Here is a 128,382-nt window from a genome sequence, read left to right on the forward strand (position 1 = left end):
CTTTCCCCCAGATGAAGATATGCTTATGTTAAAGTCCATGGAAATGAGTATGCAAAACAAGAATGACAGCTGCAGACACAAGGAGATTTATACAAATAAACCCAGAGGGTAATGCAGAAGCTTAGGAACATTAGAGTTTCACACACACACACACACACAGAGAGAGAGAGAGAGAGAGAGAGAGAGAGAGAGAGAGAGAGTCTTGAACCTTTCTTGCATACATTTCAAGAGATTTCCATTGACTTCAGACTGAGGTCCAGTTCTGATGAATATGGTATCTGTTATCAGATATGCATTTCTGTAAAATGAACTATGTAGATTTATGTCAGTGGAAAATTGGAAGGACACATCTGCATGGTTTCAGACCTTAAAAAAAGACATTGAGGGACTCATGCTTGATGCCAGAACCTTCCAATTTACTCTTGGCAACATTGGTCACAGAACTCTAACAAAGTATATCATAAATGCTTATTTAAAGATGGGAAAATGTGGTATCGTACTTTGTTCATCTTCTCATTCATTTCTGCGGGAAGGAAATTTCAGTGGGGCATACTGAGGTATCCCCGAGCTTCTACTTATTCCCCTCAGGAGAATCACATTCCCATAAATTAGTTGCAATTTGCATGAGAGTTAGAAGATTATTATATCCAATAGACTTTCTTTCCCCCCTCCCACAAAGAAGGAAGAAGCAAAATGAGCTCTTGGGGTATTCAAAAGGAAGAACTGTGTACATTAATGTTCTTTGTTATGTTAATGTATGGAATAATTCTATACAATCTCAGTGATTACTTAGCCACTGATCACAGATCTCTCCCTTGGGTTTGTGGCCCCCATGGGTGCACTGCTCTACATCAGGAGAGGGCATGAGGCCTGCCAAGCCTGTTTTTGCAGCCCTCAACCTCTCCAGCAAGGAAGTGTGAATTATCTCACACAACAGTCCCTACATGCAGGAATTCACTGTTAAATGGGTTACAGTAAGGATGCAAAGAATATTCCCAACTATTTGTTTTTCTGGTCAAAAAATGGAGTGGGAAGAATAATACAGCAGCAAGAGTTTTTCCCATTCATATGCTCCAAAGTGCTGTGGAAGAATTATTCTGCAGAGAAATGCACATGGGATTTTAGTGCTAAAAACAAGTGTTCTGCATAGAAAGCAGGTTATTGGCACAGAAAATACTGCTTTCTGTGCAGGAAACATGCCTTTTGCAAATTTTTGCACATGTATTTCTCCACAGAATAATTCCTCCAGAGCACATCCGAATGTTTGAATGGGGAGAATACTGTATTTTGGGGTTTTTTTTCCTACAGCAGGGAGAAAACTACAGTAATTGTTCATCCTCCCATATGAGGATAGAATAATTGAAAATTTACTTCTCTAGGGTGCGGGACACTCCTTCCCTGGAAACTCTTAAAATACTACTACTACTTCTTCTTTTGCCCTGCAAACATTGTTTTTCTCCCCTGTTGTTGTTAAATTTTTGACAGTCCATAACGCTCCACTCAACATTAAGCTTATTATCATGTACATCAAGGTAGGCAACTTTGATGGGTCTGTGGGTTAGTCTTCTGATCTCAAGAGCAGAAGAATAACCCACATACCCGTCACAGTTGCCTACCTTGATGTACCTGATACACAGACTTAATGTACAGTGGTTCAAACACCTTGGTTAAAGTTTAAAGAAATACATCCTGAGAGACAATATATGGCAGAAATTGATAATTTTCTGATTGTTTCAAATGTTTTGACTCATTCGAAGTATCTGGCATCACGGGGGAGCTGCTAAGGCCCAAAGTGGGCAACTTGGATATTTGTTTTAAAGGGGGAAAAACATTTTGTCCTGGTGTCCTAAAGAGTGCTGGGCATCTGGATCTAGTTGCCATATTAATTTCCCATAATTCCTCAACAAAGCAGAATTTCAGGGCATTGTGGAAAATTAAACAGTAAGTGGACATCGACTTATGTCATTACTACTTGTGGTGCTGCTCAGAACTGTAGTGTCTGGTGCCCAAGAGGACAGTCCCAATTCTACAGAGGTCAGAGGATATCCCCCTCAAAAGAAATCACTTTGCTTGGGGCTCCTTTAAATCCCCCACATCCTGAATTGCTCTAAGACTCAGACTGTACTGCAATAAGTGAAAAAGCAGCTTGGGAGAAGATACTGCTTGGGCTCTGGTGTGGAAATGAGGTTGCTTTACATGGGGTTTTGGTTTTTTATTGATAAAAAAAACCAAGAGAGACGTCACATTCTAATACACAAGCTAATGTGGGTGATTTTTCCACCTTTGAGGCTGAAAAAGGTAAGTGTTGGCATCCCCTTGTGTTGATATGCTATATTGTGGACAAAGGGGAATCATAGAATCATAGAGTTGGAAGAGACACAAGGGCCATCCAGTCCAACCCCCTGCCATGCAGTAAATCTCAATCAAAGCATACCCGACCTATGGCCATTCAGCCTCTGCTTAAACACCTCCAAGGAAGGAAATTCCACTACACTCTGAGGGAGTTTGTTCCACTGTCGAACAGCCCTTACTGTCAGGAAGTTGTTTTATTGATGCAGCCTAAAATTGCATTGGCCTTTTTAGCTGCCGTATCACACTGTTGACTCATGTTCAACTTGTGGTCTACTTGGACTCCTAGATCCCTTTCACATGTAGTCTCGTTCAGCCATCCTATATCTGTGTATTTCATTTTTCTGCCCTAAGTGCAGTATCTTACTGTTGAAATTCATTTTGTTAGTTTTGGCCCAGCTTTCCAGTCTATTCAGGTCATTTTGAATCTTGATCCTGTCCTCTGGAGTATTAGCTATTCCTCCTAATTTGGTGTCATCTGCAAATTTGATAAGTATACCCCCAATGCTGTCATCCAAGTCATTGATAAAGATGTTGAATAACACTGGCCCCAGGACAGAGCCCTGTGGGACCCCACTGGTCACTTCTCTCCAGGATGAAAAGGAGACATTTTTGAGCAAGAATGTGCAACAGAATATGCAACAGAAGAAGAAAAAAATTGAAGCTTGATTTCAAGAAGCTGGATGTTGCCAAGCCTGAAGAAGAGTAAAGTCTGAGAAAGTTACCTTTGGACTCCAACTCTCAAGAATTCCCCAGACAACATGGCTGGCGGATGTTGGGCATTATTGTCCAAAAAACAATGTGTCCAACTTCTGTACAAAAAGAAATGTGTTCAGGGTTCATAGGTGATGCAGTATAATGGGAAAAACCTTTATCAGCAAAGAGTTTTAATTAGGGCTACCACCAGCGAGTTTTTAACACTAGTCTCAAGCCACCCTTAGGTTGTACTAAGCTAAGTTGGCTGCTTTGTATGGTGTGACTGATCCTCTTCAAAGTAGTCAAGAATTGCCCTCTGTGACTTGGCTTCTCCCTGAAGCATGGAAAGGCCATCTTTTAACATTTCAAAAATTATTTTGTTTAAGCATGATGGAGTAGAACATCACATCTGAAGCTGCCTTGCTGTTATAGACTGATTGTCTCTGATCTGTGCTGCATTGTTCCTGCTAAGAAACTGATCTCATACTTTGCACCATTTCTCCATTCCCCTCCCCCTGAAATACCATTGTACAGTGTAAATGAAAGTCTGCTACAAGCCAAAACCTGTCCCTTTACAATCCTGAACTTGCATTACAAAGTGAAAGATGACCTTTGGAATATTTAAGCCAAACTCCCAGATCCATTTGTAATAGTATGAACAGCTGCTTCCACATGCTGGGGGTGGTGGTGGAAGTACCAGGTTTTTATGCTCATCATGTGAAAAGCCTCAACAAGTTCAGAGGTTCACTTCAAAAGAGCCCCTGACAGTTTAGATTCTTATATGAAATTTATCAAAATTTATCCAAACTTTGCTTTGACATGTTGCTGGTCAATTACCTTTAGCATTATAACAACTTGGCAAATTCACGAAGCAGGTCACATAGCTAGAAGGGAAAAGGTGAGAGGCTCTTTGAGGAAAAATGAAATGACCTATTGGAAGAAGCCAGTTCTTTTGATGTAATATGTTTTGGAGGGCTGAGGGATTAGAAGGGGTAAGCGACTTGGCGTTAAGGTTGCTGAAGGAGAAAGATTGAAATAGTTCTTTGAGTCAAATTAGGTACTTGGTTTTGCTCATCTCTTCATTCAAATATGAGCACGTGCTGTTCTTCTCATGCCTAAAATCAGTAAGCTCTGTACAAAGAGTAAAAATGAAATGCCTGCAAGTTTACAATTTAGGGTGTTTTCTTTTCCTTGGTGTGAGACTTGAACATTTTAAAGATAACATACTTCCAGGGCCTGATTAGGACAGGCAGCCAGCATAGTAACACTATGCCTTGAGACCAGGATTGAATTCCCCACTGGGCCATGGAAACCTACTGGGTGACCTTGGGCAAGTCACACTCTCTGAGCCGCAGAGGAAAGCAAAGGCAAACCCTCTCTGAACAAATCTTGCCAAGAAACCCCATGATAGGGTCACCTTAGGTCACCACAAGTCAGGTACAACTTGAAGGCACACAGCAACAACAAGGCCCTAAAGACAGGATTCTTAACTGTAGTCTGTGCATGCCTAGGGAGTCTGTAGAAGGGCTTTGGAGGATCCATGAATTGAATGCAAAAGAAAAGAAAAGAAATAAAAGTCTATTCCATTTCCATTCACACTTTCATAATGGTGTTTGAGGATATGTATATTCTCAAAAAGGTCTATGAACTCCAGAAGTTTAAAAATTCTTGCTCTAAGCCATGCCAAGTTTAAGAATCCCTTCAAATTTTATTTTTAAATTATAATCTTGATTCCCTTCACAATCTGTTACCTTAAAGTGATGGTTTACTTAGCTCACATGTAAATTCAACACTATTTTTTTCTGTGCTCTGTCTTCACTATCAGCAGAGAATCGTCCCTGGACAACATACTTTATGCACGATGAACATGTTGTTGCCAGTGCTTCAGGGAGAGGATGATGATTATGCTGTTGATGATGATGATAACATACTTTAATAAGAATAAATAAATTGGAGATGCAGCTAGAAATGTATCCTTGGGTAAACAAGAGATAGTTCACGATTGCTGCCAAAGCATGTTTGTTGGGAAAAGAAGCACTTAGCACATGTTATAAGGCTTCAGTAGTATGCTGTCTCCTTGGAGTCCAAGATGGTTAAGCTGAAGCTGTCATACTTGGAGCGCATCATGAGAAGGCACGATTCAATGGAAAAGACAGTAACGCTGGGAAGGGCGGAAGGATGTAGAAAGAGAGGAAGACTACATGCTAAATGGATGGACTCTATTAAGGAGGCCATGGGTGTGAATTTACAGGACCTAAGGAGAGCAGTGGAGGACAGAGAATTTTATGTCTCATCAACAGGGTTGCCATGAGTCAGGGTGGTTAACAACAAAGTATGGCATCCAGACCCATAATCCAACGAAATAACATATAACTTTCTTTGGCATTAATGCCAGAATATGTAAGGAAGAACTGTAACAGGTATATATGAGGAAGACTAGGAAGATGCAACCAGGGCAACCGAACGAAATGTGAATATGTCAAGTTATTACAAGTCCTGTTTTATTCTTTATTAATTGTGCTTATATCTCCAGATGAGTAAATAATAAGAATCACAGCTCTGTCTAGGGACATGGATAGAATTATAATTTAAGATGAAGAAAAGTACTGCTTCTGTGCAAACCTCCACAAACAGGAAAGGTTCCAGTTTACTTGACTGAGGACAAAACTTTCCATAACCCCATCTGTATTTGCTATATATGTATCATATGTATTTTTGAGAGAGTAGGGAAAGAGTCTGTGAGTCCCTTTCTTCCAGATATGGTTTAGCATAGCAATCACTTTACACTTGGTGAACAACATGTTAGAAGAAGCAATGCACAAACCTGAAGACTGTGTCGTGTGTGCTACTTCTGTCATTGTTGATACATCCAGAGGTGCTATTGCTAAAATTATTGCTATAGATCTGCATCTGTAACTTTCCCTAAAGCAGACAGATGACTTCTTGGGTTGAAAAACATTGGCCTGTTACAGACTGCCCAAATAAAGCTGCTTCGGGTCTCTTTGGAGGTATGCTGTTTAAATGATGCATGCACCCTAAGAATCCGGAAGCTGCACCAAAGCTGCACTCCAGTGCTTAGGAATGGAGTGTGGCTTTGGCGCAACCTCCGGACTCTTAGCACCCATGCATCATTTAAATAGCATACCTCCAGAGATCTGAAGCAGCTTTATTTTGGCAGTCTGTAACAGGCCATTGATAAGTAAAATATGTCTGCTCACACAAGAAGAGGAAGTGCAGCTCACAAACACTTCTCTCTTCTTGCCACCCTTCTTCTTACTCCCCTTCATGGTAGACTCTCTTGGCTCTTGGTAGTGTTGGATGATATGCAATGTTAAGTGTGGAGAGCCAGCCAGTGCAGCAGCTAACTACTGAGCTGGTTTGGACCTGTATTTGGAAATTTTGTTTTAAGTCCTTATTCAAGCATGAAGCTTGCTGGGTGGTCTTAGCCAAGGCACTATGGTTTATGGTTTATTTTTTTTAAAAAAAAATAGAGTGTTTTTTTAGTTTTTAAAAGGCTCAGAATGCCTTACAGTCATTAGAAGATGCAAATGTTAAACACAAAATACAAAATATATCTATACTGTTCAACCACAGCCACACCAAGAATAACTAATCATTAGAATAATCATTTAATATAGTGTGTGTTTGTGTGTTAAAAATCAGGCACTCTCATCCTTTCAAAGACTGGAGATGACAGGGCAGTCTTAACCTACCATCAAAAGGACATAATGCTGGGTTCAGACAGGTATTGCTGGGAAGAACTACACCCAAATGTAGAGTCACACCCAACAAGCCTCTCTACCTCCGAGCCACTCTCATTAATTCACAGGGCTAAACCTATATCCTCATCTTGGAAAAATAACTACCATACAAGCCTACTTAGTTTTCTTGAATGGGCGGCAGGATATAAATACAGCCAATATAAATGGATATATGACGAATGAAGAAAAACACCTTCAGTGCCACACTTTTACAAATATCAAGTACCTAAGGCACTTAGGTTACGGACCCATAAAGCAGTTGTAGGGAGAAAAAATACAGTGAAGAACATGAAGAAGCAAAGTAGCAGTTAACTCAGCCCAGGCTAAGCTAACAGCATCTCTCATTTGTATTATTTACACGAATTGGCTCTTTCCTTCACTTCATACCCGACCACTTTGCCTTTCAGAATAATCGGACTCTCAGAAATGGAGTATGGTGCTGCCTCTCCTCATCGTGTGATGGGGAAGTGGTACCACTCAGCAGTGGCTCTGCCAGGCCTCTCAAGGGGAAACCACTCTCTGATAAGAAGCCGATTTCACCTGAGGCCTGGAACATTAACTTTGACACTGAAAAGGGGATATTTTATTACCCTGGAATATTTCTGCATCTCTTTAAAATCTTTTCTCCCTTCTCCTCTCCCATGACAATTAAAAGCATCCCCCCTCTTTTTCTCTTGTTAACATTTCAGATCTTTCCTGCTGCAAACAGATGGTCTTTGATCCATTTCCACTGCAATGCTTCCACAGGCTGTAATGCTTTACCTGACTGCTGTTAGGGTACAGACAATATTTCAGAGGCTGAAGTGGCGTACTCATTGGAAACCAGAAATATGTGTGTGTCCTGACTATATTTTAATCTATAAACTTATGACAAGCTTCTTTGCAGCTGTCAGAAGGATAGATGTGGGTCTGCTCTCATCGTGGGGACTGAGTTAGGGCAATTGTAATGCTAAATGCTCAAGTCTCTGAAGTCAAGCTAAGGATTATGGTCTGGAGAGAACCTGCAAACAAACTCTTTTAGGGTCAGGGAACAGTCAAATCTGCTCTATATATCCCAACTAGTAGGTCATGCTTGATTATTCTCATGCCAGCCATAGATTCCCTTGGAATATCAGGATATGGGATCTGCTAGATGATTTCTAGGTGATTTGACTTCAGTTGTATGGTATTTTGTTTTGATTCTGTGGATGGAAAAGATCTTTACATTTCCCTACAAAAATGTGCATCATTTGTATGTTGCACAATGTCCACATTTTTTGCAATATATTGTGTCCCACAAAAACATTCATTTTTGCATTTCCTGATACTGGGACAAAACAAAGTGTACATTACCTTAAAAATCTATAAATTCCCAAGGCTTGCAATGCATTTGAGTGAATAAAGAATGTGCACAAGATCTAATAAAAACTGCATTTTAATGTGCAAATATGCACTTTAGTCAAAGAGGAGAAATTAACTTAAAATGCATAAATTATGAGAAATATATACCAAAATACACACAAACTTCCACATTGAGGGGGGGAAATTCACAGACTGATGTGGAACCAAGGATGCTGGTGGGATTCTGATTAAATGGAACAAAAACAAAAGTGACAGGTTTTCACATCAGTATTGGAGTCCCAAATGTTTAAGAACAGCAACAACAGAAAATCTTAGGAAGGTTTCCCAAACCACCACCATCACAAAATGAAGTCCAGGAGTCAGTGGGATGGTAGAAAACCAAGAATAGATGTTGGTCTGAAAGAATTAGGAGTAAAGTTTTAGTAGTGTACTAATAAAGGTCTGGTGTTCATGATGGCTTCCCTAAGGATGCTAGAAGGGCTTCCTCCTTGCTGTCCCTTTACCAGCACGTGAATTTTTCTGTTCCATGGTGATTGTTGTTGTTTTGGCAAACTATTCCAAAAGGCTTTTGATGGTATGCAATTTTAATGACTTTTATATCTCACTTCTTATTTATTCATTAATTAATCCTGTCTGTGGACAATTTAACTGCATTTTAACTTTTTGTATGCTTTTACACTTTTGTAAGTGCTATTAATTGCATATAATTGTTGTAAACCTCATTGATTCTCACTTAACAGGAAAATACAGGAAATAAATGAATAAAGAACCACTACAATGATTTCTTTGACCAAGCACCCTGTCCTTTAATTTGCCATGTTTGCCAGCTTTCAGCCACCCACATAATTCTGTAGCCTCTGGCTTTGGCTAGACCTTAGGGTTCTGTTAAAGCCTGCCAACCCTTATCTACCTTATAGAAACCTTTCAAGGATTACAAATCAAACATGTTACAGAGTAAGTGCTATGCAAGTCTTTAATAATCATCATCCCACTCCAGCAGCACTACATGAATATTATTGATATTGTTGTATCGCTGATGAACCACCAGGCATAGATTACTCTTCTTAATTAGCATGCACATGGGCCACTTAGGACGATGTTTCAAGACTCCTGATCCCATCCGGTTATTCAGAAAAGAAGGGCAGATATGCATCCAGATGGACAGTTCCTAACACTGTCAATCAAATTATACTGTGCAACTATTTGTCCTTTTTTCATTAATGTGTGTGTGTGTGTGTGTGTGTGTGTGTAAACAAAGCTGGTGAAAAACAGGAGGGTTACAAGCCAAAGATGATATTATTATTATTATTATTATTATTATTATTATTATTAACCTTTATTTATGAAGCGCTGTAAATTTACACAGCGCTGTACATACAATCTTTTTAGTTAGATGATTCCCTGCCCTCGGGCTTACAATCTAAAAAGACATGACACAGAAGGAGAAGGGAGTGGTGGAGGGAAAGGGTAAGAGGTCCAGCAGTTCCTCTCTACCTCCAAGGCCTGGACCAAGGCAGATGGACTGGAGGGAGGGCTTGGCTTCATAATGGATGGTTAATCTTCTTCCAGGGAAAATACATACTCTCAAGTAGGATAATACATATACAGTACATAGCAATACAGGAAATGGTTTGATAAACATGCACCAAAAGAACATCAAATAGTAAGCGACAATTATGCAATGCCTGGGAAGGCTTCTCTGAACAGGATGGTTTTCAACTCCGTTTTGAAGCTGGTTAAAGAAGTGATGGCTCTTGCTTGTGGGGGAAGAAGGTTCCAGGAGTGAGAGGCAGTAAGTGAAAAGGGGTGAATCCGGGATGGGGCAGAGGAAATCCTGGGCTGAGACAGCAGACCTTGACTACCAGAACAGAGGGCCCTGGTGGGAAGGTGAGGAGAAAGAAGGTCTGATAAGTAAGGAGGGGCCAGTCCATGGAGGGCTTTAAATGTCGACAGCAGGAGCTTATACTGAATGCGGAAAGGGAGGGGGAGCCAGTGAAGGGATGCCAACACAGGAGAGATATGGTCAGAGCGGTGGGTGGAAGTGATAATGTGTGCAGCTGAACGCTGAACAGAGATTAAAGGACGGAGGTGAGAAAGAGGAAGCCCAGCCAGGAGGACGTTACAGTAATCAAGTTGTGAGATCACTAGGGCATGGACCAGGATCTTGGCAGTAGAGGCAGAGAGAAATGGTCGGATTTTAGCAATATTGTACAAAAAGAATCTACAAGCCTTGGCTGTGGTCTGGATCTGAGGGATACATGACAGAGAAGAATCAAAGATGAAACCAAGACTGCGGGCTTGCTGGACTGGTTGAATAGAAATGTTGTCCACAGAGACAGAAAAGGAGTGTTGAAGGGTGGGCTTAGGAGGAAAGACAAGAAGCTCTGTCTTGGACATGTTGAGCTTCAAACACTGATGGCGCATCCACTGCGAGACAGCTGAGAGGCAAGATGAAACTTGCTGTTCAAGCCTTGGAGAAAGGTCAGGGGCGGAAAGATACAACTGGGTGTCATCGGCATAGAGATGGTAGGAAAAGCCAAAAGAGCTAATGAGTTTTCCTAAGGACAGTGTGTAGAGAGAAAACAGAAGGGGACCCAGAACAGAGCTCTGAGGAACTCCAACAGATAAGGGAACAGGAGAAGAAGTCTGGCCCCCTGCAACTACTGCAAAAGATCTGCCAGACAAGTAAGATCTAAACCAGTCAAGAACAGAGTCTGAGAACCCAAGGTCAGAGAGTATATCAACTAGAAGACAGTGATCAATGGTGTCAAAGGCTGCAGACAAATCGAGAAGGATGAGAACAGAGTAAAGGCCATTAGCCTTGGCCTGTAAAAGGTCATTTGAGATCTTAGTGAGAGCTGTCTCTGTAGAATGCCTTGGGTGGAAACCAGACTGAAAGGGATCGAGTATGGAGTTGGCTTCAAGAAACTCAAGACAGCATGAATAAACAACCCGTTCCAAAACCTTAGAAAGAAAGGGAAGAAGAGAAATCGGACGATAGCTAGACAAACAGGAGGGGTCAAGATATGGCCTGATGCCTTGTAAAATCCACTGAATGAGGTAGGCTGCTCTTCTGCTATATGCATCCAACATAAGGCTAATAGTAATGATGCTATAAGTTTGCCTGGCTTGATCACTGTGAATAAAAGAGCCCCAAATTAAAACAAAGAAAAAAGAACTGTAACAAATGTGAAAGCCTCCAATGCTTTTATCCCAAAGGAGCCAAACCTTGTAGCTTTGCCCCTGGGAAATCTTAGTGCTTGGTAGTGGGAAACAAAAACAGCACCTTACAGGGGTATTACAAGGATTGATGAGAGAAAAATATACTATATAAATGCCCAATATTTTTATATTCCATCCTTACCACTATCACACTGAGGTATCAAAAACAAAATAAAAATGAGAACATAGTAAGAGTTGGGTCCAACAAAGACATATCTAGTCCAACATTCTGTTCAAAGGGCTGGCAACTAGTTGTCTGTGGAAACCAAAAACAAGATATTAATGCAACACCATCCTTCCAGCAATCTGTACTTGGAATTTTACTGCCTGTGACATTAGGGATCATATGCTGTATAGCTATAGTGACTAATAGCTACTGATAGTTTTATACACATTAAACTTTCTTGAATCTCCTTTTAAAGATGTCCATGGTAGTAGCCACTATTACATCCTCTAGTGGCAAATTCCACATTGTAACTATTAGGACTTTATCACACAGGGGAAAACTGGGGGGCGGGGGGAGCGGGGGTTTTAATAGACATTATCCCATGAAAATCATGCAATCATGGTGAAGTTTTTCACATGCATTGTGATTAAAGAGGACCTATCCTGGCAATAACCAGGTAATAACCAGCAACAAATCATTGACAGGATTTCCCCATTAATGATTTATTGCTGGTTATTGCCTGGTTATTGCCTGGATAAGTCCTGTTTAATTGCGACGTCATGTGAAAATCTTCACTGTGGTTGCGCAATTTTCACAGGATAATGTCTAAACTCCCACTTTTCCATGATTTTCCCTGTGTGATAAAGTCATATGACTTGGGTGGTCTTCCCCTTCCCAGTGATTTCTCTGCCTATAGACCTGGGATAAGCCAACACCGCCAGTAGAATCACGGGTTTCACTTTGTCTTAGCTTCCTCCAGGGGAGGCTCAAACAACTTCTGTTTTGAATGATTTAGATTTAGGAAGGGTCACTCCCAACCACAAAGATTTCCTCCTACAGGCCCACATTTAAATTCATAGCAAGAGCATTTTCTGATATGAGGCTTAAATTGGCTTTTGTTTAAATAGCAGAAGGTTTGTAATCTGAATGTAAAATATACATTTGCTGCAATGACCATACAGGTTCTCTTCCAACTTCCATCCCACTCTGAGAGTTACATTTGGCACAAACAGCGCAAGACCCAGGTTTGAAAGTACATTTTAGTCTCTGGTGTGACAGTGCTCCAAGGGTGTAATACTTTACAGTTAATTTAATTGCATCGTCCAAGGGGTGAGGCAGTGAAAAATATCTGTGGGTTGTTACAACCACTACCCTATGGTGAAACATCTGGTGTCAGGTCATCCTCCCCAAATGTTCCCGTGACCTCTTCAAATGGCTTTTCCTGTCTTGATCTTAGCCACCAGGAGTTTTGTCCATGCAAGATCCACTGAAGAGAATTATTTATGCAATTCACATTTATTTCGTAAGAGATTTGCACAGGAGAATGTCTTGTGTTCCCCTGCCCCAGTTTTCAGTTTCTTATCCATTCCTACACCAAGTGCAGATTGTTAACATCTCCTGGCAGAGCCAAAGGGAAGCTCCTCCCCACCCTTGATAACTCATGGCAGAAACACTTGCACAAATCCTTAATTGTTTAGTTAAAAGAATTGTGTTTTGACCACAAGAAGATTTGGGGCTGCAACTCAAAACCGATAATGATATTTTGCTGCCAAGATGTCTCCATGGCTTTTTGTGTGTTAATGCAGACTTTCAAGAAGTTCCAATTAACTGCATCAAGCTCTAAGACAGAGGAAGAGAGTGGGGTGAGGAGATAAGGGGAAAGAGAATGGTGAGCAAGAATCCCCCCCCCCCGCTGTCTTTGGTAGTTGAGGGAGGAGAAGAAGAAGAAATGATCAGCAAAGGACTTTGTGTTTAAGGGAGGGGAGAGATTGCTCAATGGATCAAAGTAATGCTTGCCCCCTAGGCAATGGTGCATTCACTTCCATTCCGGTTCTGCGAAACTAGTAGAATCACAGTGTTTGTCAAGGATCTCAGTACAGGACCCAGATGAAAATAGGGAAACTGCTTTACAGCCTTTTACCAATGTCTTCTTAGGGTACTGCCACTAGTGTACTGCTGATCTGACTCATTAATCTGTGAGAAATGCTGTATCATAAGTTCAGATATAAAGAATACCCACAGGTTTTCTAGAACTTAGTAAAGGTGTCTCAAAGCACTGCTGTGTCCCAATGCACTGAGACTCTCCATCAAGGAATTAGACTTTTTTAATTTTAATTTTAATTTTAATTTTAATTTTAATTTGATATATTTATTTATTTATTTATTTATTTATTTATTGCATTTCATGACTGGGTGTGTGTGCACAAAATGCTTACCCCACTTTCTGTCCAGATTGAGAGTATTTTTCAAAGAATAAATGTCCCAAAATAAATAATAATAATAATAATAATAATAACAACAACAATAATTGCATAATACTCCCAAACATTCAATATTGCAGGAAGAAAAATGTTTGAGTAATTAATTCTTCCATGGAAGAACTAAATAAGCAAAGGTTTGCACCCTCAGTCTTAGTGCATGAAACACATGGTTGACCTTGCTGTATAGCAGGGTCAAATTACTGACTGGTGATGGGGAAGATGAAACCCAGAAAGGGTGTTTAAGACCCGTTCTGCACAGGCAAAAAGTACGTGCTCAGCACGTACTAGGGTTAGAAAAGGGCGTCCCTTCTGGACACCATAACCCTAATACGTGCCGAGCACGTACAAAATGGCGGCACCCTATACACATGGTCCGCACATTGAGCGGCTTCTTTTTGCTGCGTCTGGGAATTGTGCGGTTTGTCTGCTGCTGTTCCCGGACGCAGCAACCAGCGGCACCAGCAAAGCGCCCTTTTTGGACGCTCTGTAAAGCGCCTAAGTGGTGCAACCAGCCTTTTGAAAAAGTGTTGACCCTAGCCAGGAGGGAAACACTACTTTGAAAACCTAAATGTCTTGAGGTGGTAGGCAATGATGAAACACAGCCTGGGCAGAAGAAAATGGTGTGATATCTTCACCATGGGAAACTGAAAAAGGACCAATGTCTCAAATATCTTGGAAAAACTGGAATATAGGATTCCTGGTCACCACTGATGTCATTAGAGCAGCAGCAGACCAAGACATTTTGCTGCCAGGGGCAGAGCAATAAATATCACCCCAGCTCCCTACCTAGCTCCAAGCCAAGGTCCATAGTATCTCCAGCCAGAAAGAGCATTTGAAAATGCAGGAGAACATCCATTCATTGCTTCTCCACCCATCCACAGCAGTAAACATACAATAAGAAGATGTTAAATAGCTAATATTTTGCACCTAAATTTAGTTACTTGATGGTTTTAAAGTATATTTGTTGAGTATGCGTCAACTCAGGGGCCTTGGTGGGTCAAGAGATGTAAAAAGCTTTAAATAAATAAGAATGAATGAATAAGAAAGCATAATGCAAAGTTAAAAACCAAGTAGTATACATCAAGTACATTTACTTTGAAAGGTGGACCAAACAAAACTATTGTGCATCTTTAGGTGCAACTACTGAAAAGTCCGCCTCCCATGTTTCCAGGTAAGACATTACTTGCAGTGATGATGGCTTCACTCTGCCTTACTAGCCAAGATGGCCTCTTGGTAGAGTCAGTGCTCACATTTCTCTGGTGCACCATACACAGAAACAAGATAAACCCAAATTAATACTGTATATGCAGTCACTGTGCTCCAAGTTGATGTGGTTCCTAGCATTGTCCAGTCAGTTCCACTGTGAGCTGCATGATAAACTGCAAGTGACTGTTAACACTTAAGCAGTACAGGCCTTTTTTGTGTGTGCCCATTCTACAATATTCTATACTCATTAGTGGGCATGACTTAGCACTGTGGGTAGGGATGAGAAAATTCACCTCAGCATGCCTATTTTTAAACCTTTCCCCCCAATCAGCATTTAAATTCAAGCACTCCTGTACAAGCACTTTCCACACTCAAGCACCCCTGTACAATTAATTCAATTAAAAATGGTTTGAAGTATTTCACACCAAATTAAATTATCACTGAATTGGGAGGAGTATACAGTTGTGTCAATCAGAAAGGGCACAAAAGGGAAGCTCTTTTTAAAAACCATGCATTTTCATTTCCACAAAAATCCTTGTTTCCTGCATCCAGAGGTTATTGTGGCAAAATATACAGAGCTGCTTCGGCCTTACACTTAGCCACAGAGGCCTTGTTCACATGTTAATTGTTAAGATCTGTCAGGTCATTGAGCACAAGGCACAGACTTTTTAGTGGTGGTCCTGTCATTTTGGAAATCCCTCTCTTACTGCTTTTAAATGGGAGGTTAATCCTTTCAGCTGTGTCCCAGTGCTAATGGATACTGATTTCTTCAGCCTATAACCATGTATTCAAATCTTCAGGAACACAGAGCATCATCTGCAGAGCATCATCTAGAAACACAACTAACTGGCTGAAATAGACCCAAGATTATGACCTTTGAGGTCATGAAGGCTCTACTAATGCTAGCATGGCCTGTTGAAATTGAGACCTTCTGGAATTGCCTCTTTAAAAATAGTACACAACAAAATTCCAGTACCCTTTCAAGCCACACAATTATAGTGCTATGATTCCACTTTAACTGTCATTGCAATATCCTATGGAATCCTGAGGTTTAAGGAATTCCCAGCCAGAGATCTCTAGTACCTCCCTAAGCTACAAACTCCAGGGTTCCACAGGATGCAGCCATGGCAATTTAGATGGAACCATAGCACCAAAACTGTGTAGTGTGAAAAGGCCCCCTAGATATTTGAATCTGGTTTTAACTGAAGCTGCTGCAAATTGAGGGGTTGAAGAATTTTAATGGCTGTTGCCATTGGCTGGGTGTTATATTTGGAAAAGAATGTAAATACATAAAACAAAGGAACTAATAAACAAATGTGAAAAATGGTCTAGTATTCAAACCCCTAGTTTGGAATGGTCAGAGTACAGCCCTCTTGCTACATGTGGCCTCCAACCCTGACTTATTTGTGAGTTGTTGTTTTTTTGGCCCCTGACTCCCCCCCCCCCCCCAAGTAATCAGAGCATCAGTTCACCTTATAAATTGGTTGCACCCACACACAAATACTTTTTCATTTAGTCTTTTTTATTTATATAATTCCATATTTTATCCCATATACAAATATATGATATCATATAAACATTACAACACATACAAAAACCCCACACCCCACAAAACATATAACAGAATCTTTTTATCATTTTTATATCAGTTTTTCAAAACAAGAAGTGGACTTCCAACCACTTCCATTCCAAACCTACCCCATTTTTGGCAAACCATATAGTAGTAACTTATTGAAGATACCCCTCTTTGTCCTAGATCTTCCAACAACAAGAAAAAAATTGAAATATTTAAATCTATGTCAGATGCAATAATATAGCCATGGCTTAAAGCCTCCTTTCCTTCAGTTACCATCTACCATTATTGATACCATTTGAGAGACAAAGTACCATATCCTGATTAATCCTCTAGCATCCCATTTTTTAGTTCCTTTCAAAGCATCTCAGTTTTTTTATCCTTCTCCCAATTTTTGCTTTTTGTCCTCGGCTTAATTCAGTTGTTGCAAACTGAGTTCAAAGTGCAAAAGTAGTTTGCACGCAGTTAACTCAGCACAGGGGAGAGGATAGAAGTCTTATCCTTCCCAGAAGGCTCAGGGAAAAGCAAATTGCTGAATCATCTTCTAGTCCCCCAAAAAGGGAGAGATGGGATATCAATCAATCAATCAATCAATCAATAAAATTATTATTATTCCTTATCATCTTAACCAGATTCTGATGTTGCTTAGCCATTGGTGTCTTGGTTTTCATTTGTGGAATGCTGGATATCTCAACTAGCTATCGCTCTCTCTGAACGCCTTCTAGAGACAGATGAATCCATTTATTTCCAGTGCAGGTGAGTTCCATGTAGATTCATTTATACCTCTGTTCTATCCCAATTCTGCATCACCCTGCAGTTTTAAAAAAAATCACCCCAAATCAAATTTTAATGCATTCTTTCGTATTTCTTCCATCATTTTAAAATATGTTTTAGGAAGTATAACCTAAAATATGTTTTTATATGCATTTCAATACATTATTAAAGCCAAAAACTGCATGGCAAAAGTTGAAGAAGCGTGAAAACTGGAGAATAATTGGCCCAATCTGCAAATTAGTCCAAAAATAAATTTAAAACTACATACTGAATCAAATCCTCAACCATTCTTAGAACTCCTATCTCATCAGCCACCAATGGCTATCATAAAGGGCATCAGTGACCAATGAAGGAGGAGTCTTTCCATTGTGGCTATACTCAGTTATACCCAGTTTCATTACCTGCTGAATTACTACCTGCTGAACTTTGTCAGCTGATATTGAATTAGTTTTGTCCTCTTCCACCCAGTCTCTTTTCCTTTTCTTTCACGGCTGGGAATCATGTGGCCCTTCAAATAGTTGTTGAGCTGCAGCTCCTATCACTCCTTCTCATTGGCTGTGTGAGTGAAAGCTTGTGAGAGTTGTTGTTCAACAACATCTAGAGGGTTACATGATTCCCACCCTTGTTTTAAGTCATGCCTTTTACCTTGTAAACCTATAGGCAAGGTTTCTGCCTTCATTCTGATCTTTTGTGCTAGTTTGAGAATTTGGGCTGAAAAATGCTTCTGTTTTTACTTCTTGTTTCCAGTTCCTGCACTTTTTTTTCTTTTGAATCTCAGTCTCATTGTTTCAGTGATTTAGTGGAAGAAGAACAGGAATGGCAGAAGAAAAATTCATTTTGTAGAATGAAGAAAGTAATTTCTGCAGAACAATTAATGTTCTTATTTTGAATCTCTTGTGTTGTTTCAGAAAAGGTTTGCTATTTCTTTCCGAACTGATCAAATAGCATTTTGGTGCCTACAGATGGAGGTGGGAAGGGAGAGGGGGGCAGTGGGGGGATTTACATGCATCACTTTGGCTAGAGGTTATGAGTTTTTCTCTGGGTTGCAAATATACTTGAAAGTTTGACCATGTCTTCCTTGACTTGAATTTGACACAAGGAGATAAATTACTCAGGAGACACATGCTTTCAGGCTGCCATGTTTGAGTGGAGACCAAATAAACAAGGAGCAGCAGAGCCAGGGGCTAAATGGAAGGGCAGTTTACACAGAATGGCTTTTATGAGGAGGCCATACGCCCCAAAGGTGAGGCTTCCCATCCTGGTGAAGCAAGGTTAAACAGTGGAAAGTTCTCGCCTTTCCCTCTTTGCTTTTACAGTGTGTTTGCTGATTTTCTCATGTTCACCCTTCTTCCTTCACTAGGTGGATAGAGCAGGGTGATAGACTGCAGCTGTATGTATGGAGGATATTCAATAGGAGGTTCTAGCAGCCTGAAGGTCTTGGATTACTGCTGTGAAGTGATGCATATTTGACATGAAACTTTAAGCAGCACTACCCAGCTCTGATTCTGAAGAAAGATGAAGACACTTGCTTCTTCCTTCCAGCTCCTTCTCTCTGCACATATTTGGCTGCCACCCTTTGCAGGTGTAAAGGAGGCACACCAGCTTGCTGATGAGTAAATGTCTTAGTACCCCATGGGGAGGGACTCCAAAGTGCTGTTTCTTGGAATAGGGCCCTTTCCTATGCCAATCTCTAGTCTACAAGGGTTAGTTTTAAAAAGCCCCATTGTCAAACAGCAGGCTGGGAACCTCCCTAGCAGTAGATTTACTCATGAGTAAGTAAGCCATTTGGTCTTCTGTTAGAGATCATATTAATGTGCAAACAAAGTGATCTTTGTAACATCTGTTCTAAAAATTATGGGGGACTTCGTGGCTAACCACATTATTTCACAAGGAAGTCACTTTCCTACAAACTCCAACATCAATTTCCTTTGGTGATCTCCTAGGAATGTAAATCTTAACTTTTTTTTTCTTTTGGTCCTCACATGCTAAATGAGAATGTGTTCTCATTTTTTAAATGACAACTGAAGCCTTGTTGCATGTAGTATTAAAAATTGGAAGGAATTAATAGATTGGTGAGGCTTTGGAAGTTTGGGTCAAGACTATCAATGTTTGGTGAACATGTTGAGACAATATAGTATCAGCTGTTTAGTTCTCCCTTGGCTCATTGTTAAGAAGAGAAAGGTCAGGTTAGGTGACTGCAATCACTCTCTTGATTTCTCTGGAACACCTATGGGCTCTTAGCCTATTTCCCCTTTCAGATGGCACTTCTCTTTCATTCAGAAAGAGAAGGCTAACAGGTGGACTTGCAGAGGTATAGGATGTTATCTTACAAAACAATTATCATATTCAGCTGCCACAACAGCAACTAGCTCATAGTCTTAAAGGATTGTTTGGGCACAACCTGTTCAAATAGCTAACTTTCCCTAAGTACCTGACTGAGGTCTCAGACAATCACTGCTTTTCTCTCATAGTTATATCAAGAGCACTTGGTTTGTCCAAAGTGGTTTACTATATTCCTCTTGGAGTTGCATGAATGAAGTATATCTGTAAGAAAACCTAGGGGAAGTTCTAAATTCAGCAGAATGAAGCAAGACAGACATACAGTAGGTATTTCCAAACCACCCTCCACTGGATACCCCCCTTGGGTGTTTGGAAAGGGTGAGATCCTGTAGACTCATATTACATGAGCTTGAAGACAGGAAGATTTAAAACAGGAGATGCCGCACAGAACACTGTGTTGTTTGTCTGCCTTTGAAATAAGAGGCAGCAAGACATTGGAAGTGGGGGAGTGAAAGCATAAGCATATTTTTATGAATTATAGCTCCTTTTTGGCTCTGATTGTAGATTAATCGGTGCTATTTGCTTTTGTTTCTCCAGGTGCAGTTCTATTTTCTTACATGTTAATTTTTTCCTGTTTTATTATCCTGTCCATCACCAGCAAGCAGGACCCTGGCACCAACTAAAGGGACATTTCTCCTAGCTGGTAAATCCCTTCTTATTAGTAATAATCTGCACAACTCTTTCATTGTTGCATGCATGCAAGAGAACAGGTGTAACGTGAACTGCAAACAACATAAATTATTTATTTTTATTCCACACAAATTCCAAGAAAATCATCAAAGAATATGTAGGTCCCTCTCTATCAATACTATCCTTCTAACAGCCCTACTGGGTAGGGTAGGTTGAAAGATAGTAACTGGCCGCATATCATCTTCAGAGAATGCTGGCAGTCCTGAAAAACACCAAAATCAAGACCCAGCCCATGCAAATGAAAACCACCCAGAGTGAGAGGGAGTTCCCAGCAGACAATGCATCATTAATTAAATAGACACCCTGAGACCTTGCCATTCCACAACGGAACAATACACACATTAACATGTAAAACACTTCCTCTCCACCAACAGTATATATACCCAACTCTCTTCCATGCCAGCATTCTCTGAAGATGCCAGCCACAGCTGCTGGCAAAACATCAGGAATAAACTCTTCTAGATGAATCAATGACCTTATGTATGGTATTCTGTCTGTGGAACATTTTTTCCTTTAAAAATATAAAGGAATCCTGTAGCTCCTTTAATGCTAATTGAGATAATTCTAGCATAACTTTTTGTAGATGTGCAACTGACACCACCTCTGCAATCTTTTCTGTTCAAAAATCTTTATTTTCAAAACTTTTTTGTTTTCCTGAGCATCTTAGGTCAGTTAACCTGTCTTAATGTATTTTTATTGCCTTTTAAATTGCACTGTACAGTTTGATTGTATTTTTAGTTCTATGCCCATGCTTGGTTATTTATTTCTTTACTATTCCACCTTTTTTCCAATATGTGAGTCAATGTGACTTACAGTACAAGTTAAGATTGCTCAGTTAAAACCAGGCACAATGCAAAGTTAAAACAATTTTAAAAGAGTTATATTAAAAACATCAATTTGCAACAGTTTAAGAAAAAGTTAAAACATAATAATGATGTGAAGTCAAAGGCTTTCATGGTTGGCATCCATAGTTTTTTGCGGGTTTTTCGGGCTATGTGGCCATGTTCTAGAAAAGTTTATTCCTGACGTTTTGCTGGCATCTGTGACTGGCATCTTCAGAGAATGATGCCAACAAAACGTCAGGAATAAGCTCTTCTAAAATATGGCTACGTAGCCCAAAAAACCTACAAAAAACTATAATGATGATATTTTATGACACAGCACACACCATTTCAAAGACTTTCTGCAATGACTAGGTAACAATTAAAGGCCAGGGTCAACAAAAAGGTCTTTGCTTGCTGACATAAAGAGGGCAGAGAAGGGGCCAATCAAGCCTCATGAGGAAAGGAATTCCACAGCTTGGCAAAAGACACAGAGAAAGCTCTCTGGTTATTGTCCATCATCTATTCGATGGGCTGTTTATAAATATTTAAATAAATAAAATATAAGCCACAAAATCATCAAATTAAAATCTGATAGCCTTAAATCAGCCAGAAAGGGGGTATTTAGCTCACAGCAGAATGCTATGTTATACTATCCAATACAGGGAATTGTCTGGATGACAAAAGAAACACACAGATCAATCTACTTCCAGCTTTCATCAGTTCTGCATGACAATGTGCTTATTCATTGGTCCTCTCTATTCTCCTTCCACTTAATCTAATGATACACACATGCACACATACACACAATTTCTCACATATACACACACATAATATGAAATATATTCTTATAGCATTTGTTGTTGTTGTTGTGTACCTTCAAGTTGTTTCCAACTTATGACAACCCTAAAGCAAACCTAGAACAGGATTTTATTGGCAGGTTTCTTCGCCGGGGGGGGGGGGGAGGGTTGCCATTGCTATCCCTGAGGCTGAGAGAATGTGACTTGCCCAAGGTAATCCAGTAGGTTTCATGGCTGAGCATGGATTCAAACGCTGTTCTCTCAAATCATAGCCCAATGCTCAAACCACTACACCACACTGGTTCTCTTATAGCAGATACATTTCTAAATATATTTTCTCTTAGAGTACATGTTTTAAAATATATTTTGTCTTAAAGTTAATATTTGGCACATATTTGAGCCAAGAGGTAAAACTACCATTAGAAAAATGTGAATTATGAATGATAATTGCATTTTGATTCTCATATTAGTCCAGGTGATGTCAATCAGGTAAGTTTTGTTTGAAATGTGGACCAGACAAAATCATTGCACATCCCTTGGTGGAGCTACTGAAAAGCCTCCTTCTTGTATTCCCACCAAACACATTTCTTGCACTGGGGAACACAAAGAAGAGCTTCACCTGTGGATCTTAATTAAAATCTTGAATAACTCAGGTTTCTTTCCTTTCCTTTTTTTTTTTTAAAGAAAGCTTATAGTTCAAAAGAAGATGTCTAAAATGAGATGACTGCATGTCTTAAAGATTCAAAAAGAGAAAGACAAAAAAGATGGCCACATTTCATGTGTATGTTTGAGATTAGTATTTGTAAACTCAATTAATGATTTTTAGTATTTTGAAGTCAGACTTTGGGAAAGTTACTTTTTTAAGGCTTTGATAATTGTTGCCACTATTTATTAATATAATATATGTCCATCAATGCACATTAAACAATACAAGAGACCATGTCCCTCTCTTGAAAATCTTACAATCTAGGGGAAATAACATAGAAAGGGGAAAGAAGATGAGGGAGGAAGAAAAAAGTTAAGAATATATGGTGGACGTTTTTATTTTGGGGAGGGAGTAGATTCATGTCAGAGCAGCGTAAATCTACTCAATTGTGGCAGATCTTGGAAAGATTACTATTTTGAATGAGAACTCCCAGATTTCCCCAGTCAATTTCGTTAATTGTCCAAACAACTTACCAAAGCTCTGTAAAAACAAGTGGGGGGGGGGAGTTATTGGCTTAGATGCTTCAGTACTGTTTTTTTTTTAAAGAGATGCTACTTTCAGACAACAGGTAGGACTGAGCTGTAATAATATATGCATGCTTTTTAGAACATGCATGTAGAATAACTCCTCTGTCTGGCAGTCCTTGCATTTGTGAGTGAATGTTTTTGTCGATACATTTTAATAAGTGTAAATTAAGCTCTCAGCAGAGAACTGCCACTTCGTGTCTCACATCAGAAACTGCATAAATCATAGCATCACCCAAGAAGTGCAACATTGTCCACCAGCTGTTGTTGCTTGGCATCCACCATGTTCATGCACTTCCTTTTGCAAATTATATTAATTATGTGTAAATAAAAAAAGATGTCAATTAGTCAAGGAAGCAGTGAAGCCTGACACATTTAGGATGTGGCTTTCAACTGCTGAACAAGCTGTGCACCTTTAAAATGCATGACAACTTCTCCCTCTCCTTAAAAGATCCTTTAACTTAAACTGATAACTTAAAACATGAGAACAGTTGTCTGGATTTCTTGCACAAGGCACAATGTGTAACTGGACAGCCTTAAGATTCTCATTGTTAAATGACATTACTTTTTTAAAAAAATGTCAGTGTGTGAACTGCCACTTGCAACTCAACTCACATGAAAATTCCCTGGCTCCCCCCCTGAGACACGAGTATGTCATTAGAGCATGCTCATACCTATTAGAGCAGCTATAGCTGTGAAAGAGTAACTATAGTAGGAGAGATTCTGTGCTTGTGAATTCTGGGCTAAATTCTGATTTCAGCAGACCAGCCCTTCTTTCAAGTCAGTCAACCTTCCTAGTGCCAGACAGACCAATGAAAAGATTTGTTGAAAATCACACAAGAAGTTTTGCTCCAGTCCTCCATAATGGGCCTCAAATCATTTGAGTCAGCCAATTACCATTGTAACTATGATGTTAGAAAAACCAAAAGAGTAGTTCACAAAGCACCATGGAGGCTTTTGTTACACAGAACTCTTCATTACACTGGGAGTTATATTTTCAAATAAATATTTTAAACCATTGCTATACTCAGTTGAGACCATTCATAGTGAATCATACTCCTATTCCGGCACAGTGGGTTTTACCAATTACTACAGATTACTGTGCTCTTCTCAAACAATATCCATACCTTGTTGGCTTGTAATTTCTGCCTGGTTTTATTAAATGCATGTGAAACAAACAATTAAAAAGAACTAATTCTGGAGATGATCATATGTGTGGCTTTTAAACTGCAATTAATAATGGAAAATAGCACCTTTGGTGATATTTATCGCACAACATCACCTCCAACTCGTTGCTGCTGTGCCTCTGAAGTGTGGTTTGAGGTCACCATTTCATTGATGGGGGAAAGCTGTCAATAAGCTCCCAAATGCACTGTTGTACCAGTACTAGAATCATAGAATCATAGAGTTGGAAGAGACCACAGGGGCCATCCAGTCCAACCCCCTGCCATGCAGGAAATCCAGATCAAAGCATCCCCGACAGATGGCCATCCAGCCTCCGTTTGAAGACCTCCAAGGAAGGAGACTCCACTACACTCCGAGGGAGTTTGTTCCACTGTCGAACAGCCCTTACTGTCAGGAAGTTCCTCCAAATGTTGAGGTGGAATCTCTTTTCCTGCAGTTTGCATCCATTGCTTCGGGTCCTAGTCTCTGGAGCAGCAGAAAACAAGCTTGCTCCCTCCTCAATATGACATCCCTTCAAATATTTGAACAGGGCTATCATATCACCTCTTAATCTTCTCTTCTCCAGGTTAAACATCCCCAGCTCCCTGAGTCGTTCCTCGTAGGGCATGGTTTCCAGACCTTTCACCATTTTAGTTGCCCTCCTCTGGACACGCTCCAGTTTCTCAATGTCCTTCTTGAATTGTGGTGCCCAGAACTGGACACAATATTCCAGGTGGGGCCTGACCAGAGCAAAATATAGTGGCACTATGACTTCCCTTGATCTAGACACTATACTTCTATTGATGCAGCCTAAAATCGCATTGGCCTTTTTAGCTGCCGCATTGCACTGTTGACTCATGTTCAACTTGTGGTCTACTTGGACTCCTAGATCCCTTTCACATGTAGTTTCATTCAGCCAGGTGTCCTCCATCCTATATCTGTGCTTTTCGTTTTTCCGCCCTAAGTGCAGTACCTTACATTTCTCTGTGTTGAATTTCATTTTGTTAGCTATGGCCCAGTTTTCTAGTCTGTTCAGGTCATTTTGAATCTTGATCCTGTCCTCTAGGGTATTAGCTATTCCCCCTAATTTGGTGTCATCTGCAAATTTGATAAGTATGCCCCCAATTTTGTCCTCCAAGTTATTGATAAAGATGTTGAATAGCACTGGGCCCAGGACAGAGCCCTGTGGGACCCCATTGGTCACTTCTCTCCAGGATGAAAAGGAGCCATTGTTGAGCACTGTTTGGCTTCGGCCAGTCAACCAATTACAAATCCTTGTAACAGTTACTTTGTCTAGCCCACATTTTACAAGCTTGTTTGCAAGAATATCATGGGGAACTTTGTCAAAGGCCTTACTGAAGTCAAGATATACTACATCCACAGCATTCCCTTCATCTAACAAGTTGGTAATTTTATCAAAAAAAGAGATCAGGTTTGTATGGCATGATTTCTTTCTCTGAAACCCGTGTTGACTTTTATGACAATTATGGAATTGCTTTCTAGATGTTCACAGACTTTTTGTTCAATTATCTGCTCTAGAATCTTTCCTGGTATTGATGTCAGACTAACTGGATGATAATTGTTGGGATCCTCTTTTTTCCCTTTTTTGAAGATGGGGACAACGTTTGCCCTCCTCCAGTCTGCTGGCACTTCTCCTGTTCTCCAGGACTTCTCAAAGATTATTGCCAATGGCTCTGATATTACATTTACCAGTTCTTTTAATACCCTTGGATGTAGTATTACTCCTCAGGTGCAATAGGTTCCTTCCTTGGCAGTTCTGATATTTGGCAATCACATGGTACCAGTCTTCTCCTCTCCCCCTTCCCCCTCACTCTTCATGAGCAGACTGTTTTTCTTTTCTTTTTTTCATTTTCTTTTCTTTAGTCTTTGATGTTTATCACACTATACTCTTAAAGTGCTACTATTCCACTTTGACTCCTCTTGCTGCCTCCTGTTGCATTCTGGTATTTGCAGTTTTAAGGAGGGGTATTTAGAATTCTCAGGCAGAGAACTTCTCTGCTTGAGAATTCTAAATACCCCTCCTTAAAACTGCCAATACCAGAATGCAACAGGAGGTAGCTTGAGGAGTCAAAGTGGAATAGTAGCACTTTAAGAGTATAGTGTGATAAACATCTCTGTCTTACTAAACCACATTGCCAAAATTGCTAAATTGCATTACAAATAAAAAGTAAAAAACCCAAAGGCATGCTGGCTAGGGCATAGGGCAGGAAGGCGGGGTTAAGGAGGAGTGTGGGAAAGAGTGTGAGCTACTGTCAATGGCGGAAATAACCCGTCACACTACTGTGCAATAAGGAATGCTCCAGTCCCAAATGATATGCATCCATTTCCTTTTACTAATGTGATTGCAATGAGAACAAGGCTCGTGTGATAATGTCCTCTGTCACAGTAAGCCAGGAAAAAATGACAACTGAGCACAACAGCAATAATTAATTGTTGGATTTACACATCAATTTCCCCTTAGCAATCCATTTTATATTGTAACTTGAGATGAGCTTTTGAACCATCTGCTCAGAGGTAAACAATGCATACGTCCCAATACCTGAAATAAGAGAAAGACAATAGAGCATTGTGACATTTGAAAAGAATACTGTTCGGTCCTGATGGGATTACTTTGAGGTACCACTGAGCTAGGAATTGTAATAGATCTGTTTTTCTCATTTTTCCAGTCAGTGAAATAGAGGCACTGGGTGGACAGAATATCTCTTACTGGCTGTGTTGAGTGATGGTGCCAATGAAACAAACCCAGAATATGGATATTTTTTATTTTATTTTATTTATCAGAATCTCCCCAGCAGCATGTCCAGTGGTCATGGGGGTGGAGAATTCTGGGAGTCATCTAAAACAGAAACTTTTCCAAACTGCAAGCATAGCACATAACATGTTTATTTGCCTTTCTTAAGAACATAATATTCAGCTTTCTAGATCAAGCCAAACTGTAAGGGCCAGTGGCCTAAATCCAAATGTTAGTCCCATCTAAAGTAAATGTATTCAATCAATGGAAATTTAGTAGATCAACTCCCTGGTGGCACAGTGGTTAAATGCCTGTACTGCAGCCATTCACTCAAAACCACAAGGTTGCGAGTTCAAGACCAGCAAAAGGGCCCAAACTCGACTCAGGTTTGCATCCTTCCGAGGTCGCTAAAATGAGTACCCAGACTGTTGGGGGCAAATTAGCTTACTTGCTAATTAGCTTACTTGCTGTTCACCGCTATGATCTTTGGAATAGCGGTATATAAATAAAACAAATTATTATTAATTATTATTATTATTAAATTCCATTGATTGGGACTAACAATTGGATTTAGGTTACTGTCTTCAAGGGTAGCTATGTGAATGCCCTGGAAATTAACATGCAGAACAAGATGGAAATAGCCCTTCCCTGTTGTTTACCCCCAGAAATGTTATGATCAACATTACACATCCTGCATATAGAAGTTTTAGAGCAATGCACCACATGATTTGAGTTTCTTGTAGAGACACGACTTAAACAAATATTTGTCCATAACAGTTTTCTTCATTAGAAATAACCATTAGCAGCAACTGGTTTCTGTAGCACACAGACAAGTTTCACTGGTTTTGTGCAATAAATTGGGCAATCGAACAATGGCCCTGAAAGCTCTTCAGATGACACCAGAGAAACATCTGACTAAACTGGTTAAAGTTTAGCTTTTGTTTTTAATGCATTGAATCCTTAAGCATTACAGGAGATTAGACAATGAGAATCATTATGGTCCTAACCAAAGTCACAATTGTATAAAATGCTTCTTGTTACACTTAAGGTTTCCACCTTTTGAACTAGGTCCTGTAGTTGTCCCTTTAAGAGCAGTTTAATCTGTAGCAATTAGCAGCTGATAATGTTTATCTCCCTTTCATGTAGAACTTCACCTGCTGATTTCTGCAGAGCAAACTTCATTAAAGGCATGGAATTGGCCAGAACAGTCTTCCTTTCCTTTTCTGGCCAGCTGGTACTCTGTGAGACAGAAAAAAGGGTTAGATTTTTCTTGTGACTATTCACACATGTATATATACATTTGTTCCACTCCAAGCCTCTTTTGGCTCTTTACACATAATTTTTAAAAGGATGATACAGATTTCAAGATGATACAGAAAAACTGTGGTCAGGCTCCGAAAATATATTAGTAGCAGTTGGACCAGGATTAAGACACTGAGAGACTACTGTTCAACCCCCTTGCCATTGTTCTGATCTAAATTGTTCCTGCTCCAGAGTTGCTATTTGACTCACTGGGCAAAGGTTACTTACAGTATTTTCTTAAGAGTGTGTGTGTGTATGTATGTGTGTATGTGCGGGGGGGGGGGGTAGTACTAGCATTGGGATGACAATTTGGATCAGAAAAATAGTCCAGAATGAAAAAATTAAGTCCTCCTCCTTCACTGTAAATGGTGCAAATTGGCACTGAACAGTTACCACTTTTTTCCCTTTAAACACTGTTAATACTGATGAATCTCGGTAAATAACAAACCTAGATTAACACACCTTTAGTCAAGTAAATACCATTAAATTTCATTGCTTCCTAGGCCTGTTGCATATCCAGAAAGTGCAGTGAAATGATTGTGAACAGATTCAGATAAACTGCTATGACTTCTGATTAAAAAGTGCTTAAGTGCCGGTGAAAGTTAATGGCCCTTGGAGGACTAAAATCTTTAGTTGGCTCTCCTCAAAACTATTTATCCCAGTGTGGTGACAACAAAGCCAACAGGAATTTTCTACAGCATAATTGCTTTGTGAATTGTGATAAAAACACACTGGGGGGAATCTCTAAGGATCTGTAGCACAGACTTTTTCTAGCTACCTGGCTTATTTTAGCCCAGCTACACATCCATTTCTCATGCACATACATACACATGCTTTTTGAGATCAGAAGTGGCAGCACTTGCTCCAGTTCCCAATCTGCTCCAACTGCATGCCCTGTGTAATAAAACAAGGAGGGTAGTGTACAGGACCTTTTCAATCATGGCACCCCTTTCCAAAAAGCACCCAGCCCTGCAGTTGGGCATTTAAAGGTCTTGTTTGGAGACGCATTTCTAATTGATGAGCCTGACTTTTTCTTTTATGATTTTAACACCATTTCTGTTCTTTTTACATATTAGCCTGCTTCTGTGGGGTTTGTTTGTTGGTGAACTGTCATGGGCTTGTGTTTTGCTTTGTGTGTGTGCTTTCAAGTCTCCTGTTAAAGTTGCCTGCCAACTTTTGTTTTGTTGGTGTTGTGTGCCTTTAAGTCATTTCCGACTTATGGTGACCCTAAAGTGATCCTAAAGTATCATTTTTTTTTCTTCAAAGGAGGTTTTCCATTGCCATCCTCTGAGGCTGAGAAAATTTGACTTGCCCAAGAACACCCAATGGATTTACATGGCTGTGCTGGGATTTGAACCCTGTTTCCAAAGTCCCAGTCCCCTGCCAAACCACTACACTACACTGGCTCTCAAAACTCTCAAAATGCAACTTTAAAAAACCATTTATTATTATAAATAATAATAAAAAACACACACACCTCCTTCTTAGGATGAAGTCTTGGGTCCCCTTGCTTAAAATTCTCAGTGGGGTTTACTTCTGAGCATAGAGGCAGATGTAGGGCCTGGCTAATTGTGGTTTAGAACGCTTAGAGTGAATTTCTCTGGGATTCATTTTGCAAAACTCCAACTAGCATTTGAGAAGGTCAGAAATGCACAGTAACAGTGTTTCCCCTTTCACGGGAGAAGCTGGCCCTCCCAGTTTCCCTCTTTCTCCAAGCTCTTTGGTAATTCTTGTCTCTCAGGCTTGAAATCCTCCCCAGAGGAAGGGGGCCCTGGCAATCCATTGGGCCAGTTCCAACCAGAGAAGACAAGGGATCCCCACTGCCTGTGGCCACAAAGGCTTCCTCAGTGTCTAAAGAGCTGGCCAGCATGTGCGCTGCACCATCCCTGCCGGGTTGCTTCCACCTTTGCCTTGAAACACACTGAGAAGAGAGGTTCATTTTTTCCCCCTTCTTCCCTCCTGAAGCTGGTGATGGATTTATTTCCTTAACAAAAAAGACAGAGAGTTTACAGTTCGGCTTTCACAAATGCATCTGATAGTTGTATAATCCCAGCAGGACAGGAAGATCTCACCCGCCGGGCCATTCTTCCCCCCCTCCATCCCCCCAACTACCCCCTTTCTGAGGCCTCAGACAGTCCTCAAACAACAACTGTCTGCAAGGCCCAGCTAATCCCTCACAGGTGACCTCAAGGCAGCCGACGCCTCTCTCTAAACTCTTGCATTCCAGCGCAGGGCTTAACCCCTCATGCTCTGCTGCGGAAGCACCCTTCACTTTGCGAGTTGAAAGAACCAAAGAAGTGTGGGGGGGGGGGGGAGGTGGTGGTTTCTCCAGGTCAGGCTAGGCTGCCTGCCTGAGCAACATGGTGTTTTCTGAATCCTCCCTTCCACCTCTTTTGGTCAGAGGTTAAAAGCCTAATGTATTATTATAAAGCCCAAAAGAAAAAAAGACTAGCATTCTTCCCTATAAATCATTCTAACGATCTCAGCACATGTGGGAGCCAGACTGTGCTGAAGCCTCCTCCACTACGGCCGCTGCTTCTGTATCCTCCACGCTTTATTTACTTGCTGTTAACTGCAGACTCCATGTTCAACTATCTGATAATGAGACACACTTCCCCCCTCCAAGAAGCGACACCTATTTGCCTTCCATGGGAAGGATGTGACACTCTTCTGGCCGTGGAGAACGTCCCAGTGGTACAAACAGTGCACAGCTCAGCGCATGCAGCTTGAAGCCCGAGACAAGCGTAATTTTTCCTGAAGCCACAGGTTAGTGCTTGGTGAGGTTGGTATCTCTCAGGGACTCACTGGGTGCAACCTGGAAAGAAAAGTACTGAACTATTACACATTTTTTCTTTCAGAATTGCAGTTTCAGAGAAATTTCATTCCAATCAAACAAAGGGTCAAGCCACAAACTCTGTTAAACACTTAGGCCTGAATCCTACTGGCAGACCTAACTTGTGTTGACCCAATGGATCAATTGTTAAAAGGTGAGTTAACACTGAAATAAAAGTCATGAATTTAATGAGTTTAGAGGGGACTATCAACAGAATTCATACCATATTGTACTACAACAAAAACAACTACTTCTTCTTTTTTCTTTATTTATATCCCGCTTTCCCCCCAAACTGAGACTCAGCTAAATAGCTGTGTTCCTTACTCACAAGTAAGCATTTGCAGCCCCAGTCTGGAATCAACAGTGTACATCTGGAGGAGATTTAAACCTTCACTCCGGCTTTTCTTTTAATAGTTAAAAAACAGAGTGGTGCGAAGATGTTTAAAGGGGGGGATCAATTGTGTTAATATAATTTTTTAAAAAACACACTGGAGGGGTTTTTTAAATACAGATATACTTAAGCACACATTCTGATCTGGATTGGGGCAGTATACACTTGTTGCAGAGCAAAGAAAAGTGTTATCTTTATTGCACCATACATTTTTAACATACAGTACTGTATAGTCTGTCTCCAAGCTATTTTGTCTTTGGGTGTTCCCAGATAGATGGCTCCTAGTACTAACAGCCAAAAGACACTTTGTAACCCCTTTATTTTTTCCCTACTTAACAAGCTTTGAAAGGGAGAGAGGAGAAGAAATGAGACAAAAACATAATGGTTACACATGGAAGGAAAAAAAGCATCCAAATTCCACATAGAATTCAATGAATGAGAGGGGTCAAAACTGCATGTTAAAGGCTCATCTGGAAGCACCTCCCCTGCCCCTGTGATATTCCTGCTCAAGAAAGGGAAATTGCATCTGTGCTCGACAGAAGTGCCTACCATTGGACACAAGGATATTGGGGTCGTGTTGAATATTCAACCCAGTGTACAGTTGCTATGAGAAAACCAAATTCTATATTAGGGAGCAGTACAAAAGGGATTGCAAATACACCACTTAATACTGTAATGTGCCCTTTCCCACACTATAACTGAAAAGAAATCATGGGATCTGTAGTTTTAGGGAGGAGCATGTAGAATTCTCAGGAAGAAACCTCTAGTGCCTCACAGAAGTACAAACCCCAGGTTTGCATAGGATACATCTATATTAGTTAAAATGGTATCCTAGTACTATAGTACATAGTACTATAATTGTGTAGTGTGGAAGAGCCTTAGAATTCTATAGCACACTCTTGGAATGATGCTTACGATTCTGGTCACCAAAGCTCCAAAAAGTGGGGAGGGGTGTTGTAGTGCTAGAAAAATATAGTAGTTGGACGTTGACCTGGATCAACTTTCTATGATGGTTTTAATGTTCAGTGTGTGGCAACTAAAAGGAAATAATAGTCAAACTTTGGAATTCTCCACTTTAGGTCCTAATAGTGATCCCCCAACTTGACTGGCTTTTAAAAATGATCAGCCAAATTCATGACCATCAATGGTTACTAGTTCTACTGGCTATATAATATCTCTGATTTCAGTGACAATGAGTCATTGCTAGGCTACATGAGAGGGAGAGTGCTGTTGCACTCATGTCCCATTTCTGGATTAGCTCTTGGTCTGTTGGAGATGTGTGGTCCAGTGTTTGTGGGAGAAGTGCTTGGTCACACCATTCACTGATTTAACCATAGCAAACACCTTCTGGGAGGCTTCAGTCCCAGAGTGACATTGAAAAACCCTACAGGTTGCTGCTTTTGTTGTTTATAAAATGATATAAAATATGTTTGAAGCAAATTTATTTATTTATCTATTTCTTTAATTTATACCCCCACTTTCCTCCTGACATGTCAACCAAGATCAGGTTCTGATAGGCGCAAGTTTAAAGCTTGGCGTATCTCACCTCTTGTGTTAGTTAGCTAGGAGTGCTATGAAGTCCAGGGGGGCATGTATGACCTTAGAACCTCCCATTTAAAAGAAAAAGGCAGGGTGGTGGTGGTGGTGGAAAATTGTGCTTTCAGAAACCTCCAGGGACATATTCTTAGCTAAAATAAGGAAAGGCCAGCAGGAGTACTTTTCACAAGAACAGAAATGACTTCAAAGGTTGCCACAAAGAGGAGGGTGAAGGCTTGTCCTCTGCTGCCTCAGAGGGTGGCACTAGGTCTAATGGATTTAAGGTACAGGAGGGTAGATTTTGATTGAACATTAGAAAGAAATTCTTGACAGTGAGAGTGGTTCAGCAATGGAACCAATTGCCTAGAGAGGTGGTGAGGTGTCCCTCTCTGAATGCCTTCAAAAAGAAACTGGAGAGCTAGCTGGAGATCCTGCATTGAGCAAGAGGTTGGGCTACATCAACAGGCATATCAAGGGATGTAATAGTCAGTGACGTCACTGGGGGTGGTGGAGTGCGGGCCACACCAGGTAACACCATAAGGGGAGGTGACACCACTGCTCCTCAAACACCTATCTTTTGACAGAAAAGGACTGTGGCATTCATCTGCTTCTCTTTAAAATGCTTTAAGAGATGGTAATGGTGGGGGTCAAGCTCGGCGGGAAGGGAAAGGAGAGACCCCAAACATTTTTAAAATTAAAATTTCAAATTTCAAAGTTTATTTTTTTTAGAATTTTTTTAATTTTCAATTTTTAATTCTTTTTCAATTTTCTTTAAAAGCATCACATTTTAACCACATCTTCACTATGTATACATAAATAATACATTTAGGTTGTACATATGATACTGTAATTTGAAGGTATTTTAATTCTGCTAGTTGTTTATGTCACAACCATTAACATTACATTCAGTGGTATATGGGAATTAAGATTTATGAGTATCATTAGTGCAAAAAAAGCATTACTAAGGATTCTGTATGGAGTGGTATAAGAAGATGTCAGTGGAGGAAAGTGACACCATGAATGTGTGACACCAACCCTAGCAATGTCACTGGTAATAGTATCACTCTCTTTAGCTTTGATCAGACCTCACCTGGAGTACTGTGTCTAGTTCTGGGCAGCATAGTTCAAAAAAGATATTTACAAGCTGGAACATGTTCAGAGGAGGGTGACCAAGATGGTAAGTGGTCTGGAAACCAACTCCTCTGGGAAATGGCTTAGGGGACTGGGAATATTCAGCTTGGAGAAGAGAAAACTGAGAGTTGATATGAAAACAATTTAAAATTATTTGAATGGATACCAAGTTGAAGATGGAACTTGCTCCAGAGACTTTGAATCACATGAACCAATGCAGTCAAATTGCAAGAAAGGAGATTATGCCTAAACATTAGGAAGAACTTCCTGACAGTAAGTGCTGTTTCACAGTGGAATAGACTGCCTCGGGGGGGGGGGGGGGGTTGATTGTCCTTCTTTGGAGGTCTTTAAACAGAGGTTGGATGACTATGTCTCAGGAGTACTCTGACAGTGTGTCCTGCCTGGCAGGGGTTGGACTATATGGTCTTTGTGGTCCCTCCCAACCTATAATTCTATAATCCTTTTTTTAAAAGAAAAACAGAGAGAGAAGGAAAGAAATAAAGAAAGAAGTGGACTTGGCCACAGAAGTGTTCTGAAGTCTTGTCCAGCAATGTTGCAAGTAATTGCATCATTGCTTGCCCTGGGAGTGTGGTAATCTTTTGCAGACTCTGGTTTACATGAAAATATGACTATTCAGAAGCATAGTGCTCTTGATGCGGCCTGTGGTACTGCATTAATAGTTTGTCACTGGGAGTACAGCGTTATTTTATTGGATGGGAGACTCCTGTTGCAGGTCCCTCTACATGTTTTCATCAGCATTCCAGCCTACCTCTGTGCTTTTAACTTTAGGGAGACCTCAGGAACAAAATTATTTGTAGCGCAAATAACCTCACTCCAACAGGTACGAGAAGATAAAACTGGACCACCAACTGACCGATCAATAATGAGTGTTTAATACCTGTGCTGAGATTTTTCTACAGAATGACAACAGCTGTGGAGAACAAAGACCCCTTCTCTCTCCCTTTCTCTCCCTCTGTTCCCCCGCCTTTTGTAGGAGCGATGCCAAACTCTGGAGAGATCAAAGTACAAGCAGTGTCCAGAGATGATCCCATACAATACAGTTGAGGAAAAAGAACAAAAATGGAAAGATTGCCTTAGCCTTGTTAACTTACAACTAGGAGGCCACATGCTATGCAAGCTGTAATATGCCCCCTAGTGGTACTAAGAATAACCCATATGTCTGACAATTTTAAGAGAACTGGAGAGAGAGAGGAAAAAAAAGTTGAAAGCATTAGCCCCCCTCCCCTCTTTTATGGAAGGTGTGTTGGTCTGTAGATTCAAAGGGATTCAAAGAGCCTGCAAATATTATCTGGAGAGGATGGAACATACATTCTCAACCTCGCTACTGGAGTTTACTAAATGTGCATTTTGTGGAGAACAGATGTGCATGTTATTCCTTCTATTTCTAGTGTTCAGGCATGAATGCCAATGCTGATGTAGCCAAAAAGGCACCACCCACATACTAGAAGGAGTTGTCAGCAGACCTGAAGGAACTCCAGAGTTTGCAGAAATATACGTTTTTAAAAGAAAACAGAACCAAATAGGGCAAATCTCCAAAAACAGTCCCTAAAGAACTGAGCATGTACACTAGCTGTAGGATGGTGGCTGTGAGTTGGCTGGGGTGGGGTGGATAGTACAGAAGAGGGCATGGCTCAGTTTTGAGCCTTCCTTGAATCTCCTTCAGATTATTTCTAATCCAAGGCAACCCCTGGCATGCCACACCAGTGTTACCACTGTAAAACATGGAGTAAGGGGGCATGACAGCAGGGTTTAATGGCATGAAGCCATTATGGTTTTGGCCATATGGACTGGGAGCTACAAGTTTGTTAGTTTGTTTTTTTAATCCCCTCGTGTGCATGTGTTCTTATCTAGAAAGTATATTTTAGTTATATTGGCGGGATACAGACCGCCCCTTTGGGGTGGCCTGAACCTGCCCCTTTCCCTGACGGTTCGCCCCAATCCACCGTTTCTCCAGACCTCAGGGAAGCGGCAAAACGCCGCTTCCCTGCAGCCTGGAAAGGGGTGTCTTTGGGGCTTCATGCCCCAGGGACACTCCGACATTGGTGGGGAAAGAGAGAAAGAGGCTGCTTGGCCCCTTTCTCTTCCGTATTGCTGGTGCGGCGAAAGAAGCTCCATTTCAGAGCTCCTTCCAGCACCGCTGAAAGGGCTCCACAAGTGCCCTGCAGCGGTGCACGCATGTCATACCACACCTGCGCCACGCCGTTTGGCTGCAGCATGGCCATGACGTAATGGCGGCACCCATATAGACAGGGCGCTGCCATTTTGACGCTGCGATTACATGCTAGGGTTGCGGGGAGTCTGTAAAGGACGCCCCGAGGCAACCCTAGCATGTATCCAGGCTTAGAGATACACAGATGCACATACATTTTCAAAACTTTCATTTCTAATGTGCTTATTTACATTTTAAATACCATTTTATTTCAGCTTTATTTCTGTGCACGCACACACACCATTTTGGCTGCAGTGAAGACATTCAGATCCTTGCAAATTGTTGCAATGGAAGGCTAGGGATCTGACTTGCAGGAAGCAGCAACAGCAAAGGATGTCCGCCAAAACTGGCAGGCACTGGTCCCCCTGGATAACCCCAAAACAGCAGCACTTTTGTACCTTCCATTTGTCTTTGCTAAGGAATGCATAGCTTGCACCTACCCACCCCCCAAAAACACCCCAGTCAGAGGCAAAAACTATAGGTTGTGCACATGTGTGTACATGTTTCAGGCTGGAAAGCAGGGGAAAATGGTGGTTTAAAAAATAGCAAAATCATTAACATGCCTCCTGCCCATCCCTGTTGCAAGGTCAAAGCTGAAACTAAACCAGGGTGCAAACCATGCATAAAAGTACCAAAAATATATCCTGGGTTACAGGGGAAAAACAGGGTAAAAAGAGAACCCTTTTACCCCAGGTTTAATCCCTGAGAGCAGAAAGAAATTGGGTTTAATTCACAATTCAGTGAACGTCATGTGTCAACAAAGAACTGGAAATGAGGTTGAAAGGCATTTTCAGCCCTCTGTATATTGGACCTGAGTTGCTGTCAGCTGCCCAGACATCATATATAGCCTAGCTGCAGGGGCATAGCTATGCTTCTGTTTACTCATCCAACCTTAATCTGGTGAAGTATGTACTCTCATTCCAGAAAGGAGAAGCACATGGGCCTCCAGAGAAATGTTTAAAAGCAAAAAGAGTTTCCTAATCTCACAGTGTGAGCTGCATTGCCTGGCTGCCACAGCTGCACTGTAACAAATTTGGAAGACGTGCATGCACATGCTGACGGATATTACCAAATATGAGCAATAGAGATACTGGGCTGATCAGGGGTCCTCTCACATTATACAGTTATAGCCCTATGGTTTTACTTTAACGGCCTTGGCACGTTCCTATGACATCTTTGGCTTTGCCATTTAAGGGAGGGGTATGTAGAGTTCTCAGAGCCTGCATGGTGTAGTGATCTGAGCATTGGGCTCTGGCAACCAGGGTTCAAATCCTGGCTCGGTCATGTTAGCCCACTGGGTAACCTCAGGCAAGTCATAATCTGTAAGCCTCAGAGGATGGTAAACTTGCAAAGAAAACTCCATGATAGGTTTGCCTTAGAGCATACCTGCACAAATTGGCAGGAGATAGGGTCAAAAATAAAATAGGCTAAACTTCTTCGGACTGCAGATAGGTTTTTAGAGGCTCACTTTCCAAGTAATTGAATAATGAATGAATATACTATTTTAACCATAATTAATTATTATTAACATTAATTCTGTCCTCCTCCTCCTCTTCCAGGTCCTTTCTTCAGGAGAAGGCTGAGCGGCAGAGAAGCCTTTGTAGAGTGAGCATTTGCCCAGCCTCCTCCTCCTCAGGTGCCTTTAAGTCCTCACGGGCCGCCTGAAATCCTTTGGTGGGATGCCAGAGAGTCCAAAGCCCCACAAATGGCAAACACCAGGACCCCATAGGCAGCCAGCAATTAAAGTCCAATCATCATGATGTAAATTTGTTGTGTGAAAGGGCCTCCAGACTTGGCAGGGCAGTTTCCAACATGTACGAAACTTCAGAAATTTATGCAGGCACAAAGACATGAGCCTAAATCTTATTATTGGTTTCAACTAGAGTAGATTCACTGAATCAATGGGATTTAACTACATGTTGATTGGTGATTTGATGGGCCTACTCTAGTTGGGACTAAACACTAAGGATTCAGATCATGGTGTTAACTTGCTTATCCCAGTCCTCCCTTCTTCCATCAGCAATGCATTAGTTCCCCTTCCTTCACAATTACCACTCAGGGGTGCTAAAAAGAAGGGTGGTTCTACACCAGCAACAGAAATGAAGAATCAAAGAATGAGGAGATGACTATACACAAGTGTATACAGTAGGCTCCTCCCATCCACAGGGGTTGGTTTTTCCCCTCCACCATGGATGAGAAAAAACAAGGGAACTCAAGCACATATCAGTCAATGGGCAGCAACTTTTGCATGTCTGCATCAAGGCACTCATATCAATGCACCCATAGGCATGCACTGCCATTGACTACTATGATGTGGTGTGATCCTTGGGAGCTCTGTGGATGGATAACCCATTGATACAGTAGGCTCACTGTCCATTTCTGTGCACTATGAAATAATTGTCTTGAAAGGTACACAGGCCCCATACAGACAGGCCAAAATAAAGCTGCTTCGGGTCACTTTTGCAGGTACGTTGTTTAAATGATGCATACGTCCTAAAAGTCAAGAAGCTGCACAAAAGCTGCACTCCAGTCCTTAGGACTGGATAGTGGCTTTGGATGGCTTCCGGACTCTTAGGATACATGCATCATTTAAATAGCATACCTTCAAAGTGACCTGAAGCAGCTTTATTTTGGCCTATCTGTATGGGGCCCCAGTTCCCCTAGCCTGCAATTCTCTATAGCATTTCAAAAAAGAGAGAAGGTATACACCAGACCCCAAAAGGTAAGCATGTGATTCCCCCCCCTAGTTATCTCACATTCTTATTCCTGTAGCAAGATGGGAGTACAGAATATGAAAAGAAGCAAAAGCTCTGAGGAAAAGAAGGAGTAAGGCAGATTTTAAAAACCAGCAGAGCTCAGCCCATTTCAAATAAAAGAAACCTGTTTATTTTTAAGATCATATACAGAGTTGAAAATTTATTTCTGGGTTTTGTCAGTTGGTGGTGTTTTCTTTCCTTCCAATCAAAATGACAGCGGGAGACTTTGTGACTAATTTTGGTTGATTGGCAATCAAAAGGTTGGCAAGGATTCCACTTCCTTGCAGAGTGCAAGGTCTGAATGCGGTAAGATCCTTCTGAAAGCATTGTGCTCTATAAATGCAAGAGAAGGATAGAAAAACAGAGTACTGCCAATTAGGACTCACTGAAAGCCCTACCATTAGGCAGAGTGAGTCAGCTGCCCCCAGAGGGTGAGAACTGCAGAGTGGATATAACTGTGTGACAGACACACAACCTACCCTGTGCCCCTTAAACTAGACTCCTATCTAGAGATGCAGTAGGTGATAAGACAGTCTTTTTGTTCCCAGACCAGAACCCTGGTGGCGCAGTAGTTAAATGCCTGTACTGCAGCCATTAACTCAAAAAACCATAAGGTTGCGAGTTCAATACCAGCGAAAGGGTTCAAGCTTGACTCAGGCTTGCATCCTTCTGAGGTCGCTAAAATGAGTACCCAGATTGTTGGGGCAATTAGCTTACAGTTGTAAACCACTTAGATACTGTTAGTTCAGTATGAAGTGGTATATAAATGAAGCTGTTTGTTTGTTTTTGTTCTTGTATACCCTCCAACTGTCCTGAGTTGTCAGGGACAGTCTCAATCTTCTAGCATCCCACTTTTTCACCTGCTTTCAACATGTCCCAATTTCTTTCTCCTCTTTTCATTTCCTCCCTTTGTCCTCAACTTACTTCAGTAGCTGCAAACTGTGTTTAAAATGTAAAAGTATTTTATGCTCAACATGGGGGAAAGGGGAATAGGAAGAGATAAAATCTTGCCCTTCCCAGCTGACTCACTGTTCAGGAATAGCTCAGGAAAAAAACAAAATGTTGCAGTATCTCCTATCTTGTGTGTTCTTCCTCATTAATAACACTTGCCATCATGACCACACTCTGAAGTTGCTTGGCCACATATATCCCAGTTTCATCTATGAAATGTTGGAGGATATGGTTCCTGGTTATTTTTTTAAACCCTGGCTGTACATGGTTGGTGTCATAAACTGGCAGCTGCTTAGAGGGGATGATGTAGAGGAAAATCCTAGTTTTCATTGCTGCAGTACTTTAGCAGCTTCAGTCTGTCATCCTCTTACTGCTTAGGGGTCTACAAGATGCCCAGGCAAATATAATGGAAGGAAGATGTTTGCACCTTCTCAAATTTGTTTAGTTCTGTATATGGAAAACAATGATTTCTTGAATTTCTAAAAACAAAAATGTTAAAAGGTGAGGGGAAATAAACTATTGAATATTTATTCTCTCCATACTGCAAATGTGACAAACTTGAGAAATATGATAAATCTTGGAAATGTTACTGTGCTGGCTGGGGGATTCTGGGAGTTGTAATTTTTTTAAAAAAAGTAAGTAACTTTCCAAGCTCTCTTTTAGGCTTATATTGAAGTATAGGGAGGGCTGAGAGATGGACTTATAACCACCTTGTAAATTGGTCAATTTTTCTCCATTTATCAGACTGAAGGGTTGGGGATGAGCATGAGAAAGAGTAGCTTATGACAACCTTCTAGCATAGTGCAGTATTATTACAATATTTCAAAGTGGAAGTGTATTGTGACAACCCTATAACGTTAACCAATGTTAATCTTTCCATATAGCAGATGGGAAGGCTGAGGCCAAGAGACAGTAGCATACAACAACTAGATATTGTAGTCCAGATGAGTCTAGTAAAACTGCCCTTAAATAGAAATTCTTTTGAACCGATTTTATCTGTATTGATCTGCCCTGAGATCCTTTATATAGAATAGGATATAAGCAGGCAGGCATCCTGTTCAGTAGTTAGAAGATTGTCAACCAGATGTATAAACTCATAACTTTTGGGATTCACATGGTCGTTAATGATCTAAAATGACCCCAAAACCTACCTTTCCAGCCAGTCATAACAGAAGGATTTCCAGGCAGTACAGATTGGACTGCTGGGAATGACATCTGCTGCCCTCCTGGTCACTGTGTGCATTGAGATAAGCAGTTCCAACAGGACCCCAAGGGATCTCTTCAGCTGCCTGTTCTCAACATGCCCTGTGGGAAGGAGAGCACTGCTGATGTAATTTCACTGATCTGCTGTGCCTGAGAAATCCTCCTATTGGGACACATACTGGAAGAAACAGTAGGTTTGGAAGGGGGTAGCATTGTTAGACGTAGCTAGGATGACAGAACTCTGTTGGTGTAGTTACATCTGATGATGCAGGATTTTGACCAAAATAAAATTGCTAACAAAAAGATTTGTACAAACATCTTTCTTCAACTCAGCTTAGGCACTTGAATCTTTTCTCTTTTAATTGTTGAATTCACTTCTTTCTTTCTCACTCTCTCCCTCCTTCATTAAGTTCTAGCTAAATATCTCCTTCCCCCCTGTTTTGTCATCTTTCTCAGTCTTCCCACTCCCACTACTCTAAGCTACAATCATCATCTCCCTCATTCCCTAGTTCTTCTCTAACTTTCTTGTCCCCTGTCTTTTCTATCCATACTTGGTTAAACCTTCTCCTCTACCTCTCTTGTCTTCTTGCCATTTCTCCACTCCCCCACCCACGATTCTTAGCCAAACATCTTTTCCTCTCCTTCTCTTTCTCTTTCTTTCTCCTTCTCACCCCTCCCCACATCTCCTAGTTCTATTTGACCTCTCCCTCCTTCCCCCACATCTTTCTTTCATCTTCTTTCTCCTTCTAGCTCTACAATTCTCCTGGCTATATTTGTCTTCCCAGTCTTTCCCTTTCCCTTTCTCTTTTTTCTTCTTCCACTTCTAGGTGTGCTCACCATCTTCCATTTCCTTTCTTTGCCTCCTCCCTTAAATTTATGAATTAAATATGTTACATTCCCCACATTTTGAAGTAGTAAGTCCCATTAATCTCAATAGGTTTTACCTCTGGAAACATATAGTAGGGTGGGATGGGATGGGATGGGATGGACCACACCACATCGTGTTGGTCTCTCTTGTCCACTTGGTCTGTTGTTGTTATTAGATTGTCCCGTTGCTCTAGAATTATTGTGAATATGGTTATGTATCATCACCATCATCAATCATTATCATCATTGCACTCTCACACAACCCAAAATATGTGGTGATTATTGTTAGTTATGATTATTTTAACAAGGGGATAGGATTCCACAACCTAAATGTATAAATTAAAAATAAAAAAGTGCCAGTGAGGGGCACTTATTAATGGGTGTACCAAATTAAAAACCAAGTTTAGGGATCTTTCTTTCTGCTTTGAAAACTTTCTATAGTTTGCCTACAGTTCCCCCACATTTGAAAAACAGAGCTAGGGAAAGTTTGCATTTAGGCCACAACTTCCATACGTTGTTATAAAAAATAGTGCCTGTGAAAGTGTCAGAAATAAACCTAGGAAATGTTTGCATTTTTCTATTCAAAGGAGAGCTTGGAAAACTTTTGTTAATTGAACTATATGTCCCATGTGTTACAGAAATCAGTGCTTTACAAAATTGTTAAAATGAGAGCTGGGGGAAAGCTCTTCTCTCCTGTTCAACACAAGGCTTAGAAAACTTAATTTTCAACTAGAAAAATACTGTTATGTGTTAGAATCAGTGGTTTTTTTAATATGTTAATAACTTGCTCTAAACAACTATGGTTGATACATAAATTCATGACATCATCAGGGGCCATCCCTAGGTCTCAGGTTTTGGCCCTGAAATTTCAGGGCCTAGGATGCTCCTGACCTGGCAACTCTATTTTAAAGTAGTCATAGTGCCTTGCCAAGCTGCAGTTGCTATGATTCTGTTGACAAAGTCATCGTGACAATTAAAATAGTACAAAACTGACTTATTTATAGTGTAGATAGGCCTTCTGTGTCATTTTAAAATGAACTTCAGTTCAGAGCAGGGCATGTGTGCCCTTTTGACTTTTTGCTTCAGGTGCAAAAATGCCTCAGGGTGTCACTGTCAACAGTCTGCTACTGATCAAGTTTATGACCCTCTTGGAACTACGGGAAAGGTTTTACCATAATGAAAGAGAAATTGCACATAGAGGAAAAGGCTTCATGGCTATAAATGGGAGCCTCAGCATACAGGAAGTGGATTTGCATCTTACCAGTGGTAATGGTCTTGAAGATTTTGAGTGACTGAGAGGGAGAGAGTGTATCAGTGGGGATTACAGCACTCTAGCCTTCCCCAGTCTCATTCCCTCCATCCTGGTTAAGGGTGATGGGAGTTCAGTACTGTAGATCTGGAAGATGCAAGCTTGCTGTGAAGATTGCAGCAGTTTAGAAATATGGGCCAAGGCCCTCAGGCATCAGACATAGCTGTGATGGAACTCTGTCATCATAACTACCAGTACATTTGCTGATGCCACCCAGCAAAAACCTACATCTGACAGTGCCCCAAACCAGTAGCGTTACTGCGAAGGTGTGGGCGGTGCAGTCCACACCAGGTAACACCCTGGAAGGGGGGTGACAACCGATCACCCATCCTCACACCATCCACCCCCCCACTCCCATCCATGCATCACTTCGTCCTCATGCATTGCTCCATCTCCTCATTCATGCACCACTCAATTCCTCTGTGCATGCCACATTAAGCGCCACAGGCACACAGCACTTCATACCTTCCAAGCCAGTCCGTCTCCCCTGCACGTGCCGCTTCATCCTCCTTGTGTGCATGCTCTGTCCTCAGGCCGGCTTGGGGAGAGAAAGCGCGTGCCTTGCCTGGAAGCCCCCTCCCCCCATCCTGGAAGTCCTGCCCCACACACTGGTTGTCACCTGGTGCAGGAACACCACTGGCCTAAACAAGAGGTTTCTGAGGTTCCACAGATGAGGGTGCTGGGAAATGATGACTGCAGTACTCTCCTGGTCATGGAATGGATAGACCCATGGTCCTGCTGCAGCTGCTTGTGTCAATGTGCCCCATGACTAGGAAAGACCGCAGTTATCATTTCCCAGCACCCCAATCTGAAGCACCTCAGAAACTCTTCAGATGGGGCACTACCAGGCCTTAGAGGTAAGTTTTGGGATCATATTCAATCATTAATGATCATAAATATGAATTCCAAAATTTACAAGATCACAACTTTTGGGGGACTGCAACTCCCAGAACTACCAGACAGCCTGTAGAGGGATACCAGCAATATTATATGCTTCTTGGGTCAGTCTCTCAAGGGCCATAGGGTTACATCCTGAAAGTCTTTAATTCTGTCCAGTTTTATGGGAATCAGCTTGCCAGTGTGAAGCATTCCTCATGAGAAGAAATCACACATATCTCCCAACAGTTTCCTGACAGATTTGAGGAGAAAGTGCTTTCTCCTTAACATAGAAAGCCTTCTGGTGTAAAAAGAAAATTCACAAGGACTAGGGTTGTTGACTAGACTTGTCATAGATATCAGTTCCTTTCAGAAGAAGGGCCAGAAATAAATGGATATTACCTTTGAGGTCCTGCTCTGTATTTAGTGTGTGTAGAAAAAAGGAATAAATTCATTTTCAGGTCCTTTTTAAAATATAGAAGCTCAGAGGAGAAAATGGAGAAAAGACTAAATGTGCCATTTAAGGGAGCATGGGGATGCACTTCTCCAATTTCAGAACATGTGTTATAGCTTTTCTTTGTTGTTGTTTTTGCTAGGGCTACCCTATATATAAAAGGGAAGCCCAATGCCAAGTTTTTTTTATCTCCCATATCATGGTTCATATTACCCCTATTCCCAAAGTCACTACATTGTACATTGTACTCCTGCTACATATGAATTGCTGCCATTGGTGGGGATGGGAAAATAGTGTGATGATACCAGTACACTTATTTATTATCATTAAATTGATAAATAGAGCTAATGTGGAACAGTGATTTATGAATTGCACTAGGACCATGGACTGAATGTTGAGAAGGGGGAGGAGAGTTACAGATAATTTAGTATATCTTTATTTTTGATGTGTTGTCTGTGGACTAAAAATGTTATATGAAATGGGACCAGAGCTCATGGTCAGCTGAGAAAATAGACATTTATCTGGCCTCTACAGTCAGGAATAAATAACTCCTAAAGAATAAGAATAGAAATGAACAGTCTGTGTTGCTTAATGCTTTTTCATATCATAGTTCCTTTCAATTTCCCTGTAAGAGATGCTCAAGATGGTGTGAATCTATCTATCTATCTATCTATCTATCTATCTATCTATCTATCTATCTATTTATCTATCATCTCTCTCATTCTCTCTCTCTCTCTCTCTCTCTCTCTCACACACACACACACACACACACACATACCTGAGTGCACTGAGCATATTTCTGCAATAAGAAAAGCTGCCAGAGAAACCAAAACAGCAGGATTTCTGTGTGAACAAACTGTGAAATGCAACAGACCATCTTTCAGGCCCAAATCCATCTAAGCACTGGTCACCCACAAAGGATTGATTATATATATATATATATATATATATATATATAGAGAGAGAGAGAGAGAGAGAGCAAACATTTCTTTCAAGAGCTCACAAAGTATCCCCCAAGCACCAGTTACTTGGTAGCTTATTCTGTAAACATCCAGAGGCAATCCACTCAACTTTCATGAGGCATTTCCTGTCTGATCAGTGCTCCTTTTCTTTTTTTAAAAGTCTGCTTCTTACCATTGAGACCCATTAGCACTTTCTTCTTGGTGCCAAGCAGGCAGGCACACTTGAGCTGAAGGATTCGGATGGGTCAAAGCATTCAGAAGCTTCATTTGGGTGGCTGGAGGACTATCAAAGGTTGAATGCAAAAGATTCCAACATTGTTTTCATTCCTTGAGCTGGATTGGAGGTTTAGTTCCAGTGGCTAAACTGATGTTTTTACTAGTGCTTGGATAACTGTTCCCCAGGCTGATTTCTAAATTAGCCTGGGGGACAATTGGGAACAAACTAGCAGATGGTAGCTTCCATGCCAGGCGTGTGCATGCAGTGAATCTGCTCTGGATTTTATTCCAAACTTTAAATGAGTTATTCCAGGCACTGAACCTATTTTAGTGATAGGGTTCAGCACCTTAGACAGTGCCTTTAAGTTTCAGACTAAATTCTGGACTCACTGCCCAACTGACATGGAAGCCACCAACTGCTAGCAACTGCATCTATCTACAGGCTTCTGAAGCAGTGATTGTGCCTCATGGGAGAATCATAGAGTTGAAAGGGGATGCAAAGGCCAACTAGTCCAACCTGTTGGCATGCAGGAATGGATAGTGAAAGCTCATCCACCTCAGTTTAGAAACCACAAAAAGAGAGTCCACCATTTTCTGAACAGCTCGTACAATCATGAAGTTCCTGTAATTTGAATCAACCAATTCATGTGTCAGTGTCTGGAGAGGCAGAAACAAGCTTGCTTCATCTTCTACATAACATTCCCTTCAAATATTTAAGATTAATAGTATTTGCCTGGGACAACCCTGGGAGAAAATGTGGAAGCTGGTTTAGCTGGCAGATGCTGGGAAGCTGGAATGGTGGTCACCCAGACATTTCTTCTTCGCATCCTGGGCATACCCGTCTCTTGGGGTGACATACTTGTTGTGCCATGCAACCTGTCCTGCACCCCAAAATATGGAAACTTCAGGTATGGGGCAGGATCATTTCCATTGATGAAGTAGTATTCAGCTGCCAGTGTAGTAGGTCTCTATATGTCTTAGGCAAGTGAAAAAGTATTAACGTGGTCCCCCCCCCTCGTCCTTACAGAGTTAAAATGTTGCCTTAATCCAAGTGAACATTCATCTATGTTGTTCAGTATTACCTAGGATGATTTGACCAGCAGTAGCTCTCCACAAATCATGAAGGTCTTTCTAGATCTTATCAGGAACTGCCAAGGATTGAATCTGAAATCTTTTGCACGCAAAACGTGCAAAACATGTACACTGCCACATGACTAAAACCCTTTTAATTTAAACAAAAGCATTTGCTTATGATCAAGCAGGAAATGTGTGGGAAAGCAGCAAATTGACTCTACAGCAACAATCCTGATAGTGTCATAGACATGTGTAAATTACCTTACACATGAACTTGTACTTTTTTTACCATTGCACAACAGATGTATCCAGTTCATGGTTGCCTAAGAGGAGTTCCACAAGTGTAAACAATAACATTTCACACTGGCCTAAATGTAATTGTCAGACCCAACTGGAATAGAGCCATTAATCCCATTCACTTTACCGATGTGTTGATTCAACAGTTGGGTCATTTCTAGTTGAGATTAGCCAACAGGATTCCAGTCATGAAATTGTGCATTTTTGATGATGTGTGTCTATTTGACAATAGATTCAGTGTACCACTTCACATACTGGGATCAAGAGCCTCAATGCTTTCCCCAATGCACAATGCAACAAAAAGGAGACATACTGGCATGTACACAGTCATTTGCACGATGCCAGCATTCAGCAGAAGGGTAATGTTGTACAACCACCATATAATTACATGAGTGTAGATTTACACTATCCAAGTCCAAAATAGAATCTCGGCTGATAATTCTTAAGACACTGGAGACCTGGTTTACGCTATACGCTTGACCCTTGTTCTCTTTTCACTCATATATTCCCATGCCTGGCTCTAGTTGTGGAAGAGCCATCGATCTGACCATGACCATCTGTCCTGATTGGCAGTAGGCAATGACAGAATAATCTAGCTGCCCTTCATTGCCTCACACTGTTCCCAAGTCTGATTTCAGCAATGTCTGAGGAATCAGGTGCCCCATCCCTTTGATATGGAAAGATAACTGAATCTGTTCCTCTATCTGACAGGCTGGTAGACATTAATAATTATGTACTATTTAAGGCTTATTGGAAATGAAGAGGTGGAGGTGTTGGACAGATGTGGCACTACTAGATGGATTGTGATTAGATTAGCACCATTCCCTTTGACAGTATGTGAGCAGCACTTTAATAATTCATTGTGAAAGCCCAACTCCCCTCACACGTTCTGAGACTGCACACAAATACCCGTTGCTTCATTGCACCATAGCAAAGCTGCCAATTTATATTTCCATAATTTTCTAGTTTTAAAGAAAAAGTATTTATAATTAATGTTTATTAATAATAAACATTAGTGCGCATAAGTTGTCATACATCCCTCTCCTTTTCTTCTCCATCCTCACAACAGCCCTGTTAAGTAGGTCACTGAACCAAATTCACTCAGGTGTTTCATGATTCTGTAGGCACTAGAATTTGGATCTCCTAAGTCCCAGGCTAGCATTTTGAGCAATATACTGCACTTGTTCTTAAGTAACAGAAAGCAGTGCAGTTTTTAGTATCTGTTTCAGTCCAATCCATCACATGCTAATTAGAGATTAAGTAAATCTGCCAGAGCAAGCTTGCAATAAGCACTGGCCTGATCACCCATATCATCCTTGACTGATCAGGCTACAAACTATTATAAATTGGAAGAGGGTGTCCATGTCACAAGTGACTATAACTGGCACATATGGGTACACTGGTCATATTTTAAGATTTATTCCTCATTGAAATTGAAACACTAAGGGATGGATTCCTGGAACCCTTCAGTGTGATCATGCACACAAATCTCCACTCCACCTGGGACCCCCACATTTTATCTGTATTTTATTGTCTATTATTTATTTGTTTATTTGTTTATTTATTGATTGATGGATTGATTGCTTTTGGTTGTAAAGACGTCATTTCCATTGATTATGCATGTTGTGTGCCTTCAAGTTGTTTTCAATTTATGGCAACCCTAAGACAAACCTATCATGGGATTTTCTTGGCAAGATTTGTTCAGAGGGGTTCTGCCTTTGCTTTCCTTTGAGGTTGAGTGTGCTTGCTTAGGGTCACTCAGTGGGTTTCCATGGACAAATGGGGATTCGAATCCTCGTCTCCAGAGTCAAAGTCCGACGCTCAGACCACTACACCACACTGGCTCTCTTCATTGATTATACCCCTGGTGATGTACAATAAAAACAACAAGTCTATAAGTTGAAATAAAAGAAATGTATAACTGGAGTATCAAATCAAAATGCCAAAGTTCTCATTTAATAATAGTAATAATACTAAAAACCTTTCTGTGTGCATCTTACTGTGCACTGAGGGATTAAAAGCCTGGTTCCTAGGTTGCAACTTAGCCAAAAAAATCAGGAAACATCTGGGAAAGGATCCCACCAATAAATATATGACTATGTGTGAAAAAGCAAACAAATTACTATCTGATCATTTTTCTGAAATGATTCTTCATAATATCCCTTTTGTGCTGTCTCTGTTGTGAGCGCAAAGAATCCTTTTATCCTCTCCTGTGGAACATACTCAGTGAGCTCACTCACTTTGTTGTTCTTCTTGGTATTTATTTAATTACTGTTCAGTTGTACTTCTCCTATCACCTATCATTTTCCTAATTGTCTTTCATATTGTACAACTAGAAGTCTTGTAACTACTGTTACTGGGTACTCAAGTGTGGAAAAAATTTTAACTTAAAATCATGCAACTTTTGCTTCATCCCCTACAAATTATTTTTGTTGTTAACCACCCTCATGTCGGTCTTTACCCATGTTGCACTCCACTGCTCTGCTTAGTTCCCCAAACTCATACTCGTGATCTCTTTAATAGAGCCCACCCATCTAGCATGCAGCTTCCTCTCTTTATCCTTCTCTCCACATTTCCTAGCATTATTGTTTTTCCCCAATGTTTCATGTCTTTTCATAATGTGTCCAAAGTACGACAGCCAAACTTTTTTTAATTTGGCTTCCAGGGAGATTTCTGGGTTGATCTGCTCTAGGACTCATTTGTTTGTCTTTTCGACTGTCCACAGAATCCTCAGCATTCTTCTCCAGCACCACATTTCAAATGAATGGATTTTCTTCTTATCTTCTTTCTTAACTGTCTAGCTCTCACACCCATGCATGGTAAAAGGGAATACAATGGCTTGTATGATTTTAACTTTTGTGCTAAGTTGTATATCTTTGCATCTTAGGATCTTTTAGCAATAACGATAGTATGTACATTTCTATAGTGCTTATCAGTGAACACAGCACTCTGTAAGCAGTTTACAATCAGTAAGCTAATTACCCCCAACAAGCTGGATATTAATTTTACCAACCTACAAAAAGAGGGAAGGCTGAGTCAACCTTGGAGCCCTCTGGGATCAAACTCACAATCTTGTAGCTGCAGAACTGGCATTTAACCACTGCACCACCAGGGCTTTCTTTTCTAGTTCTTTCATAGCTATCCTGACCATTCTTCTTCTGATTTTCTGGCTGCAACCCCTGTTCCTATCAATGTTTGATCCCAGGTATGAGAATTCTTTTACTATTTATATTTCCTCAAAGTCTAGTTCGAAATTTTTTAAGCTCTCCATGGTTAGTAGTAGTAGTAGCAGCAGCAGCAGCAGCAGCAAAATTTATTCGGTCATTGACCAGTAGACAAAATAACTTGAAAATATAAGAATTGCAAAATACAATTATTAATAATTGTTAAAAACAATTTCAGATACAAATTCAAGGTCATGTTATACACATATCCGTTTTCACCAACCAATTGGGAGCATATTTTATATACAATGTAACAAAATTGTGCTACATTGTGAACATCACTTGGTTTCTGATTGTCCAGAAGATAATGTAAATAGAAAGTATCAGTATGTCCAGGTTGTTTGTTTAGAAGAAGAGTAATCAGCTGGTGGTGACTGTTCTTGTAGAACTGACAGTACAATAGAACCTGCACTGTAGTTTCAATAACACCATCATCGTAAGGAGAAAGCCAAGTTTTATAAGGTGTTTTTTTTTTTTTATATTTCCCTTCTAGCACTGCTGTTGGGAGAGCATTAAATCGAGTTAAAGATAGAGTTCTCCTAAATTTGGGTATTGTAACATGATATAGATAAGGAGTAGAGGATAAAACCAAGATTTGGTTATTTACCACTATGTGTCTAGGAAAGGCAGCAATTTCCATCTGGCCTTCAGTGACTAGGATTCTTTGTTTTATAACTAATTTTGCTTGATCAATTTCTAATTTTACGATGGTATCCCTAAAGAGTCCAAGAAGATTCAGATTCTTAAGTATAGCTGTTGCGTGGTCATTTTTTTTCTTTATGTTCAACAGTAAGTCTGCTTTTGCACTTTCTTATTTGATCTTCCTTAGTAGTTGTTCGAGGTCTGTGAGGTTTTCTGCTAGTATTATGGTGTTGTCAGTGTATCTTAGATTGCTGATATTCCTTCCTCCTATTTTGACTACTCCTTCTGTGTCCAAGCCTGCTTTACTTACAATATATTCTGCATATAAGTTGAACAGGTAGGGTGATAAGATGCAGCTTTATCTGACCTCTTTGCCAATTAACCATTCTGTTTCTCCATGTTCTGTTCTGACAGTAGTCTCTTGTCCTGAGTATAGATTCCTCATCAGGACTATCAGATGTATTGGCACTCCCATGTCTTTAAGGATGTTCCATAGCCTTTCATGATCTATGTAGTTAAATAACTCAAAATAACTGCTGCCTAAATTCCATTTCTCTGCTTACGTTCCCCAGAAGTTTCTCTCCATGCTCTTACTATTGGATCACATTGGCTCCTTTTTGCTGTTGTTACAGAATCCAGTGAAAAGTGCATGGTCAGGTTTTTCTATTCAATATTTTTGTGTTGAAAACCATAAAAACAGAAACCATGACCTAAACCCAGCATTACAGAAATGGACATCCACTGTGATGAACTTTCTCCCTCCCCTGCCTTCTGCAACACCTGAACATTTTCTCTTGGTGATTTCTCAGCCCTCCAGTGATATAAGAGAAATTCTCCATTTCTGTCAGTGGTATGATAGCCTGGATTGTGTCCCATTCTGTCCCTAATGCACATAAACAGGGCTTTGAAAACTTACTTTTTGGACTACGGTTCCTAGAATTCTTTACTATGGCCAGAGGACATGCAGGTTGGAAGTTTTCAGGAACTAACTTGTTTGAAAAGCTGGGAGATTTTCAAAAATTACTAAAGTTTTGCACACATATCTCACTGAACTGACCCAATCCATTCACCTCTTTATTATCTGTGCACACACTGGTTATTCTGCCTTTTCCTTCAGAAGTGCATATTCAGCCCTCTCACTCCAAGTGTGTAGAGAATTATAATTTGAATGTTCAAAACTCACTTATTGTTGGCAAGACAACATGGAGCATACTTTACTTCAAGCCATCTGTGTAGGACACCATAAGCATCCTAATTTAGCATCTACCCAGGACTCCCAAGTTCAGGGTTATATATAGATTTGCCTTTGGATGACAGAAGAACATTGTACTGACATTTTCAGGGAGCAAACCACAGTGACACCATGAGATCTTTCTTGAGTGACTATTATTTTCCTGTTGTTCATCACTTTTCAACCCAGATTTTTTCCCCCCTGCTTTTTCACTCCCCAGTCTCTCTGCAGTTAGGAGATCTTTCTTTTAAACCTTCATGTCTGCTTTGAATTAATTATCTTGAATTATTGTGTATTATGTACAAATGTGGTAACTCTGATGTTCATAACCTTTCACAGGTAATTAAGTAATATGCTAAGTGCATATCTTTACACAGATTCTTGGGCATACAGTTGTTTTTCTCCTCTTCTGCCTGTGAGTCACCTGTAAGGGAAATTCATACTTTTATTTTATTTTATTTGTTCCTTGTGACCCTTTAATCTCCTTATGCAACATGCATGGAAGGGAGCATATTAGACCTTCATCCATGCATTCCTTTTGACCCTTTAGTCTTTTGGTGCAACAGACAAGAAAGGCAGCACATTACCCATTCTTCCATTCTGTTATTGGTTTGCTTGTGCAAAAAGTGAGGAGTCTGAAGAAAAGAGACTCCTCTACAAATGGAAGCTCCCCATGCAAGCCAGAACTCTGATTTTTATGCATCTGGCTCATGTGGAGAGCCACATGGATGGAGGGGGTCTCTTCTTTTCAGACCTGCCACCTTTCACAATGAACACATTTAAAACAGAGGGGACATAATAGACCATAATAGAGCACTTCCTCCTGGCGTGTTGAGTGAACACATTAAAGAACACCTCAACAGGATTCAAGAGACTGAAACACTGAAACACCTGAGCTTTACACACATATATGTCTTGTTTTCAAGGGGCTATCTGCTAGCTTTTTGTATCCCTTCCAAAACCTCCACATCTAGGCAGCTGTGGGTGAGGAGCAGGGGCAGCAGGGAGGTGACCTGGCAATGGGGACTGTGTCTCATCCTTAGGGAGGGAGGGGAATAAATATGTCATTCTGCTGCTTCTCTTGAAAGCAAACTTCAGAGGGAAGAGAGGCAGGTCTGCATAGTTGCCCCCGTCCCTCTGTCTCTCCTCCCTCCACATCCAGCAGAGGTAGCAGCAACAGTAGCCCCACAGGGCATCACAGTTGCTTACAGGAGAAGGCACAGAACTACATGTGCCATATTGGCTCTTTCCCAAAAACATTTTGCACTGTGGAAATGCACTGTGGTTGCTTCCAGATGAGGGTTTTGTGTTCAAGCACACCATGCCCAGTTCATGGAATTTTACAGGGAGGTCCACACAATATATCAGTACATCAGCATACTGATTACTAGGGAAGAGGAACAGATGGTGCTGTTGTACCCATGTCCTGCATGTGGGCTTCTGATAGGCAATTGGCTGGTCACTGTGTAAAAAAAAAAATACTAGGCAAGGTGGGATTTTGGTCTGATTCAGTCAGGCCTCCCCATGGTTTGGAAAAGAAATAGTACACAATTTTGCATTTTGTAAGCTGGGTGAATTTTTATTCATGCTTTGTGAAACGAAGGGGGTCTCAAAGCAAGGTTTGTCTGCAAGTGGGGCTTTGTGGACAGTTAAATTACTTCCTCCACATGTTTGTTTGTTTATTTATGAAGATTGAGGCTCCTCCCTCCATAACTGTCATCTTTCGGCCGGTGAGGGAGAGAACAGGCCGGCTCAGTGTCATCAGAGGCTAGCCTGAAGACAGAGCGCCCTTCCTCCATAACTGTCATCTTTCAGCTGGTGAGGGAGAGAACAGGCTGGCTCAGTGTCATCAGAGGCTAGCCTGAAGATAAAGCGCCCTCCCTCCATAACTGTCATCTTTCGGCCGGTGAGGGAGAGAACAGGCTGTCCCAGTTCCACCAGGGCTAGCCTGAAGAAGAAGAGCCCTCCCTCTGGTTCATCTGCCTTGGTCCAGGCCTCAGAGGAAGAGAAGAATGCTGGACCTGATCTCCTCCCCCCTCACCATTCCCTTCTCCTTTTGTGTCATGTCTTTTAGATTGTAAGCCTGAGGGCAGGGAACTGTCTATTATCCCCTCTGTTGTAAACCGCTCGGATTCCCAGTGATTGGGTGGTATATAAATAAAACCTATTATTATTATTATTTCTAAAATGCACAGCACTTTTGTCCAGATGTCAGTGTACACAGCAGTTACAAAACTGAAACAAATAAAAACAAAATGCAAAGACCAGTCTTAAAGTATTGCAAACAATAAAACATGGGGGGGGGGAGCACAGACTTATTCTGGCTACCAAGTGATTCTTTATCTTGATTGATCTGCCAGCTATCCGATGCTGGCAGAGTTCCATCTCCCATGGTGGTCAAGATTTCAGCTTTTTCAGATACACCATTTTGCAGCACTGTCATAGGGCAATGCTATCAGGGGATGAGCACCACCCCAGAAGTAGCTGCTGCTTGGTGGTAAAGGAAGAAATCTGTGCCCATATGTGAAGCCTGTAAATCACATTGAGATGAAAGGCAGTCCAAATGCAAGCTATGAATGTACAGTCTCATATATTTTAAATACGTGTGTGCCGTACATTTTATGCAGTATGTCACAATCAAAACCATATTACTTCACCATATGTTGAGCTTTCCCTCAACTTGTTTCTCATACAGACGTGACTTCTGAGCAAGACTCTCTGCTCCTTTCCTCAGATTGAGGGTGAAATAACATGTCTGCTAAGGTGTATGAAACCAAAAGCCACATGTGAATTACCATGCCAGTAGCAGATATCATTTGGAGAAGGCTCAAGACCTCACCTCCTCCTGGCCAAATGGTATAAGCTCTCTTTGAAGGTTGCCCTTTGAACCCAGCATCAGCATGTGGCCAGACTGCCAGAAAAATGACTTTTTGGATTACACTTCCCACACACCCCAGTAAGTATGGCCAATGGCTATGCTGCAGAAATCTGGGAGTTCAAGCCTAAAGAAGCCATTTTTCCAAGCTCTGCATGTGCTATTTTTGGGTAGCTGCCGAGGGTCCCAGTACAGCCGACTTTTAATTACTGGCCTGTGTTATTTTTTAAACAATGGGCATTATCGCACAGCATTCTGAGGAATGAGAACAGAACAGAATGGAAGGGAACAGAACAAGTGAGGAAATATGTGTTATCACATGGGAGAACACCACCAATGCCAATCTGTTCCCCAGCCATTCCACAGCAGCTGATTTGAAGAATGGTTCAAAATCGTCCTTCAAAATCGGCTGCCATGGAATGGCTGGGGAATGGATTGGGGACTCCCATGCCATTCCCTTCCCTTCCCTTCCATTCCCATTCTCCAAGTGCCATGCGATAAACCTCAGTGTCTCAGTCTGGCAGTTAGCATTATCATTTCTACAATGCTCTGAAATAGCACTCTGCCAAGGGCATCATGAGAAAATTGTGACTCCCGGACCAAGCTTTCTGGTGCCTTTGCCAATGATCAGGAGGAAATTCACCAATGTAGAAGAAAGCAAACTGAAATGGGCCATTGAAACAGATGGCCCATTAAAGTCCACTTCTGGACATCTTGGGGGGGGGGCAGCATCTGCATGCCGCATGCTCCAAACTGCCCTGAAACCAGCCAGCTACTCAGATATGGGCGGCTTCAAGACACTCCAGCAGCACAGTGTTTATACACCGCATGCCGCTGGAGCAACTTGAAGCCACCCTGAGGCTGCAGCAGGGGCAGAAAAGACCTTTTCCATTCCTAGTTCAGGGCAGATTGGCACCGCAGCATGTGTTTGTCATGGTTCCAATGCATCTTGATCTCTAGCTGATATTATCTGCTTTGAACAATGGGAATGCATTAATTTTTTAACTGTTGTTTTACTCAGGATGCTTAATAACAATAGCAATAGCAAGTACATTTCTATACCGCTTATTAGTGCACTTAAGCACTTCCTAAGCAGTTTACAATGCTGGGAAACTCATTATAGTGACCTCGGAAGGATGCCAGGCTGAGTTGACCCTGAGTATCGAACTCACACCCTTGTAGTTTATGAGTGAATGGCTGCAGTACAGGCATTTAATCACTGCACCACCAGAGCTCTTCAGGGCTTAAAGTGTCTTATCTACAAAGAATATATTTAATAGTGGCCACAGCTCCTGTAGCTTGAAGCTACAATAAATTGCAAGCATACAGTTACATGCAAGAGTAAATGTGATTGTACACAGAAGAACATTTCTGTAGATGAGCTTTTCTTGCTCTTGGAACCAAAACATAGACAACCTTTGTCCTCTGTACAACAATTTGACTTGCAGAGCCCTCTCTTTTAATGAACCTGCATGATGAAGCAGTTAGAATATTGAATTGGGATTCATGGGATTTGTAGTTTAGAGACGGGTATTTACAATTAGTTTTCTGTGGGGTTTTCTGGCTATGTGACCATTTTCTGGAAGAGTTTATTCCTGGGGTTTCACCAGCATGTGTGGCAGACAGTGGGGTATAATACTATGTGACCCTTGGTTTAGAGGAAGTGATTTACATGTTAATCTCTGTGTTGATCTGTTGTTGAATGGCAAGGTCTCAGGGTGTCCATTTAACTGATGATCCATTGTCTGCTGGGAAATTTCCCTGGCCCTGGGTAGTTTTCATTTGCATGGGCTTGGTCTTGATTTTGGTGTTTGTCAGGACTGGTAGCCAGACTTTGTTTATCTTAAGGGCTTCTTCTTTCCTGTTGAAGTTGTCCAGGTGTTTATGGATTTCAGTGGCTTCCCTGTGCATTCTGACCTGATAGTTGTAGACATGGTCCAGAATTTCAGTGTTTTCAAATAGCATTTTACGCCCTGGATGGTTTATAACCTCGATCCTGCTGGAGAGGCAGGATCTAAATAAATTATTATTATTATTATTATTATTATTATTATTATTATTATTACTACATGTTCTGCTACTGCTGATTTTTCTGCTGACCAAATAGCCAGTGTCTCTCCTGTTCCTTGATTTGTGTTTGGATGCTGTGTTTAGTAGTCCCTATGTAGACTTGTCCACAGCTGCAGGGTATGTGGTAAACTCCTGCAGCCATGACAGGGTCCAAGGAAATGAACCTTATTACCAAAATCGGTTCAGCACCTTGGAGAGTTCATTCAGGTTCAGAGTATAATCCATAGTGGATTCAGTCCCCACACTTTTGACCTAGAAAACACTAGCTCCACTGACTCGCATTGTACTTTACACCAGACATGGGTGGCCTGAGTTAAAATTTAGAAGGAGCTATTTGTCTTCCACAGGCAGCATGGGGCAGAGGGAACCCCTGCTATCATTATTGTTCTGTAAGCAGTGGCAACCCTTGGTTGATCTTCGAAGAGGCTCCTTGCCTCCGTTTATACTATGGAAATAAAACTAAGTTGTCTTCCTGAGATGCAGAGTTCATATATAACACAGAGCTACAAGCCAGCCAGTTTTGTATATAGACAGCTTCTGGTGCCAACTCACACAGCTGGGTTTTTTTAATCCCAGCCCTGGAGTGGGCAATGGGTTGTTTGAGCAGAACACTCCCAGAATGGCCCCACTGCTCAAATAAAGTTTTGTTTATTCACACTGTGACGGATAAAACAGCATTACCTATTATGCACTGTTTAATTCTTCTTGATGCCCTACTAAACTTTTCTCTAACTTACAATTTATGTAGTTCAGTGTTCAATGAGTTCTAATGATAAACTTACTCAAAAAGAATACAGTAGCACAACACAAGCAGAAAAACAACAGATATGTAATTCTTTAGAAAGAGCTGGGAACTATTTTCTCAAACTTCATTCTACAGTATTAAGTTCCTCCTGCCGAACCTGAACTACACTAATAATGAATGCCATGCAGGCATTGCATAATCCATGCAAACTGGTGTTTGTTTTTACCTTACCTACTTGGTAAAGGAGTAACTCTTTTTCATGAAACTGGACATTTTGAGTTTGCTCAAGGTTAGTTATTCCACAGGGTTATTGTGACATGAGCCATATATATTCTCTAGCAACAATGCTTAATTTGACCCAGAATTCAACCTGCATTCAGCTCCAAATTTTTTTCTCACTAAAGGACTCAGTCCTAAATTTATGTTCAATAAGGATCTCTGCAAATAAGGATGTATAAAGTATGATCCACTTACCACAGCAAAAATAGCACCATTTTAATATATATCTAGATCAGCAATCAAGGCTTCTGGCTCAGAGGATGTGATTTCTAGGCACCTTAGAATCCACTAGCTCACATTTGAGACAGCAATCAGATCCCAAATTAAGTGAGGGTTTATTTTGTTTTTGTTTTGTTTTGTTTTGTTTTGAAGTCTGATTTGCTTTTAGTCATCTGGTGTTATTAGTAAAATCCTACATATTTGCATAGGATAGTATACCTCCTATACAAATAGGATTGCATTTTTACACTTAGCTTTTGTTATTTTTTTACTCATGGAGACCCTAAGACAAACCCATCACAGGTTTTTCTTCACAAGATTTGTTCAGAAGAAGTTTGACACTCCCCTGAGGTTGAGAGTGTGCGATTTGCCAAAGGTTGCCCAATGGCTTTCCAGAGATTTAGTCTTCTCTGTCAGAGAGCTCTGGTGCCACAACAAACTACAAATCCCAGAATTCCATAGCATTGAGCCATGGCAATTAAAGTGTTGTCAAAAGGATTATTTCTGCAGTGTAGACACAGTCTATATGAGGGAAGGGCAGCATGCAGACTTGACTAGGCTGTAAATGTGATTGTTGTAGGAGCAGCCTCATTGGATGGGTGAGTGAGTGGTTGAAGGAAGTGTGTGTGTAGGTATTGAATCCCAAAAAGAAAGTATTAACCACACACTCACCCATCCAATGAGGCTGCTCCTACAATAATCACATTGATTTGAAGGAGCTTTCCCCAAATCTGGAATGGGGGAGGGGATATAGGACTCACATTCACCCAGTTTTCCTCAGGAAAAGTAAAAGTAAAAAAGTAAAAGTAAAAATGACCTGTAGAGAATGCACTTATTTATTTATTACATTTTTTCTTTCACAAGAGTTTTGTTCACAGTAGCCATGCGCTTCCCACCTCCCATTTTATAATCATAACAATCCTGTACAAATGAGCCCAGAATCACAAGATTAGCTTTCTGACTTGTGGGGAGGTTTCCTTGTTTTTCATATAACACTCCTAGCCACTACACAAAACAGGCTAAGTACCCCATGTTCAGTGCTATTTATGTGATAACACTGGCAGTCCCTTGAGTTTGTGGGACACTGGCAATCGCATAGCATGCAGCATTTTGTTGTAACTTGGACCTAAGCTCTTGAAGATACACAGTGCTCTGCATTTGATTTTTCCTCTCAAATCTGAGGTCTAGAATCCTTGCCATATGCCAACTTTCTAGCCCCTACAGAACATTAAAGCACAGCTTAGAGAACTTATTTTTCATAACTAAAACTCCTTGAATTCCTGGCTGGGATATTTGGGGAGCTGTAGTCCCCAAAAGTAATTTCTGCAAGAGCTGGGTTATGCTGCATGAAACAAAGCAGTGAGATGCTATGGCACCTATAGAGCAGAGGTCTGGGTGATGGAGCTCAGCCGTGCCCACTCTCCCATCCCACCTCCATCCACATGGCTGTCTGCTGTGCTCCATCCTGCCACTCTCAGAAGTAATTAGACGTGCTTCCTCCCATACAGAGGATGTCGGCCTGGCAGTGGGCCTTCCAGCTGCTGGGAGCCTTGGGCCTTGCCATTTACTCCTGTTTACAGAAATGGGAATTTGCATGATGAAAATAACCTGGGACGGATTTTGATTTTACTGCTGTTGGCACAGGGCTTGGAAAAAAACGGTGCATAGTCAATTACTGGAATTTTAAAACACAAATAATATTTTATGCGATCAGCAGTTTGGCCCAAGGCCTGGGCATCGCGCTCCAATGGCACTTATGAAAGGAACAAGCCATTGATTGTGCTGCCTGCTGCACACAGGAGCCTGTGGGCAGGTGCAGCTTTTGTTGACCTTAGAAAACAGTTCCCTTGGCTCGTGGCTTAACCCGTCAAGTCTGGGCTAGAAACAGGCCTCAGACATGTATACTCTGCCAGTTGGGACGCTTCCCCTCCCTTGCCACCCACCTACCCACCCACCCCACCCCTCATTCCCCACAGTTTACAGCTACATCTCAGTGAAACCTTGCTCTCCTCTCTTTATGGGCCAAGATATTCATAGTTCCCCTTCTCCAATAGTCATTGTTAAACAGCCTTGGCAATGAACGGGTTAGCATATTGGAGCAATGACCTATTAACAAGTCTCCACTGTCCACTATCATGTGACCGCATTCCCAGAAATGCTGAATCTGGAAAGCAGGTTTCCTGGAAGCCCATTCTAGAGGTAAAGAACCATAAACTCAGCAACAGCCGGCCTGCCTAGAGGTGTGGTGCCGGGTATAGAAGTGTTTTAATCCTCACTCCTAGGCGTCGAGCAGAGCTCCCAGTGCAATGGGTGTGGTGCAGGAGCCAAGAAAGCAAGTCTAGTGACTTCACTTCTCTCCCTAAAGGACCACACCAGGAAAAAAAATACCACCAGCCATCCATCCCATTTAGCTTTTTAGTTAAGGGGGGAGCTTCTAATGGGCAACAGAGAGGCTGCATTCTACTCTTACTCTTTAGAGGACACCTGAGGGAGGTCTGCTGACAACAGGACTGGCCAGCTTTATGGTTCAGAATAGCTATAAACTTTCATAATGGGAGACAGACAAGCGGTCAGAGCAAAACTTGGTTCTGTGCTCCTTGTCAAGTCCTTTTATTATTATTATTATTACAACTCCCAGAATCCCTCAACCAGCTGACTAATAGGATTCTGGGAGTTGTAGTTCAAAAAAATAAGGTTCCCAAGCTCTCTACATGAACAAGCATTTTCCAATATGCTAAACAAACAAACACAGTAAATTCTTTTCTGTGTCCATTTTTTTTCTCTTCCTAAGTGCTCACACGCAGTTTACCTTTCAAGAACTGTTTGAATTGTCGGTATTTGTCTTCACACATTCAGGCATCACTTGGTACCTTCAGAAGAAATGCCACTGGTTACCTGACAAGCTTGTAATTACACTATCAGTTTTCTATGTTGCCGTTAATCTTTTAATATTCTTAGCTGAGCATTTAATCAACAGGCTTTATGCAGCTTTGCCCTATGGCAAATCATGGGTTAATCACACTGCAGGCATTAGCACCAGATGTTGTTCTATGCAGACACTTTGTAAAGTGACCACCTCTGACTTCAAATGGATTGTTAAAAGGCCCCATAATATATTTTTTTTAAAAAATCTACCAGCTTGATACAGAAAGTGGCTAAAATAAAAGCACTATTGTTGCTCTGGTACCCAAGGGAAATAACATTCTTTCCCTGTTTAAGAAACCTTTAGCACCTGGATAGAATTTTTCTTACTTCAGTTTGCATGTATCAAAGTTATTTCCCTCTTTTGCTGGGAATGTAGAGGGTGATCTACAGACTATTAGAACCGACTGGAACAGTTTCTGTTACTCAAGTTGCATTACGTCCATGCTTGATGCCACAAAGATTTACTTGATTCTCTTTGCAAGTAGGTGGTTATCCATTGTGAAGCACTTTGTTATAGAATATGCACAGCTTATTGCCCATGGATTATCTGAAACATGATGGCTGACATCTTGATAGGGGCATGCACAATATGCTTTCCTTACTTGTACATAAGTAATTTGTGGGGCACTGCACTGATTGGTATTCCCTTCTTCCCTCTGCATTTCCCCAAAGGCCCCTCTTGACTTACTGAACAACCTCTGAAGCCCCCTCTATGGTCATTCCCTCTTCATGGGGAGCCGGCAGGATCACAGAACCTTCTTCCTGCAGCCAGACATGAAATGATGACATCAGAGCTGAGATACGAATTTCATTACTGCTTTAATAATTTCATTTCTGTCTATGGGAAGATCTTTCTGCAATCCCACCAGATTCCATTCATTTCCATGGTTCACACAGACAGCACTTTTAAACTCATTTGTCGGTGTCTTCTGACATGCCCTTTTTGTTAGATACGTCCAGCTCTCTCCTATAGTAGGATAGCAAGGGGCTGGATCCACTGTAGGAAAAAACAGAGCCTATGTGTCCATCCTTCCCCTCTTTTGGGGGGTCTCCTTAAGGCACCTGTTACCCCTAGATCATCCCTCCATGCAGTATCCTTCTATTCAATATAAAATTAACAGAAACGGGGTTGTCTAAAGAGTCATAGCCCTGAAGACGCTCCAGTGTGGAGGAAGCCATTTCACCATACAAGGAAATCTGGGACCATATAAGGAGATCCTTTAGGCTCAGCATGGGGGAAACCAGGGCACTTAGTCAGGATAGATGACTTCTGCATAATCCCTTCACTGATAGGAGTGATGTGGTGATAGACCTTGGGCTTGCACATAAATAGAAGTCCAAGATTCCCTCCCTCTGGGAGTAAGACTTCTTTGTTTACAGACATTCGCAATGATTGTCCAACCATTTATATACTTCCATTTCTATTCTTCACCTTAATCCCAATATTGCCCCAGGATAGGTTTTGCCCTTTCTATCAGGGGTAGACAACCTTTTTGAGCCGGGGGCCGGGTTGCTGTCCCTCAGACAACTGGTGGGCCAAAGCCAATAAATAAATAAATAAATAAGGAGGGAGGAGGCCACCGGCGATAGCAGCGATTGCCGGTGGCCCTGCACACTCCTTCTCAGCCTCTGCAGGCTGAGAGGGAGGGAGGAGGCCGCGGGGAGGCGGGGAGGGTGGCGCGGCCGCGTGCAGGAGGTGCTGCCTCCACCTTCGCCTCCTCCGCCCCGGGCCTCGCTGCTTTCCTCTTCCTCCGCCTCCTCCGTGCGGCCATGCGCGGTGGAGGAGGAGGGCAGCAAGACCCCGCGGGCGCCTGGAGCGGCGCAGAAACTGCGGCGGGGGCAGCAGGACCGGGCTGGGGCAGGTCCCAAGGCCTTGGCAGGCCGGATCCGGCCTGCGGGCCATAGGTTGCCGACCCCTGCTTTATATGTTCCCAATTGGGCAGTACCAATTTGGTATCATTTGGGATTCAGAGAGACACTCTGTCAGTATCTCACTTGACTCCTCAACATTTTCTGGCAACTGCTGAACCACTTTATTTCACAGAATCCCCTGACTGGAAACTTTGCTTCTCAAACCAGTACAGTATTACCTCCTGCAATCCTTAAAAATTATCCTATTACCTTTTATATTGTTAATTCTTATGAATGCATGTGTGAGCACGTTTTGGGGATTATTGCACAGCTAAATAAGGCGTTTTACCACTTCTAAATTCAAACTTCATTTGGGCTGCATGTTGGTGTTATCATGCGGCTTTTCTCCTTGAAACCACCATACAAATACTGCCTGGCTCCAATGCAGGTCCCTGAACTCACTTCAGTGGCCATTTTTCAAAGTCAGGAGCTTTCTGCAAAAAAGAAAGAAAGAAATAGATAATAACAGTAATCAGGAATAGTGAGGGGGGATAGGGTGAGGAGGGGACACTGATACCATGTGACTCTCAAATGCACAACATTTTGCAGCTGAGGACTTACATGCTTCCCAGGTCATTGATGGATTTTCCCTATCAATGAATAGGGACAGATTGGAGACAGAGCAGCTACAGTTCAGAAGCAGCATTGTGCAGTAAGGATGGCCACTGCTATTTCTTTCTTGGTGTAATCACAGTTTAAAAGCTGTGAGTAGTAATATTTTGAATACCACAATAGTGGTATATTCTGAAATTTGGACTTAACCAGAACTGAGTTTTGGCCTAAATGTTCTGTTTGCCCTTGGGCAGTTGTTGAACAAAACCCTGGTTGGCTTCTGCTAGGCTGACTCTTTCTGCTCCTTCCTGATTAGAAGTCTGTTTAGAGCTAGTTGTTTGTTTTGGGCTCTTGAGAAAAAGGAATTTTCCCCCTTAATATCTCAGACAGGGTGGAGAACGTTCTGATAGCCTCCCTCTAGTAAATCTCAATTGTTTGTTTTTTGGCTCTTGCAGGTGAAAGCTGTTTGAAGTTAAATGCAACTCCTTGGTGGTCGGCAAAGGGCTGCTGCAATTGTGCAGACCCTGCTTTCCACTGTGACTGATTCCATTGCTCCAGAGAGCAGTCTGGCTAATTTAATATGAGCAAAGTTGGATAATTTAGCAAAACAAACTTTTTTTTCTTTTTTAAACTACATTTTATGGAATCCCCTGACAATATGATGAAGGCCAGTGGCCACATTGGGTAGTAGAGTTGTGGAAGTTGTAGTCCCCAAAATATAATTTCCAAACTCTGTTAAAACAAGTGCCTGTTCTCTCTTACTCGTGACAAAATCAAGGTTTTGATCATTAGTGAGATTTTACAGTAGGATACACAGAATGTCCACGCAACTCAGTAATACAAGCTGCACTATATTCTATTGTCAAAAAGCTAGAGCTAGTGTTGGGGTGAATAAACTGCATAGCCAGAGTGGTAATTGTTATTGGTGAGATTTATGGGGCAGGTTCATAGTCTGAAAATACACCTAGATCCAGTTGGCCTCCTGTACTGAATACAGTGCATTCTAATGGTGCATCCACACTGTAGAAATAATGCAATTTAACATTATTAACAACACTTAACAACACTTTAACTGCCATGGTTCCATCCTACAAAATCCAATCCTGGGATATGTAGTTTTATGAGACACCAGCACTGTTTGGCAGTGAAGGCTAAAGACTTTGTAAAACTACAAATCCCAGGCTTCCATAGGTTCCAGTAGGCTCAGATAAAACCAAACTGCTGCAGCCTCTCCTAGCTTGTGAGATCTTCCTCATTAATAACATTTGCCTTATGACCATACTCTGATGCTACTTGGCCACATGCATCCCACTTTTCATCTGTGAGATGTTGGAATCTCTTGGAACCATTAGGGAACTACTGCTGGTACAGAATGATGATGTCTGTCTATTAATGTGTATAGGTTGGCAGGCTTACATTAACACTCATTCTAAAATACCTGTATTGAATTCTTATTTTGGTTAAGGCTATGAGATGCTGGTTAAGGCTATGAGGGTACTGAGGACAAAGGCAATAAAAACTGGGCAATAAAATGTCCTTCTCCATTAGAAGTGACAAGAAGTGGTATAGCCCTTACCTGCCTGAACCTCAAAACTGCCTTAAACACCTCACAGGTTCATGACTGCAGCACCATCACTCTTCTGCTCTTGTAAAATTCATTTGCCTGATGAAGAAGCCAATGAGTTTTGAAAGCCAGCATAATGCATTTTGCACTTGATGGTTGGCCTAATAAAGATATTGCCTCTGTGTGTGTGTGTGTGTGTGTGTGTGTGTGTGTGTGTGCTTTTGTTGTACTTTGCTCATGGCCAACATGGCTACCCCTGAATATGTTCTCCATAAAGTACATACATGTCGTCTCTACTTTTATTGTTGTTGTTCTGGGTTTGGTTCACTTGGTTGATTGATTGGCTGGTTGGTTAGGTGGTTTTTACAGATAGGTTAAAATGCGATCATTCTTTCTTCTGTTGCATGTGTACTGTTATCAAGACAAGGAAAACCGTTTCATATTAGTCCATCAAATTACTGCACTCTTGAGTTTAAGACTCCATTGGAACTGTATATTTTGTCTTATTAAAAGAGGGAAATATATTTTCAGCAAATTAAGGCAAATCTATCATGGGATTTTCTTGGCAGGCTTTGTTCAGAGGAGGTTTGCGATTGCTGTCCCACGAAGCTGAGGACATGTGGCTTTGCCCAAGCTCATCCAGTGGGGTTCGTGGCCAAGATGGGAATTGAACCCTGGACTCCAGAATTGTAGGCCAACCCTCAAACCACTATGCCATGCTGGCTCTCAAAATCTAAGCTTAGCCAGTTGTAAATATTAGACTCTTAAGTGGGTATATGTATTATACCTCTTAATATGTGCCTTTTTGTACTGTGTGTGTATGAAATATTTATGATTGCTGACTTTAATGTTTCTGAGTCTTTGGAGATTATGACACAGAGGAGGGAAGTGTCCTCCTCCCATCATTAAATTGCCATTAAATCATGTTAATAGCATGATCGGGGAGGAAGATTATCACACCCCTATACACTTATCCCGTTCTTGGCCCATCTTTAAACAATAATGGAGGTGTTTCCATTAAGACCAAATGATGCCTCCATTACTGGTTACAGATGGGACAGAAATGGGATAAGTGCACAGAGCTATGATAATCTTCCCCTGATCATGCTATTAACATGATTTAATGGCAATTTAATGATGGGAGGAGGATGCATGCCTCCCGTGTGATAAAATCCTTTACTTGTGATGAGATGCCCCAAGCCTATGGGTATTTTGCAGGCTTGCATGAATGAAATCCAACTTTCCATGGGTGTGTGCAGGCTATGTGCACACATGTGAGACTGTAACAAATATATGCCTGTGCATATGTAAACACAACTTCAGCAAGAGCACTTGCAGCTCCAACACTTGGCATTCTCAGTGCAGTTCAGTTGCAAGGTTAAATAAATAACTGACTGTAGCTCAAGGAAATGAGTGAAAGCATAGAAAAAAGAAGAAACCCAGATCTCAGGAGGGATGAACTCCATGCTCAGCCTGTTTGCATTCTCTTGGGCTGCAGCTTTCCCCACAGGCCCTACTGCCGACCCAGTTTCAACTTGCTGTTTTTAGACACCTCCTGACTTCTTCAGGAGGCAAGTGGACAGTGAATAATTCCTCTCATTCCTCCCTTGGGTTTCCTGCATTCCCTTCAGCTTGCTGGCATCTTTGTGATCCTTTTTCAATCACATCTTCCACCCTTTCCACTAGAATCCATTATAGTCAAGGGAGCTCCTTCCTTATTTGGGAATTCCTAGCCAGAGTGTAAGGAGGGAGAAGCAAGTGACAAATATCTAACATTTTCTACCAATCCTGTAGGAAGTAGGTGAGTAACAAGCTGAATGAAACCCAGAGAATGAAGCAGAGCACTGTCTAGAAAGAGGGACAGTTTTAAAAACACAATAACCACTATGAATAGCTGGGGTGGGGGGGAGTCAGAATCTTTTGTATGGGATTCCAGTCTAAGCCATCTTAGCCCATTTGTGTTGTGAGGAATATACCTTGCCAACTGGCTGCTGGCTCCCACCCTGTCTTGTTTGAAGAAAACGTAATGTAAGGCTTTGCCAGCTTAAAACAGATAGGAGTTCATCCTGTGGCTTCAGTAGGCCTAATCTACATTTTTTCTTAGAGCTTTCAACAAGAGACCTGCCACAGTTCAGTACTAGGCTTCTCCATTTAACCCAATGTTTGAAATTCAGAATTTCCCAAAATGGGCCTTTTGGTCTCCTTGCTTAGTCCTGGCCCAGACTTCACCAGCCCCCAAAGTATTTTGCTGTGGATTTGCTTAATGACAATAGCACATACAGATCACTAAGCTCTTATGGGAAATTTTTCCACAGTTCCCTTTGACATCAACTTTTTCTTTTCTCAGCTTTACACTTCATTAACCTCTTTTTCTACCTCCTCTTGTTGTTGTCTTTTTCTACTAGGATACCTATGTTATTGAAATACTGGAGATTATTACACCAGGGCCAACAACACAACAATAGCACTAATTGAAGATAACAGAAACATAGTGCTATAGCGATCTATATTTTCACACAGTCATGCAGTTGCACAACAATGAGGAGATAAAAATGATAGAAAAATGCAATTGCATTCTGCATACATCCATTCTTGTAGTGTTGTTGCATGTGCCATTTTGGCATGACTGCACATGCCTGAAAAGCATGATTATGTCCCAAACTGAAAAAGATAAAAATGATAAAATTGATATTGGAAAGAGTAGCAGTAGTTTGAGAAACAGGGAAAGCTGTGGCCACATGAACACTCATCTCTCTCCAAAAGAGATGGAATGGGCACATTACTGATTAATCCTTGTTAGACCCCAAATCTGCTGGAGAATTTTGTGATGTATCCCACTCAGTTTCTGGAAATTGGTGACATTTACACAGTGACTAGGAGCAGGGACTGTATTTTTGCTGGTGGGAGGAGGGTATAAAATGGGGTAATCATGATGGAGGATCAAGTAGAGGAAGCTCCAAGAGTAGGAGGAGGTAAGAGATGGAAGTGCCATGGGTGCGCGCCCCATTCATCTGAATGGGACACGCCACCCCTTGTGCCCTGTGTGCTCCCTGTGGCTTGAGTGTGTGTGTTCAAAGCCACGTATAGCGTGCCTACGTATAACACGGGCACGCTGTATTGCCCTTGAAGAGCATTGGAAAAATATATGATTGACACATTGTTAAGTAGGCCCACTACCATGGTGACCCTAGAAGTGACAGATGGTTTCTTTCCTGTCAACAGGTTGGTGAACCTGTTCTGGGTTTCAGCCTAAATTTTAAATACACTATCCAAGGTGCTGCATCCTATCCCCCAAAATAGGCTTAGCATTTTGGATAGCTCCTTTAAAATTGGATTAAAAACCTAAAGATTCACCATCCCTTCTAGCCACCAGCCATCACTGAACACTTCACACATTAACTTCATGAAATGTGTGGAGATGCATTGTCAATATATGGGTGTGGATCACAGTACTAGTATTTCAAAAGAGCAATAAGAGACAGTCGAAATTCATGACATTCAGGGTTAACCATTAGGGAGTAGTTATTAGCAAGTTTGTGTTCTATCTAAACACCAAATGAAAGTATTAATTTCAGTCAGTGTAGACAAAACATATGTGAAATGAGAGCATATTTTCTGATTTGAACATACAGTGGAGATTATCACACGGAAATAAGAAAGAGGAGATAAACTTAATGCTCCCGCCATGACTGCGTAATCGCATGGAGGTTTTCACACAACATCATGCTCATCCAGTACTTCTCCCATTAACAACCTGGAATGCTCCTGTTGGAATCTGGAACCTGGAATCCCTGTGAATAGCTTGCCGATAGTGCTTCATTTACACCAGGGGTAGGCAACCTTTTTGAGCCGGGGGGCCGGGTTGCTGTCCCTCAGACAATTAGGCGGGGCCACGTGCCAGGGGGTGGAGCTTGCACCCTCTGGGGCGGAGCCGTATGCCGGGGCGGAGCTTCCACCGAAGCCCCGCAGGGAGGAGGAGGCGTGTGCCCGCCCGATCCTCCTCGGTCCCTTCCTTCGGCCGAATGGGCTCCAAGGGGCCCTTTTGGCCGAAGGGGAGGGAGGCCGAACGGAAGGGCTTGGGCACCCGTCCCAGGCCCTTCCCTTCGTCTCTTCCCTTCGGCCAAAAGGGCTCCAAGGGCCATGGAGGAGCCCAAGAGGCGGCAGGCCACTTCCGCGAGCCCCTTCTCAGCCCGTGTGGCCCCAGGTCTCCCTCCGGAGGGAGAGGCCTGGGGCTGCAAGGGCCCAGGGGGGAGCCTGCGGAGGTGGCAGGCCACTTCCGCGGGCCCTTCTCGGCCTGTGTGGCCCCAGGGGGGAGTCCGCGGAGGCAGCAGGCCTCTTCCGCAGGCCCCTTCTCGGCCCATGCGGCCCCAGGCCTCCCTCCAGAGGGAGAGGCCTGGGGCTGCAAGGGCCCTGGGAAGAGCCCGCGGAGGTGGCAGGCCGCTTCTGCAGGCCCCTTCATGTGGCCCAGGAGGAGGTGGAGGAGGAAGTGGAGCAATGGCAGCGGCAGCAGCAGCTGCAGGACCGGGCTAGGGCCGGTCCTGCCGCCTCCGCGGGCCACCTCCGGCCCGTGGGCCGGGGGTTGCCGACCCCTGATTTACACTATCGCGAAAATGCAGAAGCCAATAACACTTTATTCATGCTATTGCAGAGCAATCTGGGACCTTTTCCTAGAGTGCATTTAGGTACACACAATTCATTTTCATTGCTAGGATTGGTTTTAGAGTTGATTTCTATGTTATTTTGAGGTGTAGGGCATAATTTTCTTTTAACTGTATAAAAATAGTGTTCTGAAAGTGAGAGATGAGTGTTCATGTGGCCACAGCTTTCCCTGTTTCTCAAACTACTGCTACTCTTTCCAATATCAATTTTATCATTTTTATCTTTTTCAGTTTGGGACATAATCATGCTTTTCAGACATGTGCAGTCATGCCAAAATGGCACATGCAACAACACTACAAGAATGGATGTATGCAGAATGCAATTGCATTTTTCTATCATTTTTATCTCCTCATTGTTGTGCAACTGCATGACTGTGTGAAAATATAGATCGCTATAGCACTATGTTTCTGTTATCTTCAATTAGTGCTATTGTTGTGTTGTTGGCCCTGGTGTAATAATCTCCAGTATTTCAATAACATAGGTATCCTAGTAGAAAAAGACAACAAAAATTTGTTCAGAATTTTACCTGAAGGCCGGAGACTAGTTTATGTTTAAGTTACTAGTTATATTTAAGAAGATTCATGTAGTACTTTTAATTGGTCATTTCTGAATCCAAGTCTTGCCAGAGTCCACACACCGTCTAGCAAATGCCTTGGGGGAAATCAGATCTCTTCCTGTTCTGATGCACCAGGCTTTGAAATTGGTTTCCATTAGAAGCCTTTCTTTATTCCTTTCTGTACCTCAGTTTTTACATCTTTGCTAGTGTAATGTTGTTACAGTGGTGGCTAGTCAGTGCCCTTGAGTTGACCCAGACTCATGACAACCCTGTAGATGAGACATCTCCAAGCCCCCCTATTCTCCACTGCTCTCCTTAGATCTTGTAGATTGAGGCCCATGTCCTCCCTAATTGTTTCTAGCTATTTGGCATGCGGTCTTCCTCTCTTTTTAGTACCTTCTATCTTGCCTAGCATTATGGTCTTTTCTAGTGGGGCATATCTTTTCATGATGTGGCTGAAGTACAAAAGCCTCAATTTGGTCATTGTGGCTTCCAGGAAGAGCTGTTCAAAGCCCCATTGTTGATTTGTTCAAGGTCCCATTGATTTGGCTTTTTGGCTATCCATGGTATCCTCAATACTCTTCTCCAGCGCCACATCTCAAATGAGTTGATTTTTTTAAAAAAAAACAACTGCTGTCCTCACTGTCCAGGTCTCTCATTCATACATGGCGATGGGGAAATACAGTAGCTTGGATGATTCTGACTTTAGTGCTGAGTTGTATATCTTTGCTCTTTAGGATCTCATCTAGTTCTTTCAACAATATCCTTCCCATTGCTAGTCTTCTTCTGACTTTTTTACTGCAGTCTTCATTCTGAACAGTGTTTGATCCGAGGTATGGGAAATGTTTAAATATTCTGATTTCCTCATTGTCTAGGTTGAATTTATTGAGATCATCCATAGTCATTATTTTTGTTTTCTTTATGTTCAGCAGCAAACATGCCTTTGGACTTTCTTCTTTGACCTTCCTTAATAATTGTTCCAAGTCTATAACATCTTCCGCTAGTAATATTGCGTCATCCACATATCTTAGACTATTGGTGTTCCTTCAACCTATCTTCACTCCTCCTACTTGAGTCTAAACCTGCTCTTCATATGATGGTTTTCCTTATATAATTTGACCAAATAGGGTGATAGAATGCAGCCTTGCTTCATCCCTTTGCCAATTGGGAACCATTCTTTCCCCCCACATTCCATTCTAACAGTCACCTCTTGTCCTAAGTATAGACTTCTCATCAGGACTATCAAATGTAGTGGGACTCCCATGTCTTTAGGAGCATTCCATAGCTTTCTGTGATCTATGCAGTCAAAGGCTAGTGTAATACATACAGTGCACCCGCGTCATATGCCAGACGAAGCAGCAGCGTGCGCCAGAAGAAACAATGGGGGGGTGCGCCGCCACCGTCCCATTTTGCCGCAAGCATTAGCCCCATTACTTGTAATGGGGCTCAAGCATATGCACTTTTTCTTTTACGTGGGGGGAGGTGTCCAAAACAGATCCCTGCATAAAAGAAGGGCACACTGTAATTGCTAAAAAAATGCATATTTTGAAGATTGTACACACAGAAATTAATGCAAAGTAGAACCATCACAATGAAAGGTCTGTGCTTTTCTGCAAGTGAGGAAGAGGAGAAATGCTCTGGTTACCATAATCTGGTTAGCAAAGAGTTAAACTCACTTGTCCTTCAAGATTGTTTATCTCTATGTGTTCACAGAGGCTCTATTTCTGCCTAGCTTGCTTTGTAAAGGGTTATTTTCAGAAGGGTTAACTTGCTGGGAGGATGCTTTGCCCGTGATCTCACTGTGTAAACAGTCCCTCTCCACATCCCCACCACCATCTTTCTATGATACAGTATGGAAAGAAAGAGAGAGAGAGAGAGAGAATTTTCCCTCTGAACTGGCGACATCTCTCCAGTCCTCCTCTCAGTCTCACACAAAGAAGTGGAAGATTTGTTTGGAGTGCAAGTTTATTTATGGGAAGATAAAACATGTCTTAGAGTGCTTCACCAATTAATGTTCCTCCCAAATGATTACATTCCTGTGTTTTCAGTCTTGCGCCAGTTCTTTAAAAGTGTCAGTTTGTTGTACTGATTTTTAGATTTCTGTCACATATAGTGCAAAGCTTTCAGGTGTGAACTGACAAAATACTGTTGTCTGTGTTCAGGTGAAACACTAAACTATAGTGTTATGCAAATACATCTGAGGCCTCTGGGCCCTTCTTTTTTCCATTGTTTAAAGGAGATGGGAAGCTTTGGCTTTTGTTTTTAACCAACATCAATCACAGTTAGTTATGTCCAGACTAAAGCAAATAATAAGTATAGTTTAGGAAAGCAAGCCATCTTCATTCCATCGCTTCTGATAGTGGCTTGCATCTCTAAATCAGGGATTCTCACACTTTGGTTTTTCAGATAGTTCGGATTTCAGTTCCCACAATCCCTCATCATAGGCCATGCTAACTAGTGTTTCTGGGAAATGAACTCCAAAGCAACTGGCAAACCATAGGTTGAAAAGTACTGCTCTAAACTATAGTTACATCTAACAGCAATTTTGAGGTTCATGCGCATAATGCTATGCCATATTTTACCATATTCTCCAACTGTACCAGTTTGGCAGAGTCCCAATGAATCCTCTGCTGTCCCATTTTTTTCCAGCTGCTTTTAAAAGCCCCAGTTTCCCTAGTAGGCTCAGGCAATAGCAAACAGCTCCAGCCTCTCCTAGTTGGTGTGTTCTGCCTCATTAATGACTTTTTTTGCCCTGTTGACCACACTTGTCATTGCTTGGTTGCATATGTCCCAGTTTCGATCTGTGAAATGTTGGAAGGTTTGCTTTCCTGTTTTATCTAAAGCCAACCTACTGACTAATTTGTTTTAGAAAAATGATTGATCACATAGTTGATGACAATGTGTAATAAACACCTTGCAGACAGAGAGACATTTCTATTTAAAATGTCAGGTAGCCTCTTTGCTCTGCAACTTCTGGATGCCATTCACATCACACAATTATAGCACTATCTTCCACCTTAACTGACTTGGCTGCATTCTATGGAATCATCAGGTTTCCAGTGTGAGGTGCTAGAGTTTTCTGGCTGAGAATAATAATTAATAATAATAATAATAATAATAATAGTATGATTTATTTATATTCCGCCTTTTCTCTTTGGGAATCAAGGCAGATTACAGCAATTGTAAAAACATCACGAAATAAAATTACAATTCAAATAAACAGTCCCCTGTCCTGATCCTCCCCCCATACCCCTCCTTAAACTCCACATCCCAGAATTCCATAGTTCTGAACCATGACAGTTAAAATGGCATCATAATGCTATTATTGCGTAGTGTAAATGGGCTACAGGAGAAGGATCTTATTCTTTTCTGTTATGTGTTCTGGGAACTCATTGCAGAGACAGAGAAGGATAGTGTTGTCAGTTTCACCACTTATGTGTCATTTTCTTTTTCAAAACTGAAATATTACTGGGATGTGGGAACTCCCTCTTCTTGGACCAGCAACAGTAGTGCTGGCTGCCAGGAAGAAAAGGAAGTGGGAATAGGGCATATGTACTGAATTAGCAGCAACTATAAGAGTTTAGATGCTTTATAATAACAGCCTCATGGCCACACCTCCAAGGAATGTCCACAGTGCAGGTACAAGTCCAGAAATATTTTGCATTACAAAATAGCTCACAACAAGTTATTTTTGTTGGAACAATCTACTCCATCACCATCATCCCAGCTACTTTGAGGATTACACCTACTGTACAATGAAAAGGAACAGGGAAACAGCATCATCCTCCCTTTTAATTAAAAAAAAGTCCAAGTCCTCGACCCTGACAGACCTTAGACCACTATAATAGGAGCCATGGGTGTATCTTGTGTTCTGTGGGAAGTAAGGAGGGCTACACGAGGAGATGAAGTCTGAGCCCTGCTGCATTTATTGTAGTTTAAAAAATACTTTTGCTTTCTTCCCCATTTGAGCATTGGTGTACAAAAATGCCTTTTGGGTTAAAGAAAAAAATATATATCTTTCTTGGAGCAGTAGCAACAATGGCAGGCAGAGAACAGGATGGGTGTAACAATGATGCACATGATGACCTGCACATTCTCAGAAATTTGATTTATGTTATAGTCTGAGCTGGAGAAAAACTGCTCAGGAAAATACTGCTCGATTCATAATGTAGCTATAGCATTACGAACTGGAAAAATTCATGTTCCAAGCCAAGTAAATACAAACTTTGGCAACATCACTAGTTTATATATTTTTAGCCATTTGCACCTCAAGTTCCTTTTTAACTTGACTTATAGTAGATTTACATTTGCTGTGCTATGCTATCAGATTTATGTTTCTCATTTAAAACAGACTTCCACTTTTTAAAGGAACTCTTCCAGGTTTTCAGAGCCTCCCATCCTACAGTTTCACTATGCTGGCAATCTTCTATAATTGCACATATCTTTTCTAAGGTGTTTGGTACTCTTTTGTGTGTGTGATCTTCTATTATAGTACAGTACAGTAGTTTCCAAAGTTTTCCCAATGAATTTGACTCACCCCACTTGTATCTTAAAGTTTCCTTTTATCTAATCTGTTCATTATTAGGAATATAATATTTTTATATTAAATACTGATATGATGGACTTTCTGGATATTTTTCTATTCATACATTATGTTGACTGTTTCAAAACAACATGAGATACTTTTGAGTTTCCATCAGAGCAGATGCTTAAGATTCAGTCAAAGTAATTTTCTCCTTGTTGTGTTTCTACTGCCAGCTGTTTAAATGCACACTCGTTTACTGTATCAGGGATTTTGTTTCCCTGTCATGATTCAAGTTTACATTGATCCACTCAGTCTAAGGTCATTACCTTTTATTGTTTATTTTGCATTGGTTTCTTCCTTTGTTCTTTGCAAATAAAAGTTGCCATCTTTCTTCTGATTGTGATGTTCTGGTGTTGGAGAGTTTTGTCTGGAATATTTACCAAGAGTGGTTTTGTGGACAAATCTGTTGATGTTTTCTTTTCAAAACCAAACCTATTTTACATATCAAGCAACATCTCCACATCTGAATCTACTCTACTTTTTCCTTGTGTTCAGTACTGTAGAAAGGATCCCTTCACAGAAGGTGCTGTGATCCCATGCTGAGTCTCAGCTGGAGGAAGAGGGGAGGGAGATGGGCTTTTCCAATTTCTCCTTTTTTCTAAAGTTTTCTGTTCTACTTCCCATGGTTGCCTACCCAGAGAACTTTTTCTTCAGCCACCCCTAGACTACAGAATGACCTGCCAGAACAGATCTGACAGTTGAATATGCTGTCTGAATTTAAAACAGCATTAAAAACCAGTCTCTTCTGGCAGACTTATCCAGATTATTTTTAAATTGTGAATTTTCAGTTGTGGGTTGATTGTTTTGATATATGCTGGTCTTATTTGTTATGTTAAATTGCTGTTACATGTTTTAACAGGTTTATGTGTTTTTAACTAATGTTATGTTTTTGAAGAACGTTATGCTGTGTGTTGATCTGTTGTTATCCCCTGCCTTGGTCCACGGGGAGAGGCAGGTTAGAGTCTTGTTGTTGTTTATAATAATCATTATAATGACTCCTTTTCAGTTTGTATCTCAGCCAGCTCTCAAAACTTTCATGCAGTGGGTGACTTAAATATAGGGTAAGGCTATCATACAGCCTCCTTTTCCCAGACATGTCCTCTATTTCAGAATTAGCATTTCGGGGGGGGGGGGGGCTTTTAAATCAATGGGACAAAATGAAGAGCCCTATAGAGAACATCCTACTGATAGAATGACCTTTATGTAGCTTGCAAACTTAACATCATCACTCTGCACCAATGGACTCACAGAGAAAGGCAGAAGGGGGAAAGGAAAATGGCAGTGACAGTGGCCCTTGTGTGGAAGGAGCTACTGCACAGTATGAAGTGGCCGAGGGCTACTTCCCTCAATCAAATGTTTATCTCTTCCCCTTCCCTTCTTCAGCTATTATTCCTTTCACCACCCATAGCTCTTCTTTTTGGTCCCCTTCACAATTTTCCCCTCTGCTGCTCTACCTTGCAGGGCTGTTGTGAGAACCTGCAGTGTTGGAGTAGTGGATGAGCAGGCATGAAGGATGGACCTCCAATCCTAGGCTGTTTTGGGATATTGCTAAGGTAACTAGATCAATTATTGGAATGATTTAATATCTCTAAATAATTAATTAAAATGGTAACTACTTAAATACACTGAAGATTAGGAATATTTATAGTCACAATAGTAACCCTAGTACCTGGTGAGCTAAGTACACTGAATCAATTGCAGGTCTCCTGTCTGTGTCCTCCTCAAGAGTCAGTTACTCTATACTCCTTACATCCATTCATCAATGGAGCACTGCAAGTGAAAACCCAACATTCATATATGATTTAGAATAGTCTACATATCTTCCATCATCCAAGAATGCATTGTCCATCCAAAACATGTTTAACTACAGTTCAGCACCAGTGTTCTCTTTATCCTAAAATCAAAATCAACTAAAGATTAATACTTTCAAGCTCCACGTCTTTCTACAAGGAGCCCTAATTGTGCAGTAGTTAAATTCTCATACTGCAGCTGCAACATAGTAAATTCAATCCTAGAAGAGGGCTTCAAAGTCTACTGAACCTTCCCTCCTTTCATAGATCAGTAAACTGGGTATCCAGCTTGTTGGGAGCAATTGGTTTACAGACTGTAAACTGCTTAGCAAGTGCTAGTTCACTGATCAGTGGTATAGAAACATACTTGCTATTGCTATTGCTATTCATGGCACCTTGGGGTACCATGGGACAATCTTGGTGTGATACACAATGAAATATGCACTGTGGGTACATATCTGTCTGTAACTGAGAATACATTCAGATTCAGCAGTTGTAATAGATTATGCTCACCAGCAGATCAGCTGTGACATCCTGTAGAAGGAGGGGCACCTTGAAAATACCATTGCTTCTTTGGTTGCATGTACTGGCAATCATTTGATTTGATGTATTGAGCTTTAAAAGAGCTATCCTTTTGAAAAAGCTGGGATGGGTGCATGAAGGGGAATTGCTGGGGTAGTGATGAGCTGCATGGAGTTAATGGAGTGAACTCATAGTTAGAGACAGGTAATAGGGTTATTATTACCTGTCAGGGAAGGTTGATAGGAGCTTAATTTCTTTCTACTTTGGGTTAAATAATTGGCCAGCTGCTATTTCAATGGAAAGATATGTTGTAGAATTGCCACAAAAGTTTACCAACCTTGGCCTTGAATATCTAAAGCAGCTTCATCAAGAAGCTCATGAAACAGGAAAGCATGTAATGGCACCTCTAGTATTCATCAAGTACTATTTGCTTGTAATAAATGATCCGATAAACAATAATTCTGTAACCTTTGGCAGCAAGACTCATAAAAGAAATTTGAAAGTACTCAGCAACGTCCTATAGAAATAAGCACAAACCAAGAGTGAAGAAAACTGTAAGAGATATGTTCTAATACACTTTTAATACTTAGAATATACTGTAACACACTATTGGATTAGGACAAGGTACTGTGGTCTAAATCTAGTTGTGAGCTCCAATTAGCATAGGCCCACTGATTCAATGGGATTTACCAAAGTGATGATTTGCCATCCAGCAACTGATGCAGTGGACCTGTTCTAGCTGAGTCTAGTATTTGGATTTAGGCCAGAATCTCTGGACAAAGACACTGATGGATCCAAGGAAGCTCTATTTCATTGCCCACAATTTCTGCTTTGCCAACTCCAGTATGTTGTTTTTGTTGTTATTATGTGCCTTCAAGACAATTCTGACTTATGGCAACCCTTTCATAAGGTTTCCTTGGCAAGATTTGTTCAGAGGAAATAAAACAGCAGGAAAATGCTGTTTGATACTTTCACTCTATCAGTTCACATGCACTGGGTACACAGGGGTGATTTTGGTAGTCTGTGGAATCCTGTGATCCAGCTGCATGTCAGTGTGCAATGCTTTGGATGAAAGTGTAGCTTCAACCACATCAGTCTATGTGCATATGGACATAATCTTAGCTGAAACGTAAAAAGATGAGACTAAGGAATTTTGGACTGTGCTTTTTAATGTATCATCCAGGAAGGAAATGGTACTTCTTTGAGAAGGGGAAAGTAAAAGTCAGTGAAAACCTATTAAACTCCTTTTTGCCACAGTAAACATCAACCACAGTGGCTGGAAAAGTCAACATTTTTACCACAGCTCCTAAGATCTAGCAATCAGCATGGCCACTGATCCAGGGAGATGTCTGCTCTAAGTTATTCCATTGTGGCAGGCTATGTCCTTGCAGAAATGGCCTCAAATCATTTTATAGAAAATGCAAATGGTGTTCTCACTGACATAACGACAGCAAAAATAGCAGCAGGATCAATAATAATAAATCGAATAATTGAAAATTTGCTGCCATACAGCAATAAATGCCTTCATACTGTCTAATGGAGAGATTTCCCTGTTTACTTCAGTGATATTTCTTTAAAGGTAGGTGCTGTCCCCAATGGTACTATCTAATTGTGGCTATTTGTTTTTAAAGTTATCAGCCTTGAGGTTTGGTGACTAAAATTTTTGGAGACTGAAATCTACATTTCAAATGAATCAAAGTTAAATTTAAAAATTTAAACATCTGCAACTGATGTGCAAGTCTATACACTATCGTTTTGTTTACAATGGCAGTACTGTTGTTCATAACAGAGGCAGAAACAGAGGCCTGGACCTCAAAACAGCACTTAAAATATTTCTTGGCTAGTGTCAGTTGTTCCACACCAGTTCAGCAATGAAGGAGTTAAAAGTACCAGCCAGAAGCTCCTTTCTTTTCCCCCTCTCCTAACTCTTTGTTTTACAAAAAACACATCATCAGAAAACCTGCTCAGAATCCTCTCAGCCAGTGACACAGAAAATTCACATCCGAGGGAGCTGCCAGGGCAACAACAAATAGCAACAGTAAATACAGCTGCCTAAATTTCACTGGATGGTGCACTGGCCTGCAGTCTAGGGATCAGAGAGGGCGTCATGCTTCAACAAGACTTGCATGGTGTCTAGATTTCAAGGGGATGCTTTGCTTTTTTATTTTCCTTCTTACTCTCCCCTTACTCCAGCTCAGACATTAATGCATACCGCCTATTCCTCTGTCTGTTTATCCCTTTAAACAATAGGGAAGGCTATATCCTCCCACCACCCCAATCTTCTGTTTTGGTTCTTTTTGAACTTGTTCTTATAGATCATGATCTATTTCACATGCACACCTATCGTTTTATGTACTTTTCCTTCCCTGACTTCTCATTATCATCCCTTCTCTTCCTCTCACCTACCCCCTTTTTCAACCCTACCCCCAAAATTTACTTTTATATGGCAATAAAGACTGAGCTCTCTAAGGATCCAGCACTTAACGCTATTTAACTCTGGTCATTTCATGTGTTTCACTGAGGAATAAACTTTTTCTTTACTTAATAACCAATAAGAGGAGGGAGATGAGCCACTGCTATCCCTATAGGAAATGCCCCTTCCCTTCACGCCAGAGCTTGAGGGAAAAACTGCCTACAAAATAACAAGTTAACTGTAATTAGTTATTTTTCCATAAGCAAATGTATAACCGTATTGCATCATAATGGGAAATTAATCAGGCACAGCACCACCAATTTGCTGTGCAGAAATTTAGTTGCTTTTATGGTGAGAGGGATATGGCCTAGGGATATAATTCTTCACCAATTTTGTTCTCAAACGAAGCCACAAATTATTTTAGCAATTTTCTGCCTGCTGTGAGAATCTGTGAAGTTGAAAACTGTGCTGTTTTTGAAGACCATTTATAGTTCAGGACTCGTTCTGTGGAAATTCACATAGGTTTTTGTGCAGAAAACAGTATTTTCTGTGCATGAGATAATATTTCTGCACAGAAAATGCTGTTTCTTGCATAGAAAATACTGTAGTTGGGGACTTATTCTGTGTAATATGTGCTTTTTTCTTTTCCTTTTTTTTTGCACAGAAAGCAGTCATTTGAAATACTAGATTGGCTACTTAGCTAAGGAGATTTTGTTTGTTTGTTTGTTTATATCTTGCCTTTCTTCCAATATAAGGATGCGAGGCAGCATAACTAAATAAGTCTCCTCGCCTAACCACCACCACCCAGTCCTCCTTAAGAGCCAGCTGCTATATTGGGTGGTCAATTCAGCTAGCAAATAAGGCACAATCAAGATGTTTCCACCACCTCACGCCAGCAAGTGAGGCTGTGACAAAGGCCCGTTACATACGGGCTAAAAAGTACGCACAGAGCGCGTACTAGGGTTAAGACATGGCGGTGCTTCCACACCGCCCTAACCCTAGTGCACGTTGTGCGCACACAAAATGGTGTTGACCGTTCCACACGGCTGCCGCCATTGATACGTGACGACCGCGCCGCCTCCAAACGAGGCGGCGTGGTTGTGACATATTGGGGTCGCGGCAGGGTGCCTAGGGCGTCCTTTCCGTGACCCCGGAAGGAGCTCCGTTTCGGAGCTCCTTCCTGGTTTGGTCCGTTGGGTGCAGCCTTCAGACGGCCCCTTTCTCCTTCTCCCCGCCGCCGTGGGGTGTCCTTGGGGCTTGAAGCCCCAAGGACACCCCTTTCCAGGATGCGGGGAAGGGGCCTTTTGCCACTTCCCCGCAGCCTGGAAAGCGGCGGATCGGGGCTTCAGCGGCTGCCACTCTAGCCGCTGAGGCCCTGATCCAGCAGGGAAAGGTGCGCTTACAGGCCGCCCCAAAGGGGCGGTCTGTAACGCGCCAAAGACTTGCAACGGTGGACCTGCAGGCTTGTTGGCTGGTTGAAACATTATCTTCTTTATGTTTCAATCACCAGCTGCGTGGACTTCCTTCACCCAATCTGGCTACTGGTTCTTAAAGTAGATTGGGATGGCTTTTACATATGTTTTCAGCAAGATTATATGGCCTTACTTAATACAGATCATTTATGAATTTGTAACCCTAGGCTACAAATCTGCAACTGTAGTACTCAATACCAACATTCATTTTCTGCACAGGAAACATTTTCTGTGCAGAATTATTATTTTCTGCACAGAAGAATGCTGTTTGCTACTTTTTTTGTGCAGAAATCCATGAGCATATTTTGCACATAATGCTCCTGTATGGTCCAGTGCAGCCTAGTAGTTCTGCATGTGGAACTACACTACAGTTGGCCTTTCACGGGCCCTGGACCCACCATACAACATACACCAATTCCATGCCTGAGCAGAGAGTGATGAGAGATCAGAAAGGCATCTATGTCCTCATAGCAAGATGCAAAATGATTGCATCCTCTGCCGAGGTCCACTTTGGCCCTCTAATGGTCTCAGCAGAGGATGCTCAGTGGTCCCTCCAGATTCGCTAGGGTTAAAGGTGACAGATTCCCATGAATGTGGAAAAAATACAAATAAAAAAACCCACTATTCTTTTTACCTGAGATAACACCTCCCTAGGAATCTACAGGTCCTCCAGTGCAACTCTATGGCCAACATCTGCCAGATGGTGATCATTTTGGAGGACATACAAATGCCTAGAGAAGTATTTTCTCTAGGAACTTCTAGGTTCTCCAGTACAGTTCTATGGTCAATGTCTGGCAGAGTTGCACTGGAGGATCTAGAGATTCTTAGAGAGAATGTGGAGGGCCAACTGTAATCATTTTACATCTTGCTACATGGATATAGCCAGATGCATCTCTAACCCACACTCTCTATTGCTCTTCACTAGACAGGGAATGGCTTGGTGGAGGCTGCAGCAACAGTACAAATAAGTCCAGGGTGGATTTGGTTTGTGCAGAGGAGGAAAGGAATAGAAGCCTCAACATCAGCCAAAAGCAGACACATTCAGGGATGAGCTTGATGTACACCTGTTAATACCACAAACAGTATGCCAACCTATGGCATACTGTTTGGTGAAGAGTCTTGTCAGTCCAGGATTCTCCTCATCAGGCATTCATCAACCATTTTCCAACCATTTTTTAGAATATTATTTCCATTTCTAATGTAGCTTTACTAAATAATGAAGAAAGGATATCAAATGGTCCGAATGCTGGCCTCTCCTTTCCACCATGTTGCTATTCTGGGGATTCAGGTAAGGACAAGGAAGTAAAAGGCAGAGAATATGAGCTGTACTATAGGCCAAACGTTTGCAGCATTCAAAAGTGGATTTTTAAAAAGCAATTAAATGTTACTATTTTGAACTACTTTTGAAAAATTGGAGTATTTTTTTAAAGGAAGCAAGTATAATGGTAAACTGTTGAGGCTGATGGCAATGAACACACTCTGGGTTTTAGTCTAAAATTCAGAGGAAACTATTCCAGTCAACTACAACACCCCCAAAATAACAGCCGAGACTTTAGATCTACCCGAGAGTAGCATCTCCTATCCCGACCCCCTAGTCCTGACTTATTGGGTACCATCTGCTGTGAGCAATGAGCTTCAGTTTTTCTGTCGATCGGGAGCACAGCAAACGAATATTTCCATCCCATTCCTGCAAGCAGTCACCAGTGCAATAGTCAAAAGTAGGATCCCTGTTACAATTCCTCCTTGCACCAGAGATTGCTCACAGTAGAGGACCATGCTTTGACTGACAAGCAGACCCCATTGCTTGCAGTGGCTGATGTCCAGTAATTCCAGATTGGATGATTTTTATAATCCCTACATATTCTCTACACTATTGAATACATAGGGATCATAAATACGAATCAGTTACAAATGTATAACTCTAGGTTATGCATTCATAACTGTGATCATGAATCACAGCCAACTTCATTTAACCCAGAATGGATTTACTGCCCCACTGACATGGAAGCCAACAACTACCCCTGGGTAACAGAACATTTTGACCAGAAAATAACTATAAATAATTACTTTTGTGCCGTATCTTTCCACACACTGCTCCATATACACATACCTATTATTCCCCACTGGAGGAAAGATCCCATAGGCACTACTAAGAGTTTTCTCCTCATTATGAATTGCTGAGAATGGGATTCCTACAGATGGAACCAAATGTTAAATCCCCTCCCGCAATATTGTCCTCATCCCGCACAGATCTCCTGCTGTGAGTTGTCTGCTATTAGTTAAAGGCTAATTAACTATGCAAGGGCAAACAATGTGACAATCATCACATCTAGTCTAACCATAATTCACTGGGGACTGGAGTGCTGCTTATGTGTACCAGGCATTAAAGAAGGCAATTCTTTGCTCATTATTGCTAGTTGAAATGAACCTGTAGTAATCACCATGAGGCAAAAACAATAATCATCAAAACAAGCAAAGCTTGGCAAGTTACTTTTAAGAAGAATGAATATAATGGCAGGTTGAAGCTGTCCATAACTGAGCAGCAGTAGGATAATGCTTTAGGACATAGAACTTGCCCAGTTATGAGTGGCTTCATGCTATTATATTCATTCATCTTAAAAGTACCTTTTGAGGTTCTGAAATCAAACAACAAATCTCCAAACTGACTCATTTCCCAAATAACAGGCGCTTCTTTTACAAATTCTCTGTGTCAATGACATGCATGCACACACATTTACAATAAGAAACAAGATACATGTTCTGAGCATTTAATTCCGGCCACCAAATTCCTGAAAAGCTGCAGAATGTAATCCTGTTTATTGTAAGGTGTAAACTTTTAGTCTTGACAACTGTTTGCAAAGCTTATCGTAAGCTGCAGAGCACAATCCTATGCATATTTAACCAAAAGTAGAACCAGTAAAGGAACCATTCAGGTATTACCAAACCATTACACTTGCAAGTTGCTTTGCTCTCTTTTGAATTCTAAAGATGTAATTAAATCATTTTAAACTACACACGCTCTTACAGCAGCTAGCCCTTTGTAGGCGTATTAATTAATAAATACCGGGCTGTCTTCTTTCTGTTGCTGACATATTTTGTCCCATGGCAATACTAACTCATGTCTCTTTACCTTCATTCTTCTGTCCCCTACTACATCTTCCTCATATCAACCTTGTCCCTTCCATCCCATATTAAGGTGGCCAGGTCTCTTACTCTACAGAGAACAGTATCTATCTGAAGGGCTTTCAGAAGCAGTGGCTCCATCATCACAGTGGGCAGTGAATCTGCTCTGGGATTTAGTCCAAATTTCAAAGGAACTACCCACGGTGCTTAACATTTTGGGGGGATAGGGTTCAGCAATTTGCACAGAGCCTTTTGAGTTCATACTCAAAGTGGATTCACCACTCCACTGCTGCTCAAAGGACTGTTCTTTATTTGGGGGAAAAACCCTCTGCTGCCCAGTCCAAGTCCACGGCAAAGACAAAGAACCATAGAAAAGAGCAGGGGTTTGGGATTTGTCTCTCCACAGGTAGCACCTGACCTGAACATTGAACATTGAACAAGCACACAATGTATTTCTATTTGGATTATAGCCATTAAATTTCCAAATATACACCTCTATCTATCAATCACTGTATATAAGCTTTATGCAAACTGATGTCCTCTTTCTGAGGACACATTCTCTCCTTCTAGCAGTTGCATAAATGACTACTCTATCCAGTGTAGAGCATGCTGCTGATGAGGTACACCAGTCTCTCCCAAAGTGAAGCACATAGAGAAAACAGTGAGTCATTATAGTGTTGAATGGTCACTGCTGAAATAGTGTACACAACCCATTGAGAAAGAGGACTGGGGCTGAAAAACCAAAGAAAAGCATAGGGACATGGTTAGAGCTGACATCAAATTAGTGACTTAATATAGTATAAGTCCAACTTACTCACCCTAAGTCACTTTTTATCATTGTGGAGGTTATAATTCTCTATTGACCTCACATGATGACTAAAATCTCCCCCAACATATCTTTTAGCTGCAGGAACATCATCCCCACAAGAAAGAGGCACTGAAGAAGCAACTGGATATGTCCTAAAAGCTAGCTGCAGAACAGTGACATCATCTGCTCAGACCTCCAGACAACTCCCAGAGATCTTTGTGATTGACATTGTTGTTCTGCATCTGGCTATTGGGAAACAGCTAGATGCTTCTCTGACGCCCCTATCACATGTGTAGCAACAGCAGAAAAGCAGTGTGGCTGGAAGCCAATGATGGGGTTTGCCTGTCAATGAGAAGGAGTGCTCCAGCAACAGATGGACTACAGACTAGCTACTGGACAGACAAAGATTTATGTGATAGGATACAGCCATGGATTTCTAGCAGTTTTCAACCTTTTCAGACCTGGGACCAACTTTAAACTCCACCTTGTAATTTGGGATCTTCTCCTGGATCATTTATCCAATTTGTGTGGTGTGCAGAAATTCTCAAGTCAGGCTGAAATCCAGCATAAGAACCTGATCAACTTTAATTTCTAGCATCTATTTCTTCTTTTTATGTGTGCATTATTATTATTATTTTATCTTACTTTCTCCCAAAATTGGGACTCAAAGCAGTTTACATTTTAAAAGAACTATACAATTAAAAACATGCATAAGTGAGCATAAAAATAGAATTAAACTATTACAGTATTAAGACACATCACTCATTAAAAGAAAAACATGCAATTTAAAAAGAAAAAAAACATTTTAAAAAAGTACAATTAAAACAGTGAGATACCCTCAATCTATTCTTTAAAGACTATTGTTTTAAAAGCCTTTACGAATAAAAACGCCTTAGCCTGCCTACAGAAGGACAACAGAAGGAAGAGGCCATTCTGGCCTCCCTGGGAAGGGAGTTCCAGTCTAGGGGCAGCCACCAAGAAGGCCCTCTCTGTTGTCCCCACCAATTCTGCTTGTGATTACGGAGGGACTGAAAGAAGGATTTCTCCTGATGATCTCAGAGCCCAGGCTGCCTTATACAGGGAGAGACAGTTTGCCAAATAGCCTGACTTGAGCCACATAGGGCTTTGTGGGTCATAACCAAAACTTTGAATTGTTCCCAGAAATAAATTGGCAGCCAGTGGAGCTGTTTCAACAGGGGCACTGTGTGGTCTCTATAACCTGCCCCAGCTAACAGTTTGGCTGCAGCTTTCTGGAACAGCTGTAGTTTTGGAACACTCTCCAAAGGCAGTCTGAAGTAGCAGCACATTACAGTAGTCCAAATAGGATGTAACTAAAGTATGTACCACGATGGCATCTCAAAGAATGGGCACAGTTTGCACACAAGCTTTAGCTGTGTAATAGCACCCCTTTTTTATCCTAGAATATTAAAAGGTTGCCATGGAGGGAATCTTTATCCTGAAAGAACCCCTTATCCATATGCATGTACCTCTTATCACTTCAGTGGTTCCTTGGTATCTACTGCGGCTTGGTTCCAGAACCCCCCATGGATACCAAAAATCTATGGATGTTTAAATACAATGGCTGAGTAAAATGGTGTCACTTATATGAAACAGCAAAATCAAGGTTTGCTTTGGGGAAATCTTTTTGGGGAAAGTATTTTCAAGCTGTGAATGGCTGAATGTCAAAAGTCAGGACCTAACCACAATGAATTCATCCAATACTGTCTAATATGATGTATTATGTAAAATGCTGGATTTAGACTGCAATTCCTAGGTTCAGATCCCTGGACAATTATGACACCCAGTGGGCAATAAGGCCTACTTATTCCTCAGGGCCTAATTAGGCATGATGATAAACCTGGCATCAATAGTGACGCAGTTGGTTTTTGTTAGAATCATATAGAATTGGAAGGACAGCAAGTACAATCTAGTCCAACTCTCTGCCACGTAAGCATACACAACTAAAGCACACCTGAGGAATTGCCATTCAACATGTGTTTAAAGACCTCCAAAGAAGAGTCTACCACCCTCCAAGGCAGTCTGTTCCACTGCTCTTATGATCAAGAAGGTATTTCTAACATTTAGATGGAATCTTATAATTTGTATCTATCAATTTGTGTCCTAGGCTGTGCAGCAGCAAAAAACAAGTTTGCCCCAACTTCTACCTGACATCCTTTCAGATTTTTAAAAATGGGTACCATACCACCAAACTTCTCTTCTCCAAACTGTTACAGCAGGGATTTTCAGCTGAGTCCCTCCAGATATTGGGAGCCCCATGTCCTCTGGCTATTCCAGCTAAAAAGACTGCTGGGTGTTACAGTTGAGGAGTTGTTCCATTCTGAATTAGAGAAATAGTAGCTATGCAGGAAGAGGAGGAAGTCAGGATGATCACCACCACCCTGCAGCTTTGTGGCTACTATTTGCACTGAGAGGACAACTTCCATTGATGCCAATGGAAACTCCCCCAGCTTTGCACATAGAACACGATCTTAGAACCTCCATTAGAGAGACAGACACTGGCATTGTGTTCAGTAATTACAATGTTATAAATCTGCCTTTACAACATCACAATTCACTTTTATGGTCATTGGTCATGCAACAACCAAAAGTCCCCCACCCAACCTACTTTTCTGAACATCACAAAAGCTATTTCCAGGATGGGAATGAGCACAACCATGTCCAGCTCTCCTCCTGTAGCTGTAGCTTCCAGTCCCTGTGCTGCTGAAACAGTAGGTTTGGGGGAGGTAGCATTCATTGGGAGGCATAGCTACATGTCTGCAATTATGTTTCCTGATGCAAGATCTCACATATAGTATAAAGGTTCTGCATGGCCTTTTGCATCTCCAAATCCATCTTTTAGCTGCAGGAGCCATTTAGTAACTGGTGGAGAATAGGGAACAGCACAGAAGTGTTGGCTATTTCCCAGTAGCTGGACAAAGAACAACAGTATCACCTGGCAAGAGCTCCAGAAGCTCCACCAATTACTAAGTGACCATTGGAAGTGGCTCCTGAAAATAAAAAAAAGGGGGGGAGGGGGCTTGCATGAAGCCAGTAGAGAATTCCAGCCTTCATAAGGATGGGTGCATTTGCATTATAGAAATAATGTTGTTTGACACCACTTTAAGTGCTGTAGCTCCATCCTATGGGATCCTGGGATTTGTAGTTTTATAAATATTCAGACTAATCTGTTTTATGTGGATGTTGCTGTTTTATGGGATTATTGATTCCTTGAGTTCTTTGGATAATGATGGTGGTAGATAAAGATACCATCAACAACAACTGAATTAAAAACAAAATCATAATACCAAAACAAAAATTCCTGTATTATTTTCTAATTTACCACTAAAAAAGGTAGTGGGAAATGCCAGCATCTCTAGTTTTCTTTCATCTGCTGTTGATGTAAGCTGTTAAGTCCCCAGTCACTGACAAAAGTATTTCTTAAATCAGTCCCTGAAATACATAACAGAGGGACTTTTAAGTCTCCTCTGGTGTGATTGCCTAAGCACGTAAAATCCTAGAAACTAAATCTCACAAGCCCTGTAAGTGCTGTAAAAGGACCTATGCCCTTGGCCTCCAGCTAACCATTACATGGAGACTGTTGCTTAGATAGTGATGATGTATCCTTACAAAGGTTTCTAGGCACAATTTGACATTCATTCAAAGGTTTGTGTGACAACCACCTGAGCATTGAAAAGGCAAGGACATGGGAAATGAAGGCAGAGGGGAAACCACTGCAAAGGCAGGTAAAGTGATGTCAGGCAACATCCTGGCTCCCCCTTAAGGCAGGTATTGAGCAAATACAGTGGCTGACGGGGGAAGGAGGAGGAGGGAACAAGGCAGGGGAAACTCTTTCCCCATCATATTTACTGAATGGTACTGAGTTATGACTGGAGGCCAAGATCTGGCTTCAGGCGATTGCCTAAATCATTTAGGAGCTGACAAGGTAGGGAGGGGGAAGAATGTTCTTGTAATTCTTCAGTCTGAGGTACATTAAGGAGCCATAAGCCATGTCGAGAGCTTGAATTACATTAGAGAGATTATCCTGTTACAGTTCATAATCCTGGATAATATACCATCCTGCGGCACACCTGCCAATGATAAATCTTGCCCTGTAATGGGGCAGTCATGACCCTGGCAGTCCTCAGGACCCTCCTGGTACAGTAACACTGGGCAGACAAGAGTCAGAATAGAGAGCATGTAGGAATAACAGCCTGGCACCCCTCTCTACACAGAAGGAAAATTCATATCCTCCTAACTCTTAAATATCTTCAGTGCAGGGTAATCTGTAATGCCTACTCATGGAAATGTCTTCGGTTCAGGGTGGCTGCTGCAGTGAAAAGTATGTTATCTACCCCAGGGATAGGGAAAAAAAGACTACAATTTTTCTAGACCAGCACCCTCTAGAGGTGTTGGACTGCCACTCCCATCACCCAAAGGTCACCATCATCATCTTCATCATTATTTTATTTATACCTGCCTTCCTCCCAGTACAGGGACTCAAGGCAGCTTACAAATCTAAAACAGTCCAAGTTAAAACACTGTAACAGTCCAAGTTAAAACATCCACTGATTGTGGATGTGTTGTGTTGGTAATCATATATATCTGGAGGGCCTTTGTGCCTTATTTATAAACTTGAGGTAGGGAATTCCATAAGGATGAAAAAGCCACAAAAGAGGCTCTGTGTCTTTGGCCTGTCAACCTACTAGAAGAGGAGTGAAAAACTACTGGCCCACTGGATTTGTTCGAATGCAACTCCCAGAAGCCCTAGTGAGACTGATAATGGCAAGGATGCTGGAAGTAGCTGTCCAACAACCTCTAGAAGGCCAATTGTTTCCTATTCCTGCACTTGAAGTTACCTACAGAGAGTTGAGCTGGGCCTCTGTGACAAAGGGCTTATACAAATCCCTATGGATATAAGTAGTCCTTTAAATAGTTGATCAAAAGGGCAGCTTTCCTCAACCTAGTACCCTCCAGATGTATTGAACTGCAGCCGCCATCCTCACAGGCCAGCATGGTAGGAGCTATAGTCCAACAAAACCTGGAGATGCCAAACTGGGGGATTCTAAATTTGAGGGAATCATAAAATAAACACCTGTTCCAGGGGAGGCAGGGGAAAGGGCTTAGACTGGGAGCAAAACACTTTTTTCAGAAAGCAGTATGATGCAGTCCCATTTTAAGCAGACACTTATGAGGTTTTTTCCTGTCTCATAGCTGTCTCTAGTTAAGTAGGTTTTGGAAATACATAAACTTACCAAACCTGTTTGATCATAAAAGAATATGGCATTTTAGAAAATGAGAAAAATGAGGCTCTATGTATCATGTTATCTTCAAGCTCCCTCCCCCCGCCCCCCGCCCCGGCCAGGTTCTTGCATGTTGAGCCTTTGATAGAGAGATCATTCAAAGGTAATGATAAAGTACAGTTTGTTGTAACCTTGTAAACATTCTCCAAAATTTATCAGCAACAACAACAACAACAACAACAACAATATATAGTGCTAACAGACGAACAGGGAGCTGCATTTCTATGTTGCACTCGGTGGAGAGGGCTTCTCTGCTCTAGCACCCTGCTTGGCTTCTATACTGGATATAAAGCACACAAACCTTTCTCTGCTGGTATGTTTAATTTGTTGTTGTTAACTGACGTCAATTTTACTTCAGCATATGGCGACCCTATAACAGAGAGACCTCCAAGTCACCCTATCACCAACAGCCCCACTCAGGTCTGGTTATGGTTTCCCTAAGTTTATCCTTCTGTAATGCGGTCTTCCTATTTTTCTGTTGCCTTTTATCTTATCAAGATTGTCTTTTCTAGTCAGTCATGTCTTTTTATGATACATCCAAAGCATGGCAGTCTTGGTTTAGTCATCATGACTGCTAAGGAGAATTCAGGCTTAAATATTTCTCCAGCATCACATTTATAATGAATTGATTTTCTTCCTATAAGCTTTTACCACTTTCCAACTTTCAAAATCATACAGAAAAATTGGAAATACAGTGTCATGGACAATCCTAACTTTAGTATTCTATTATATATCTTGACTTTTCAGGATCTTGCTTACTGTATATACTTGTGTATAAGACGAGCTCATGTATAAGTTGAGGGCAGGTTTTGGGGGCAAAATCATGGATTTTGATATGACCCGTGGATAAGTCGAAGGTCAAACTCAGGGGCATGTAATGAAGGCTCTAAATGGAGGGGGGGACACCACTTTGCACCCTCCTTCTCCCTCTCTGGACCTCTCCCAAAGGTCACAGTCTGGGCATGAAAAATATGGACACAAACCTCCAATTTCCCTCCTTTCATCACAACCTCCCCCAAGGCTGGTGGCTTGCAAAAAAAGGGGGGAGGGGGACACACAGACCTTCAATTTCCCTCCTTTTCCCAAGGCTGATGGCTTGCAAAAAGGGGGACAGAGACCTCCAATTTCTCTCCTCTCTCTCCTCCATCCCTTCTCCACAACTTTCCCAAGGTTCACGGAGAAGTACTGTATTACCATACTGATCCATATATAAGCCTACCTAGGATTCTGGAGCCCATTTTTGGGCTTACATTTTTCGACGTATAGACAAGTATATATGATAGTTCCATTATAGCTGCTCTTCTAAGTCCTAGTAATTTATTACACAAGAGTTGAAAAGTAGAATTAGAGCAAGATAGCAGCATCTGTGGCCATATCCTATCACATGTTGCTATGTCTATCCAGTAGCTGATCTGTAGTCCATCCATTGCTAGAGCGCTCTTTCTAAATGATGGGCAAAAAACATCAATGACTAACAATTGTGCTGCTTTTCCACTTTGTAATTATCTGACTCAAAATGTCCCATTCCTTAACTCACCCCGAGTATTGCAATGCTTATATGTTCTATTTCTTGTTTTACTATGTCTAGATTCCTTGGATTCATACTTCTCATACTCCATGTTACTACAGTATGTATTGTGCAGCTTTGGACTTTCCTTTTGTCAACAACTGAATGTTCTTTAGGCTTGAGTCCAGCTATGTCATTAGCCACATTGCTACTTGTAGTTGTCCTCTGCTGTACCCCAACAGCTTGTTGAGTGCCTATCAACATGGGGGTGTCATCTTCTAGTACAGTGGACCCTTGTTATATGCTGGGGTTTGGTTCCAAGATCCCCCATGTATAACAAAATCCGTATGCTCAAGTCCCATTAAATTTAATGACATAACAAAATGATGTCCCTTATAAAAAATGGAATATCAAGGTAAATTTATACTTTGTTGGAACATTTTCAAACCGTGTATAAAAAATCCGTGTATAAGAAGGGCCGACTGTACAATCTCTTGCTTCATTTTGTATTGTTTCATCACAGCGCTTTCATGGTAAAAGATTTTCAAAAGGAGATTTACTAGTATCTCCCTCTACACAGTAATAACAAGCATTAGCTATGGTGTCACTTCTGTTGTCTCTGAGAGATCCTCTACCAGTGTCACCCCCCACTACTGCTGCTTTCCAGTAGCTGTTTGCCATATTTAGTTTTGCTCCTCAGCAAAAGCCTATCTGACATGGGAGACCCGACCAGCAACACTCCTGCCAACAACATAGCCTCTTGTCTCACAAGAACATGCAGTTCCACAACTGCAGAAAGGTAGTGCCATTGGTGGGATGGTCCCCTATAACTTCCTGGAAAATGTTGAAATTATACGTTGTTGTTTATTCTGTTGTTTGAACCAGTGCCATCCAACCAGACATATTTTCTGAACTCCTGTTTACAAATCCACACGAAGGCAATATTCTAAAATCTTCAGATAAAAATCAAGTGTTAATATGGGGAGACCCTTGGATAGCTCAGTTAGCAAGGATTCTGGGCTGGTCTGGGCTGGTTAAAACATAACACCAAATCATGTTGCTTCTAGACAAGGCTTCTATTGCGCCACTGTCCGCAATGGCCCTTGCGGTCTCTTCCAACTCTACCATTCTATGTCCTGCTTCATTTAATGAATTCTACAGCACTTCCAGATGGCATTGTCTTCTATTTGTAACTCTTTGCTGTTTTCCCTCTGTTTCTTTTTACTGCAGAAAATCTGTTATAAAGAAAAGGTAAAATAGCTGCACAATTATTTCAAACTGCTAATGCTCCTTCTAAAGCATGCATAGTTTAGACTTCAAAATGATGGTTTGTGTGCCAGGCCTATCATCATTTGTTTTCCTTTTCCTTAACTTTCCTACCAATTTACATGCTAGATTAAGTGCTCTTATTTCACATTGGACGTTATCACACAGGAGGAATGTCTCTCAATTTCGAAAGAAAAGAAATTAGGGTCAATTTGAAAATGAACGCTATTACGAGGATGGTTATCAAACGCACAGAAGAACACAGCACCCATCCCAAAGCCAAAGTAGTGCAAATGCAAAAGAAATTATCATATGAGTACATACCCTTCATAGTCTAGAATTTGAATTAGCATCCCTGCACATGCGCAGCGAGGGCAGAATCAGATCATGACCTTTTTACACTTCTGGCGGGGCTTGCCTCCAGTTCCCATGGTTTTGCCTTGTTTCACGTTATTTGTGCATTCATTACCCCTTATTTCACATTATTTAGGCAATTCACCAATTCAAAATCAGTCCAAAGCAACCTTGTACTTGACTATGACTCTAGAAGGCAGGGATCAAATCCCACTGGGTGACCTGATGCAAGTCACACTCTCTCAGCCTCCTCAGAAAATGGCAATGGCAAACCCTATCTGAATAAACCTTCCAAGAAAACTCTATGACAGTGTTGCGAGAGAGAAAGAGAGAGCCAATCTCTTCCCTCCAGTTGGAGAGGATGAGTTTCGCAAAGGGAAAAAATAGGGCTGAGAGGAGGAGGAAGGGAGGCAGTGTGTGTGTGTGTCTCTGTGGGGAGGGTTGCTACATCCCCAAAACAACTCCAGAAGTACTCCGAGAGGCTGAGAGAAAAGCCCCCCACACCCAGAGGGAGGGAGGGAGAGAGGAAAAAAATTGCAGCCAGCAAAGGAGCTTGGGAATTGTAGTCTTTTGAAGGCAATCCAAGGGCAATCGAAATATGTGTTCCATACCTGGCAAATTTGAATTGAATGCAACTTTGGAATAGAACAAGATTTGTAAATTCTGTATTTCCCCAAATTTACACATCTCTCAGTTGACCCTGGATTGGGTTCAAACTGACCTAGCATTGACTTCGATTATGTGTGATATAAATAGTTAGTTCATTGGCAAATTACATTGGGAGAAGTCATAATAAATAGCACTTTGGGGGAAAGTAAATTTTGGGAGGATGATTTCTGATAGAAAAATGCAGCATTATTCTGATATGGATCACAGCACACACACCTCATGATTGCTTTTTGTTTAGAAAGAGTAGTGGTGTGTCCTTTTTGCACTTGTAAATAGTGTACATAAGGTGAAGTTTGCCTCAGTGACTTCTCTGGTGCCACAAAAGAAAGGGAAGCAAAGGAGGAACAAAGCCACCAAATGGCTAAATTGGACTGATTTTCTTATGCTACCAAAGACACATCTGTCCAAATTCAGCCAAAAACATTTTGCTGCCTGAAGTAGAGCAGCAAATAATGTCTCTCTCCCAACCAAGTCAAGGTGTATAGTACACCAAATCAGCCACATTATTCTGGCCCATGAAGCAGATAATCCCACAAATCCTTTCCCCATCTTTGCAGTAACATTTCAATAACAAAATTAATAACAAAAAAATTACTGCACTTTTACAATTTCCAAATTCTGCTACTGGAAGCAGCTGGCTCACTTTGCCTAATGGTAGGGCCAGATTTATATCTAACATGAAATTCCTCATAATTACCAATAAGCAACATTGTACTTTTGAGCATCATACTTTTCAGCAATTCGTAGAAGAGGCTTAGCTCTTCATTGCCTCAGGCCGAGAACAATAACAGTTGCTGCACAGAAGAGCCTGCTGTTAAGATAAAAGACAAGAATCGACAACAAACAGAAACAGATAGTGAACAAGGAGCCAAAGAAACAAAAATTAGTAACTGCCTTTGCAGTGACTCCTGCCATGCAGCTTCACCTCGGCACCTCGCTAACACAATGCCCATTGACTCCTGCCCTTCAGACTCTGCTATTGCTAAGTGGCTTGTGTGAATTAGAAGCTCACAGCCAAGGTAAAGCAGCCAGTGATAGCTTGCCACAGCCTGTCTGACCCTATGGCAGACTATTCTGTTTCCACCGAATGCTCAGTATAAAGAAAGTGCCTTTATATTGTGTCAAGGATTTGTGGTTTCCCCAATGGCCATGGCTGATACTTGACAGAGTCTCCTCTCTTGACTGGTCCTTGTGGGTTTTGTTTAAGTGCTTCTAGATAAAGCCCTTTTATCACTTTTAAGAGCACTGTTGCCCTGGTTTCTTACCCTGGCCTGAAGGCCATTCTTTCCTTCCTTCTCATCTTCGACCTCAGGTTCAAGAGTGCCAGACCTCCCTGGTTTAAAGGAGGCTGAGGCAGCAGGCGCTCCAGTGAGTGTGGGAAAGGCCAAGCAGGCAAGGGCTCCTTGTTTTTCACCAGAGAATGGTAAATCACAACGGATATGAAAGTGTCTGTTTAAAAAACAAATAACTCATCAGTAGCTCTGTGCAGTTTTAGTTTTTTTGTTTTAAAATGTTTATGGCTGTCCTACAAATGTTACTATGAGGTTTTTTTAATGCAAAATATTGTCATTCTTCCAACAAACCTATGGTATCCTAGGTTTGCTTTTCCTCTAGTATTTTGGTTTTCTAAATAACAAAACAAAATATTTCCTGTATGAATGCCGTTTGGAGATTATGAAATATTTGGTGATGGGGAAAATGGAAAAATGGCAAAAATTGGCATTTTCTACAGATATTCCCCCAGCATTTCTAGAAACTGTTTGGAAACTGTTGACAGATGGCATGCAAGGCAACACGACCATTAGGAGAGGATGTTGGGATAGACATTCAAGACCTACTCCGTCAGATAAGTGGAAGGACCTTCAAATGTGGCTAAGAGACTACATTTTGAAATAAGCAGACATTATCACCTAAAGTCAAATTACAGCAAAACTAAACCAAACCAAGGCAAATAAATTAAACCAAGTCAGACTAAAGGCATCCCCCCTTTAAGTCCACTAAATCCTGTTTAAAATAACCTAACTGCACCTCTGAGTGGAAAAAGGCACCGGAAAACCTCTTTGTATGTTTTGCCTCTCCCATTTCCGTCAGTGAATTCGGCCTGCCCTTGTTGTCCCCCCTCCCCTGCCAGGAGTTTTCTCTCTGCCCATCCACCTTTCCCACTCATTTGTTCTTTCTCATCCTACTTTTGCATTCCCTCTCCTCCCTCACTCACTCCTTTCTTTCTCCCCTTGTGGCTTGCCAACTGCCAGCGGATGACATCTCCTTTCATGTTTGGGGCTGAGCAGAGGCTCTGAATGTTCGTTTGATTCCGTTAAGATAATAGCTGGTTCACTGTCAGATGCAGACTGATCAGTTAAAACCTTAATCACTGCCTGTCTACTCACATGGCACTTATTTTTTAAGAGATTAATCCCCTAAGCACTGCACCAGCATATATTCAGGGCAGAAAAGGGGGGGGGGGAGTGGGCTTTGTATTATTATTTGATGCTGTTTCTTTTCCTCTTTTCTTTCTTAAAACTGGCTCTTTCTCCCTCTCCACCCTCCCCCAAATTGTTTTTCTTTTTAATCTGGTTGTTGAGAAGTATTTGACCTCTCCACCTCAGAACACCTCTCCTTCTCAATAAAGTGGTCTGTGTAATAAGTGAAGGCGGGGAAGAGACACCAGTTATTCCCTTGGCAATTGGCCTGCAAATAAAAAAGGGAGGGGAAAGACAGACAGAGATTTAGGGAAATATTTTCAGGATGCCAGACAACTTTTTCCTATCAGTATTTGCATATGCATGCTTTCCCCCTTGTTTATTATTCCTGTCTTTTCCTTTCAGAATTCCTGGCTACTTTTGGGATTATTGGAGAACTAGACACCATGATGAGTCCTTGTGAGGAGTTCAGAAACTTTAGGACTTAATTATGCAATAGACCCATGTAACGATCATAGTTTCCCAATATTTTTACCAGTGCAAAAAAGCTGTGGGGAGCAGATAATCTTCTGCCATTTTCTTTTTTAAACCCAAATCTTTTCCCCCAGGCATGGTTCTATTCCTTCTGTTGTTTCTCCCACAGTACCATTTCATTTTTAAAAACTGGTAGAGATGGAAAATTGCCATATATACTCAACCATAAGTTGACCTCATGTATAAGTTGAGGGCAGATTTTAGGGCCAAAATTATGGATTTTGATATGACCCATGAATAAGTCAAGGATAAAATTTAGGGGTATGTAAGCATGGATCTAAATGATAAAAGAAAAGAAAACAATGTGAAGTCGAAGGCTTTTATGGCCGGCATCCATAGTTTTTTGTGGGTTTTTCAGGCTATGTGGCTATGTTCTAGCAGAGTTTCTTTCTGACGTTTCACCAGCATCTGTGGCTGGCATCTTCAGAGAATGCTTTGCCTGGAAAATGTTGGGTATATATATACTGTGTGAGCCTGGGAATGCAGGAGTGATTTGCATGTGTATTGTTCTGTGCTGATGGCTGGCCTCAGGCTGGGAGGCTAATGCAAAAGAGGATTAGTGTCTGCTAATTGGTGATCATTATCTGCTGGGAAAGCCCCTGACTCTGAGTGGTTTCCCATTTGCATTTGCTGACTCCTAATTTTGCTATTCTTCAGGACTGGTAGCCAAATTTTGTTCACTTTAAGGGTTTCTTCTTTCAGGTTGAAATTGTCCAGGTGTTTGTGGATTTCAGTCACTTCCCCGTGCATCATGACATGGTAGTGGTTAGCATGGTCCAGAACTTCACTGTTTTCAAACAGTATTTTATGCCCAGGATGGTTTGTGGCATGTTCTGCTACTGCTGATTTTTCTGGCTGGCCCTGTCTGCAGTGTCTCTTGTGTTCCTTGATTCTTGTTTGCACGCTGTGTTTGGTAATCCCTATGTAGACTTGTCCGCAGCTGCAATACCAAAGAATTGACAAAATTTCAGCAGGCATAACTGTGCTCACAGTAAAGGCTGGATGAATGAGAGGGTAGATAGAGGTCAGTGCTTCCATGACAGATTACATACTTGCATTTCACCAGGGGATGGTTCTTTGTGTGTGTGTGTGAGAGAGAGAGTTAAAGTACAGTACGTACATTGACCTGTGGATAAGTCAAGTTAGGTTTGGGGGGGTCAATTTTTTGACTAAAATGTCTAGATTTATACATGAGTATATGCAGTATTACACATTTCTGTCATGCAATATTTGGCTTGTCCCTCAGATACGTATTCTGACAGTCAGGCAGTCAGCCTATTGTGTCATACTAACAACCACCATCATGGTGATCTGAATCCAACAAATAGCCTGTGATACTATGAAGAGTTCAATCACCTCTCTCTCTCTCTCTCTCTCTCTCTCTCTCTCTCTCTCTCTCCCCCCTCCCCTGGCTCCAGCAACCTAGTGCACACAACAGTAAAGTAATGGCCTTCCCAGTGGCTGCTTCTCAACTGCAAAACTCCTTTCCAAGGGAAACCAGGTTGACCCCCTTCTTGTCATCAGGCAAACATTTTTCTGTTCAATAATTAAAACAAGCCAAACAAGCCAAAGGAAGTTCTGACATGTACTTTTCATGTTCCTGAAGTCATTCTAGGAGCTAAACAGCCTATGCTACAACCCTTCTGTTCAAACCAGATCAGGGCCAGCCCAGGACATTTGGCCCAAGGCATTTGCTGCTTGAGCCACAGTGGTTCTCCTACCAAGCAGAGGAACCAAAGCTAGCCACATTGTTTTCGCACTTGAGGCAGAAAATGCCATAAGCACCACTACACTTCCTTTGCCATAAAAATACACTGACAACAAACTTTTTGTGCTGCCCTTTTGTGATACCCCAAATCTGCTGTCTGAGGCCTAATGGTAGTCTGCCCCTATAAATAGAAACCCAAATCCAATAACCATGCTGGTAGAGTGTAGGAGTTCATCACTCCACTTATGACATTGTTAGGGGCTAGAAGGTGCTCTTTCTTTTTCACTTCCTTCCTGAATATGCAATGACAACACGGATGTATTCAGGTGCAGCTCCACCCCCACAGTTATACATCATCCTCAGGTGTGTCCCTGGTGCATTCCAGTAGCCCTTAATGGGTGTTAATGTTTAATCCTTCTTTAAGGTGGGGGGGGGAGATTATGTATATATTGAGGTATTTTAATCTTTGTACGCTGCTTTGATTTTATTATTTATTTATTTATTTATTTATTTATTATGTGGATGGAACAATCTGCTGCAGAATAAGGCTGTTTCTGCTTTCCTGGGTAAGCAAGAACAGCTAGACAAGCCTAGACACTCCATTATAATACAATGGTGGCAAGAGGACAGAGCTAGACCAGTACACCCAGGGGTTGGGTTACTGTGCAAAGAGATACAGGAACTTCTGTTCTGTTTCAGGATGACAAGTGCACAGGATAGTGCACAACTAACTCAAGAAATAAACAATGGAGAAACCTGGTCAGTCCAGGGCCATACACAGAAGGTCAGTATGAGCAGAAGAGTAGTTGAAGCAGTCTGGGGTCTAGGTGTGAAAAGCAGTCCAAGGAGGATCAAATTCCAGTCAAGGCGTTACCAAAGAGAAGAGTCCAAAGAGCAAGCTAAAGTTCATAAAACTAAAGAGCAAGGGGTGTCATGTTGACATAGAAAGTGGAGCTATAGTATAGCAGCACATAAATAGCCATGGCTGTACTCATTTTTAGCCAGTTGATACACAACACAGCTGCCCTAATTATTCTTTGTTCTTGTGTGCCTCCAAGTCATTTTTTTACTGATGGCAACCCTAAGGTGAACCAATCATAGGGCTTTCTTGGCAAGTTTCTTCAGAGGAGGTTTGCCATTGCCATTCTCTGAGGCTGAGAGAGTGTGACCTTTTGCCTTTTAAAGCAAGCCACTATCTTGCCTGTGCTTTTCTTACTGTCTTTTAGTCTGCAGTACTCCAAAGGATGAAGCAGCTTAGCTCCAACACCCTCTCTCCTTGGTCTACATGCAATTGTCTATGCTTCCAGAGCAGGGCTGCCAGCTTCCTATGGCTCTGACTGTAGCCTTGGCTCCTATCTTCTCCTTCCTCATCTACTGTACATCTACTAATAATATCTCTTTCCACTACATAAAATACACAAATGCAGATATGACTGGGAGTCTCTTTTATCACCAACTGGAGTCTAGCCAGAGACTGCTGGCTTGGTCCATCTGATCAAACAGATGGGCTACAATAGAGGCAGCACTCTGGAATCAACTTTGAAGGGATAATGCTACTAGGCTAATAGCCATTCTGCTTAAAGCATTTGCTTCCCAGTTGGAACAGAATGATGCTAGTAAATTGTCCTGAAGAGCTCATTCTGTGGAACCAGAATGGCATGCCTGTCAACTGCCCTGATTTGGCAGAGATAGTCCTAATTAATCCTCTGCTATCCCAATTTTTCAGGTTTTAAAAAATGTCCCAATTCCTCTCTCCTCTGTCCAGTTTCCCCCTTTGTCTTCAACTTATTTCAATTGCTGTAAATGGATTTCCAAGTGTGAAAAGCAGTTTGTACTCAGTTATTTCATATGGGGAGAGGAGAGGAGGAGACATAAACTTGTCCTTCCCAGTAGATTCAGATACAAGCAAACTGCTGCAGTCTCTCCTAACATGCCTGCCCTTCCTTATTAATAACTTTGGCCATCTTGACCACACTCTGTTGTTGCTTGCCCACATATGTCCCAGTTTTCACCGATAAAATGTTGGCAGGTATGCCATGAGTTGGTTACAGAGAATTGACCTATTCCCGTTCTCATCTCAACTATCTGAAGATTTTACAGTGGCGTACACTTAATCCAGGCTGCCTGATAGACTAGATCTCCCAATATGAACCTACCCAAGTCTTAAAATCCACAAGTGAGGACTTTTTCTCTTGGACCCACCACCATCACAGGCCCATGTTTTGCATAGGAAGGTGCTGTATTTTTATTTTTATTCTTCTGTTCTTAAATGATCTTATACTTTAAAAATTCATGGCATCTTAATGGCTTGTTTAACTGTGTTTTAACCTTTTTTAATCATCAGATCTTCAGCTTCATTTTCTTTCAACTTCATTCTAAACTACCATTATGCTACACTGAAAGAAAGACCAGATATTAAATAAGCAAATAAATAAATATAACATGGAACTAAGTTCTATACAAAAAAGAAAATAAAAATAGATAGGCTTATAGCACGGCAGGGTATGATAAGTAACCACACATCTGTATCCCTATAAAACAGGGCAAAGGGCAGCATGGGGGAGAGGCTGCTGACAGGAAAGAATGAAGTATTAAACAGATCATGCTGCTCCTTTACTCAAAATCAAAACCTCTCAAGTCTGTATGATTTCATACGCACGCACACGCGCGCATACACACTGCTAGCAGAACAACATTACTATATTACAGGCATTATCATGCAATAATATAGTGTTTTCCCTGCATGCTGGGATTGCAGCAATTTATCAGTATTTCCCAAAAACCTCCTGTCCTGTTCTCTTGGGAATAAGTAACATCATAAAATAGTATGTTCTTCTATTCACTTGAAATTTTCTTGTTGTTAAATGAACACTGCATTTATAATGTGGAAATATCCCAAGGGGATCTCAGCATATTTTTTAAAGGGAGAGAGAGAGAGAGAGAGAGAGAGAGAGAGAGAGAGAGAGAGAGCTCTTAAAAAACATCATCCCATTAGCAAGATTTTGTACTGAAAACAAAAATAACAGAACTGGAATTACTAACACACACAATACATACTTCTCATCACTCTTTTAGAAATTGACACTCAGGTGGGAAGTGCTGCAACTCTATTTCTTGCCAGCTTTTGCAAAACCGAAGAATTTAGCTCCAGGCAAACTCTAGAAGGAAATGTTATTTATTTATGCAAAGACAAACACTTGTTTAAGCATGTGTACTATCAAGGCAAGTAAAAATAAAAACAAATGACAATCATTAACTTAAATACTGTGAACATAGAAGTGGGGCAGCAAAAAAATTTTACTAATAGTTTTTGTGGTTTTTTTCGGGCTATGTATATTAGAGAAATCTAGCAACAATATTTTGAACCATTTAATTTCTGCAAAGTTTTTGAAGATAGCTCCTTGGATAAGAAATTCCCATAATCTAATCCAGATAATACTGGAACCTGAAATGCAAATTCTTTCTGATCTCCCACAATATCGGGGGGGGGGGGGGAGCAGGAGGGAATAGGTGCAAAAGAGAGCAGAAAGGACAAAGCATATTTCTACTTTGTTGAACTGCATCCCATATTGGTGGCAAATTACAAGGTAAATTTTCTTTAAGGATTAATGGGAAGGTTGTCAAAATGATATGGGAATATGCATGGAGCTCATGGACATTATCTTCCCTACGCCTGACCTACTCAGATGATGATATATGAATGCATTTCTATATAGTTAAAAATGCCCTTCCTTCATGTAGTGAAAAGAATCCAAAAATGGGGAAGTGTGAGGATTGTTACCACCTGCCACCTTTGGAGCCTTCTTCCCTGGTCAGAATTGGGGAGATGTTTTTAAATTTTAGATAGACACATAATGCCTCCATCACCACAAGGATGACCCGTGCCTTCAGAATCTAAACATTTATGCTTGGTATCCAGTTAGTTCAAAATGTTTAATCCAGGGTATTTGCATGCTAGTTTAAACTCCCTGTTGAATGAATGGCCGATTTTAGGTTGCAGTATTTCAAGAAATTAAACACATACAAAAAAAGCACAACATCTAATATGAGACACAGCACCTTGTGAGTATTGAGAAAATTGTTTTGATTTTATTTCGGGAGAGGAAGAAATCCTAGGAAACACTCAGAAGAGCATTTGGGGATAAAGCTGGGAAGCTGATTTCCTTTTGAGTGTGTTGATTTCTACTTAAAACAAATCCAAGTGTGAATGTTGGAATTAGGCTACTTGCCAAAAGGAGCTTTTCCATGCTATTACTGGTTGATATTAAGCTAACATAGCATACACTAGAGCCACTCTCCACCAATTACCATAGTGACCAGGCCTAATGGAAGCCATGGGATAAAAATAAGCAGTGGGCCACAGCCACCCATTCCAGATCCAGGGGGAAAATCTAATCCTAATGAGGGCAAAGCCATTATTAGACTGCCAAACTGGTCAGCATCACAAAGGAGGTGGCCCAATCTGCCCGTATCCTGTCACCATTTAAAAGCAGATAGCATTCAAATCCAGCAGCATTAACATTTCTCTTCAAAACATGCTGTGAAGTAGAAGAAGAAAAGAAACATAATGTCAAGAATGCTCAGACACTTATTCATATTCAAACAGAACATCAACCTAAAACAGGATGGATTAGATTATATTCCTAGCATGTCTAAATTCACCATTTAAATCATTTGCTAACAAGGTTCTTCATATAGCTTTAGTCAGAGGCAATTAGCTGGATGGGGTGGGGGGGGGGGGGAACTAGTTAGGGATGCAATTTCCCAAATGGAATACAATGTACATCTCAGCAATTCAGTAGTATCTGGATAGACAAAGCTTGCAAAATTACTTCTTAGAAAGTAATTTGTTGTTCAACTTATTACAAATCGCCCAAAAGTAGATTCATTACTGTTTGCACTGCATTGTAATGTCCTTTCTATATTAACTTGTTACATTGCTTTCTCATTACTTTAAAACAAAAACTTTATGCATAAAATTATAAAAATGTACTTCTAAAATTACTAAAATTGCTTGCCCTTTGAAAGTAACTGTTTCACTTGCTATACTACAGAGTTACTCTTACTTATTACATTCCTTTTTAAAAGCTGTTTTGCTACAAAGGGCTAACTAATTACAGTTAATTATATTGCTTTCAGTGTGTTACTTTGGAGGTCTGTGAGTAGATATGTAGGAAGCTGTGAGGCTGTTTTGTCCATTAAACTCTATCTGGGAGGAGTTTCCAACAGAGAGGTTTTACCTTTACTTATTACCTGATTCTTTTGAACCTGGAACTTTCTTCATGCAAAACATGTGCTCTATTATGGCAACTGTCGTTATGTGTAATCAAGTTGGCTTCAGTTTATGATGGCCCTAGAAATAAGAGCATGGGACACAGTGGCCTAGCGGTTAAGACACTGATTTTAACAATTGCAAGCTCAGCAGGTTGGTAATTTAAGGTCCAAGTGCCACATGACAGAGTGCGCTCCTGTCACTAGTCCAATTTCTGACAACTTAGCAACATCCATCCTGGCCAAAGGAGGCAACTTTGCAGTAACCACCACCAGAATCCCTGTTGAAGACATCATTGCCCAGGTGGAATCTGCCCTCCACCATCTCCCAGAGGAGGAAGCAGAAGGGATAAGAAGGGAAACAGCAAGGATTCTGTGCAAGGCAAAACCACCTCTCAGCAACATAACCAAAAAGGAAAGAAAAGCCATCAAGGACCTCAATTCGGATCCAGAAATGCCACAGTCATCATGGATACAGAACAATACATACAAAAAATCAAGGAACTCCTGGATCCTACAACATACAAAAAGCTGAAACAAGACCCAACCAGCAAAATCACCAGAAAAACGAACACCCTGATCAAAAACTCCTCAATTCAGCCAACCACAAGACAAAGTTTGTGCAAATCTGAGGCTAGCCCACCAAGACTCTATGGACTTCCCAAGATCCACAAGGATTCCATTCCACTCCAACCCATAGTGAGTGCCATTGGATCCCCCACATATGACTTGGCCAAGTTTCTGGCCACACAATTACAAACCCATATAGGGCAGACCCCCCACTACATCAAGGACTCAGCTCACTTCATTAGAAAAATTAAGAACCTGGAACTAAAACCTGGAGACATTTTAATCAGCTTGGATGTGATCTCCCTGTTCACCAAAGTCCCCATAATGGATACCATGACACTCATCCAACAGATTTTTCCAGAAGACATCACAGCCCTGTTCAAACATTGCCTCACCACAAGCTATTTCCAGTGGGACAATGGATTCTATGAACATAGAGATGGGGTAGCAATGGGAAGCCCTCTAAGCCCGGTGATAGCAAACTTTTACATGGAACACTTTGAAAAGCAAGCCCTGGAAACAGCACCAAAAAAACCCACAACTTGGTTCTGATACGTGGATGACACTTTCACCATCTGGAGCCATGAAAAAGAAGACCTGGCTGTATTCCTGAACCATCTGAACAACATCCACCCCAACATCCAATTCACTATGGAAAAAGAAAAGGAAGGAACAATGCCATTTTTGGATGTCCTTGTCATCCACAAACCACCTGTGTTTGGGTCACACAGTATACCGAAAACCCACACATACAGACCGATACCTGCACAAGAACTCCAACCATCACCCAGGACAAAAAAGAAGCACAATCAAAACACTGGGAGACCAAGCAAAACGCATCTGCGAACCCCACTTCTTGGAAGATGAACTGAAGCACTTGGAACGGGTTCTACAGGCTAATGGTTATTCCAGCTCAGACATCAGAAGGGCTGCCAGGCCCAGGAATACCCAGAGAAGTGAAGACAAGCAGCCACCCAAAGGGAAGGTATTTTTACCATACATCAAAGGAGTCACAGACAGAATAGGCAAAGTGGTGAGGAAGCATAACCTGCAAATGGTTTACAAACCGACAAAGAAAATCCAGCAAATGCTTCACTCAGCCAAGGACCAGAGAGATCCTCTCACAGCTGCAGGAGTTTACCGCATATCATGCAACTGCAGACAAGTCTACATAGGGACCACCAAACGCAGTGTGCAAACAAGAATCAAGGAACACGAGAGACACTGCAGACTGGGCCAGCCAGAAAAAATCAGCAGTAGCAGAACATGCCACAAACCATCCTGGGCATAAAATACTGTTTGAAAACAGTGAAGTTCTGGACCATGCTAACCACTACCATGTCATGATGCACGGGGAAGTGACTGAAATCCACAAACACCTGGACAATTTCAACCTGAAAGAAGAAACCCTTAAAGTGAACAAAATTTGGTTACCAGTCCTGAGGAATGGCAAAATAAGGACTCAGCAAATACAAATGGGAAACCATTCAGAGTCAGGGGCTTTCCCAGCAGATAATGATCACCAATTAGCAGACATTAATCCTCTTTTGCATTAGCCTCCCAGCCTGAAGACAGCCCTCAACACAGAACAATACACATGCAAATCACTCCTGCATTCCCAGGTTCACACAGTATATATACACCCAATTTTTCCAGGCAAAGCATTCTCTGAAGATTCCAGCCACAGATGCTGGTGAAACGTCAGAAAGAAACTCTGCTAGAACATGGCCACGTAGCCCGAAAAACCCACAAAAAACTTAGCGATTCAAAAGCATGTAAAAGTGCAAATAGAGAAATAGATATCACTTTGGTGGGAAGGTAACAGTGTTCTGTGCAGTCATGCTGGTCATATATCCATGGAGTTGTCTTTGACAACGTTGGTGCTTCGGCTTAGTAACTGAGATGAGCACCGCTCCCTATAAGACACAACTTGACAACCTTACCCTCACTTTTTTATGAACAAGAGTCTTGGTTATCAATAGCCCTGCTGAGGTCTTGCATACGTAGGAATTTATCACACAGGCTATAAAAATGGAATTTGAACAGGATAAAATCACTTTGGCCAGTACTTATCACATAATGTTGTGTCCGTCCTGCTGCTACCTTGCATTCCATTCATTACTAGAATGCACCTTTGCAAAGAAAGGCAAAACTCATCAATAGATTAATCATAATATTTAATAATATTTATTATTTATAAACCGCTTTTCCAAATTTGATCAAAGCGGTGTACAACACAAAACAAAAATGTGAGACAATAAAACAAATCAATAACACATATCATCAATTAAAATTATATTAAAAAGTTTACAAATATTAAAACCCAGAAAAACAAACTAGCTGGATCACCCAATTGCATATCAAGGGGAGAACAGAATGGAATCAAGACACATGGGGGAAAGCTTGTAGAAAAAGAAAGGTCTTAAGATTCTTCTTAAACATGTCAAGGGAGGAGACAGAGCAGAGCTCGTCAGGAAGGGAGTTCCAGATCTGCGGGGCCAAGGTAGAAAATGCCCTATGCGAAGACGAGGAGTATCTTGTCTTCAGAACCCTCAACAAATGCTTCCCAACCGATCTGAGAGTGCAGGGCGGATTATATGGGGAGAGGCGGTCCTCTAAGCACCCTGGACCCAAGCCATTTAGGGCTTTATAGGTAATAACCAACACCTTGTATTGATTCTTAATCTTGCTGCTATTCCATTACTGCCTTAATGCGATAGGTCACTTCTGCTGCAGTTCCACTTCTCAAGCAGTCATGCGGGGTGAGTGAGCATAATCCTGCTCCTCTAACCCTCTCCCTGCCAACAGCTTCCCAAAGCTGTCCGCTGTGTGCACATTCACCCAGCAGCTGGTGTCAGGAAGCATTTGGCAGCTGTGATAGTTTGCCTCCCCCTCCTGAAGTGTGGGGCTGCTGTGTGATGGTACACACAGCAGCCCCATTCTTTGGGAGTGGGGAGGAGGAGTGATTGCAGCTGTCAACAGCTTCCCAAAGCTGGCTGCTCTGTGCACATTGACACAGCAGCCAGCTTTGGGAGGTGGTTGGCAACCACAATCAGTCATTCCCACCCTTTCTCCCAGAAGGTTGCATTTGTCAGTACAGAAAACAGATCACACAACCATGGATTACCAAACTGCTGCTTTTGGGGAAAGTATGATGAGAAATGATGCTCAGTTTTATTCTATTCTTAAACTAATATGATTAAGGCAGGACAGTGGGTTGGGGTGATAAAGTCCTTAGGGCCATGGTTTCCTCAATTCAATAAATCTACTTTAACATGGTCTTCCTCTTTTTCCTACTGCCTTCCACTTTACCAAGTATTAGCATCTTTTCCAATGAGCCATGTCATCTTGTGATATGTCCAAAATATGATAGCCTTAGTTCAGTTATTGTGGCTTCCTGTAAGAAGATAGGCTTGATTTATTATTTATTTGTCTTTTTGGCAGTCCATGGTATCAATAGAACTCTGCTTCAGCATATTTAAAATCAGTTGATTTTTTCCCCCTCTCTGCTTTCTTCACTGTCCAACCATGGCATGGATGATTCTGACTTTGGTAAGATTATCTGTTATTGTTGTTGTTAACTGCCCTTTAGCTGACTTCAAATCATGGTGACCCTGTGGATGAGACATCTCCAAGACTCCCTGTCTTCAATCTCTCTGCTCAGGTCCTGCAGGCCCAGGCCCAAGCCCTCCCTGATCAAGCCTAATCAAGTGGCATGTGGTCTTCCTCCCTTTCTACTGCCTTCTATCTTTCCTGGAATCATTGTCTTTTCTAGTGATTCATTTTTCCTCAGAGTATGACAGCCTCAATGTAGTCATCATGACTTCTACAGAGAGTTCAGGCTTAATCTGTTCTAGAACCCTTTTGTTGTCTTCTTGGCCATCTATGGTATTATCAGTACTTTCCTCCAGCATCACATCTCAAATGAGTTGATTTTCTTTCTGGTGGCTCTTTTTACTGTCCAGCTGTCACATCTGTACATGGTGATGGGGGATACAATGGCTTGGACAATGCTCACTCTATGAGTTTTGTCTTTGCACTTTATGATTTTGTCCAGTCCTTTCTTAGCTGCCTTTCCCAATTCTAGCCGCCTTCTGATTTTTTGACTGTAGTCTCTGCTCTGATCAGTATTTGAACCAAGGTATGGGAACTCTTTGACGATTTCAATTTTCTCATTGTCTAGGATGAATTTTTGCAGATCTTCCATTGTCATTATTTTTGGTTTTTTATGTTCAGTATTTATCCAATCTTGGCATTTTTCTCCTGGACCTTCTAAAGTAATTGCTCCAAATCTTTGTTTATTTGTGTTAGTAGTGCTGTTCCATCTGCATATCTTAGGATGTCAATGTTCCTTCCTTGTATCTTCTCTCCTCCTGCCTCTCAGTGTAAGCCTGCTCTGCATACAATATTTTCTGCATAAAGGGTGAATAAATAGGGTGATAGTATGCAGCCTTGTCTGCTCCCTTTGCGGATTGGGAACCATTCTGCTTCTCCGTATTCTGTTCTGACAGCAACTTCTTGTCCTGAATACAGGTTATGCATCAGGACAGTCAGATGTTAAGGAACACCCATTCCTCTAAGCACGCCATAGCTTTCATGATTTAAAATAACATCAGATCACCCAGAGACATAATGAGGAGGAACGTTCCTGACAGCTTATTTTTAAAACAGAATATTTTCAGACAGAATACATGGGGAACTCCACATAACCAGAGATTGACATTTCTTATGTTATTAATATGATTTGATTCAACTATCATTATTAAGTTTAATGTGGGAATTGGAAGAGTACACTTTAGCTGAATGTGTTTTGCCTATAGGCTAGCCATTATAATATGCTTACCTCAACAGGCTAGTTTTAAAAATGGCTTTATACTGCTATGTCCTGGCTAGCAAATTATTATTCTGCAAAAGTATATGATTATAACTGTGGCAGTCCTAGAACAAATAAATTAAATGCTAGTATTTTGCATGGATTTATCTAAGCAATGATATGAAAATATCTGTAGTTAAATTATTTCTTTGTTCAATTTATATAAGGCACTGCTTCAGAATAAGAATCCCAGTATAAAACTCCCAAGGTAAATGCTGAAAATGGATATCAGTCTGTTAGTAGTCATTTTGTTTTATTTCACATGTGCCTATTGTTAGTTTTGGCTGAAAAGCAGGCTGAAACACTTTGAACTGTTATGGGGGAATCTAGGAACCTATCCCTATTTGTTCTATGTTATCTCTGCCTCTGGTAGCAAAATTTCTGTTAAAAAAGTAATGTCCAGGAACACATCTACTTCATTCACTGAGGTATACCGGTACTTCATCTAACTGAGTAATGTTTATTCACAAGTTTGTATCAACTATAAGCCTCAGAGTTTTGTGGATGTGGTTCATACCTTCCTTTCACAGGGAGAAAAGCATCTGGGGAGCCATTAGGAGAGAGGAAATGGTTTGAGAGGAAAGGGATAAATAAACCAACCTTTGTCCCCAGTCACTTCTACACTTGATGAAAGTTGAGAAATCTTATGTTTTTGGACTAAATTGTCTATGTTGGTTAAGGGATACTGGATTTTTCCCCCTAAGCTTTGTGCTGATCCACACAAGACTGCCTTTTGTTTTAAACAATGTGGGAGAAAATAAAAGCCCGATGGTGGACCATGCCAATTTTGGTACTGATTTCCAAACCAAGACATTAGATGCTATATTGGGCATCTATAACTTTGAAAACATACTCAGCTACACCTTATCCAAAGATGCACTGATCTCAGCAGTGGGTGTATATAATGCTTGCAGTCGGAAAAACCTAAATAGCACCTTATAAAGATGAAAGATTGGATACCAGTGACAGTGTGGTGTTGGACCCTATATTTCTTCAATCCCAATCTAACCAACCCAACTGAACACATAAAAGGAAAGATTTTTGTTCCCACCAAGTCTTGACAAGAAACACAATGAAAACCGTTGGTTTCCCAATGGAAAATATATAGCATCTTGTTCATTGCTTGTAGCAAGAGGATAAATTTTAAGAAGACCCTTTCCCTCTAAGGGGATAAATCCTTCAGGATGAATCATCCAAGACTACCAGGGAACAACCAGAAGCCTATTGACCCTTTCCTTCACCGGCAGAAATCCTGACGTGAACAAGTGGTCAGTCTAAGGTCAAAGGCCAGTATGGGGCCAGGGAGAGCTGCTTCACTTCCCCCAGACCCATCTGCCTGTGCACAGACAGCATCTACCCTAAAAGGTGCACTATCGATCCAGCTACAGGCCCTGAATGCGTCTTCCCCCAGACAGTAGCAATTATCATAATCAAGCAGTTGACTCCAATTACGCTTTTCTCTCATTAAAGCCAAGGGGATGGCCACAGCCACAGCAGCAAAGGGAAAGTTCGCAGCCATGTCGCCTTTGCATATCTTAATCTAAAATGACAGGGTGTGACACAGAGGGCAGGTGACCCTGCCAGCCTTCAGCTGTTCGTGTGGCAACAATTTCCAACACCAAATTGCTCCCAGGCAGGCCTTGATTGGAGGTTCAAGACAGCCAGAGAGGGGGGGGGGGAGAGAAGGCATTTAGGGGACATGAACATTTTTCACAAGCATATTTAAATATGATCAATTTACATTCAAGACCTTATTCTTTGTACATCATTAAATGCATCTTGTACCTTGGTGTATTTTCTATTGCTGATGTTTCATGCAAGTAGAGATGTATGTAGTTATTTTCCAGCAAAGTGAAAAGGACAGAAGAAAAACCTTGACTCTATTAATATCAATGGAATTTCTATTTTTCCCATGCTGCACAGATTTTCCTTTAACCAATGAGTGATATATAGGCATTTATTATGTTCTGCATCTTCCAAAATTCAGATTGGAACAACAAGCCTGAATGTAAGGAACCAATTGATTGAAGATTTCAGGGCTGTTTCAGCATCTTAAGTCCAAATCCACACCTACAAATATCACCCTCTAAAATTAGGATATCATGGGCACCCAAGAAAACAAACAAATGGGTTCTTGAACAGATCAGACCAGGGCTCTCCTAGGAAGCTAAGATGATCAGGTTGAGACTATCGTATTTTGATCACATAATGAGAAGGTACGGATCACTGGAAAAAACAGTACTGTTAGGAAAGGTAGAGGGTAGAAGAAAGAGAGGAAGACCACAAACCAGATGGATACACCCAATCAGGGGCTTATGGGCAAGGAGGATAGGGATTCTTGGAGATGTCTCATCCACAGGGTCACCATGAGTCGGAAACAAGAATAGGTTTACACATAGCAAAGAAGCAAACAACAGCAACAAAAATGACATTGCCCCTTTCCCTCACTTTGTTTATATGATAAAGGTAAGTCATTTAGCTTTTGAAAAATAAGTTTATCAAGAGTAGAACAAACACTTTGCTTGCTGTCATGGGGTTCTTCCATGTTTAACAATTCAGTCCTTTTAGCACTGGGCCAAATATATGGAACTCTTTTCCAAATCATATATATTGGGACACTTCCATGTCAGGTGTCAGTATGGGGATGGAAAATGAGCACATTTCACCCCTATATAAAAATTCTGCCATCCCAAATGAAATTTTCTTTCAGTCCCCAAATTTCTAACATTCAAGAGAATGAAACATGGGAAATCAATCACACTTAGAATGTTTATATTTGCTGTGATCATATCTCCTTGCTATTTTTGCTTAACTTTTTTCTTTGGATACCTAAACCGTGTTTCTAAATGTGAAGTCGAAGGCTCTCATGGCCGGCATCCATAGGTTTTTTGTGGGGTTTTCGGGCTATGCAGCCATGTTCTAGAAGAGTTTGTTCCTGATGTTTCGCCAGCATCAGTGGCTGGCATCTTCAGAGAATGTATTTCTAAATGTTTAACTCAAGTTTTAAGTTACTGCAGTGTTGGAGTTCTGGAGACTGGAAGAAAACCTAACAACTCCCAGAACTCCTCAGAGAATCAGCTCTGTAAAGTAGGCCACATGAGGCTCCTACATGCTGGTTTAAATAAGCATGAATTCTCCCAGCTCCTTGGGTTTTACCAGTCATTTCCTCTGTATCCACTTGTTCTATTGCTGTGGGAATGCAATTTCTTGGGTCTACATTAAGATTTTTCCAAAGATTTTAAAAATAAGTAAATAAACAAATAAACCAGGGCATAGTTTGCTGAGATGGTTTTGCAGGCTGAAGAGCAAATTTTGTCCTCTCTGGCTTTTGTATGCTTTTTTAAAAAATCAGACTAAAAAGCCTAAATCAAATCCTATTGTGGGAGAAATGTGGGATATAAATCCTTGAAATAAATAAAATAAATCCTATTTCTTGAACTGACTAGAGGACATGTCATTTGGATATTTTTAAAAAGACAGACACAGAGAGAAGAAATCACAGCAATGAACCAACATATTTGCCCTGACTGGATGAGCTCTTGGGCATTATCAGCTACTCCAGAGCATGTGCCAACTGTATCACTAAATAAGTAAGTATAGGCAACCGAAAAGACTGAGGCCACACTCCAATGCCACACTCATCCCAAGGCTTCAAGGCTGTCATCAAACTGCCCTGCCAACTCTGCCACAGTTCCTGTGGAGCATGGAAAAGGGCCCTGGCTCCTTTGGAAGTCCACTGGTTTAAAGAGAGGGAGCTACTGAACGTGAAATGTGCCTGTCTGACAACCTGCACCCCACATGTACATGAAGCAGTGTAAGTATTTTGCTATAAAGGAATGAATCAGCAGACTGGCAACTTTTTTTTTAAATGAATTTTATATGTATGACAATTAACCTGGGATTACCAACAGAAATCTGTGATTGTCCCGGTAAAAGCTGACATTGGGAAGACCAACATGTTGCTGCATCTTAGGGTGTATTCACATTGCAGAAACAAAGCAATTTGACACCAAGTTAACTGCCACAACTCTATCCTACAGAATCCTGGGAACTGTAGTTTGGTGAGGTGCTAGGCCTCTCTGACAGACCAGCCTGAGTACCTTGCTAAACTATAAATCCCAAGATTCTTCAGGATGGGGCCATGACAGTTAAGGTGGTGTCAAACTGCTTTATGTCTGCAGTGTGAAAGAGCTTTCAAAAAGGTAGACTGAACTTTGAAAAAAATTACTTTGGGGGGCCACAACTCCAGCAAGCAGGCCATTCTGGGAGTTGTAGTCTACAAAAGTAACATTTGCAAGCTCTGAAGATAAGTCAGTGCTGCATTTATTCCCTCCAGTCACAAAAATTCCCTACCCTCCAGTCTTGCCTTTAAAAAAAAAGCATCAGAGCACAGAAGAATGTGGAGGGGTCGAAAGCCTCTTGAGAGCAGGTAGCGCCATCTGTGCAAGGGCTCTACCTCCTCCAAGGCAGCAGGGGGGAGGGGGAGGGCATGGAAGATCAGTTTACATAAGTGCTTTACCATATGAACAAATAATTTAGTGGTATTAATAGAGGTTAAAGTTTCCCAGGAATCCAAAACAGGCCCCTCAGGCACAGGTGGGTTGTTTCACTCACAGGGCGGGAGGGAGTAACATGACACCAGCAAGAGGAGATGACAGGAGGCAGAAACCCAGCCAGAATTTACACTGTGCAAATAGGGTGTGGTGGGTCTTTGCCTGTATCCCAGCTGATTTATTAGGAGGCCTTCAAACAAAGGCTTTGGTGGGGATTGTGCCATCCAATGTGCTGCATCCTCAGCCTCCCATCACCAGCAAAATGCAAGGCATTTGCAATACAAAGTGCGGAGACAAGATGCCAGTTAGGTTTGGAGAAGAAAGATCATTTAGGAAGCATGGGGTGGGGGTTATGCGTAAAGAAAGAGGACAAATGCAAGAACAGATGAAGTAATGCATAGCCTGAGTGCATGAGGAGAACACATATGTACTCCGAGTTGATAGATCTGGTGATTATTTATTTATTTATTGACAGGCCCAACACCATCGGGCCCAGCCTCGATTAAGGAAAAGAGCCCTCCCTTCAGTCCATCTGCCTTGGTCAAGGCCTCAGAGGGAGAGAAGAATGCTGGACCTGATCCCTTCCCCCCTCACCATTCCCTTCTCCTTTTGTGTCATGTCTTTTTAGATTGTAAGCCTGAGGGCAGGAAACCGTCTATTATCCCCTCTGTTGTAAGCCGCCCGGATTCCCAGTGATCGGGCGGCATATAAATAAATTATTATTATTATTATTATTATTATTATTATTATTTCCTACCTTTTTTCCTATACCTGAGTTCTCTGACAGAGAAAGCTAAATGTGTCACAATATAGTTCCAAGAATTCCCAAGCACTGAGCCAGGGCAGTTAAAGTGGTCTCATACTGGATTATTTCAGCAGCGTGTTTTGGACCATACCAAATCATCAGTAAAATGGGTTTTAAACACAATTAAAACAATTTAAACCAATTAATCCATTTAAAATTCATTAATGGACAGAATATAAAAATCAACAGCAACAACAAAACACTATTAAGAGCCCATCGTAATAAGTTCCTAAAAGCCTGACCAAACAGGAAAGATTTCCTTTCCCGCAGAAGGAGAACAAGGAGGGAACCACTGTAATCTCCCTGGAAAGAAGTTCCAAAGTACCACCAAGAAGGCCCTCTCCATTGTTCCCACCAGTTGCAACTGGGAAGGTTGTGGGACAGAGAGACGGCCCCTCATGAAGATCTTAGCATTCAAATGGGACTCTTAGAGGGAGATACAATTTTTCAAATAGTCTGGACCACAACTGATTTGAGCAACAAGGGCAACTGATGTTTCCATCACTCCCTTGTGCAAGTGATCTCCACAGCAAGGAGGAATTGTGACAAGGACCCTGCTTCTCACTGTTGCATTGGAGATCACTCATGAGAGGAGGGTAAGAGAACATCTGTCAGCTGTGAAGTCAAAAGCTTTCACGGCCAGCATTGATAGTTTTTTGTGGGTTTTCTGGGCTATGTGGCCGCGTTCTGAAAGAATTTATTCCTGACAATTCAACTACATCTGTGGCTGGCATTTTCAGAGGATTGTGGCATGAAAGCGAGTGGGGTATATATACTGTGTGACCCTTTTAATCTCTGTGTTGGTCTGTTGTTGAATGGCAAGGCCTCAGGATATCTGCCAGCTGCTTCCCAGTTGACTGGGGGACAGACCTGTCACTCACAATAGCTCCTACTCAGTAAGTGGGGAGCAATTGGGGTAAAAGGAGGGTGATGGTTCCAGCTCCTACCCCCCCTCCCCAGCAAGCAAAGTTGTGACAATGAATATTATCACACAAGGAACTGGACATCATTGTCCCGTCCCTGTCCCATCCTTCCCACCCAATCACGGGAAAGACTTTCACACATGACCCGCATTTGACCCGGCAGGAAAGCACCTGTGAAAGTGATTGTGCAAATCACTTTCACACTGCAGCCGGGTGTCACTTGCAGTCTTTTGTATTAATGAAAGAACCTGTTAATACAGTGGACCCTTGTTATACGCTGGGGTTTGGTTCCAAGATCCCCTGTGTATAACAAAATCTGTGTATGCTCAAGTCCCATTAAATATAATGACATAGCAAAATGGTGTCCATTATAAAAAATGGAAAATCAAGGTTTGATATTTGAAATTTATACTTTTTTTGAACATTTTCAAACCATGGATGTTTGAATCCGTGTATAAAAAATCTGTATATAAGAAGGGCTGACTGTACTATGATGACTGAAAGCACTTTTCAGCTGGCTGCAGTGTCAAAGTGATTTGCACAATCACTTTCACTTGGGTCATGGATGGGATAAGGATGGGAGAGCGATCCTGTCCCTATACCATCCCCCTTGTGAGAAGCAGGATGCCTATCACAATTTCTTTTCACAGCCATACTCACTGGTGGAAGAAGGATAGAACAAAATCTTCCTTGCACCCCAATCTCCAGCTGAACAGACCTGTTTCTTTTGATGTAGTTGCTGGCTGTTAAGGTAGGCTTACAGGGTTGGGCCAGGAGACATTACTTACTTATGCATTCATAACTAAGTAGCCAATGTAGGATATCAGCAATCATTTTTAGAAATGTACAAAATGTGGGGCAGGGAAAGGTGATGACAACTTCCAGGGCTACAGCCAGATATAGATGAAGGACAAGGAATGTGCAGGGGAAGCACTACAGAAGTTCTGGTGAGCACCACAAATGGCTCCCAGCGTGGGAGATGTAAACGCGGGACTGAAACTGAAGTGTGAAAGGTAACTTTACAGTCCTTGTTCTCTAGTGGTATAAGGAGCCAATGTGAAAATAAGTTTGATTACAGAAGCCTGACTTTTTCAGCAGAATGGAAGAGCAGGACAATAATCACAGGCACAGAAGGCCTTCCATTGGTTTTAACTTGGGCGATAACACATTAAAAAAACTTCACAACTTAGTACACATTAATTATTACCCTTGCAGTAAGTATTGTTGTTGTTGTTGTTGTTGTGTGCCTTCAAGTAACTTCTGACTTATATCGGCCATAGGCAGAACCTATCATAAGATTTTCTCGACAGGTTTCTTCAGAGGGGCGGTGCCATTACCATCGTCTGAGGCTGAGAGACTGTGACTTGCCCAAAGTCACCAAGTGAGTTTTCATACCTGAGCCAGGATTTGAACCCTGGTATCCATAATCATAGTTCAGCCCTCAAACCACTACACCATGCTGGCTCGCCTTCTTTTGCTTCACTACCAAACCTGGACATGAGGATGGTGGGATTGAGAAAAAGGCTTCTCCAAAGATCTTAGAGCTCAGATGGACTCGTATGGCAGGATCAGGTCCTTAGATAGCCTGGACCCAAGCCAAATAGGACTTCATGGGATATTCTGGTTATCAGGATAATCTGCAAATGAAAAGGTCTTAAAATATGTAAGTCTCAGAATTAATGTGTTCAAGCAATCCTAAAATTAAATCTGGAGACAACTTCCTTAAAAATAAAAACAAGACCTAATTTGCTGGTGAAAATCTCTTTGTTCAGCTGGACTTCTGAACTCTCAAAGTGAACTGTTATAAAAAAAGGGGGGGGGGTCTGCTGCAGCCTTTGTATTTGTTTTCATTAATTCTGTTATGGCTAGCTTTTATGCAGTTTCTAAGGTTGTTTTACTGTAGCAATATTCTGTTCTTCTAGTAGTGAACTATACTGAAGGTTTTGGGCAGCCCAAAAGGCTGGATATAAATGAAATAAACTAAGAGAATATATGTGTTTGGTACACTGTTGCCATTAAAGAAATGGCAGATAGTACTATTTTCCCCTTGGTAAGTTGTCTTTTTTATTTAGAGCATTTATATGCAATGCTTCAGCATAAGGGGTACAATTAAAAGAATAAAATTATAAAATAAAAGAATCAGACAATAAAAGAAGATAAAACAATGGGGAGAGGGAATAGCATCCATCAGTTACACCAGACTCAAACATAAACAGCTTTTAAAATAACTATTCAGTGTGGTTAGTGTCCCAGGACAGAGCTTTAAAAACTATTTACGTGGCACTGAAAATATATCAAGTGGATACTAGGGTAGTATTCCAAATGTAAGACACTTTCACAAAGGAAAAGATTCTCTGAACGGTCACAGCCAAAACCTGATGTCAGATGGTGATGGCACCTTGAGAAGAACCTCTGCTGAAGATTGTGGCCCTATTCTTCAACTCCAGGAAAGCCCAGCTGCCTTGGAATGAGGCAGACCATCTAGCCACATACTGTCCAACTGTCCCAATTTGGGAGGGACAATCTTGATTAATCCTCTGTCATCCCACTTTTCATCTGCTTTTAAAATGTCCCACTTCTCTCTCCTCCTTGCACTCCCCTCCACCATTGTCCTATGTTTACTTCAGTTGCTACAAACTGAGTTCAAAGTGCAGAAGTAGGTAACAGAGGATTAACTGAGGAGGTTATCCCATAAGGCTAAAAAAGTGGAATTAAAGCAGGATAATTCTACAGCCAAACCTTGTTAGATAACATCATAGCTGAGCTGTATCTGGTCTGTCCTCCACCTCTGCCTGTTGCACATGTTTTCACTGACAATTTTTACCTATCAATAGCTGCCAGTGTCACTGCTGGGGCATTAGTTCTGTGTGATGAGCTTCCAGCAGCAGACCCAGTGTTCAGGTGAAGCTGAGACTGATCTCAGCCTTCCCACACTCCCCCTCCAACTATCCCCCATCAGGTTTATTTTATTTAACTTTTCTTTTCTTCCCTCCCACCTAAATTGCATTATCAAAATTCCTAAATTGTGTAAAAAATAGATATATTTTTAAAAAAAAAAAATGAAAGGCATAATGGATAGAGCAATAGGGCAGGGAAGCAAGTTAAGGAGCAGACTAGTAAAGAGAGTCTCAAACCAGCAATAACCATTGCAGCCACATTTCTGTGATTGAAGACAAATGATAAGGGTTGCTCTCAAACCGGTATCTGTGTGTTTTCTTTCGCTAACACAATCGCAGTGAGAACGGGGGCTCATGTGATAATGTCCTATGACTGGCACTGCCAAATCAGGACAGTTGGCAGGTATAGTAACAGCATTTTAGATTGCATCCACACTGCAAAAATAATCCAGGTTGACATTACTTTAACCGCCATGGCTCAACGCTATGGGATTCTGGGAAATGTAGTTTGGGAAATTGTTGTCTGCCACAACAAACTGCAATTCCCAGAATTCCATAGCATTGAGCCATGGCAGTTAAAATGATGTCAAACCAGACTATTGTTGCAATAAAAGTGCAGCCCTGCATACTGTATGCTAACCCCTGTTCCAGATGCCACTATTTTCTTACATGCACATGGATTACTATTAGGAACAAAACAACCCTTTTCTATGATTAGATATGATCTGAAGAGAAACCAGAGTATTTCTATGATGGCTACTAAACTTTAGATCCTCCCTCCCCCAAGCATAGTTATCAGGATTCTGAACAATATCTTCTATGTATTCATTTTGGTTTGCTTAAAATTTAAGTAGCATTTAATGAGTTATTTATACTACCCAACTGGTGGCTGTTGGTGAGCTGCTTATTTTATGTTTTATTCACGTGTTGCTTTTACTATAATAAACGGTTTTCAACTTTTGTGGTACTCTTCAGAGTCTTATACGTGTGGAACACTCGAATAAAAAATGTTTTCAATAAATCAAAGTTAGTGTTGTTTCCAAGAAATGATTACCTTTCATCAAGTGAAATATATTGGCCCACGAATTTCCCAAGTAGTGACAATCTGGTTTTGTTTATTTTAAAAGGTGGTGGTGAAGCTTATGTTGTAAAATCTGGCCTGATTAATAATATCCAAAATCAAGGACATGCAGGAGCTCGGTTGCCTAAAATAAGGAACACCCACTGTGTTCTAGGACTTGTAAAAGTAAGGAATATCAATTCAGTCCTAATCAGGCTGTGACGTTCTATCATATGGGGTGGCACCTGTTAAAATTAAGCCCATCTGTGTAGCCCAAGCTTCATTTGCGTGCAAGCGAAGCCGAAAGTAGAATAATAATAATAATAATAAATTTTTATTTCTACCCCGCCCTTCCAAAAAATGATCAGGGCGGCTTACAAAGTTATAAAAACATTACAATACAAGTTAAAAATTCAATCAGCAGTTAAAAACCATTAATTACAAAAACAGGAACAGGAAACGATAAAATAAGAAATACATATATCAGGGGCAGAAGAAAAATGCAAAAACATTCATCGATCCAGGGTCAGAAAGGAAAAAAGGGGCAGGAAAAAAACAGACAAACAAATTAAGGTGGGAAGGCCAGCCGGAATAAGCTCCAAGTAAAGAGTCACCATGGAAAAGAATGTAGCATTCTTATTTTTCTTCTCACAGATTCTTCTCTACACTGGAACTGTGCTACACTGCTGGAATCAAAGGTTCCTCTAATACCCTTGCCAGTACATTTAAACATCAGTTTGTCTGGGGCATGAACTTTACACACTACAGCTCCTGCAAAATGCTTTGCTCTTTTCTTTTTCTTTTTTAACCCCTTCCCTTTATGTGCCTGCCTTTTTTCTCTTTCTCTGCCATTGCCTGGGCTTCCTCTCCTACTCCCCCACCCTACTGCCAAAACAAAACAAAACAAAAAAATCTTCCCAGAAACACTAGTGTGTTTTTGAGTCCAGGTATGAAACAATTCCTCAGCCATGGCTTGTGATGCTGCAGATAACGTAAGGAGAATGTAAATCCTCTCAGCAAGTGCAGCAGCCATAAAAGGCTAAAATGGATTCCTGTGGATTAGAAATAAAACACAGAAAGGCCCCTGTTCTCTCGCTTTCCCCCACCCTGCTACTCTCCCTCTTTAAAAAAAACTGTTGGAAATGCAAAGGGCTTTAAAAAAAAATCACAGACTTAAAAGAAAAATAAAATACATTCCAGGAAAAGGACTGCTGCTAAGAAAACTAAAACCAGAAAATGTTTAAAGATGTTTTAATGACTTAAACACAGAGCCGGGATTGTGTCTAAAAGTTTCCACGTATGCAAAAAAGAAAAAGAAAATTCAATATTAAATATCCCCCTGCCACCAGTACTACTGCTGGATTTCCCCCCCTTGAACTCTCTTATTTAAGTTTTGTGTTATTAACACAGCAGACATGGTCTCAGTAAAATTTTACATTTACGTTCCCATTCTAAAAAAGAGGTCCAGCTGCAATTCCTTCTGCAACTGACCAAGTATATGAGGAACTTTTAACAAGCAGCTGACAGGTTTTCACACTAGGAATTAGCTGTCATTTGGAGAAGGATTAGCTGGGATCTCCCCTCTCATTGCAGAACAAGCCTGGCTCTGAGATCCCACCTTGCTCCCTTTTGATAACTGCACAAAGACACAGAAGCTCCCATCCTGCCCAAGAGATCCAGTTCAAGTCCAGTCTGAAGACCCTGAGACAAGCCTCAGCTCTCTGTAAGATCCCCAGCTGCCAGTTTGTGTGGTAGGGTAGCCCAGCTTCTGACTTTAGTTCAAAGCTTTAACACAGGGGTAGGCAACCGTTTTGAGCCGGGGGCCGGCTTGCTGTCCCTCAGACAACTGGGGGGCCGAAGCCAAAAAATAAATAATTAAATAATTTAAAAAAAATTTAAATAAATAAATAAACCGGGACAAATGTAGGACAACATTTTCAAATGGTGGACACTTTGGAGGACACGTAAAAAAAAATTGCTGATTTTTAAAAAAATGTTAATATAAATGCATATTTCTGAGGCATCTATAGACAATTGCCCCCCTTGCCCCTGCGCGCGAGAGGCCAAAGGCCCCGGCGGCAGTCAGCGGCAGGACCGGGCTGGGGCCGATCCCAAGGCCTCGCCGGGCCGCATCCGGCCCGCGGGCCGCAGGTTGCCTACCCCTGCTTTAACAGAAGCTTTTTGTGGAAGCGAGGATGTCAGAGTAGAGGTTAGAGCAAGGCAGCTGCCTCCACCATATACAGTCTTTGGGACATTGACAGAGAGGAGAGCAGGGATAAAAGCATTATTCCAATGGAATTATATCCTAGGTTAGGCTGCTATTTGAAACCTTGATCAAGGAATGTACATGTAGCAAAATGAAGGCTTTGTCCTTCCACAATAAGCATTCTGCCATCGCAAAAGGAATTTTTCTTTCAGTCCTCAGATTTCTAGTGTTGAAATTTGGGGCCTGAAGGAAAATTTTGTTGGAGTGACAGAATTATTTGGGGAGGCAATGCCCTGCTCTGTGGTTACATGTCTGAACGTATATAATATGATACACAAAACTGTATGCGAAAAATACAGCAATGCCTCAATTGGAAGCCATTATTTTGGAGCAACAACTGGAGTTGGGAATAAGTGGACAGTCCAATGTAAAGTAACAATTTTAAAACCTGATTTCATATTTTCCCACTATAGCCTTTAAGGAAACAGTCATAGATGCCCTTAGCAGGAGTAAGGATTTTATCACACAAAGCATCTTTATCACACAAAGCATCCCTGGTGGCGCAGTGGTTAAATGCCTGTACTGCAGCCATTCACTCGAAACCACAAGGTTGCGAGTTCAAGACCAGAAAAAGGGCTCAAGCTCGACTCAGGCTTGCACCTTTCGAGGTCGCTAAAATGAGTACCCAGACTGTTGGGGGCAAATTAGCTTACTTGCTAATTAGCTTACTTGCTGTTCACCGCTATGATCTTTGGAATAGCGGTATATAAATAAAACATATTATTATTATTATTATTATTATTATTATTATTATTATTATCCAGTACTTATCACATGATGTCATATCTGTCCTGCTGCTGACTTGCATTCCATTCATTACTTTACTGCACCTTTTCATTGATGGGCAAAACCTATCAATAGCTCTCAGTCTCACTGCTGCTCCATTACTGGTTTGAGTGATAGGTCTCGCAGTTCCTATGATTCTATTGGCCATCTGTTGGGGATGCTTTGATTTGGATTTCCTGCATGGCAGGGGGTTGGACTGGATGGCCCTTGTGGTCTCTTCCAACTCTATGATTCTATGATTCTATGATTCCACTTCTCAGGCAGTTATTTGGTGTAAATGGGTCAGATCCTGATCCTCTACTCCTCCCTCTTTCCCCTCACAATGATCATAGAGGCCAACGCCTTCCTGAAGCTGGCAGGTATGTACATATTCACATAGCAACTGGCTTCAGGAGGCAGTTGGCAGCCACAATTGCTTGTCGCTCCCTTCCTCCTGGAAGGCAGCAGTTGACAGTGCAGAAACCAGATCACAAGAACATGAATCACCAAGGTGCTATCAAAGGGGAAAGTGTGATAAAAATTATGCCAAACTGGCATGCTTCCATTCTTAAACTAGCAAAATTGTGGTAAAGACAGAAGGCTGGTGTGATAAAGTCTCATTGAATTCAGTGGGACAATTACATGTATAGGAGTGCACTTGAAAATTTACTTCTTAGTAAAATCCTCCAAAGACAAATAAGCAATTTTACAGGCATTAACTTGTAAGCCAAAAAGAATACATCAATGAATACATGCACGCAAATATATCATGAGAAAGACATACTTTTAATGTTTTCTTTTTATATACCATAATATAAATCTAGATATACCATGTTAGTCACCCCAAAAACAAATACCTGAATAATTCAATTAAACCATTCATGGCCCTTAATAATTGTACAATGGATGATGTCAGGAGACTTCTCCCCCCAAAATATTTTTTAATTAAGATTGATAAAGTGTTTGTTTTGGGGGTGGGAGAGATGGTAGAAAACACAGTTTTACTTAATATTTCACCGAATATTAGATTGGAAATTCTAGGACCAACATTTTAGTAAATCTGCAATTGAAACCCTTTCCCCCCTTGGACTTGTTTTAGCTTGTAATCCTTACAACCAAATTTGGAGAGATATAAATGAATCAGAAATAGCAACTACAAATCAGATTTTTTTAATGATTTAGGATGGAGCGAAAGTAATGATATTGTTTTGGAAATGTTAGCCAGTGCTTCTGCCATTCTTTGTAGCTAGGCTAATCTGCAAAGTAGAGCTCTTTAGCAATTTGGCTGCTGAGAGAGGAGCTTTGAACAAATTGGTGCTCTCCTTTTATACTGATGGGCTTTTAAATTCCTTTTAAAACAATTGTATTTTAATATTGTAATTTGTTGAATTGTGTTTTACCAATATAGCTTTTTGGGCAGAATTCTGCTGATGACATACACTGATATAAACTTTGGGGGGAGTGGCATAAAGGGGAGTTGCACTAGACCAGTGATGGTGAACCTTTTTGGTTGGCCGTGCCCAGGGCGGAGCTTCCACCCTCCAGGAGTGGAGCCTCATGCTGGGGGCGGAGCTTCCATCCACCTTCTGGGAGCGGGGCTTTCCCTGCACCCTTTCTTGCCCTCTGAGAGACAGCTAGAAGTGGGGGGGATTGGGAGAGGGGGTGACAGGCACGCACCTGCTCCTCCTGCCCTTCCTTGGCCCCCAGCTGTCTCTCAAAGACAGCTGGGGACCAGTAAGGGCCCGTGAGGATCAGGAGCAACAGGTGCGCGGCCCCTGCTCCTCTCCTCAGGGATTTGGTAGTCCTGAGGTGTCCTCTGAAGGACACCTCAGGTCTAACAAAGCCCTACGTCCCAGGCCTTTCCCTTCGGCCCCTTCCCTTCGGCCAAACGGGCCCCTTGGAGACCGAAGGAAGGGACTTGGGCACGCCACTGTCCTGGGCTCCCCCACAGCCCTTCCAGCCCCAGATCTCTCTCTCTTCGGAGGGAGGTCTAGGGCTAGAAGGGCCACAAGGGAGCCCAGCACCTGGCACCCCGCTGTCCTGGGCTCTTTCACAGCCCTTCCAACCCCAGACCTCTCTCTTCGGAGGGAGGTCTGGGGCTAGAAGGGCCGCGAGGGAGCCCAGGACGTGGCATGCCGCTGTCCTGGGCTCTTTCACAACCCTTCCAATCCCAGACCTCTCTCTTCGGAGGGAGGTCTGGGACTAGAAGGGCGGCAACGGAGCCCAGGACCCGGCACGCCGCTGTCCTGGGCTCTTTCACGGCCCTTCCAACCCCAGACCTCTCTCTTTGGAGGGAGGTCTGGGGCTAGAAGGGCTGCGAGGGAGCCCAGGACCCGGCACGCTGCTTTCACGGCCTTTCCTGCCCCAGATCTCTGTCTTGGGAGAGAGGTCTGGGGGAGGAAGGGCCCCTGACGGAGCCAGGACGCGACACGCCACCACTGCTCCTCCTCAGGGGCCTTTCCCTGCCCCCAGCTGTCTTTCTGGAGACAGTTGGAGGTTGGGAAAGGTCTCTGGGGAGGAGCAACTGGCACACGCCAGTCGCTCTGCCTCCCCCCCCGACCTTATCCCAGCCTCCAGTTGTCTCCAGTAGGCAACTGAAGGCAGGGAAAAGGCTGGGAGAAGGAGCCAGACGCGCGCCCATCTGGCTCCTTCTCTCCAGCGCTATTTTCTGCCTTCCCACTGTCTCCAAGAGACAACAAGAGGCCCGAAAATGGCGGGGAGAAGGAGGAATGGGCACGCACGTGCCTGTTTCTCCTTCTCCCATGCCCGGCGAAACAGCCCGGAGTGCCACTTCCGGCACGTGTGCCATAGGTTCGCCATCACGGCACTAGACGGTATCCAGTACCTGCTTTCACAACGCCCTCACCCTGAAATGTGCAACAGCAGCCAAGGGACTTCCTGGTTTAGCTCTGCCCCACCTCAGTCACTGATCAGGGCACTTGGGTATATTTCCTAGGAATTCAGGGGTGGGGAGCAACCTTATGCAGCAGGCCATGATGGCTCCTTCTTTTCTGGATGCAGAAGGGCACAGCTGGTCACAGCTTTCACAACATTAGTGGTGAACCAAGCTGTTCCAGGGAGACCTCTGGCTGCTGTTCACGGTGGAGAAAAAAGTAGGGAAGAACCATATCCCCCAAATCAGCATAAGGATGTTATTGAAGACATGTGCTCCACTAGTGCACTATGCATTTTTACCTCTACCTGTTTTAATTTTTTTGTGTGTGTGTGAGTTGCGTGGCCCAGTTTTTCAAAGAAAGGAGGGGAATCAAGCAAATAAACAAAGACTGTGGCACTATTAACATTTGTAAGGTTGTCCATTTTAGAGACAACAGTATCACGCCCATTCTATGTGTAATTGATGTGTATTCTTTAGTCTGAAAACATGAAAGGATGCTTTCAGGAGAGATTTTCATGGAGCAATTGTGATGCCCCATTTGTGGAATTTAATAGGGAATCTAGGGGTTCAGCTACACTGTATATTTGACATCATTTTAAGAACTGTGGCTTCTTCCCATGGAAACCTAGGACTTGTATTTTTCTACAGTCTTTAGTATTCTCTGCCCAAAAGCAGTGGTGCCTCCCAAAACTAGAAATCCCAGGATTCTGTAGAATGGACCTGTGGTAGTTAAAGTGGTGTCAAACTGCACTTTTTCTGCTGTGTAAATGTGCCTTTGTAATTTTCCTGGGGTTTTTTTTTTCTGGCATTCCCTTCCATCTTTTTTCCCCTTTCTTACCACCACCAGCATCACAAAAATATGTAAAGGAAGGACTGGTGAAATAGTCTTTTGACTGGTTGCATTAGGAACACCCAAAGATGGATCTGCACTCCATGTTTCAACACTTGGAAAGAGGTAATGTACAACCTTTACGGAGCTAATTAAATTACCATTTCAAACTGAAACACAAGCAGAAGATTCATAAAGGGGGACAGTCACTTTTTATGCATGTCCAATGTAACGGGTGTCATCACTACTCTGCCTTGTGATTGGCATGTGTTGATGGTGCCACCATAGATGCTAGAGGTGCGTTTGACCGTTCTTTCATTATCTCTTGTCAAAAATTGTGTCCTTTTCCTTCAGCTTGGCTGCTGAAAGTGCATGAGATACCACCTACACTTCATCGACATTAAACTAATGTGCCACCAGTATACCAGGATCATAGAAAACAGCAATCTAGACAGCAGATAACTAACAATGGGGCCTTTATAGTATGGAAAAAAATATTTTTTGGGAAAGCCTTGTGTGTTAGTTCATATACTGTTATTCCTGGACATTGTTTCAAACTGGCACTTTACTCCAAAAAGGTGACTAACTTCCTCAAACCACAAGCACACAGAGACCTTTCTCTGTTCAACTTCTTTTTCTTTTCCAGCTGCATTCTTTTAGATTAACTTTTCAAATGTGAATCTAGGGTGAAAGGGAGAATATCCCCTGATTCAAAGTAAGAGCCTTTCAGTAGGTTAATAAACTGCCCAGTTGCCTAACTAGGTATGTATGTGTGGAGGGGAACTGGTGAGGGTCTTTAATCCCAGCTTTTAATAAATATAAGACATTCTAGTCATAATAAAATGTGTTTTACACTCAAAGGGGGAGCAGGGGGTGGCAGTTGGCTGGGTTCTGCTGGCTTCTGAGCCCAAACAATGAGGTTAAGAAACATAACTGTAATGCATTAGTAAATTGACAATGAAATTGCAGTTACTTCACTGGCTCTTTATTAAATAAACACAGCCTGAAATGGACCTGTCTGCCCTGGAGGTATTTGTATAGGGTTCATATTACTAACTCAACACTGCTGCTAACACACACTCTTCAGCACCGCATACCCTGGCATGCAAACGCATTCCAGAACAGCCCCTGCAAGGTGGAGTAGACCTTGCTTTTCCCCTTGTCATTTTTTCCTTTTCATTTTAACCTCAAATTTTACAGCCTCTGGCTGCTACCTC

The 128,382-nt window shown here is 41.5% G+C and overlaps 1 long non-coding RNA gene across 1 annotated transcript; it reads left to right on the forward strand.

Moving 5' to 3' along the window:
- Positions 1-60,967: 60,967 nt before the first annotated feature.
- LOC149316037 (uncharacterized) lies at positions 60,968-115,402 on the forward strand. The gene is made up of 3 exons (XR_016280694.1): positions 60,968-61,018; positions 113,648-113,985; positions 115,200-115,402. It is a non-coding gene; the product is annotated as an uncharacterized LOC149316037 (long non-coding RNA).
- The last annotated feature ends 12,980 nt before the right edge of the window (positions 115,403-128,382 follow it).

The sequence above is a fragment of the Sceloporus occidentalis genome, unplaced genomic scaffold (assembly GCF_023333645.1).
Source record: "Sceloporus occidentalis isolate IW3139 unplaced genomic scaffold, rSceOcc1.0.p SCAF_3, whole genome shotgun sequence".
Taxonomy (NCBI): Eukaryota; Metazoa; Chordata; class Lepidosauria; order Squamata; family Phrynosomatidae; genus Sceloporus; species Sceloporus occidentalis.